Consider the following 143,505-nt stretch of genomic DNA (forward strand, 5'->3'; position numbering starts at 1 on the left):
CTCCTCATGCCGACTCTACATTTCTCCTCGAGTTGAGTCCACTCCTCGAGTCGAGTGCCGAGTCCACGAGTCGACAAGCTACTCCTCGTGCTGACTCTACGTTTCTCCTCGAGTTGAGTTCACTCCTCGAGTCGAGTACCGAATCCACGAGTCGACAAGATACTCCTCGTGCCGACTCTACATTTCTCCTCGAGTTGAGTCCACTCCTCGAGTCGAGTGCCGAGCCCACGAGTCGACAAGCTACTCCTCGTGCCGACTCTACGTTTCTCCTCGAGTTGAGTTCACTCCTCGAGTCGAGTGCCGAGTCCACGAGTCGACAAGCTACTCCTGATGCCGAGTCTACGTTTCTCCTCGAGTTGAGTTCACTCCTCAAATCGAGTACCGACTCCACGAGTCGACAAGCTACTCCTCGTGCCGACTCTACATTTCTCCTCGAGATGAGTTCACTCCTCGAGTCGAGTACCGAGTCCACGAGTCGACTAGCTACTCCTCGTGCCGACTCTACATTTCTCCTCGAATTGAGTTCATTCCTCGAGTCGAGTACCGAGTCCACGAGTCGACTTGCTACTCCTCGTGCCGACTCTACATTCCTCCTCGAGTTGAGTTCATTCCTCGCGTCAACTACCGAGTCCACGAGTCGACTAGCTACTCCTCGTGCCGACTCTACATTTCTCCTCGAGTTGATTCCACTCCTTGAGTCGAGTGCCGAGTCCACAAGTCGACAAGCTACTCCTCTTGCCGACTCTACGTTTCTCCTCGAGTTGAGTTCACTCCTCGAGTCGAGTGCCGAGTCCACGAGTAGACAAGCTACTCCTCATGCCGACTCTACGTTTCTCCTCGAGTTGAGTTCACTCCTCGAGTCGAGTACCGAGTCCACGAGTCGATAAGATACTCCTCGTTCCGACTCTACATTTCTCCTCGAGTTGAGTCCACTCCTCGAGTCGAGTGCCGAGTCCACGAGTCGACAAGCTACTCCTCGTGCCGACTCTACGTTTCTCCTCGAGTTGAGTTCACTCCTCGAGTCGAGTGCCGAGTCCACGACTCGACAAGCTACTCCTGATGCCGAGTCTACGTTTCTCCTCGAGTTGAGTTCACTCCTCGAGTCGAGTACCGAGTCCACGAGTCGACTAGCTACTCCTTGTGGCGACTCTACGTTTCTCCTCGAGTTGAGTTCACTCCCCGGGTCGAGGGCCGAGTCCACGAGTCGACAAGATACTCCTCATGCCGACTCTACGTTTCTCATCGAGTTGAGTTCACTCCTCGAGTCGAGTACCGAGTCCACGAGTCGACAAGCTACTCCTCATGCCGACTCTACATTTCTCCTCGAGTTGAGTCCACTCCTCGAGTCGAGTGCCGAGTCCACGAGTCGACAAGCTACTCCTCGTGCCGACTCTACGTTTCTCCTCGAGTTGAGTTCACTCCTCGAGTCGAGTACCGAATCCACGAGTCGACAAGATACTCCTCGTGCCGACTCTACATTTCTCCTCGAGTTGAGTCCACTCCTCGAGTCGAGTGCCGAGCCCACGAGTCGACAAGCTACTCCTCGTGCCGACTCTACGTTTCTCCTCGAGTTGAGTTCACTCCTCGAGTCGAGTGCCGAGTCCACGAGTCGACAAGCTACTCCTGATGCCGAGTCTACGTTTCTCCTCGAGTTGAGTTCACTCCTCAAATCGAGTACCGACTCCACGAGTCGACAAGCTACTCCTCGTGCCGACTCTACATTTCTCCTCGAGATGAGTTCACTCCTCGAGTCGAGTACCGAGTCCACGAGTCGACTAGCTACTCCTCGTGGCGACTCTACGTTTCTCCTCGAGTTGAGTTCACTCCTCAGGTCGAGTGCCGAGTCCACGAGTCGCCAAGCTACTCCTCGTGGCGACTCTACGTTTCTCCTCGAGTTGAGTTCACTCCTCAGGTCGAGTGCCGAGTCCACGAGTCGACAAGCTACTCCTCGGGCCGACTCTACATTTCTCCTCGAGTCGAGTACCGAGTCCACGAGTCGACTAGCTACCCCTCGTGCCAACTCTACATTTCTCATCGAGTTGAGTTCACTCCTCGAGTCGAGTACCGAGTCCACGAGTCGACTAGCTACTCCTCGTGCCGACTCTACATTTCTCCTCGAGTTGAGTTCACTCCTCGAGTCGAGTACCGAGTCCACGAGTCGACGAGCTACTCCTCGTGCCGACTCTACATTTCTCCTCGAGTTGAGTTCACTCCTCCAGTCGAGTACCGAGTCCACGAGTCGCCTAGCTACTCCTCGTGCCGACTCTACAAAAATCTACTCGAGTTGAGTTCATACCTCGAGTCGAGTACCGAGTCCACGAGTCGACTAGCTACTCCTCGTGCCGACTCTACAAAAATCTCCTCGAGTTGAGTTCATTCCTCAAGTCGAGTACCGAGTCCACGAGTCGACTAGCTACTCCTCGTGCCGACTCTACATTTCTCCTCGAATTGAGTTCATTCCTCGAGTCGAGTACCGAGTCCACGAGTCGACTTGCTACTCCTCGTGCCGACTCTACATTCCTCCTCGAGTTGAGTTCATTCCTCGAGTCAACTACCGAGTCCACGAGTCGACTAGCTACTCCTCGTGCCGACTCTACATTTCTCCTCGAGTTGATTCCACTCCTTGAGTCGAGTGCCGAGTCCACGAGTCGACAAGCTACTCCTCTTGCCGACTTTACGTTTCTCCTCGAGTTGAGTTCACTCCTCGAGTCGAGTGCCGAGTCCACGAGTCGACAAGCTACTCCTCATGCCGACTCTACGTTTCTCCTCGAGTTGAGTTCACTCCTCGAGTCGAGTACCGAGTCCACGAGTCGATAAGATACTCCTCGTGCCGACTCTACATTTCTCCTCGAGTTGAGTCCACTCCTCGAGTCGAGTGCCGAGACCCCAGTCGACAAGCTACTCCTCGTGCCGACTCTACGTTTCTCCTCGAGTTGAGTTTACTCCTCGAGTCAAGTGCCGAGTCCACGAGTCGACAAGCTACTCCTGATGCCGAGTCTACGTTTCTCCTCGAGTTGAGTTCACTCCTCGAGTCGAGTGCTGAGTCCACGAGTCGATAAGCTACTCCTCGTGCCGACTCTACATTTCTCCTCGAGTTGAGTTCACTCCTCGAGTCGAGTACCGAGTCCACGAGTCGACTAGCTACTCCACGTGGCGACTCTACGTTTCTCCTCGAGTTGAGTTCACTCCTCGAGTTGAGTGCCGAGTCCACGAGTCGACTAGCTACTCCTCGTGCCGACGCTACAAAAATCTCCTCGAGTTGAGTTCATTCCTCAAGTCGAGTACCGAGTCCACGAGTCGACTAGCTACTCCTCGTGCCGACTCTACATTTCTCCTCGAATTGAGTTCATTCCTCGAGTCGAGTACCGAGTCCACGAGTCGACTTGCTACTCCTCGTGCCGACTCTACATTCCTCCTCGAGTTGAGTTCATTCCTCGAGTCAACTACCGAGTCCACGAGTCGACTAGCTACTCCTCGTGCCGACTCTACATTTCTCCTCGAGTTGATTCCACTCCTTGAGTCGAGTGCCTTGTCCACGAGTCGACAAGCTACTCCTCTTGCCGACTTTACGTTTCTCCTCGAGTCGAGTGCCGAGTCCACGAGTCGACAAGCTACTCCTCATGCCGACTCTACGTTTCTCCTCGAGTTGAGTTCACTCCTCGAGTCGAGTACCGAGTCCACGAGTCGATAAGATACTCCTCGTGCCGACTCTACATTTCTCCTCGAGTTGAGTCCACTCCTCGAGTCGAGTGCCGAGACCCCAGTCGACAAGCTACTCCTCGTGCCGTTTCTACGTTTCTCCTCGAGTTGAGTTCACTCCTCGAGTCAAGTGCCGAGTCCACGAGTCGACAAGCTACTCCTGATGCCGAGTCTACGTTTCTCCTCGAGTTGAGTTCACTCCTCGAGTCGAGTGCTGAGTCCACGAGTCGATAAGCTACTCCTCGTGCCGACTCTACATTTCTCCTCGAGTTGAGTTCACTCCTCGAGTCGAGTACCGAGTCCACGAGTCGACTAGCTACTCCACGTGGCGACTCTACGTTTCTCCTCGAGTTGAGTTCACTCCTCGAGTCGAGTGCCGAGTCCACGAGTCGACAAGCTACTCCTCATGCCGACTCTACTTTTCTCCTCGAGTTGAGTTCACTCCTCGAGTCGAGTACCGAGTCCACGAGTCGATAAGATACTCCTCGTTCCGACTCTACATTTCTCCTCGAGTTGAGTCCACTCCTCGAGTCGAGTGCCGAGTCCACGAGTCGACAAGCTACTCCTCGTGCCGACTCTACGTTTCTCCTCGAGTTGAGTTCACTCCTCGAGTCGAGTGCCGAGTCCACGACTCGACAAGCTACTCCTGATGCCGAGTCTACGTTTCTCCTCGAGTTGAGTTCACTCCTCGAGTCGAGTACCGAGTCCACGAGTCGACTAGCTACTCCTTGTGGCGACTCTACGTTTCTCCTCGAGTTGAGTTCACTCCTCGGGTCGAGGGCCGAGTCCACGAGTCGACAAGATACTCCTCATGCCGACTCTACGTTTCTCATCGAGTTGAGTTCACTCCTCGAGTCGAGTACCGAGTCCACGAGTCGACAAGCTACTCCTCATGCCGACTCTACATTTCTCCTCGAGTTGAGTCCACTCCTCGAGTCGAGTGCCGAGTCCACGAGTCGACAAGCTACTCCTCGTGCCGACTCTACGTTTCTCCTCGAGTTGAGTTCACTCCTCGAGTCGAGTACCGAATCCACGAGTCGACAAGATACTCCTCGTGCCGACTCTACATTTCTCCTCGAGTTGAGTCCACTCCTCGAGTCGAGTGCCGAGCCCACGAGTCGACAAGCTACTCCTCGTGCCGACTCTACGTTTCTCCTCGAGTTGAGTTCACTCCTCGAGTCGAGTGCCGACTCCACGAGTCGACAAGCTACTCCTGATGCCGAGTCTACGTTTCTCCTCGAGTTGAGTTCACTCCTCAAATCGAGTACCGACTCCACGAGTCGACAAGCTACTCCTCGTGCCGACTCTACATTTCTCCTCGAGATGAGTTCACTCCTAGAGTTGAGTACCGAGTCCACGAGTCGACTAGCTACTCCTCGTGGCGACTCTACGTTTCTCCTCGAGTTGAGTTCACTCCTCAGGTCGAGTGCCGAGTCCACGAGTCGACAAGCTACTCCTCGTGGCGACTCTACGTTTCTCCTCGAGTTGAGTTCACTCCTCAGGTCGAGTGCCGAGTCCACGAGTCGACAAGCTACTCCTCGGGCCGACTCTACATTTCTCCTCGAGTCGAGTACCGAGTCCACGAGTCGACTAGCTACCCCTCGTGCCAACTCTACATTTCTCATCGAGTTGAGTTCACTCCTCGAGTCGAGTACCGAGTCCACGAGTCGACTAGCTACTCCTCGTGCCGACTCTACATTTCTCCTCGAGTTGAGTTCACTCCTCGAGTCGAGTACCGAGTCCACGAGTCGACGAGCTACTCCTCGTGCCGACTCTACATTTCTCCTCGAGTTGAGTTCACTCCTCCAGTCGAGTACCGAGTCCACGAGTCGACTAGCTACTCCTCGTGCCGACTCTACAAAAATCTACTCGAGTTGAGTTCATACCTCGAGTCGAGTACCGAGTCCACGAGTCGACTAGCTACTCCTCGTGCCGACTCTACAAAAATCTCCTCGAGTTGAGTTCATTCCTCAAGTCGAGTACCGAGTCCACGAGTCGACTAGCTACTCCTCGTGCCGACTCTACATTTCTCCTCGAATTGAGTTCATTCCTCGAGTCGAGTACCGAGTCCACGAGTCGACTTGCTACTCCTCGTGCCGACTCTACATTCCTCCTCGAGTTGAGTTCATTCCTCGAGTCAACTACCGAGTCCACGAGTCGACTAGCTACTCCTCGTGCCGACTCTACATTTCTCCTCGAGTTGATTCCACTCCTTGAGTCGAGTGCCGAGTCCACGAGTCGACAAGCTACTCCTCTTGCCGACTTTACGTTTCTCCTCGAGTTGAGTTCACTCCTCGAGTCGAGTGCCGAGTCCACGAGTCGACAAGCTACTCCTCATGCCGACTCTACGTTTCTCCTCGAGTTGAGTTCACTCCTCGAGTCGAGTACCGAGTCCACGAGTCGATAAGATACTCCTCGTGCCGACTCTACATTTCTCCTCGAGTTGAGTCGACTCCTCGAGTCGAGTGCCGAGACCCCAGTCGACAAGCTACTCCTCGTGCCGACTCTACGTTTCTCCTCGAGTTGAGTTCACTCCTCGAGTCAAGTGCCGAGTCCACGAGTCGACAAGCTACTCCTGATGCCGAGTCTACGTTTCTCCTCGAGTTGAGTTCACTCCTCGAGTCGAGTGCTGAGTCCACGAGTCGATAAGCTACTCCTCGTGCCGACTCTACATTTCTCCTCGAGTTGAGTTCACTCCTCGAGTCGAGTACCGAGTCCACGAGTCGACTAGCTACTCCACGTGGCGACTCTACGTTTCTCCTCGAGTTGAGTTCACTCCTCGAGTCGAGTGCCGAGTCCACGAGTCGACTAGCTACTCCTCGTGCCGACGCTACAAAAATCTCCTCGAGTTGAGTTCATTCCTCAAGTCGAGTACCGAGTCCACGAGTCGACTAGCTACTCCTCGTGCCGACTCTACATTTCTCCTCGAATTGAGTTCATTCCTCGAGTCGAGTACCGAGTCCACGAGTCGACTTGCTACTCCTCGTGCCGACTCTACATTCCTCCTCGAGTTGAGTTCATTCCTCGAGTCAACTACCGAGTCCACGAGTCGACTAGCTACTCCTCGTGCCGACTCTACATTTCTCCTCGAGTTGATTCCACTCCTTGAGTCGAGTGCCGAGTCCACGAGTCGACAAGCTACTCCTCTTGCCGACTTTACGTTTCTCCTCGAGTTGAGTTCACTCCTCGAGTCGAGTGCCGAGTCCACGAGTCGACAAGCTACTCCTCATGCCGACTCTACGTTTCTCCTCGAGTTGAGTTCACTCCTCGAGTCGAGTACCGAGTCCACGAGTCGATAAGATACTCCTCGTGCCGACTCTACATTTCTCCTCGAGTTGAGTCCACTCCTCGAGTCGAGTGCCGAGACCCCAGTCGACAAGCTACTCCTCGTGCCGACTCTACGTTTCTCCTCGAGTTGAGTTCACTCCTCGAGTCAAGTGCCGAGTCCACGAGTCGACAAGCTACTCCTGATGCCGAGTCTACGTTTCTCCTCGAGTTGAGTTCACTCCTCGAGTCGAGTGCTGAGTCCACGAGTCGATAAGCTACTCCTCGTGCCGACTCTACATTTCTCCTCGAGTTGAGTTCACTCCTCGAGTCGAGTACCGAGTCCACGAGTCGACTAGCTACTCCACGTGGCGACTCTACGTTTCTCCTCGAGTTGAGTTCACTCCTCGAGTCGAGTGCCGAGTCCACGAGTCGACAAGCTACTCCTCATGCCGACTCTACGTTTCTCCTCGAGTTGAGTTCACTCCTCGAGTCGAGTACCGAGTCCACGAGTCGACAAGCTACTCCTCGTGCCGACTCTACATTTCTCCTCGAGTTGAGTCCACTCCTCGAGTCGAGTGCCGAGTCCACGAGTCGACAAGCTACTCCTCGTGCCGACTCTACGTTTCTCCTCGAGTTGAGTTCAGTCCTCGAGTCGAGTGCCGAGTCCACGAGTCGACAAGCTAGTCCTGATGCCGAGTCTACGTTTCTCCTCGAGTTGAGTTCACTCCTCGAGTCGAGTACCGAGTCCACGAGTCGACTAGCTACTCCTCGTGGCGACTCTACGTTTCTCCTCGAGTTGAGTTCACTCCTCGGGTCGAGGGCCGAGTCCACGAGTCGACAAGATACTCCTCATGCCGACTCTACGTTTCTCCTCGAGTTGAGTTCACTCCTCGAGTCGAGTACCGAGTCCACGAGTCGACAAGGTACTCCTCATGCCGACTCTACATTTCTCCTCGAGTTGAGTCCACTCCTCGAGTCGAGTGCCGAGTCCACGAGTCGACAAGCTACTCCTCGTGCCGACTCTACGTTTCTCCTCGAGTTGAGTTCACTCCTCGAGTCGAGTACCGAATCCACGAGTCGACAAGATACTCCTCGTGCCGACTCTACATTTCTCCTCGAGTTGAGTCCACTCCTCGAGTCGAGTGCCGAGCCCAGGAGTCGACAAGCTACTCCTCGTGCCGACTCTACGTTTCTCCTCGAGTTGAGTTCACTCCTCAAATCGAGTACCGAGTCCACGAGTCGACAAGCTACTCCTCGTGCCGACTCTACATTTCTCCTCGAGTTGAGTTCACTCCTCGAGTCGAGTACCGAGTCCACGAGTCGACTAGCTACTCCTCATGGCGACTCTACGTTTCTCCTCGAGTTGAGTTCACTCCTCAAGTCGAGTGCCGAGTCCACGAGTCGACAAGCTACTCCTCGTGGCGACTCTACGTTTCTCCTCGAGTTGAGTTCACTCCTCGAGTCGAGTACCAAGTCCACGAGTCGACAAGCTACTCCTCGGGCCGACTCTACATTTCTCCTCGAGTCGAGTACCGAGTCCACGAGTCGACAAGCTACTCCTCGTGCCGACTCTACATTTCTCCTCGAGTTGAGTTCACTCCTCGAGTCGAGTACCGAGTCCACGAGTCGACTAGCTACTCCTCATGGCGACTCTACGTTTCTCCTCGAGTTGAGTTCACTCCTCAAGTCGAGTGCCGAGTCCACGAGTCGACAAGCTACTCCTCGTGGCGACTCTACGTTTCTCCTCGAGTTGAGTTCACTCCTCGAGTCGAGTACCAAGTCCACGAGTCGACAAGCTACTCCTCGGGCCGACTCTACATTTCTCCTCGAGTCGAGTACCGAGTCCACGAGTCGACTAGCTACCCCTCGTGCCAATTCTACATTTCTCATCGAGTTGAGTTCACTCCTCGAGTCGAGTACCGAGTCCACGAGTCGACTAGCTACTCCTCGTGCCGACTCTACATTTCTCCTCGAGTTGAGTTCACTCCTCGAGTCGAGTACCGAGTCCACGAGTCGACTAGCTACTCCTCGTGCCGACTCTACAAAAATCTCCTCGAGTTGAGTTCATTCCTCGAGTCGAGTACCGAGTCCACGAGTCGACTAGCTACTCCTCGTGCCGACTCTACATTTCTCCTCGAGTTGAGTTCACTCCTCAAGTCGAGTACCGAGTCCACTAGTCGACAAGCTACTCCTCGTGCCAACTCTACATTTCTCCTCGAGTTGAGTTCACTCCTCGAGTCGAGTACCGAGTCCACGAGTCGACTAGCTACTCCTCGTGCCGACTCTACATTTCTCCTCGAGTTGAGTTCACTCCTCAAGTCGAGTACCGAGTCCACGAGTCGACTAGCTACTCCACGTGACGACTCTACGTTTCTCCTCGAGTTGAGTTCACTCCTCGAGTCGAGTGCCGAGTCCACGAGTCGACAAGCTACTCCTCATGCCGACTCTACGTTTCTCCTCGAGTTGAGTTCACTCCTCGAGTCGAGTACCGAGTCCACGAGTCGACAAGCTACTCCTCGTGCCGACTCTACGTTTCTCCTCGAGTTGAGTTCAGTCCTCGAGTCGAGTGCCGAGTCCACGAGTCGACAAGCTAGTCCTGATGCCGAGTCTACGTTTCTCCTCGAGTTGAGTTCACTCCTCGAGTCGAGTACCGAGTCCACGAGTCGACTAGCTACTCCTCGTGGCGACTCTACGTTTCTCCTCGAGTTGAGTTCACTCCTCGGGTCGAGGGCCGAGTCCACGAGTCGACAAGATACTCCTCATGCCGACTCTACGTTTCTCCTCGAGTTGAGTTCACTCCTCGAGTCGAGTACCGAGTCCACGAGTCGACAAGCTACTCCTCATGCCGACTCTACATTTCTCCTCGAGTTGAGTCCACTCCTCGAGTCGAGTGCCGAGTCCACGAGTCGACAAGCTACTCCTCGTGCCGACTCTACGTTTCTCCTCGAGTTGAGTTCACTCCTCGAGTCGAGTACCGAATCCACGAGTCGACAAGATACTCCTCGTGCCGACTCTACATTTCTCCTCGAGTTGAGTCCACTCCTCGAGTCGAGTGCCGAGCCCACGAGTCGACAAGCTACTCCTCGTGCCGACTCTACGTTTCTCCTCGAGTTGAGTTCACTCCTCAAATCGAGTACCGAGTCCACGAGTCGACAAGCTACTCCTCGTGCCGACTCTACATTTCTCCTCGAGTTGAGTTCACTCCTCGAGTCGAGTACCGAGTCCACGAGTCGACTAGCTACTCCTCGTGGCGACTCTACGTTTCTCCTCGAGTTGAGTTCACTCCTCGAGTCGAGTACCAAGTCCACGAGTCGACAAGCTACTCCTCGGGCCGACTCTACATTTCTCCTCGAGTCGAGTACCGAGTCCACGAGTCGACTAGCTACCCCTCGTGCCAACTCTACATTTCTCATCGAGTTGAGTTCACTCCTCGAGTCGAGTACCGAGTCCACGAGTCGACTAGCTACTCCTCGAGCCGACTCTACATTTCTCCTCGAGTTGAGTTCACTCCTCGAGTCGAGTACCGAGTCCACGAGTCGACTAGCTACTCCTCGTGCCGACTCTACAAAAATCTCCTCGAGTTGAGTTCATTCCTCGAGTCGAGTACCGAGTCCACGAGTCGACTAGCTACTCCTCGTGCCGACTCTACATTTCTCCTCGAGTTGAGTTCACTCCTCAAGTCGAGTACCGAGTCCACTAGTCGACAAGCTACTCCTCGTGCCAACTCTACATTTCTCCTCGAGTTGAGTTCACTCCTCGAGTCGAGTACCGAGTCCACGAGTCGACTAGCTACTCCTCGTGCCGACTCTACATTTCTCCTCGAGTTGAGTTCACTCCTCGAGTCGAGTACCGAGTCCACGAGTCGACTAGCTACTCCTCGTGCTGACTCTACAGTTCTCCTCGAGTTGAGTTCACTCCTCGAGTCGAGTACCGAGTCCACGAGTCGACAAGCCACTCCTCGTGCCGACTCTACATTTCTCCTCGAGTTGAGTTCAATCCTCTAGTCGAGTACCGAGTCCACGAGTCGACGAGCTACTCCTCGTGCCGACTCTACATTTCTCCTCGAGTTGAGTTCACTCCTCAAGTCGAGTACCGAGTCCACGAGTCGACTAGCTACTCCTCGTGCCGACTCTACAAAAATCTACTCGAGTTGAGTTCATTCCTCAAGTCCAGTACCGAGTCCACGAGTCGACTAGCTACTCCTCGTGCCGACTCTACAAAAATCTCCTCGAGTTGAGTTCATTCCTCGAGTCGAGTACCGAGTCCACGAGTCGACTAGCTACTCCTCGTGCCGACTCTACATTTCTCCTCGAGTTGAGTTCATTCCTCGAGTCGAGTACCGAGTCCACGAGTCGACTTGCTACTCCTCGTGCCGACTCTACATTCCTCCTCGAGTTGAGTTCATTCCTCGAGTCAACTACCGAGTCCACGAGTCGACTAGCTACTCCTCGTGCCGACTCTACATTTCTCCTCGAGTTGATTCCACTCCTTGAGTCGAGTGCCGAGTCCACGAGTCGACAAGCTACTCCTCTTGCCGACTCTACGTTTCTCCTCGAGTTGAGTTCACTCCTCGTGTCGAGTGCCGAGTCCACGAGTCGACAAGCTACTCCTCATGCCGACTCTACGTTTCTCCTCGAGTTGAGTTCACTCCTCGAGTCGAGTACCGAGTCCACGAGTCGATAAGATACTCCTCGTGCCGACTCTACATTTCTCCTCGAGTTGAGTCCACTCCTCGAGTCGAGTGCCGAGTCCACGAGTCGACAAGCTACTCCTCGTGCCGATTCTACGTTTCTCCTCGAGTTGAGTTCACTCCTCGAGTCAAGTGCCGAGTCCACAAGTCGACAAGCTACTCCTGATGCCGAGTCTACGTTTCTCCTCGAGTTGAGTTCACTCCTCGAGTCGAGTACCGAGTCCACGAGTCGATAAGCTACTCCTCGTGCCGACTCTACATTTCTCCTCGAGTTGAGTTCACTCCTCGAGTCGAGTACCGAGTCCACGAGTCGACTAGCTACTCCACGTGGCGACTCTACGTTTCTCCTCGAGTTGAGTTCACTCCTCGAGTCGAGTGCTGAGTCCACGAGTCGACAAGCTACTCCTCATGCCGACTCTACGTTTCTCCTCGAGTTGAGTTCACTCCTCGAGTCGAGTACCGAGTCCACGAGTCGACAAGCTACTCCTCGTGCCGACTCTACATTTCTCCTCGAGTTGAGTCCACTCCTCGAGTCGAGTGCCGAGTCCACGAGTCGACAAGCTACTCCTCGTGCCGACTCTACGTTTCTCCTCGAGTTGAGTTCACTCCTCGAGTCGAGTACCGAGTCCACGAGTCGATAAGCTACTCCTCGTGCCGACTCTACATTTCTCCTCGAGTTGAGTTCACTCCTCGAGTCGAGTACCGAGTCCACGAGTCGACTAGCTACTCCACGTGGCGACTCTACGTTTCTCCTCGAGTTGAGTTCACTCCTCGAGTCGAGTGCTGAGTCCACGAGTCGACAAGCTACTCCTCATGCCGACTCTACGTTTCTCCTCGAGTTGAGTTCACTCCTCGAGTCGAGTACCGAGTCCACGAGTCGACAAGCTACTCCTCGTGCCGACTCTACATTTCTCCTCGAGTTGAGTCCACTCCTCGAGTCGAGTGCCGAGTCCACGAGTCGACAAGCTACTCCTCGTGCCGACTCTACGTTTCTCCTCGAGTTGAGTTCACTCCTCGAGTCGAGTGCCGAGTCCACAAGTCGACAAGCTACTCCTGATGCCGAGTCTACGTTTCTCCTCGAGTTGAGTTCACTCCTCAAGTCGAGTACCGAGTCCACTAGTCGACAAGCTACTCCTCGTGCCGACTCTACATTTCTCTTCGAGTTGAGTTCACTCCTCGAGTCGAGTGCCGAGTCCACGAGTCGACAAGCTACTCCTCGTGGCGACTCTACGTTTCTCCTCGAGTTGAGTTCACTCCTCGAGTCGAGTACCGAGTCCACGAGTCGACAAGCTACTCCTCGGGCCGACTCTACATTTCTCCTCGAGTCGAGTACCGAGTCCACGAGTCGACTAGCTACCCCTTGTTGGAATCGATCTAGGGTTTAAGAAAAAGTTTAACGCTTCATTAAGCGGCGGAATTTTAAAAATTTTCTTTTTAAGTAAAACTAGTTTTTACTAACCTAGACAAGAGCATGTACATGTAAATAAAAACTAATATGAGCTATTAAAGTTACTAACCTTTCTTGAAGCTTGAACCTTGTAGAAGCTTTTGGAAAGTTGCAACGCTCGTCTCCCCTCGCAGCACGTCTCTCTTTCTTTCCTCGGCACCTCGAGCAACCACGAAAGTTTCTATCACTAAATCACTCGAAAAGAAGGAATCAGTGAGTGGGCACTTTTAAACACTACGACTTGAGAACGAGTCTCGAAGTCGCAGAGCTAAACACTAGGTCGAGTGAGGACCTAGGTGCCAAGACAAGAAATAATCGAAAATAAACTAGAGAGAGAGAGAGGATTTTCGACCAAGTTCTAGAGAGAGAGTCTCTCAAATCTCTTAAACTTGGATGAATGAAAATGAGAAGAATGAGGCTCCTATTTATAGGAGAGGTCTAACCTTCAATAAGGTAGTTTCCTCTTCTATAAAATGAGCCAATTTCCTCTTTCTTTTCCTTGAGAAGCTCGGCCAAAATAGACTTCATTAAGTCTTGGAATAGTTTCCTATTTTGTTCCATGCCTTGCCTTGTCTCTCTCTTGGCCGAATTCCATATAGCATCCTCATGCAAATTTGTTTCCTCTTTTTCTTTTGGCAAGTATCTTGATACATTTATGCACAAAATATTCTCTCTTGGTTGGGTATGTTGGGCGCCTATGTCCTTCTAGAATGGGCTTCTAGAAGCTTTTCCATTTGTTCATGACAACATGAAAAAGGCCCAATAAGAATTTTCAATAAAATTCTTATGAAATGAAATTAATTCACAAGGCCCAATGATCAAGTCATGGCCGAGTGAAACATGTCATAAAATGACCTAGTCAAAAATTTATTGACATTCATTTCATCGTTTGTCTCAAAAGACAAAAATACCCTTTTCACTATTTTCGTTCTTGTTTTGACTTAGCTTCCAGTTTAACTATTCCTATCGATGTGATTCGTGACAGTGACCTCATGGACCCAAACGAACAAAGCTTTAGCTAAACACTTGGACTCAAAAGTTCACAAACCTTTTCCAAGTTTAGCTTAATGCCAACTGACTCCACTAAAGAGCTGACACTGAAAATCTCTCGGTTCAAATGAATTTATTTTCTACTCAAGAATTCGACCTAATTATGATGAGCGGATCCACTGAATATTATCTATGTTTACCCTTCATGAATGTCATCAGCTAGTCGGGATTTACTAAATTACCATTTTACCCTTCTAGCTGTTATTTCCTCAACTCCTTTGTCGCTTGTGAATAAGTTAGAAACAATGTATTGACGAGGAGCTAACAAGTCACATTGTTTCATCCAAAAGAGTCAGGACTCAATTTGGACACTGGCCAGTTCATTTATTCACACTCCAAGGAACAAAGCATGAGGTGACATACATTGCATTTCAGCAATCTTGTACATGAATTCCATATCTATGAGAACTTCACAAAGTTACTCATGACATACTCACAACTTAGTATTTCACCAATAGGCCCTGTTCGGAATGACATAGTGAGTCCGAACTCTGACTTTCTCAAATGAGAATACTAAGGTGTGAAATGGCATGTCTCATTTCAGGATTAAGGTAAGCATGATGCAATTCATACATAGTGACTTCGAGACATAAGAGGTTAAATGGTTTGTTCTTATATTGTCTCTAGAAGTGCACTGGTCAATTCAGTACCTTCGGAAGATACCTAGAAGAACTATAGAGTCTCCAACTCTCAATGCCTCATAACCAGACATCATAGATTCTTCTAACAATCATACTGAGGTCAATAGTCCTTTGACCCTAAGATTGCGAATATATCGTTTTAAGCAAACTACGAAGAGTTTGTTCATGCAAATCTACATTTGTCTCTTCGTAAGTTGTTTAGTTTGTTTATGGACTAAAAGACTATGGTTTTATCATAAAGCTTCAGACAAGGAAGATTGAATGAACGTTTCAACTTTATTAATGAATAGATAGGCAATTACAAGCAAGAGTCTTCATGAGACTTTATTACATCAAATGTTCAAAATAAAGACTACAACTCTTCTTGTGGGCACCATTGACAACAAACTCCCACTTGACTCAAAGAAGGTGTGTGTAGTCCTTCATGCCTAATCCCTCACGATGTTGGTCGAAGACCTTGTTCGCTAGGGCCTTGGTGAATGGATCTGCGAGGTTGTCCACCGTTGAGATCTTCTTCACTTCCACGTCTCCGCGCTGCACGATCTCTCGAATCAAATGGTATTTCCTCTCAATATGCTTAGAGCGCTTATGGCTTCTAGGTTCCTTTGAGTTGGCGACATCCCCACTATTATCACAATAAAGGGTCATGGGCTCGTCGACGTTTGGAACAATTTCCAAATACTTAAGGAACTTTCTAAGCCATACAGCCTCTTTGGATGCTTCACAAGCAGCCACATATTCTGCTTCCATTGTGGAGTCAGCAATGCAAGATTGCTTAATACTTCTCCACACAACAGCTCCACCATTAAGGATGAACACAGATCCCGAAGTGGATTTCCTGGAATCCTTATCCGCTTGAAAATCGGAGTCGGTATATCCCGTCATAGTCAGGTCAGTACCTGAGTATGTAAGCATCAAGTTCCTAGTTCTTCGAAGATACTTAAGAACATGCTTAACAGCAATCCAGTGCTCGGGTCTAGGGTTGGATTGGAAACGGCTAACTACGCCAACGGCGAAACAGATGTCAGGTCTAGTGCAAAGCATAGCATACATAAGGCTTCCTACGGCAGAGGCGTAAGGAATTTTTCTCATGTCTTTAATCTCTTGTGCAGTCTTGGGAGACTGGTCCTTAGAGAGTGAAACTCCATGCCTAAAGGGTGTTTGACCCCTCTTGCAGTCTTGCATCGAGAAGCGATCCATCACCTTATCAATATAAGATGCTTGAGAGAGCGACAGGGTCCGGTTTTTCCTATCTCGAAAGATTTGGATCCCCAGAATGTACGCGGCTTCTCCTAGATCCTTCATATCGAATTGCTTTGCTAGCTAGACCTTAACCTCAGATAACTTACCCACGTCATTACCAATGAGTAGTATATCATCGACATATAGTACCAGAAACACAACTTTGCCTTCGTGTATTAACTTGTAAACACAAGGCTCATCTATTGACTGCTCAAAGCCGAAGCTCTTTACAGTTTCATCGAATCTAATATTCCATGACCTAGATGCTTGCTTTAGTCCATAAATGGATTTAAGCAACTTACAAACCTTGGTCTCTTGACCTTTATCCACGAAACCGTCTGGTTGAGCCATGTAAATGCGCTCGTCAAGATTGCCATTCAGAAAGGCTGTCTTGACATCCATTTGCCAGATCTCATAGTCGAGAGCTGCAGCTATGGATAGGAGTATGCGGATGGATTTAAGCATTGCGACTGGCGAGAAGGTTTCTTCATAGTCAATCCCTTCTTGTAGGGTATAACCCTTTGCCACAAGTCGTGCTTTGAACGTCTCGACGTTCCCATCAGGACCCCTTTTCTTCTTGTATATCCACTTACACCCTACGGGTTTAATCCCTTCAGGAAGGTCTACAAGTTTCCAGACTTTGTTGACATACATCGAGTGCATTTCAACTTTCATGGCGTCAAGCCAAAGGTTTGATTCAGAACAAGTCATCGCTTGGCTAGAGGAAATAGGGTCATCCATGTCGGAGACGGCTACAAGAGAGTCTCCATAAGACATGTACCTGTCAGGCTTTTGAGTAGCCCTCCCACTACGTCTAAGTACTACTTGACGAGATTCTGATGAGTTAGGTTGTGTTTCAGTTGGGGTAAGTGTTGGAATCGATCTAGGGTTTGAAAAAAAGTTTAACGCTTCGTTAAGCGGCGGAATTTTAAAAATTTTCTTTTTAAGTAAAACTAGTTTTTACTAACCTAGACAAGAGCATATGCATGTAAATAAAAACTAATATGAGCTATAAAAGTTACTAACCTTTTTGATGCTTGAACGTTGATGAGCCTTTGGAAGGTTGGCAACGTTCGTCTCCCCTCGCAGCACGTCTCTCTTTTATTTCCTCGGGAACTCGAGCAACCACGATAGTTTCTATCACTAAATCACTCGAAAAGAAGGAATTAGTGAGTGGGCACTTTTAAACACTACGACTTGAGAACGAGTCTCGAAGTCGCAGAGCTAAAGACTAGGTCGAGTGAGGACCTAGGTGCCAAGACAAGAGAAAACCGAAAATAAACTAGAGAGAGAGAGAAGAGGACTTCGGCCAAGTTCTAGAGAGAGAGTCTCTCAAATCTCTTAAACTTGGATGAATGAATTGTGAGGAAATGGGGCTCCTATTTATAGGAGAGGTCTCACCTTCAATAAGGTAGTTTCCTCTTCTATAGAATATCACATATTCATGAGCAAAAATCCTTTATTTCCCATTCCATGTTGGGCGCCCAAGGCTGCCTCCTAGAGGCTAGGATTTGTTTCCTTTTTTGTTCCTTGGCTTTCCCTTTTCTCACTTGGCCGAATTTCCTACAAGCATGTGTGGGAAATTTGTTTCCTCTTTTTCTTTTGGCAAGTATCTAAATACATTTATGCACAAAATAAACTCTCTTGGTTGGGTATGTTGGGCGCCCAAGGCCTTCTAGAAAAGGCTTCTAGAAGCTTTTCCATTTGTTCATGACAACATGAAAAAGGCCCAATAAGAATTTTCAATAAAATTCTTATGAAATGAAATTAATTCACAAGGCCCAATGATCAAGTCATGGCCGAGTGAAACATGTCATAAAATGACCTTGTCAAAAAATTTATTGACATTCATTTCATCCTTTGTCTCAAAAGACAAAAATACCCTTTTAACTATTTTCGTTCTTGTTTTGGCTTAGCTTCCAGTTTAACTATTCCTATCGATGTGATTCGTGACAGTGACCTCATGGACCCAAATGAACAAAGCTTTAGCTAAACACTTGGACTCAAAAGTTCACAAACCTTTTCCAAGTTTAGCTTAATGCCAACTGACTCCACTAAAGAGCTGACACTGAAAATCTCTCGGTTCAAATGAATTTATTTTCTACTCAAGAATTCGACCTAATTATGATGAGCGGATCCACTGAATATTATCTATGTTTACCCTTCATGAATGTCATCAGCTAGTCGGGATTTACTAAATTACCATTTTACCCTTCTAGCTGTTATTTCCTCAACTCCTTTGTCGCTTGTGAATAAGTTAGAAACAATGTATTGACGAGGAGCTAACAAGTCACATTGTTTCATCCAAAAGAGTCAAGACTCAATTTGGACACTGGCCAGTTCATTTATTCACACTCCAAGGAACAAAGCATGAGGTGACATACATTGCATTTCAGCAATCTTGTACATGAATTCCATATCTATGAGAACTTCACAAAGTTACTCATGACAGACTCACAACTTAGTATTTCACCAATAGGCCTTGTTCGGAATCACATAGTGAGTCCGAACTTTGACTTTCTCAAATGAGAATACTAAGGTGTGAAATGGCATGTCTCATTTCAGGATTAAGGTAAGCATGATGCAATTCATACATAGTGACTTCGAGACATAAGAGGTTAAATGGTTTGTTCTTATCTTGTCTCTAGAAGTGCACTGGTCAATTCAGTACCTTCGGAAGATACCTAGAAGAACTATAGAGTTCCTAACTCTCAATGCCTCATAACCAGACATCATAGATTCTTCTAACAATCATACTGAGGTCAATAGTCTTTTGACCCTAAGATTGCGAATATATCGTTTTAAGCAAACTACGAAGAGTTTGTTCATGCAAATCTACATTTGTCTCTTCGTAAGTTGTTAAGTTTGTTTATGGACTAAAAGACTATGGTTTTATCATAAAGCTTCAGACAAGGAAGATTGAATGAACGTTTCAACTTTATTAATGAATGAATAGGCAATTACAAGCAAGAGTCTTCATGAGACTTTATTACATCAAATGTTCAAAATAAAGACTACAACTCTTCTTGTGGGCACCATTGACAACAAACTCCCACTTGACTCAAAGAAGGTGTGTGTAGTCCTTCATGCCTAATCCCTCACGATGTTGGTCGAAGACCTTGTTCGCTAGGGCCTTGGTGAATGGATCTGCGAGGTTGTCCACCGTTGAGATCTTCTTCACTTCCACGTCTCCGCGCTGCACGATCTCTCGAATCAAATGGTATTTCCTCTCAATATCCTTAGAGCGCTTATGGCTTCTAGGTTCCTTTGAGTTAGCGACAGCCCCACTATTATCACAATAAAGGGTCATGGGCTCGTCGACGTTTGGAACAACTTCCAAATACTTAAGGAACTTTCTAAGCCATACAGCCTCTTTGGATGCTTCACAAGCAGCCACATATTCTGCTTCCATTGTGGAGTCAGCAATGCAAGATTGCTTAATACTTCTCCACACAACAGCTCCACCATTAAGGATGAACACAGATCCCGAAGTGGATTTCCTGGAATCCTTATCCGCTTGAAAATCGGAGTCGGTATATCCCGTCATAGTCAGGTCAGTACCTGAGTATGTAAGCATCAAGTTCCTAGTTCTTCGAAGATACTTAAGAACATGCTTAACAGCAATCCAGTGCTCGGGTCCAGGGTTGGATTGGAAACGACTAACTACGCCAACGGCGAAACATATATCAGGTCGGGTGCAAAGCATAGCATACATGAGGCTTCCTACGGCAGAGGCGTAAGGAATTTTCCTCATGTCTTCAATCTCTTGTGCAGTCTTGGGAGACTGGTCCTTAGAGAGTGAAACTCCATGCCTAAAGGGTGTTTGACCCCTCTTGCAGTCTTGCATCGAGAAGCGATCCATCACCTTATCAATATAAGATGCTTGAGAGAGCGACAGGGTCCGGTTTTTCCTATCTCGAAAGATTTGGATTCCCAGAATGTACGCGGCTTCTCCTAGATCCTTCATATCGAATTGCTTTGCTAGCCAGACCTTAACCTCAGATAACTTACCCACGTCATTACCAATGAGTAGTATATCATCGACATATAGTACCAGAAACACAACTTTGCCTTCGTGTATTAACTTGTCAACACAAGGCTCATCTATTGACTGTTCAAAGCCGAAGCTCTTTACAGTTTCATCGAATCTAATATTCCATGACCTAGATGCTTGCTTTAGTCCATAAATGGATTTAAGCAACTCACAAACCTTGGTCTCTTGACCTTTATCCACGAAACCGTCTGGTTGAGCCATGTAAATGCGCTCGTCAAGATTGCCATTCAGAAAAGCTGTCTTGACATCCATTTGCCAGATCTCATAGTCGAGAGCTGCAGCTATGGATAGGAGCATGCGGATGGATTTAAGCATCGCGACTGGCGAGAAGGTTTCTTCATAGTCAATCCCTTCTTGTTGGGTATAACCCTTCGCCACAAGTCGTGCTTTGAACGTCTCAACGTTCCCATCAGGACCCCTTTTCTTCTTGTATATCCACTTACACCCTACGGGTTTAATCCCTTCAGGAAGGTCTATAAGTTTCCAGACTTTGTTGACATACATCGAGTGCATCTCAACTTTCATGGCGTCAAGCCAAAGGTTTGATTCAGAACAAGCCATCGCTTGGCGATAGGAAACAGGGTCATCCATGTCAGAGACGGCTACAAGAGAGTCTCCATAAGACATGTACCTGTCAGGCTTTTGAGTAGCCCTCCCACTACGTCTAAGTACTACTTGACGAGATTCTGATGAGTTAGGTTGTGTTTCAGTTGGGGTAAGAACAGTTCTTACAGATGAGGTAGAAGCTTCCTCACCCAACTTTTCTTCAAGCACAATTTTGCTTCTAGGTTTCGCATCCTTCATAAAGTCCTCCTCAAGGAAACGAGCATTCGTGCTAACGAAAGTCTTATCGTCCTCGGGACTATAGAAAGTAAAACCTTTGGTTTCCTTTGGATATCCTACAAACAGGCACAATTCTGACCTACTAGCCAACTTGCTAGTCTTTTGCCTCAGCACATGTGCAGGGCAACCCCAAATTCGGATGCGGCCAAGATTCACTTTACGGCCAGTCCATCGTTCATAAGGAGTACCAGGAACCGTTTTGGACGGAACTTGGTTCAGAATGTAGGCGGCTGTTTCGAGGGCATATCCCCAAAAGAAAAGCGGGAGTGATGAGTAACTCATCATCGATCTAACCATCTCCATAAGAGTTCGGTTTCTTCTCTCTGACACTCCGTTTTGTTGAGGTGTGCCAGGTGCGGTAAGCTGAGAAGCGATACCTTCTTCTTTAAGAAAGTCATCGAACTCTCCAGACATATACTCACCACCTCGATCAGATCGAAGGGTTTTGATCACTTTGCCAGTTTGCTTTTCCACTAAAGCCCTAAAGACCTTAAATACGTTAAAGGTCTCGGATTTGTGTTTAAGCAAATAGACAAACCCATATCTTGAGTAATCATCAGTGAAGGTAACGAAGTATTCGTATCCTCCACGTGCCTGTTGGTTGAGCGGACCACATACATCAGAATGTATTAGTTCCAGCAACTCAGTGGCTCTTCGACCCTTATCGGAGAAAGGTCGCTTAGTCATTTTTCCTTCTATACAGGATTCACAAGTAGGTAGTGAGCCTATTGCAGAGGCTTGGAGTGGACCATCCCTCACAAGTCTCTTAATCCTATCTAGACTGATATGACCAAGTCTTAAGTGCCAGAGGTATGTTGATTTTGTTAGATCGGAGGATTCAGAAAGTTTGATCCTCTTTGGCTCCCTAATTAGATCGTTATCTATTTCGGTGTCTAAAAGAGAAGGTTGAGTGGGATAGATGTAGAAAAGAGCATTCTTCATACATGCATCAGTGACAAAAGAATTATCAGGAAACGAAATACGAATTCCATTCTTAATGAACTTTAAACAATAATCTTGCTCAAGAAGACGAGCAACGGATATTAAGTTCTTACCAAAGGTAGGAACAAAATAAACATTATTCAAGTTTATAGTACGATCTTCAAAAGACAATGTCACGGATCCCACAGCCTTCGCAGACACCAGGCTCCCATCACCCCATTTGAAACAGAACTCGCCTTCCTCTAAGCTTTTGGTTTTCTTGAAACCATTCAAGGAACAACAAATATGGTTAGTAGCAGCGGAGTCAAGAATCCACGTTGATACATTATCAGCTACTAAGCATGCTTCGGTAACTAGTACAATACTATGTTCCTTTGCTTTGAGATAGGTGGGACAGTTCTCTTTATCGGCCTTGTGAGGTCTCTTCTTAGTTCCAGAGGCGGAGGCCTTTTGCTCAGTAGCATGTGCCTCTCCTTGATTCCTCTTTCTCTTATTGAGACCTACAGCAGTGTGAAGCTCCTTTATAAGCTCGGTAACAGTGTACTTTAGCTTTGTAATGGAGTAGTTCAGCATGAAGGTATCAAGAGACTCGGGGAGAGTTTCTAAGATCATATCTATGATATTCTTCCCATTAATCTCAGATCCTAGGATTTCCATTTCATTTAGGTAACTAATGATCAGCATCATATGGTCCCTAACAGGAGTCCTAGCCTTCATGCGACAGTTCATAAACTTGTCGGACTGCTCGTAGCCTTGTCTGACGCCTTTGCCCTCCAAACATCTCAAGGAGATTGTAGAGCATGTCAGCGGCAGTCTCGAAGTCACGATGTTGCTCTTTCAGCATATTGTTCATAGATGCCAAGATATAGCACCTCACAATCTCATCGGATCGAAGCCAGGCCGCTAAGGCGTCATTGTCCTCTTGAGTTGAATCATCATTCATCAGAGGAGGACACGGGGTGGTGAGTACCCTTTTGTGCTTGTTAACGGTAGGTATTATGTCGAGGTTACGTTTCTAATCTACGTAGTTTTCGTTTTCGAGTTTGATCGAGGAAAGAAAGATTGAGAGATGTTTGCGGGACATAAAGCCTATTGAAGTTGAAACAAGTTTATGATTAGTCTTTGGTTTAGGATTTAAGTTTTATTAAGACTTTTATAAAATCCAAAGGTGTTATAAACCAAACGATAATTTACTCCCTCAAGAGAAGGCCGCAAAAAATCTCCTTTTATAAGTAAATGACACATCATTAATGCTAAGCCAAGATGTCAGTACATCATTTTGACTAGCCACCTTGTAAATTGGTTTGATCACTCACATCCTTTCGCAGAGCCTTAAGGAAGGATACTAGGGATTGAGCCTAAGTGTGCAACCAACCACTTAGTCCAAAAGATCAGCTTTGAAAAACAATCCCCCAAGGGGAGGCCTTGCCATCATTGCATCACTCTCGGACGTAGCTCATTGAGCAATGATCGAAGCAATAACGCCTTGGAGTACTCACATTTAAGTGAGGGTCGCAAGAGCGGCTCTTAGTCCCACGTTATTGCATCTTTCACTAGTGTTGGGGATCGCGGGTTACAAACAACGAATATAACCCTCCCACTTAGTTTTTGGAGTTGGTTCATCGACTCTTATAAGTTCGGAAACAAATTTCCTAGTTAGAGAGCGACAGAGCGGACAACTAGAAGAGAATCCTAGATCGACATGTTCAGAGCAGTATTAGTGCATAAAGGCACAAGGGACATACTCGATCTTTTCCTATTTTCTATTTCGGGAAAGTGCGTGAGGGAAGTGTGAACTTCAACTCACTCGAACACTTGAAAGTTTGAGATTACACATCTTTTTATTTTTCGGCTTGTCTACAAGGAGACCTCCCACTCAAATTTTCAAGAGCATATAGATTTTGAACATATGTGATATAGATATAGTTTTGAAAACATTTTGAAAATTTATTTGATTTGGATGACAAAATATTTTCAAGTTTGAAAGTGAAAACGGTTTTTCAAAATTCAAACTAGTTTTGTAAAAATTCAATTTCAATTAATCTTTCAAAAAACAAAACTTTTAATCTTTACACATCATGTTTATAATCATATGAAAAACATTTTTGCTCAAGAAAGTTTTCTCATTAGAGTTCTATAACTCATGGTAGTGGGGTTTGAAAATCCGGATTTCTAAAAAACTGGAGTTTCAGACAGCCGCGCACCTCGGAGTAAAATCGCCATAACTGGCGGCTCCGATGTCCTTTTGAGCCGAAACCGGTGGCATTGGACAGAGGACAGACAGAGCTTTAATTTGATTCAAGAATCATTAAATTTCGATTTCTGAGCAGAGAGTTATGCCGCTTTTAATGCGGGTTTACATTCCAGCTCGAAGAAAAAGAAATAAATTAAAGCTTTGTCCTTTTAGATGCGAAAAAGAATCGAGTGTAACGGAACGTTTTATGAAGTTGTTTAAAGCTTTTATTTGTGTTTTATTAGCAGGGTAATAACATAGAATAAAAGAAATAACAACATTCATAAAACGATTCAAGTAAATAAACGAAACTAGCAAGAAAATAAAACTAGTCACAAAATTTACTCGAAAAATCTCAAACCTTTAAAACACGTTTTTCAATATAAAAAATTAAAAACTTTTAGAACTGATTCTAATGTGTTTTAACATCATCCCAAACTTATAGAAAATCAACATGGTTTTTAATTTAAAGGCATGAGCAATAAATTAAAAAAAAAATCTAAGATTACAATTCTAACTTGTCACAAAATTAGTAAACTTTCGAAAACGATTTTCAAGCTCATAATTTTAAAACATGCACATGTATTCCTTTGACCATAGCTCTGATACCATTTGTTGGAATCGATCTAGGGTTTGAAAAAAAGTTTAACGCTTCGTTAAGCGGCGGAATTTTAAAAATTTTCTTTTTAAGTAAAACTAGTTTTTACTAACCTAGACAAGAGCATATGCATGTAAATAAAAACTAATATGAGCTATAAAAGTTACTAACCTTTTTGATGCTTGAACGTTGATGAGCCTTTGGAAGGTTGGCAACGTTCGTCTCCCCTCGCAGCACGTCTCTCTTTTATTTCCTCGGGAACTCGAGCAACCACGATAGTTTCTATCACTAAATCACTCGAAAAGAAGGAATTAGTGAGTGGGCACTTTTAAACACTACGACTTGAGAACGAGTCTCGAAGTCGCAGAGCTAAAGACTAGGTCGAGTGAGGACCTAGGTGCCAAGACAAGAGAAAACCGAAAATAAACTAGAGAGAGAGAGAAGAGGACTTCGGCCAAGTTCTAGAGAGAGAGTCTCTCAAATCTCTTAAACTTGGATGAATGAATTGTGAGGAAATGGGGCTCCTATTTATAGGAGAGGTCTCACCTTCAATAAGGTAGTTTCCTCTTCTATAGAATATCACATATTCATGAGCAAAAATCCTTTATTTCCCATTCCATGTTGGGCGCCCAAGGCTGCCTCCTAGAGGCTAGGATTTGTTTCCTTTTTTGTTCCTTGGCTTTCCCTTTTCTCACTTGGCCGAATTTCCTACAAGCATGTGTGGGAAATTTGTTTCCTCTTTTTCTTTTGGCAAGTATCTAAATACATTTATGCACAAAATAAACTCTCTTGGTTGGGTATGTTGGGCGCCCAAGGCCTTCTAGAAAAGGCTTCTAGAAGCTTTTCCATTTGTTCATGACAACATGAAAAAGGCCCAATAAGAATTTTCAATAAAATTCTTATGAAATGAAATTAATTCACAAGGCCCAATGATCAAGTCATGGCCGAGTGAAACATGTCATAAAATGACCTTGTCAAAAAATTTATTGACATTCATTTCATCCTTTGTCTCAAAAGACAAAAATACCCTTTTAACTATTTTCGTTCTTGTTTTGGCTTAGCTTCCAGTTTAACTATTCCTATCGATGTGATTCGTGACAGTGACCTCATGGACCCAAATGAACAAAGCTTTAGCTAAACACTTGGACTCAAAAGTTCACAAACCTTTTCCAAGTTTAGCTTAATGCCAACTGACTCCACTAAAGAGCTGACACTGAAAATCTCTCGGTTCAAATGAATTTATTTTCTACTCAAGAATTCGACCTAATTATGATGAGCGGATCCACTGAATATTATCTATGTTTACCCTTCATGAATGTCATCAGCTAGTCGGGATTTACTAAATTACCATTTTACCCTTCTAGCTGTTATTTCCTCAACTCCTTTGTCGCTTGTGAATAAGTTAGAAACAATGTATTGACGAGGAGCTAACAAGTCACATTGTTTCATCCAAAAGAGTCAAGACTCAATTTGGACACTGGCCAGTTCATTTATTCACACTCCAAGGAACAAAGCATGAGGTGACATACATTGCATTTCAGCAATCTTGTACATGAATTCCATATCTATGAGAACTTCACAAAGTTACTCATGACAGACTCACAACTTAGTATTTCACCAATAGGCCTTGTTCGGAATCACATAGTGAGTCCGAACTTTGACTTTCTCAAATGAGAATACTAAGGTGTGAAATGGCATGTCTCATTTCAGGATTAAGGTAAGCATGATGCAATTCATACATAGTGACTTCGAGACATAAGAGGTTAAATGGTTTGTTCTTATCTTGTCTCTAGAAGTGCACTGGTCAATTCAGTACCTTCGGAAGATACCTAGAAGAACTATAGAGTTCCTAACTCTCAATGCCTCATAACCAGACATCATAGATTCTTCTAACAATCATACTGAGGTCAATAGTCTTTTGACCCTAAGATTGCGAATATATCGTTTTAAGCAAACTACGAAGAGTTTGTTCATGCAAATCTACATTTGTCTCTTCGTAAGTTGTTAAGTTTGTTTATGGACTAAAAGACTATGGTTTTATCATAAAGCTTCAGACAAGGAAGATTGAATGAACGTTTCAACTTTATTAATGAATGAATAGGCAATTACAAGCAAGAGTCTTCATGAGACTTTATTACATCAAATGTTCAAAATAAAGACTACAACTCTTCTTGTGGGCACCATTGACAACAGTAAGAACAGTTCTTACAGATGAGGTAGAAGCTTCCTCACCCAACTTCTCTTCAAGCACAATTTTGCTTCTAGGTTTCGCATTCTTCATAAAGTCCTCCTCAAGGAAACGAGCATTCGTGCTAACGAAAGTCTTATCGTCCTCGGGACTATAGAAAGTAAAACCTTTGGTTTCCTTCGGATATCCTACAAACAGGCACAATTCTGACCTACTAGCCAACTTGCTAGTCTTTTGCCTCAGCACGTGTGCAGGGCAACCCCAAATTCGGATGCAGCCAAGACTCACTTTACGGCTAGTCCATCGTTCATAAGGAGTACCAGGAACCGTTTTGGACGGAACTTGGTTCAGAATGTAGGCGGCTGTTTCGAGGCCATATCCCCAAAAGGAAAGCGGGAGTGATGAGTAACTCATCATTGATCTAACCATCTCCATAAGAGTTCGGTTTCTTCTCTCTGACACTCCGTTTTGTTGAGATGTGCCAGGTGCGGTAAGCTGAGAAGCGATACCTTCTTCTTTAAGAAAGTCATCGAACTCTCCAGACATATACTCACCACCTCGATCAGATCGAAGGGTTTTGATCACTTTGCCAGTTTGCTTTTCCACTAAAGCCCTAAAGACCTTAAATACGTTAAAGGTCTCGGATTTGTGTTTAAGCAAATAGACAAACCCATATCTTGAGTAATCATCAGTGAAGGTAACGAAGTATTCGTATCCTCGACGTGCCTGTTGGTTGAGCGGACCACATACATCAGAATGTATTAGTTCCAGCAACTCAGTGGCTCTTCGACCCTTATCGGAGAAAGGTCGCTTAGTCATTTTTCCTTCTATGCAGGATTCACAAGTAGGTAGTGAACCTATTGCAGAGGCTTGGAGTGGACCATCCCTCACAAGTCTCTTAATCCTATCTAGAATGATATGACCAAGTCTTAAGTGCCAGAGGTATGTTGATTTTGTTAGATCGGAGGATTCAGAAAGTTTGATCCTCTTTGGCTCCCTAATTAGATCGTTATCTATTTCGGTGTCTAAAAGGGAAGGTTGAGTGGGATAGATGTAGAAAAGAGTATTCTTCATACATGCATCAGTGACAAAAGAATTATCAGGAAACGAAATACGAATTCCATTCTTAATGAACTTTAAACAATAATCTTGCTCACGAAGACGAGCAACGGATATTAAGTTCTTCCCAAAGGTAGGAACAAAATAAACATTATTCAAGTTTAAAGTGCGGTCTTCAAAAGACAGCGTCACGGATCCCACAGCCTTTGCAGACACCAGGCTCCCATCACCCCATTTGAAACAGAACTCGCCTTCCTCTAAGCTTTTGGTTTTCTTGAAACCATTCAAGGAACGACAAATATGGTTAGTAGCAGCGGAGTCAAGAATCCACGTTGATACATTATCAGCTACTAAGCATGCTTCGGTAACTAGTACAATATGTTCCTTTGCTTTGAGATTGGCAGGACAGTTCTTTTTATCGGTCTTGTGAGGTCTCTTCTTAGTTCCAGAGGCGGAGGCTCTTTGCTCAGTAGCATGTGGCTCTCCTTGATTCCTCTTTCTCTTAGTGAGACCTTCAGCAGTGTGAAACTCCTTCATAAGCTCGGTAACAATGTACTTTAGCTTTGTAATGGAGTAGTTCAGCATGAAGGTATCAAGAGACTTGGGGAGAGTTTCTAAGATCATATCTATGATATTCTTCCCATCAATCTCAGATCCTAGGATTTCCATTTCATTTAGGTAACTAATGATCAGCATCATATGGTCCCTAACAGGAGTCCTAGCCTTCATGCGACATTTCATAAACTGTCGGACTGCTTGCAGCCTTGTTTGATGCCTTTGCCCTCCAAACATCTCAAGGAGATTGTAGAGCATGTCGGCGGCAGTCTCGATGTCACGATGTTGCTCTTTCAGCATATTGCTCATAGATGCCAAGATATAGCACCTCACAATCTCATCGGATCGAAGCCAGGCCGCCAAGGCGTCTATGTCCTCTTGAGTTGAATCATCATTCGTCAGAGGAGGACACGGGGTGGTGAGTACCCTATTTGTGCTTGTTAACGGTAGGTATTATGTCGAGGTTACGTTTCGAATCTACGTAGTTTTCGTTTTCGAGTTTGATCGAGGAAAGAAAGATTGAGAGATGTTTGCGGGACATAAAGCCTATTGAAGTTGAAACAAGTTTATGATTAGTCTTTGGTTTAGGATTTAAGTTTCATTAAGACTTTTGTAAAATCCAAAGGTGTTATAAACCAAACGATAATTTACTCCCTCAAGAGAAGGCCGCAAAAAATCTCCATTTATAAGTAAATGACACATCATTAATGCTAAGCCAAGATGTCAATACATCTATTTTGACTAGCCACCTTTTAAATTGGTTTGATCACTCACATCCTTTCGCAGAGCCTCAAGGGAGGATACTAGGGATTGAGCCTAAGCGTGCAACCAACCACTTAGTCCAAAAGATCAGCTTTGAAAAACAATCCCCCAAGGGGAGGCCTTGCCATCATTGCATCACTCTCGGACGTAGCTCATTGAGCAATGATCGAAGCAATAACGCCTTGGAGTACTCACATTTAAGTGAGGGTCGCAAGAGCGGCTCTTAGTCCCACGTTATTGCATCTTTCACTAGTGTTGGGGATCGCGGGTTACAAACAACGAATATAACCCTCCCACTTAGTTTTTGGAGTTGGTTCATCGACTCTTATAAGTTCGGAAACAGATTTCCTAGTTAGAGAGCGACAGAGCGGACAACTAGAAGAGAATCCTAGATCGACATGTTCAGAGCAGTATTAGTGCATAAAGGCACAAGGGACATACTCGATCTTTTCCTATTTTCTATTTCGGGAAAGTGCGTGAGGGAAGTGTGAACTTCAACTCACTCGAACACTTGAAAGTTTGAGATTACACATCTTTTTATTTTTTCGGCTTGTCTACAAGGAGACCTCCCACTCAAAATTTCAAGAGCATATAGATTTTGAACATATGTGATATAGATATAGTTTTGAAAACATTTTGAAAACTTATTTGATTTGGATGACAAAAATTTTCAAGTTTGAAAGTGAAAACGGTTTTTCAAAATTCAAACTAGTTTTGTAAAAATTCAATTTCAATTAAACTTTAAAAAAAAAAACATTTTAATCTTACACATCATGTTTATAATCATATGAAAAACATTTTTGCTAAAGAAAGTTTTCTCATTAGAGTTCTATAACTCATGGTAGTGGGGTTTGAAAATCCGGATTTCTAAAAAACTGGAGTTTCAGACAGCCGCGCACCTCGGAGTAAAATCGCCATATCAGGCGGCTCCGATGTCCTTTTGAGCCGAAACCGGTGGCATTGGACAGAGGACTGACGGAGATTTAATTTGATTCAAGAATCATTGAATTTAGATTTCTGAGCAGAGAGTTATGCCACTTTTAATGCGGGTTTACTCCAGCTCGAAGAAAAAGAAATAAATTAAAGCTTGGTCCTACTTAGGTGCGAAAAAGAATCAAGTGTAACGGAACGTTTTAAGATGTTGTTTAAAGCTTTTATTTGTGTTTTATTAGCAAGGTAATAACAAGGCATAAAAGAAATAACAACAAGCATAAAACGATTCAAGTAAAAATAAGAAACTAGCAAGATAACAAAACTAGTCACAAAATTTTACTCGAAAATTCTCAAACCTTTAAAACACGTTTTTCAATATAAAAAATTAAAAAACTTTTAGAACTGATTCTAATGTGTTTTAAAAACATCCCAAACTCATAGAAAATCAACATGGTTTTTAATTTAAAGGCATGAGCAATAAATTAAAAAAAATCTAAGATTACAATTCTAACTTGTCACAAAATTAGTAAACTTTCGAAAACGATTTTCAAGCTCATAATTTAAAAACATGCACATGCATTCCTTTGACCATAGCTCTGATACCATTTGTTGGAATCGATCTAGGGTTTAAGAAAAAGTTTAACGCTTCGTTAAGCGGCGGAATTTTAAAAATTTTCTTTTTAAGTAAAACTAGTTTTTACTAACCTAGACAAGAGCATGTACATGTAAATAAAAACTAATATGAGCTATTAAAGTTACTAACCTTTCTTGAAGCTTGAACCTTGTAGAAGCTTTTGGAAAGTTGCAACGCTCGTCTCCCCTCGCAGCACGTCTCTCTTTCTTTCCTCGGCACCTCGAGCAACCACGAAAGTTTTTATTACTAAATCACTCGAAAAGAAGGAATCAGTGAGTGGGCACTTTTAAACACTACGACTTGAGAACGAGTCTCGAAGTCGCAGAGCTAAACACTAGGTCGAGTGAGGACCTAGGTGCCAAGACAAGAAATAATCGAAAATAAACTAGAGAGAGAGAGAGGATTTTCGACCAAGTTCTAGAGAGAGAGTCTCTCAAATCTCTTAAACTTGGATGAATGAAAATGAGAAGAATGAGGCTCCTATTTATAGGAGAGGTCTCACCTTCAATAAGGTAGTTTCCTCTTCTATAAAATGAGCCAATTTCCTCTTTCTTTTCCTTGAGAAGCTCGGCCAAAATAGACTTCATTAAGTCTTGGAATAGTTTCCTATTTTGTTCCATGCCTTGCCTTGTCTCTCTCTTGGCCGAATTCCATATAGCATCCTCATGCAAATTTGTTTCCTCTTTTTCTTTTGGCAAGTATCTTGATACATTTATGCACAAAATATTCTCTCTTGGTTGGGTATGTTGGGCGCCTATGTCCTTCTAGAATGGGCTTCTAGAAGCTTTTCCATTTGTTCATGACAACATGAAAAAGGCCCAATAAGAATTTTCAATAAAATTCTTATGAAATGAAATTAATTCACAAGGCCCAATGATCAAGTCATGGCCGAGTGAAACATGTCATAAAATGACCTTGTTAAAAATTTATTGACATTCATTTCATCGTTTGTCTCAAAAGACAAAAATACCCTTTTCACTATTTTCGTTCTTGTTTTGACTTAGCTTCCAGTTTAACTATTCCTATCGATGTGATTCGTGACAGTGACCTCATGGACCCAAACGAACAAAGCTTTAGCTAAACACTTGGACTCAAAAGTTCACAAACCTTTTACAAGTTTAGCTTAATGCCAACTGACTCCACTAAAGAGCTGACACTGAAAATCTCTCGGTTCAAATGAATTTATTTTCTACTCAAGAATTCGACCTAATTATGATGAGCGGATCCACTGAATATTATCTATGTTTACCCTTCATGAATGTCATCAGCTAGTCGGGATTTACTAAATTACCATTTTACCCTTCTAGCTGTTATTTCCTCAACTCCTTTGTCGCTTGTGAATAAGTTAGAAACAATGTATTGACGAGGAGCTAACAAGTCACATTGTTTCATCCAAAAGAGTCAGGACTCAATTTGGACACTGGCCAGTTCATTTATTCACACTCCAAGGAACAAAGCATGAGGTGACATACATTGCATTTCAGCAATCTTGTACATGAATTCCATATCTATGAGAACTGCACAAAGTTACTCATGACAGACTCACAACTTAGTACTTCACCAATAGGCCTTGTTCGGAATCACATAGTGAGTCCGAACTTTGACTTTCTCAAATGAGAATACTAAGGTGTGAAATGGCATGTCTCATTTCAGGATTAAGGTAAGCATGATGCAATTCATACATAGTGACTTCGAGACATAAGAGGTTAAATGGTTTGTTCTTATATTGTCTCTAGAAGTGCACTGGTCAATTCAGTACCTTCGGAAGATACCTAGAAGAACTATAGAGTCTCCAACTCTCAATGCCTCATAACCAGACATCATAGATTCTTCTAACAATCATACTGAGGTCAATAGTCCTTTGACCCTAAGATTGCGAATATATCGTTTTAAGCAAACTACGAAGAGTTTGTTCATGCAAATCTACATTTGTCTCTTCGTAAGTTGTTTAGTTTGTTTATGGACTAAAAGACTATGGTTTTATCATAAAGCTTCAGACAAGGAAGATTGAATGAACGTTTCAACTTTATTAATGAATAGATAGGCAATTACAAGCAAGAGTCTTCATGAGACTTTATTACATCAAATGTTCAAAATAAAGACTACAACTCTTCTTGTGGGCACCATTGACAACACCCCTCGTGCCAACTCTACATTTCTCCTCGAGTTGAGTTCACTCCTCGAGTCGAGTACCGAGTCCACGAGTCGACTAGCTACTCCTCGTGCCGACTCTACATTTCTCCTCGAGTTGAGTTCACTCCTCGAGTCGAGTACCGAGTCCACGAGTCGACTAGCTACTCCTCGTGCCGACTCTACAGTTCTCCTCGAGTTGAGTTCACTCCTCGAGTCGAGTACCGAGTCCACGAGTCGACAAGCCACTCCTCGTGCCGACTCTACATTTCTCCTCGAGTTGAGTTCAATCCTCGAGTCGAGTACCGAGTCCACGAGTCGACGAGCTACTCCTCGTGCCGACTCTACATTTCTCCTCGAGTTGAGTTCACTCCTCAAGTCGAGTACCGAGTCCACGAGTCGACTAGCTACTCCTCGTGCCGACTCTACAAAAATCTACTCGAGTTGAGTTCATACCTCGAGTCGAGTACCGAGTCCACGAGTCGACTAGCTACTCCTCGTGCCGACTCTACAAAAATCTCCTCGAGATGAGTTCATTCCTCGAGTCGAGTACCAAGTCCACGAGTCGACTAGCTACTCCTAGTGCCGACTCTACATTTCTCCTCGAGTTGAGTACCGAGTCCACGAGTCGACTTGCTACTCCTCATGCCGACTCTACATTCCTCCTCGAGTTGAGTTCATTCCTCGAGTCAACTACCGAGTCCACGAGTCGACTAGCTACTCCTCGTGCCGACTCTACATTTCTCCTCGAGTTGATTCCACTCCTTGAGTCGAGTGCCGAGTCCACGAGTCGACAAGCTACTCCTCTTGCCGTCTCTACGTTTCTCCTCGAGTTGAGTTCACTCCTCAAGTCGAGTACCGAGTCCACGAGTCGATAAGATACTCCTCGTGCCAACTCTACATTTCTCCTCGAGTTGAGTCCACTCCTCGAGTCGAGTGCCGAGTCCACGAGTCGACAAGCTACTCCTCGTGCCGACTCTACGTTTCTCCTCGAGTTGAGTTCACTCCTCGAGTCAAGTGCCGAGTCCACGAGTCGACAAGCTACTCCTGATGCGGAGTCTACGTTTCTCCTCGAGTTGAGTTCACTCCTCGAGTCGAGTACCGAGTCCACGAGTCGACAAGCTACTCCTCGTGCCGACTCTACATTTCTCCTCGAGTTGAGTTCACTCCTCGAGTCGAGTACCGAGTCCACGAGTCGACTAGCTACTCCTCGTGGTGACTCTACGCTTCTCCTCGAGTTGAGTTCACTCCTCGAGTCGAGTGCCGAGTCCAAGAGTCGACAAGCTACTCCTCATGCCGACTCTACGTTTCTCCTCGAGTTGAGTTCACTCCTCGAGTCGAGTACCGAGTCCACGAGTCGACAAGCTACTCCTCGTGCCGACTCTACATTTCTCCTCGAGTTGAGTTCACTTCTCGAGTCGAGTACTGAGTCTACGAGTCGACTAGCTACTCCTCGTGGCGACTCTACGTTTCTCCTCGAGTTGAGTTCACTCCTCGAGTCGAGTGCCGAGTCCACGAGTCGACAAGCTACTCCTCATGCCGACTCTACGTTTCTCCTCGAGTTGAGTTCACTCCTCGAGTCGAGTACCGAGTCCACGAGTCGACTAGCTACTCCTCGTGCCGACTCTACATTTCTCCTCGAGTTGAGTCCACTCCTCGAGTCGAGTGCCGAGTCCACGAGTCGACAAGCTACTCCTCGTGGCGACTCTACGTTTCTCCTCGAGTTGAGTTCACTCCTCAAGTCGAGTACCGAATCCACGAGTCGACAAGATACTCCTCGTGCCGACTCTACATTTCTCCTCGAGTTGAGTCCACTCCTCGAGTCGAGTGCCGAGCCCACGAGTCGACAAGCTACTCCTCGTGCCGACTCTACGTTTCTCCTCGAGTTGAATTCACTCCTCGAGTCGAGTGCCGAGTCCACGAGTCGACAAGCTACTCCTGATGCCGAGTCTACGTTTCTCCTCGAGTTGAGTTCACTCCTCAAGTCGAGTACCGAGTCCACGAGTCGACAAGCTACTCCTCGTGCCGACTCTACATTTCTCCTCGAGTTGAGTTCACTCCTCGAGTCGAGTACCAAGTCCACGAGTCGACTAGCTACTCCTCGTGGCGACTCTACGTTTCTCCTCGAGTTGAGTTCACTCCTCAAGTCGAGTGCCGAGTCCACCAGTCGACAAGCTACTCCTCGTGGCAACTCTACGTTTCTCCTCGAGTTGAGTTCACTCCTCGAGTCGAGTACCGAGTCCACGAGTCGACAAGCTACTGCTCGGGCCGACTCTACATTTCTCCTCGAGTCGAGTACCGAGTCCACGAGTCGACTAGCTACCCCTCGTGCCAACTCTACATTTCTCCTCGAGTTGAGTTCACTCCTCGAGTCAAGTACCGAGTCCACGAGTCGACTAGCTACTCCTCGTGCCGACTCTACGTTTCTCCCCGAGTTGAGTTCACTCCTCGAGTCGAGTGCCGAGTCCACGAGTCGACAAGCTACTCCTCATGCCGACTCTACGTTTCTCCTCGAGTTGAGTTCACTCCTCGAGTCGAGTACCGAGTCCACGAGTCGACAAGCTACTCCTCGTGCCGACTCTACATTTCTCCTCGAGTTGAGTCCACTCTTCGAGTCGAGTGCCGAGTCCACGAGTCCACAAGCTACTCCTCGTGCCGACTCTACGTTTCTCCTCGAGTTGAGTTCACTCCTCGAGTCGAGTACCAAGTCCACGAGTCGACTAGCTACTCCTCGTGGCGACTCTACGTTTCTCCTCGAGTTGAGTTCACTCCTCAAGTCGAGTGCCTAGTCCACCAGTCGACAAGCTACTCCTCGTGGCAACTCTACGTTTCTCCTCGAGTTGAGTTCACTCCTCGAGTCGAGTACCGAGTCCACGAGTCGACAAGCTACTGCTCGGGCCGACTCTACATTTCTCCTCGAGTCGAGTACCGAGTCCACGAGTCGACTAGCTACCCCTCGTGCGAACTCTACATTTCTCCTCGAGTTGAGTTCACTCCTCGAGTCAAGTACCGAGTCCACGAGTCGACTAGCTACTCCTCGTGCCGACTCTACGTTTCTCCCCGAGTTGAGTTCACTCCTCGAGTCGAGTGCCGAGTCCACGAGTCGACAAGCTACTCCTCATGCCGACTCTACGTTTCTCCTCGAGTTGAGTTCACTCCTCGAGTCGAGTACCGAGTCCACGAGTCGACAAGCTACTCCTCGTGCCGACTCTACATTTCTCCTCGAGTTGAGTTCACTCCTCGAGTCGAGTACCGAGTCCACGAGTCGACTAGCTACTCCTCGTGGCGACTCTACGTTTCTCCTCGAGTGAGTTCACTCCTCGAGTCGAGTGCCGAGTCCACGAGTCGACAAGCTACTGCTCATGCCGACTCTACGTTTCTCCTCGAGTTGAGTTCACTCCTCGAGTCGAGTGCCGAGTCCACGAGTTGACAAGCTACTCCTCATGCCGACTCTACGTTTCTCTTCGAGTTGAGTCACTCCTCGAGTCGAGTACCGAGTCCACGAGTCGACAAGCTACTCCTCGTGCCGACTCTACATTTCTCCTCGAGTTGAGTCCACTCTTCGAGTCGAGTGCCGAGTCCACGAGTCCACAAGCTACTCCTCGTGCCGACTCTACGTTTCTCCTCGAGTTGAGTTCACTCCTCGAGTCGAGTGCCGAGTCCACGAGTCGACAAGCTACTCCTGATGCCGAGTCTACGTTTCTCCTCAAGTTGAGTTGACTCCTCAAGTCGAGTACCGAGTCCACGAGTCGACAAGCTACTCCTCGTGCCGACTCTACATTTCTCCTCGAGTTGAGTTCACTCCTCGAGTCGAATGCCGAATCCACGAGTCGACAAGCTACTCCTCGTGGCGACTCTACGTTTCTCCTCGAGTTGAGTTCACTCCTCGAGTTGAGTACCGAGTCCACGAGTCGACAAGCTACTCCTCGGGCCGACTCTACATTTCTCCTCGAGTCGACAAGCTACTCCTCGGGCCGACTCTACATTTCTCCTCGAGTCGAGTACCGAGTCCACGAGTCGACTAGCTACCCCTCGTGCCAACTCTACATTTCTCCTCGAGTTGAGTTCACTCCTCGAGTCGAGTACCGAGTCCACGAGTCGACTAGCTACTCCTCGTGGTGACTCTACATTTCTCCTCGAGTTGAGTTCACTCCTCGAGTCGAGTACCGAGTCCACGAGTCGACTAGCTACTCCTCGTGCCGACTCTACAGTTCTCCTCGAGTTGAGTTCACTCCTCGAGTCGAGTGCCAAGTCCACGAGTCGACAAGCTACTCCTGATGCCGAGTCTACGTTTCTCCTCAAGTTGAGTTGACTCCTCAAGTCGAGTACCGAGTCCACGAGTCGACAAGCTACTCCTCGTGCCGACTCTACATTTCTCTTCGAGTTGAGTTCACTCCTCGAGTCGAGTGCCGAATCCACGAGTCGACAAGCTACTCCTCGTGGCGACTCTACGTTTCTCCTCGAGTTGAGTTCACTCCTCGAGTTGAGTACCGAGTCCACGAGTCGACAAGCTACTCCTCGGGCCGACTCTACATTTCTCCTCGAGTCGACAAGCTACTCCTCGGGCCGACTCTACATTTCTCCTCGAGTCGAGTACCGAGTCCACGAGTCGACGAGCTACCCCTCGTGCCAACTCTACATTTCTCCTCGAGTTGAGTTCACTCCTCGAGTCGAGTACCGAGTCCACGAGTCGACTAGCTACTCCTCGTGGTGACTCTACATATCTCCTCGAGTTGAGTTCACTCCTCGAGTCGAGTACCGAGTCCACGAGTCGACTAGCTACTCCTCGTGCCGACTCTACAGTTCTCCTCGAGTTGAGTTCACTCCTCGAGTCGAGTACCGAGTCCACGAGTCGACAAGCTACTCCTCGTGCCGACTCTACATTTCTCCTCGAGTTGAGTTCACTCCTCGAGTCGAGTACCGAGTCCACGAGTCGACTAGCTACTCCTCGTGGCGACTCTACGTTTCTTCTCGAGTTGAGTTCACTCCTCGAGTCGAGTGCCGAGTCCAAGAGTCGACAAGCTACTCCTCATGCCGACTCTACGTTTCTCCTCGAGTTGAGTTCACTCCTCGAGTTGAGTACCGAGTCCACGAGTCGACAAGCTACTCCTCGTGCCGACTCTACATTTCTCCTCGAGTTGAGTTCACTCCTCGAGTCGAGTACCGAGTCCACGAGTCGACTAGCTACTCCTCGTGGTGACTCTACGTTTCTCCTCGAGTTGAGTTCACTCCTCGAGTCGAGTGCCGAGTCCACGAGTCGACAAGCTACTCCTCATGCCGACTCTACGTTTCTCCTCGAGTTGAGTTCACTCCTCGAGTCGAGTACCGAGTCCACGAGTCGACTAGCTACTCCTCGTGCCGACTCTACATTTCTCCTCGAGTTGAGTCCACTCCTCGAGTCGAGTGCCGAGTCCACGAGTCGACAAGCTACTCCTCGTGCCGACTCTACATTTCTCCTCGAGTTGAGTCCACTCCTCGAGTCGAGTGCTGAGTCCACGAGTCCACAAGCTTCTCCTCGTGCCGACTCTACGTTTCTCCTCGAGTTGAGTTCACTCCTCGAGTCGAGTGCCGAGTCCACGAGTCGACAAGCTACTCCTGATGTCGAGTCTACGTTTCTCCTCAAGTTGAGTTCACTCCTCAAGTCGAGTACCGAGTCCACGAGTCGACAAGCTACTCCTCGTGCCGACTCTACATTTCTCCTCGAGTTGAGTTCACTCCTCGAGTCGAGTGCCGATTCCACGAGTCGACAAGCTACTCCTCGTGCCGACTCTACATTTCTCCTCGAGTTGAGTTCACTCCTCGAGTCGAGTACCGAGTCCACGAGTCGACAAGCTACTCCTCGGGCCGACTCTACATTTCTCCTCGAGTCGACAAGCAACTCCTCGGGCCGACTCTACATTTCTCCTCGAGTCGAGTACCGAGTCCACGAGTCGACGAGCTACCCCTCGTGCCAACTCTACATTTCTCCTCGAGTTGAGTTCACTCCTCGAGTCGAGTACCGAGTCCACGAGTCGACTAGCTACTCCTCGTGGTGACTCTACATTTCTCCTCGAGTTGAGTTCACTCCTCGAGTCGAGTACCGAGTCCACGAGTCGACTAGCTACTCCTCGTGCCGACTCTAGAGTTCTCCTCGAGTTGAGTTCACTCCTCGAGTCGAGTACCGAGTTCACGAGTCGACAAGCTACTCCTCGTGCCGACTCTACATTTCTCCTCGAGTTGAGTTCACTCCTCGAGTCGAGTACCGAGTCCACGAGTCGACAAGCTACTCCTGATGCCGAGTCTACGTTTCTCCTCAAGTTGAGTTGACTCCTCAAGTCGAGTACCGAGTCCACGAGTCGACAAGCTACTCCTCGTGCCGACTCTACATTTCTCTTCGAGTTGAGTTCACTCCTCGAGTCGAGTGCCGAATCCACGAGTCGACAAGCTACTCCTCGTGGCGACTCTACGTTTCTCCTCGAGTTGAGTTCACTCCTCGAGTTGAGTACCGAGTCCACGAGTCGACAAGCTACTCCTCGGGCCGACTCTACATTTCTCCTCGAGTCGACAAGCTACTCCTCGGGCCGACTCTACATTTCTCCTCGAGTCGAGTACCGAGTCCACGAGTCGACGAGCTACCCCTCGTGCCAACTCTACATTTCTCCTCGAGTTGAGTTCACTCCTCGAGTCGAGTACCGAGTCCACGAGTCGACTAGCTACTCCTCGTGGTGACTCTACATATCTCCTCGAGTTGAGTTCACTCCTCGAGTCGAGTACCGAGTCCACGAGTCGACTAGCTACTCCTCGTGCCGACTCTACAGTTCTCCTCGAGTTGAGTTCACTCCTCGAGTCGAGTACCGAGTCCACGAGTCGACAAGCTACTCCTCGTGCCGACTCTACATTTCTCCTCGAGTTGAGTTCACTCCTCGAGTCGAGTACCGAGTCCACGAGTCGACTAGCTACTCCTCGTGGCGACTCTACGTTTCTTCTCGAGTTGAGTTCACTCCTCGAGTCGAGTGCCGAGTCCAAGAGTCGACAAGCTACTCCTCATGCCGACTCTACGTTTCTCCTCGAGTTGAGTTCACTCCTCGAGTTGAGTACCGAGTCCACGAGTCGACAAGCTACTCCTCGTGCCGACTCTACATTTCTCCTCGAGTTGAGTTCACTCCTCGAGTCGAGTACCGAGTCCACGAGTCGACTAGCTACTCCTCGTGGTGACTCTACGTTTCTCCTCGAGTTGAGTTCACTCCTCGAGTCGAGTGCCGAGTCCACGAGTCGACAAGCTACTCCTCATGCCGACTCTACGTTTCTCCTCGAGTTGAGTTCACTCCTCGAGTCGAGTACCGAGTCCACGAGTCGACTAGCTACTCCTCGTGCCGACTCTACATTTCTCCTCGAGTTGAGTCCACTCCTCGAGTCGAGTGCCGAGTCCACGAGTCGACAAGCTACTCCTCGTGCCGACTCTACATTTCTCCTCGAGTTGAGTCCACTCCTCGAGTCGAGTGCTGAGTCCACGAGTCCACAAGCTTCTCCTCGTGCCGACTCTACGTTTCTCCTCGAGTTGAGTTCACTCCTCGAGTCGAGTGCCGAGTCCACGAGTCGACAAGCTACTCCTGATGTCGAGTCTACGTTTCTCCTCAAGTTGAGTTCACTCCTCAAGTCGAGTACCGAGTCCACGAGTCGACAAGCTACTCCTCGTGCCGACTCTACATTTCTCCTCGAGTTGAGTTCACTCCTCGAGTCGAGTGCCGATTCCACGAGTCGACAAGCTACTCCTCGTGCCGACTCTACATTTCTCCTCGAGTTGAGTTCACTCCTCGAGTCGAGTACCGAGTCCACGAGTCGACAAGCTACTCCTCGGGCCGACTCTACATTTCTCCTCGAGTCGACAAGCAACTCCTCGGGCCGACTCTACATTTCTCCTCGAGTCGAGTACCGAGTCCACGAGTCGACGAGCTACCCCTCGTGCCAACTCTACATTTCTCCTCGAGTTGAGTTCACTCCTCGAGTCGAGTACCGAGTCCACGAGTCGACTAGCTACTCCTCGTGGTGACTCTACATTTCTCCTCGAGTTGAGTTCACTCCTCGAGTCGAGTACCGAGTCCACGAGTCGACTAGCTACTCCTCGTGCCGACTCTAGAGTTCTCCTCGAGTTGAGTTCACTCCTCGAGTCGAGTACCGAGTTCACGAGTCGACAAGCTACTCCTCGTGCCGACTCTACATTTCTCCTCGAGTTGAGTTCACTCCTCGAGTCGAGTACCGAGTCCACGAGTCGACTAGCTACTCCTCGTGGCGACTCTACGTTTCTTCTCGAGTTGAGTTCACTCCTCGAGTCGAGTGCCGAGTCCAAGAGTTGACAAGCTACTCCTCATGCCGACTCTACGTTTCTCCTCGAGTTGAGTTCACTCCTCGAGTCGAGTACCGAGTCCATGAGTCGACAAGCTACTCCTCGTGCCGACTCTACATTTCTCCTCGAGTTGAGTTCACTCCTCGAGTCGAGTACCGAGTCCACGAGTCGACTAGCTACTCCTCGTGGTGACTCTACGTTTCTCCTCGAGTTGAGTTCACTCCTCGAGTCGAGTGCCGAGTCCACGAGTCGACAAGCTACTCCTCATGCCGACTCTACGTTTCTCCTCGAGTTGAGTTCACTCCTCGAGTCGAGTACCGAGTCCACGAGTCGACAAGCTACTCCTCGGGCCGACTCTACATTTCTCCTCGAGTCGACAAGCTACTCCTCGGGCCGACTCTACATTTCTCCTCGAGTCGAGTACCGAGTCCACGAGTCGACGAGCTACCCCTCGTGCCAACTCTACATTTCTCCTCGAGTTGAGTTCACTCCTCGAGTCGAGTACCGAGTCCACGAGTCGACTAGCTACTCCCCGTGGTGACTCTACATTTCTCCTCGAGTTGAGTTCACTCCTCGAGTCGAGTACCGAGTCCACGAGTCGACTAGCTACTCCTCGTGCCGACTCTACAGTTCTCCTCGAGTTGAGTTCACTCCTCGAGTCGAGTACCGAGTCCACGAGTCGACAAGCTACTCCTCGTGCCGACTCTACATTTCTCCTCGAGTTTAGTTCACTCCTCGAGTCGAGTACCGAGTCCACGAGTCGACTAGCTACTCCTCATGGCGACTCTACGTTTCTTCTCGAGTTGAGTTCACTCCTCGAGTCGAGTGCCGAGTCCAAGAGTCGACAAGCTACTCCTCATGCCGACTCTACGTTTCTCCTCGAGTTGAGTTCACTCCTCGAGTCGAGTACCGAGTCAATGAGTCGACAAGCTACTCCTCGTGCCGACTCTACATTTCTCCTTGAGTTGAGTTCACTCCTCGAGTCGAGTACCGAGTCCATTTGTCGACTAGGTACTCCTCGTGGTGACTCTACGTTTCTCCTCGAGTTGAGTTCACTCCTCGAGTCGAGTGCCGAGTCCACGAGTCGACAAGCTACTCCTGATGCCGAGTCTACGTTTCTCCTCAAGTTGAGTTGACTCCTCAAGTCGAGTACCGAGTCCACGAGTCGACAAGCTACTCCTCGTGCCGACTCTACATTTCTCTTCGAGTTGAGTTCACTCCTCGAGTCGAGTGCCGAATCCACGAGTCGACAAGCTACTCCTCGTGGCGACTCTACGTTTCTCCTCGAGTTGAGTTCACTCCTCGAGTTGAGTACCGAGTCCACGAGTCGACAAGCTACTCCTCGGGCCGACTCTACATTTCTCCTCGAGTCGACAAGCTACTCCTCGGGCCGACTCTACATTTCTCCTCGAGTCGAGTACCGAGTCCACGAGTCGACGAGCTACCCCTCGTGCCAACTCTACATTTCTCCTCGAGTTGAGTTCACTCCTCGAGTCGAGTACCGAGTCCACGAGTCGACTAGCTACTCCTCGTGGTGACTCTACATATCTCCTCGAGTTGAGTTCACTCCTCGAGTCGAGTACCGAGTCCACGAGTCGACTAGCTACTCCTCGTGCCGACTCTACAGTTCTCCTCGAGTTGAGTTCACTCCTCGAGTCGAGTACCGAGTCCACGAGTCGACAAGCTACTCCTCGTGCCGACTCTACATTTCTCCTCGAGTTGAGTTCACTCCTCGAGTCGAGTACCGAGTCCACGAGTCGACTAGCTACTCCTCGTGGCGACTCTACGTTTCTTCTCGAGTTGAGTTCACTCCTCGAGTCGAGTGCCGAGTCCAAGAGTCGACAAGCTACTCCTCATGCCGACTCTACGTTTCTCCTCGAGTTGAGTTCACTCCTCGAGTTGAGTACCGAGTCCACGAGTCGACAAGCTACTCCTCGTGCCGACTCTACATTTCTCCTCGAGTTGAGTTCACTCCTCGAGTCGAGTACCGAGTCCACGAGTCGACTAGCTACTCCTCGTGGTGACTCTACGTTTCTCCTCGAGTTGAGTTCACTCCTCGAGTCGAGTGCCGAGTCCACGAGTCGACAAGCTACTCCTCATGCCGACTCTACGTTTCTCCTCGAGTTGAGTTCACTCCTCGAGTCGAGTACCGAGTCCACGAGTCGACTAGCTACTCCTCGTGCCGACTCTACATTTCTCCTCGAGTTGAGTCCACTCCTCGAGTCGAGTGCCGAGTCCACGAGTCGACAAGCTACTCCTCGTGCCGACTCTACATTTCTCCTCGAGTTGAGTCCACTCCTCGAGTCGAGTGCTGAGTCCACGAGTCCACAAGCTTCTCCTCGTGCCGACTCTACGTTTCTCCTCGAGTTGAGTTCACTCCTCGAGTCGAGTGCCGAGTCCACGAGTCGACAAGCTACTCCTGATGTCGAGTCTACGTTTCTCCTCAAGTTGAGTTCACTCCTCAAGTCGAGTACCGAGTCCACGAGTCGACAAGCTACTCCTCGTGCCGACTCTACATTTCTCCTCGAGTTGAGTTCACTCCTCGAGTCGAGTGCCGATTCCACGAGTCGACAAGCTACTCCTCGTGCCGACTCTACATTTCTCCTCGAGTTGAGTTCACTCCTCGAGTCGAGTACCGAGTCCACGAGTCGACAAGCTACTCCTCGGGCCGACTCACATTTCTCCTCGAGTCGACAAGCAACTCCTCGGGCCGACTCTACATTTCTCCTCGAGTCGAGTACCGAGTCCACGAGTCGACGAGCTACCCCTCGTGCCAACTCTACATTTCTCCTCGAGTTGAGTTCACTCCTCGAGTCGAGTACCGAGTCCACGAGTCGACTAGCTACTCCTCGTGGTGACTCTACATTTCTCCTCGAGTTGAGTTCACTCCTCGAGTCGAGTACCGAGTCCACGAGTCGACTAGCTACTCCTCGTGCCGACTCTAGAGTTCTCCTCGAGTTGAGTTCACTCCTCGAGTCGAGTACCGAGTTCACGAGTCGACAAGCTACTCCTCGTGCCGACTCTACATTTCTCCTCGAGTTGAGTTCACTCCTCGAGTCGAGTACCGAGTCCACGAGTCGACTAGCTACTCCTCGTGGCGACTCTACGTTTCTTCTCGAGTTGAGTTCACTCCTCGAGTCGAGTGCCGAGTCCAAGAGTTGACAAGCTACTCCTCATGCCGACTCTACGTTTCTCCTCGAGTTGAGTTCACTCCTCGAGTCGAGTACCGAGTCCATGAGTCGACAAGCTACTCCTCGTGCCGACTCTACATTTCTCCTCGAGTTGAGTTCACTCCTCGAGTCGAGTACCGAGTCCACGAGTCGACTAGCTACTCCTCGTGGTGACTCTACGTTTCTCCTCGAGTTGAGTTCACTCCTCGAGTCGAGTGCCGAGTCCACGAGTCGACAAGCTACTCCTCATGCCGACTCTACGTTTCTCCTCGAGTTGAGTTCACTCCTCGAGTCGAGTACCGAGTCCACGAGTCGACAAGCTACTCCTCGGGCCGACTCTACATTTCTCCTCGAGTCGACAAGCTACTCCTCGGGCCGACTCTACATTTCTCCTCGAGTCGAGTACCGAGTCCACGAGTCGACGAGCTACCCCTCGTGCCAACTCTACATTTCTCCTCGAGTTGAGTTCACTCCTCGAGTCGAGTACCGAGTCCACGAGTCGACTAGCTACTCCCCGTGGTGACTCTACATTTCTCCTCGAGTTGAGTTCACTCCTCGAGTCGAGTACCGAGTCCACGAGTCGACTAGCTACTCCTCGTGCCGACTCTACAGTTCTCCTCGAGTTGAGTTCACTCCTCGAGTCGAGTACCGAGTCCACGAGTCGACAAGCTACTCCTCGTGCCGACTCTACATTTCTCCTCGAGTTTAGTTCACTCCTCGAGTCGAGTACCGAGTCCACGAGTCGACTAGCTACTCCTCATGGCGACTCTACGTTTCTTCTCGAGTTGAGTTCACTCCTCGAGTCGAGTGCCGAGTCCAAGAGTCGACAAGCTACTCCTCATGCCGACTCTACGTTTCTCCTCGAGTTGAGTTCACTCCTCGAGTCGAGTACCGAGTCAATGAGTCGACAAGCTACTCCTCGTGCCGACTCTACATTTCTCCTTGAGTTGAGTTCACTCCTCGAGTCGAGTACCGAGTCCATTTGTCGACTAGGTACTCCTCGTGGTGACTCTACGTTTCTCCTCGAGTTGAGTTCACTCCTCGAGTCGAGTGCCGAGTCCACGAGTCGACAAGCTACTCCTCATGCCGACTCTACGTTTCTCCTCGAGTTGAGTTCACTCCTCGAGTCGAGTACCGAGTCCATGAGTCGACTAGCTACTCCCCGTGCCGACTCTACATTTCTCCTCGAGTTGAGTCCACTCCTCGAGTCGAGTGCCGAGTCCACGAGTCGACAAGCTACTCCTCGTGCCGACTCTACATTTCTCCTCGAGTTGAGTCCACTCCTCGAGTCGAGTGCCGAGTCCACGAGTCCACAAGCTACTCCTCGTGCCGACTCTACGTTTCTCCTCGAGTTGAGTTCACTCCTCGAGTCAAGTGCCGAGTACACGAGTCGACAAGCTACTCCTGATGCCGAGTCTACGTTTCTCCTCAAGTTGAGTTCACTCCTCAAGTCGAGTACCGAGTCCACGAGTCGACAAGCTACTCCTCGTGCCGACTCTACATTTCTCCTCGAGTTGAGTTCACTCCTCGAGTCGAGTGCCGAGTCCACGAGTCGACAAGCTACTCCTCGTGGCGACTCTACGTTTCTCCTCGAGTTGAGTTCACTCCTTGAGTCGAGTACCGAGTCCACGAGTCGACAAGCTACTCCTCGGGCCGACTCTACATTTCTCCTCGAGTCGACAAGCTACTCCTCGGGCCGACTCTACATTTCTCCTCGAGTCGAGTACCGAGTCCACGAGTCGACTAGCTACCCCTCGTGCCAACTTTACATTTCTCCTCGAGTTGAGTTCACTCCTCGAGTCGAGTACCGAGTCCACGAGTCGACTAGCTACTCCTCGTGGTGACTCTACATTTCTCCTCGAGTTGAGTTCACTCCTCGAGTCGAGTACCGAGTCCACGAGTCGACTAGCTACTCCTCGTGCCGACTCTACAGTTCTTCTCGAGTTGAGTTCACTCCTCGAGTCGAGTACCGAGTCCACGAGTCGACAAGCTACTCCTCGTGCCGACTCTACATTTCTCCTCGAGTTGAGTTCACTCCTCGAGTCGAGTACCGAGTCCACGAGTCGACTAGCTACTCCTCGTGGCGACTCTACGTTTCTTCTCGAGTTGAGTTCACTCCTCGAGTCGAGTGCCGAGTCCAAGAGTCGACAAGCTACTCCTCATGCCGACTCTACGTTTCTCCTCGAGTTGAGTTCACTCCTCGAGTCGAGTACCGAGTCAATGAGTCGACAAGCTACTCCTCGTGCCGACTCTACATTTCTCCTTGAGTTGAGTTCACTCCTCGAGTCGAGTACCGAGTCCATTTGTCGACTAGCTACTCCTCGTGGTGACTCTACGTTTCTCCTCGAGTTGAGTTCACTCCTCGAGTCGAGTGCCGAGTCCACGAGTCGACAAGCTACTCCTCATGCCGACTCTACGTTTCTCCTCGAGTTGAGTTCACTCCTCGAGTCGAGTACCGAGTCCATGAGTCGACTAGCTACTCCCCGTGCCGACTCTACATTTCTCCTCGAGTTGAGTCCACTCCTCGAGTCGAGTGCCGAGTCCACGAGTCGACAAGCTACTCCTCGTGCCGACTCTACATTTCTCCTCGAGTTGAGTCCACTCCTCGAGTCGAGTGCCGAGTCCACGAGTCCACAAGCTACTCCTCGTGCCGACTCTACGTTTCTCCTCGAGTTGAGTTCACTCCTCGAGTCAAGTGCCGAGTACACGAGTCGACAAGCTACTCCTGATGCCGAGTCTACGTTTCTCCTCAAGTTGAGTTCACTCCTCAAGTCGAGTACCGAGTCCACGAGTCGACAAGCTACTCCTCGTGCCGACTCTACATTTCTCCTCGAGTTGAGTTCACTCCTCGAGTCGAGTGCCGAGTCCACGAGTCGACAAGCTACTCCTCGTGGCGACTCTACGTTTCTCCTCGAGTTGAGTTCACTCCTTGAGTCGAGTACCGAGTCCACGAGTCGACAAGCTACTCCTCGGGCCGACTCTACATTTCTCCTCGAGTCGACAAGCTACTCCTCGGGCCGACTCTACATTTCTCCTCGAGTCGAGTACCGAGTCCACGAGTCGACTAGCTACCCCTCGTGCCAACTTTACATTTCTCCTCGAGTTGAGTTCACTCCTCGAGTCGAGTACCGAGTCCACGAGTCGACTAGCTACTCCTCGTGGTGACTCTACATTTCTCCTCGAGTTGAGTTCACTCCTCGAGTCGAGTACCGAGTCCACGAGTCGACTAGCTACTCCTCGTGCCGACTCTACAGTTCTTCTCGAGTTGAGTTCACTCCTCGAGTCGAGTACCGAGTCCACGAGTCGACAAGCTACTCCTCGTGCCGACTTTACATTTCTCCTCGAGTTGAGTTCACTCCTCGAGTCGAGTACCGAGTCCACGAGTCGACTAGCTACTCCTCGTGGCGACTCTACGTTTCTTCTCGAGTTGAGTTCACTCCTCGAGTCGAGTGCCGAGTCCAAGAGTCGACAAGCTACTCCTCATGCCGACTCTACGTTTCTCCTCGAGTTGAGTTCACTCCTCGAGTCGAGTACCGAGTCCACGAGTCGACAAGCTACTCCTCGTGCCGACTCTACATTTCTCCTCGAGTTGAGTTCACTCCTCGAGTCGAGTACCGAGTCCACGAGTCGACTAGCTACTCCTCGTGGTGACTCTACGTTTCTCCTCGAGTTGAGTTCACTCCTCGAGTCGAGTGCCGAGTCCACGAGTCGACAAGCTACTCCTCATGCCGACTCTACGTTTCTCCTCGAGTTGAGTTCACTCCTCGAGTCGAGTACCGAGTCCACGAGTCGACTAGCTACTCCTCGTGCCGACTCTACATTTCTCCTCGAGTTGAGTCCACTCCTCGAGTCGAGTGCCGAGTCCACGAGTCGACATGCTACTCCTCGTGGCGACTCTACGTTTCTCCTCGAGTTGAGTTCACTCCTCAAGTCGAGTACCGAATCCACGAGTCGACAAGATACTCCTCGTGCCGACTCTACATTTCTCCTCGAGTTGAGTCCACTCCTCGAGTCGAGTGCCGAGCCCACGAGTCGACAAGCTACTCCTCGTGCCGACTCTACATTTCTCCTCGAGTTGAGTTCACTCCTCGAGTCGAGTGCCGAGTCCACGAGTCGACAAGCTACTCCTGATGCCGAGCCTACGTTTCTCCTCGAGTTGAGTTCACTCCTCAAGTCGAGTACCGAGTCCACGAGTCGACAAGCTACTCCTCGTGCCGACTCTACATTTCTCCTCGAGTTGAGTTCACTCCTCGAGTCGAGTACCGAGTCCACGAGTCGACAAGCTACTCCTCGTGCCGACTCTACATTTCTCCTCGAGTTGAGTTCACTCCTCGAGTCGAGTTCCGAGTCCACGAGTCGACAAGCTACTCCTCGTGGCGACTCTACGTTTCTCCTCGAGTTGAGTTCACTCCTCGAGTCGAGTACCGAGTCCACGAGTCGACAAGCTACTCCTCGGGCCGACTCTACATTTCTCCTCGAGTTGAGTTCACTCCTCGAGTCGAGTACCGAGTCCACGAGTCGACAAGCTACTCCTCGTGCCGACTCTACATTTCTCCTCGAGTTGAGTTCACTCCTCGATTCGAGTACCGAGTCCACGAGTCGACTAGCTACTCCTCGTGGCGACTCTACGTTTCTCCTCGAGTTGAGTTCACTCCTCGAGTCGAGTGCCGAGTCCACGAGTCGACAAGCTACTCCTCATGCCGACTCTACGTTTCTCCTCGAGTTGAGTTCACTCCTCGAGTCTAGTGCCGAGTCCACGAGTCGACAAGCTACTCCTTATGCCGACTCTACGTTTCTCTTCGAGTTGAGTTCACTCCTCGAGTCGAGTACCGAGTCCACGAGTCGACAAGCTACTCCTCGTGCCGACTCTACATTTCTCCTTGAGTTGAGTCCACTCCTCGAGTCCAGTGCCGAGTCCACGAGTCGACAAGCTACTCCTCGTGCCGACTCTACGTTTCTCCTCGAGTTGAGTTCACTCCTCGAGTCGAGTGCCGAGTCCACGAGTCGACAAGCTACTCCTGATGCCGAGTCTACGTTTCTCCTCGAGTTGAGTTCACTCCTCAAGTCGAGTACCGAGTCCACGAGTCGACAAGCTACTCCTCGTGCCGACTCTACATTTCTCCTCGAGTTGAGTTCACTCCTTGAGTCGAGTGCCGAGTCCACGAGTCGACAAGCTACTCCTCGTGGCGACTCTACGTTTCTCCTCGACTTGAGTTCACTCCTCGAGTCGAGTACCGAGTCCACAAGTCGACAAGCTACTCCTCGGGCCGACTCTATATTTCTCCTCGAGTCGAGTACCGAGTCCACGAGTCGACTATCTACCCCTCGTGCCAACTCTACATTTCTCCTCGAGTTGAGTTCACTCCTCGAGTCGAGTACCGAGTCGACTAGATACTCCTCGTGGCGACTCTACATTTCTCCTCGAGTTGAGTTCACTCCTCGAGTCGAGTACCGAGTCCACGAGTCGACTAGCTACTCCTCATGCCGACTCTACAGTTCTCCTCGAGTTGAGTTCACTCCTCGAGTTGAGTACCGAGTCCACGAGTCGACAAGCCACTCCTCGTGCCGACTATACATTTCTCCTCGAGTTGAGTTCAATCCTCGAGTCGAGTACCGAGTCCACGAGTCGACGAGCTACTCCTCGTGCTGACTCTACATTTCTCCTCGAGTTGAGTTCACTCCTCAAGTCGAGTACCGAGTCCACGAGTCGACTAGCTACTCCTCGTGCCGACTCAACAAAAATCTACTCGAGTTGAGTTCATACCTCGAGTCGAGTACCGAGTCCACGAGTCGACTAGCTACTCCTCGTGCCGACTCTACAAAAATCTCCTCGAGTTGAGTTCATTCCTCGAGTCGAGTACCGAGTCCACGAGTCGACTAGCTACTCCTAGTGCCGACTCTACATTTCTCCTCGAGTTGAGTTCATTCCTCGACTTGAGTACCGAGTCCACGAGTCGACTTGCTACTCCTCGTGCCGACTCTACATTCCTCCTCGAGTTGAGTTCATTCCTCGAGTCAACTACCGAGTCCACGAGTCGACTAGCTACTCCTCGTGCCGACTCTACATTTCTCCTCGAGTTGATTCCACTCCTTGAGTCGAGTGCCGAGTCCACGAGTCGACAAGCTACTCCTCTTGCCGTCTCTACGTTTCTCCTCGAGTTGAATTCACTCCTCGAGTCGAGTGCCGAGTCCACGAGTCGACAAGCTACTCCTCATGCCGACTCTATGTTTCTCCTCGAGTTGAGTTCACTCCTCAAGTCGAGTACCGAGTCCACGAGTCGATAAGATACTCCTCGTGCCAACTCTACATTTCTCCTCGAGTTGAGTCCACTCCTCGAGTCGAGTGCCGAGTCCACGAGTCGACAAGCTACTCCTCGTGCCGACTCTACGTTTCTCCTCGAGTTGAGTTCACTCCTCGAGTCAAGTGCCGAGTCCACGAGTCGACAAGCTACTCCTGATGCGGAGTGTACGTTTCTCCTCGAGTTGAGTTCACTCCTCGAGTCGAGTACCGAGTCCACGAATCGACAAGTTACTGCTCGGGCCGACTCTACATTTCTCCTCGAGTCGAGTACCGAGTCCACGAGTCGACTAGCTACCCCTCGTGCCAACTCTACATTTCTCCTCGAGTTGAGTTCACTCCTGGAGTCGAGTACCGAGTCCACGTGTCGACTAGCTACTCCTCGTGCCGACTCTACGTTTCTCCTCGAGTTGAGTTCACTCCTCGAGTCGAGTGCCGAGTCCACGAGTCGAAAAGCTACTCCTCATGCCGACTCTACGTTTCTCCTCGAGTTGAGTTCACCCCTCGAGTCGAGTACCGAGTCCACGAGTCGACTAGCTACTCCTCGTGGCGACTCTACGTTTCTCCTCGAGTTGAGTTCACTCCTCGAGTCGAGTGCCGAGTCCACGAGTCGACAAGCTACTCCTCATGCCGACTCTACGTTTCTCCTCGAGTTGAGTTCACTCCTCGAGTCGAGTGCAGAGTCCACGAGTCGACAAGCTACTCCTTATGCCGACTCTACGTTTCTCTTCGAGTTGAGTTCACTCCTCGAGTCGAGTACCGAGCCCACGAGTCGACAACCTACTCCTCGTGCCGACTCTACATTTCTCCTCGAGTTGAGTTCACTCCTCGAGTCGAGTACCGAGTCCACGAGTCGACAAGCTACTCCTCGTGCCGACTCTACATTTCATCTCGAGTTGTGTCCACTCCTCGAGTCCAGTGCCGAGTCCACGAGTCGACAAGCTACTCCTCGTGCCGACTCTACGTTTCTCCTCAAGTTGAGTTCACTCCTCGAGTCGAGTGCCGAGTCCACGAGTCGACAAGCTACTCCTGATGCCGAGTCTACGTTTCTCCTCGAGTTGAGTTCACTCCTCAAGTCGAGTACCGAGTCCACGAGTCGACAAGCTACTCCTCGTGCCGACTCTACATTTCTCCTCGAGTTGAGTTCACTCCTCGAGTCGAGTGCCGAGTCCACGAGTCGACAAGCTACTCCTCGTGGCGACTCTACGTTTCTCCTCGAGTTGAGTTCACTCCTCGAGTCGAGTACCGAGTCCACGAGTCGACAAGCTACTCCTCGGGCCGACTCTACATTTCTCCTCGAGTCGAGTACCGAGTCCACGAGTCGACTAGCTACCCCTCGTGCCAACTCTACATTTCTCCTCGAGTTGAGTTCACTCCTCGAGTCGAGTACCGAGTCCACGAGTCGACTAGCTACTCCTCGTGGCGACTCTACATTTCTCCTCGAGTTGAGTTCACTCCTCGAGTCAAGTACCGAGTCCACGAGTCGACTAGCTACTTCTCGTGCCGACTCTACAGTTCTCCTCGAGTTGAGTTCACTCCTCGAGTCGAGTACCGAGTCCACGAGTCGACAAGCCACTCCTCGTGCCGACTCTACATTTCTCCTCGAGTTGAGTTCAATCCTCGAGTCGAGTACCGAGTCCACGAGTCGACGAGCTACTCCTCGTGCCGACTCTACATTTCTCCTCGAGTTGAGTTCACTCCTCAAGTCGAGTACCGAGTCCACGAGTCGACTAGCTACTCCTCGTGCCGACTCTACAAAAATCTACTCGAGTTGAGTTCATACCTCGAGTCGAGTACCGAGTCCACGAGTCGACTAGCTACTCCTCGTGCCGACTCTACAAAAATCTCCTCGAGTTGAGTTCATTCCTCGAGTCGAGTACCGAGTCCACGAGTCGACTAGCTACTCCTAGTGCCGACTCTACATTTCTCCTCGAGTTGAGTTCATTCCTCGAGTTGAGTACCGAGTCCACGAGTCGACTTGCTACTCCTCGTGCCGACTCTACATTCCTCCTCGAGTTGAGTTCATTCCTCGAGTCAACTACCGAGTCCACGAGTCGACTAGCTACTCCTCGTGCCGACTCTACATTTCTCCTCGAGTTGATTCCACTCCTTGAGTCGAGTGCCGAGTCCACGAGTCGACAAGCTACTCCTCTTGCCGTCTCTACGTTTCTCCTCGAGTTGAGTTCACTCCTCGAGTCGAGTGATGAGTCCACGAGTCGACAAGCTACTCCTCATGCCGACTCTATGTTTCTCCTCGAGTTGAGTTCACTCCTCAAGTCGAGTACCGAGTCCACGAGTCGATAAGATACTCCTCGTGCCAACTCTACATTTCTCCTCGAGTTGAGTCCACTCCTCGAGTCGAGTGCCGAGTCCACGAGTCGACAAGCTACTCCTCGTGCCGACTCTACGTTTCTCCTCGAGTTGAGTTCACTCCTCGAGTCAAGTGCCGAGTCCACGAGTCGACAAGCTACTCCTGATGCGGAGTCTACGTTTCAACTCGAGTTGAGTTCACTCCTCGAGTCGAGTACCGAGTCCACGAGTCGACAAGCTACTCCTCGTGCCGACTCTACATTTCTCCTCGAGTTGAGTTCACTCCTCGAGTCGAGTACCGAGTCCACGAGTCGACTAGCTACTCCTCGTGGCGACTCTACATTTCTCCTCGAGTTGAGTTCACTCCTCGAGTCGAGTGCCGAGTCCACGAGTTGACAAGCTACTCCTCATGCCGACTCTACGTTTCTCCTCGAGTTGAGTTCACTCCTCGAGTCGAGTACCTAGTCCACGAGTCGACAAGCTACTCCTCGTGCCGACTCTACATTTCTCCTCGAGTTGAGTTCACTCCTCGAGTCGAGTACCGAGTCCACGAGTCGATTAGCTACTCCTCGTGGCGACTCTACGTTTCTCCTCGAGTTGAGTTCACTCCTCGAGTCGAGTGCCGAGTCCACGAGCCGACAAGCTACTCCTCATGCCGACTCTACGTTTCTCCTCGAGTTGAGTTCACTCCTCGAGTCGAGTACCGAGTCCACGAGTCGACAAGCTACTCCTCGTGCCGACTCTACATTTCATCTCGAGTTGTGTCCACTCCTCGAGTCCAGTGCCGAGTCCACGAGTCGACAAGCTACTCCTCGTGCCGACTCTACGTTTCTCCTCAAGTTGAGTTCACTCCTCGAGTCGAGTGCCGAGTCCACGAGTCGACAAGCTACTCCTGATGCCGAGTCTACGTTTCTCCTCGAGTTGAGTTCACTCCTCAAGTCGAGTACCGAGTCCACGAGTCGACAAGCTACTCCTCGTGCCGACTCTACATTTCTCCTCGAGTTGAGTTCACTCCTCGAGTCGAGTGCCGAGTCCACGAGTCGACAAGCTACTTCTCGTGGCGACTCTACGTTTCTCCTCGAGTTGAGTTCACTCCTCGAGTCGAGTACCGAGTCCACGAGTCGACAAGCTACTCCTCGGGCCGACTCTACGTTTCTCCTCAAGTTGAGTTCACTCCTCGAGTCGAGTACCGAGTCCACGAGTCGACAAGCTACTCCTCGTGCCGACTCTACGTTTCTCCTCGAGTTGAGTTCACTCCTCGAGTCGAGTGCCGAGTCCACGAGTCGACAAGCTACTCCTGATGCCGAGTCTACGTTTCTCCTCGAGTTGAGTTCACTCCTCAAGTCGAGTACCGAGTCCACGAGTCGACAAGCTACTCCTCGTGCCGACTCTACATTTCTCCTCGAGTTGAGTTCACTCCTCGAGTCGAGTGATGAGTCCACGAGTCGACAAGCTACTCCTCATGCCGACTCTATGTTTCTCCTCGAGTTGAGTTCACTCCTCAAGTCGAGTACCGAGTCCACGAGTCGATAAGATACTCCTCGTGCCAACTCTACATTTCTCCTCGAGTTGAGTCCACTCCTCGAGTCGAGTGCCGAGTCCACGAGTCGACAAGCTACTCCTCGTGCCAACTCTACGTTTCTCCTCGAGTTGAGTTCACTCCTCGAGTCAAGTGCCGAGTCCACGAGTCGACAAGCTACTCCTGATGCGGAGTCTACGTTTCAACTCGAGTTGAGTTCACTCCTCGAGTCGAGTACCGAGTCCACGAGTCGACAAGCTACTCCTCGTGCCGACTCTACATTTCTCCTCGAGTTGAGTTCACTCCTCGAGTCGAGTACCGAGTCCACGAGTCGAATAGCTACTCCTCGTGGCGACTCTACGTTTCTCCTCGAGTTGAGTTCACTCCTCGAGTCGAGTGCCGAGTCCACGAGTTGACAAGCTACTCCTCATGCCGACTCTACGTTTCTCCTCGAGTTGAGTTCACTCCTCGAGTCGAGTACCTAGTCCACGAGTCGACAAGCTACTCCTCGTGCCGACTCTACATTTCTCCTCGAGTTGAGTTCACTCCTCGAGTCGAGTACCGAGTCCACGAGTCGATTAGCTACTCCTCGTGGCGACTCTACGTTTCTCCTCGAGTTGAGTTCACTCCTCGAGTCGAGTGCCGAGTCCACGAGCCGACAAGCTACTCCTCATGCCGACTCTACGTTTCTCCTCGAGTTGAGTTCACTCCTCGAGTCGAGTACCGAGTCCACGAGTCGACAAGCTACTCCTCGTGCCGACTCTACATTTCATCTCGAGTTGTGTCCACTCCTCGAGTCCAGTGCCGAGTCCACGAGTCGACAAGCTACTCCTCGTGCCGACTCTACGTTTCTCCTCAAGTTGAGTTCACTCCTCGAGTCGAGTGCCGAGTCCACGAGTCGACAAGCTACTCCTGATGCCGAGTCTACGTTTCTCCTCGAGTTGAGTTCACTCCTCAAGTCGAGTACCGAGTCCACGAGTCGACAAGCCACTCCTCGTGCCGACTCTACATTTCTCCTCGAGTTGAGTTCACTCCTCGAGTCGAGTGCCGAGTCCACGAGTCGACAAGCTACTCCTCGTGGCGACTCTACGTTTCTCCTCGAGTTGAGTTCACTCCTCGAGTCGAGTACCGAGTCCACGAGTCGACAAGCTACTCCTCGGGCCGACTCTACATTTCTCCTCGAGTCGAGTACCGAGTCCACGAGTCGACTAGCTACCCCTCGTGCCAACTCTACATTTCTCCTCGAGTTGAGTTCACTCCTCGAGTCGAGTACCGAGTCCACGAGTCGACTAGCTACTCCTCGTGGCGACTCTACATTTCTCCTCGAGTTGAGTTCACTCCTCGAGTCAAGTACCGAGTCCACGAGTCGACTAGCTACTTCTCGTGCCGACTCTACAGTTCTCCTCGAGTTGAGTTCACTCCTCGAGTCGAGTACCGAGTCCACGAGTCGACAAGCCACTCCTCGTGCCGACTCTACATTTCTCCTCGAGTTGAGTTCAATCCTCGAGTCGAGTACCGAGTCCACGAGTCGACGAGCTACTCCTCGTGCCGACTCTACATTTCTCCTCGAGTTGAGTTCACTCCTCAAGTCGAGTACCGAGTCCACGAGTCGACTAGCTACTCCTCGTGCCGACTCTACAAAAATCTACTCGAGTTGAGTTCATACCTCGAGTCGAGTACCGAGTCCACGAGTCGACTAGCTACTCCTCGTGCCGACTCTACAAAAATCTCCTCGAGTTGAGTTCATTCCTCGAGTCGAGTACCGAGTCCACGAGTCGACTAGCTACTCCTAGTGCCGACTCTACATTTCTCCTCGAGTTGAGTTCATTCCTCGAGTTGAGTACCGAGTCCACGAGTCGACTTGCTACTCCTCGTGCCGACTCTACATTCCTCCTCGAGTTGAGTTCATTCCTCGAGTCAACTACCGAGTCCACGAGTCGACTAGCTACTCCTCGTGCCGACTCTACATTTCTCCTCGAGTTGATTCCACTCCTTGAGTCGAGTGCCGAGTCCACGAGTCGACAAGCTACTCCTCTTGCCGTCTCTACGTTTCTCCTCGAGTTGAGTTCACTCCTCGAGTCGAGTGATGAGTCCACGAGTCGACAAGCTACTCCTCATGCCGACTCTATGTTTCTCCTCGAGTTGAGTTCACTCCTCAAGTCGAGTACCGAGTCCACGAGTCGACAAGCTACTCCTCGTGCCGACTCTACATTTCTCCTTGAGTTGAGTCCACTCCTCGAGTCCAGTGCCGAGTCCACGAGTCGACAAGCTACTCCTCGTGCCGACTCTACGTTTCTCCTCGAGTTGAGTTCACTCCTCGAGTCGAGTACCGAGTCCACGAGTCGACAAGCTACTCCTGATGCCGAGTCTACGTTTCTCCTCGAGTTGAGTTCACTCCTCAAGTCGAGTACCGAGTCCACGAGTCGACAAGCTACTCCTCGTGCCGACTCTACATTTCTCCTCGAGTTGAGTTCACTCCTTGAGTCGAGTGCCGAGTCCACGAGTCGACAAGCTACTCCTCGTGGCGACTCTACGTTTCTCCTCGACTTGAGTTCACTCCTCGAGTCGAGTACCGAGTCCACAAGTCGACAAGCTACTCCTCGGGCCGACTCTATATTTCTCCTCGAGTCGAGTAGCGAGTCCACGAGTCCACTATCTACCCCTCGTGCCAACTCTACATTTCTCCTCGAGTTGAGTTCACTCCTCGAGTCGAGTACCGAGTCGACTAGATACTCCTCGTGGCGACTCTACATTTCTCCTCGAGTTGAGTTCACTCCTCGAGTCGAGTACCGAGTCCACGAGTCGACTAGCTACTCCTCATGCCGACTCTACAGTTCTCCTCGAGTTGAGTTCACTCCTCGAGTCGAGTACCGAGTCCACGAGTCGACAAGCCACTCCTCGTGCCGACTATACATTTCTCCTCGAATTGAGTTCAATCCTCGAGTCGAGTACCGAGTCCACGAGTCGACGAGCTACTCCTCGTGCTGACTCTACATTTCTCCTCGAGTTGAGTTCACTCCTCAAGTCGAGTACCGAGTCCACGAGTCGACTAGCTACTCCTCGTGCCGACTCTACAAAAATCTACTCGAGTTGAGTTCATACCTCGAGTCGAGTACCGAGTCCACGAGTCGACTAGCTACTCCTCGTGCCGACTCTACATTTCTCCTCGAGTTGAGTTCACTCCTCAAGTCGAGTACCGAGTCCACGAGTCGACTAGCTACTCCTCGTGCCGACTCTACAAAAATCTACTCGAGTTGAGTTCATACCTCGAGTCGAGTACCGAGTCCACGAGTCGACTAGCTACTCCTCGTGCCGACTCTACAAAAATCTCCTCGAGTTGAGTTCATTCCTCGAGTCGAGTACCGAGTCCACGAGTCGACTAGCTACTCCTAGTGCCGACTCTACAAAAATCTACTCGAGTTGAGTTCATACCTCGAGTCGAGTACCGAGTCCACGAGTCGACTAGCTACTCCTCGTGCCGACTCTACAAAAATCTCCTCGAGTTGAGTTCATTCCTCGAGTCGAGTACCGAGTCCACGAGTCGACTAGCTACTCCTAGTGCCGACTCTACAAAAATCTACTCGAGTTGAGTTCATACCTCGAGTCGAGTACCGAGTCCACGAGTCGACTAGCTACTCCTCGTGCCGACTCTACAAAAATCTCCTCGAGTTGAGTTCATTCCTCGAGTCGAGTACCGAGTCCACGAGTCGACTAGCTACTCCTAGTGCCGACTCTACAGTTCTCCTCGAGTTGAGTTCATTCCTCGAGTTGAGTACCGAGTCCACGAGTCGACTTGCTACTCCTCGTGCCGACTCTACATTCCTCCTCGAGTTGAGTTCATTCCTCGAGTCAACTACCGAGTCCACGAGTCGACTACCTACTCCTCGTGCCGACTCTACATTTCTCCTCGAGTTGATTCCACTCCTTGAGTCGAGTGCCGAGTCCACGAGTCGACAAGCTACTCCTCTTGCCGTCTCTACGTTTCTCCTCGAGTTGAGTTCACTCCTCGAGTCGAGTGATGAGTCCACGAGTCGACAAGCTACTCCTCATGCCGACTCTATGTTTCTCCTCGAGTTGAGTTCACTCCTCAAGTCGAGTACCGAGTCCACGAGTCGACAAGCTACTCCTCGTGCCGACTCTACATTTCTCCTTGAGTTGAGTCCACTCCTCGAGTCCAGTGCCGAGTCCACGAGTCGACAAGCTACTCCTCGTGCCGACTCTACGTTTCTCCTCGAGTTGAGTTCACTCCTCGAGTCGAGTACCGAGTCCACGAGTCGACAAGCTACTCCTGATGCCGAGTCTACGTTTCTCCTCGAGTTGAGTTCACTCCTCAAGTCGAGTACCGAGTCCACGAGTCGACAAGCTACTCCTCGTGCCGACTCTACATTTCTCCTCGAGTTGAGTTCACTCCTTGAGTCGAGTGCCGAGTCCACGAGTCGACAAGCTACTCCTCGTGGCGACTCTACGTTTCTCCTCGACTTGAGTTCACTCCTCGAGTCGAGTACCGAGTCCACAAGTCGACAAGCTACTCCTCGGGCCGACTCTATATTTCTCCTCGAGTCGAGTAGCGAGTCCACGAGTCCACTATCTACCCCTCGTGCCAACTCTACATTTCTCCTCGAGTTGAGTTCACTCCTCGAGTCGAGTACCGAGTCGACTAGATACTCCTCGTGGCGACTCTACATTTCTCCTCGAGTTGAGTTCACTCCTCGAGTCGAGTACCGAGTCCACGAGTCGACTAGCTACTCCTCATGCCGACTCTACAGTTCTCCTCGAGTTGAGTTCACTCCTCGAGTCGAGTACCGAGTCCACGAGTCGACAAGCCACTCCTCGTGCCGACTATACATTTCTCCTCGAATTGAGTTCAATCCTCGAGTCGAGTACCGAGTCCACGAGTCGACGAGCTACTCCTCGTGCTGACTCTACATTTCTCCTCGAGTTGAGTTCACTCCTCAAGTCGAGTACCGAGTCCACGAGTCGACTAGCTACTCCTCGTGCCGACTCTACAAAAATCTACTCGAGTTGAGTTCATACCTCGAGTCGAGTACCGAGTCCACGAGTCGACTAGCTACTCCTCGTGCCGACTCTACAAAAATCTCCTCGAGTTGAGTTCATTCCTCGAGTCGAGTACCGAGTCCACGAGTCGACTAGCTACTCCTAGTGCCGACTCTACATTTCTCCTCGAGTTGAGTTCATTCCTCGACTTGAGTACCGAGTCCACGAGTCGACTTGCTACTCCTCGTGCCGACTCTACATTCCTCCTCGAGTTGAGTTCATTCCTCGAGTCAACTACCGAGTCCACGAGTCGACTAGCTACTCCTCGTGCCGACTCTACATTTCTCCTCGAGTTGATTCCACTCCTTGAGTCGAGTGCCGAGTCCACGAGTCGACAAGCTACTCCTCTTGCCGTCTCTACGTTTCTCCTCGAGTTGAATTCACTCCTCGAGTCGAGTGCCGAGTCCACGAGTCGACAAGCTACTCCTCATGCCGACTCTATGTTTCTCCTCGAGTTGAGTTCACTCCTCAAGTCGAGTACCGAGTCCACGAGTCGATAAGATACTCCTCGTGCCAACTCTACATTTCTCCTCGAGTTGAGTCCACTCCTCGAGTCGAGTGCCGAGTCCACGAGTCGACAAGCTACTCCTCGTGCCGACTCTACGTTTCTCCTCGAGTTGAGTTCACTCCTCGAGTCAAGTGCCGAGTCCACGAGTCGACAAGCTACTCCTGATGCGGAGTGTACGTTTCTCCTCGAGTTGAGTTCACTCCTCGAGTCGAGTACCGAGTCCACGAATCGACAAGTTACTGCTCGGGCCGACTCTACATTTCTCCTCGAGTCGAGTACCGAGTCCACGAGTCGACTAGCTACCCCTCGTGCCAACTCTACATTTCTCCTCGAGTTGAGTTCACTCCTGGAGTCGAGTACCGAGTCCACGTGTCGACTAGCTACTCCTCGTGCCGACTCTACGTTTCTCCTCGAGTTGAGTTCACTCCTCGAGTCGAGTGCCGAGTCCACGAGTCGAAAAGCTACTCCTCATGCCGACTCTACGTTTCTCCTCGAGTTGAGTTCACCCCTCGAGTCGAGTACCGAGTCCACGAGTCGACTAGCTACTCCTCGTGGCGACTCTACGTTTCTCCTCGAGTTGAGTTCACTCCTCGAGTCGAGTGCCGAGTCCACGAGTCGACAAGCTACTCCTCATGCCGACTCTACGTTTCTCCGCGAGTTGACTTCACTCCTCGAGTCGAGTGCAGAGTCCACGAGTCGACAAGCTACTCCTTATGCCGACTCTACGTTTCTCTTCGAGTTGAGTTCACTCCTCGAGTCGAGTACCGAGTCCACGAGTCGACAACCTACTCCTCGTGCCGACTCTACATTTCTCCTCGAGTTGAGTTCACTCCTCGAGTCGAGTACCGAGTCCACGAGTCGACAAGCTACTCCTCGTGCCGACTCTACATTTCATCTCGAGTTGTGTCCACTCCTCGAGTCCAGTGCCGAGTCCACGAGTCGACAAGCTACTCCTCGTGCCGACTCTACGTTTCTCCTCAAGTTGAGTTCACTCCTCGAGTCGAGTGCCGAGTCCACGAGTCGACAAGCTACTCCTGATGCCGAGTCTACTATTCTCCTCGAGTTGAGTTCACTCCTCAAGTCGAGTACCGAGTCCACGAGTCGACAAGCTACTCCTCGTGCCGACTCTACATTTCTCCTCGAGTTGAGTTCACTCCTCGAGTCGAGTGCCGAGTCCACGAGTCGACAAGCTACTCCTCGTGGCGACTCTACGTTTCTCCTCGAGTTGAGTTCACTCCTCGAGTCGAGTACCGAGTCCACGAGTCGACAAGCTACTCCTCGGGCCGACTCTACATTTCTCCTCGAGTCGAGTACCGAGTCCACGAGTCGACTAGCTACCCCTCGTGCCAACTCTACATTTCTCCTCGACTTGAGTTCACTCCTCGAGTCGAGTACAGAGTCCACGAGTCGACTAGCTACTCCTCGTGGCGACTCTACATTTCTCCTCGAGTTGAGTTCACTCCTCGAGTCAAGTACCGAGTCCACGAGTCGACTAGCTACTTCTCGTGCCGACTCTACAGTTCTCCTCGAGTTGAGTTCACTCCTCGAGTCGAGTACCGAGTCCACGAGTCGACAAGCCACTCCTCGTGCCGACTCTACATTTCTCCTCGAGTTGAGTTCAATCCTCGAGTCGAGTACCGAGTCCACGAGTCGACGAGCTACTCCTCGTGCCGACTCTACATTTCTCCTCGAGTTGAGTTCACTCCTCAAGTCGAGTACCGAGTCCACGAGTCGACTAGCTACTCCTCGTGCCGACTCTACAAAAATCTACTCGAGTTGAGTTCATACCTCGAGTCGAGTACCGAGTCCACGAGTCGACTAGCTACTCCTCGTGCCGACTCTACAAAAATCTCCTCGAGTTGAGTTCATTCCTCGAGTCGAGTACCGAGTCCACGAGTCGACTAGCTACTCCTGTTGGAATCGATCTAGGGTTTAAGAAAAAGATTAAACGCTTCGCAAAGCGGCGGAATTTTAAAAATTTTCTTTTTAAGTAAAACTAGTTTTTACTAACCTAGACAAGAGCATATGCATGTAAATAAAAACTAATATGAGCTTTAAAAGTTACTAACCTTTTTGATGCTTGAACGTTGATGAGCCTTTGGAAGGTTGGCAACGTTCGTCTCCCCTCGCAGCACGTCTCTCTTTTCTTTCCTCGGCACCTCGAGCAACCACGAAAGTTTCTATCACTAAATCACTCGAAAAGAAGGAATTAGTGAGTGGGCACTTTTAAACACTACGACTTGAGAACGAGTCTCGAAGTCGCAGAGCTAAAGACTAGGTCGAGTGAGGACCTAGGTGCCAAGACAAGAGAAAACCGAAAATAAACTAGAGAGAGAGAGAAGAGGACTTCGGCCAAGTTCTAGAGAGAGAGTCTCTCAAATCTCTTAAACTTGGATGAATGAATTGTGAGGAAATGGGGCTCCTATTTATAGGAGAGGTCTCACCTTCAATAAGGTAGTTTCCTCTTCTATAGAATATCACATATTCATGAGCAAAAATCCTTCATTTCCCATTCCTTGTTGGGCGCCCAAGGCTGCCTCCTAGAGGCAAGGATTTGTTTCCTTTTTTGTTCCTTGGCTTTCCCTTTTCTCACTTGGCCGAAATTCCCCATGCATGTGTGGGAAATTTGTTTCCTCTTTTTCTTTTGGCAAGTATCTAAATACATTTATGCACAAAATAAACTCTCCTATTTCTCTATAGGGTAGGCGCCCATAATCTTCTAGAAAAGGCTTCTAGAATTTTCTTCACTTGTTCATGACAACATAAGAAAAGGCCCATTTAGAATTTTCAATAAAATTCTTATGAAATGAAATTAATTCACAAGGCCCAATGATCAAGTCATGGCCGAGTGACATTAAGTCATCAAATGAACTTGTCAAAAAAAATTTATTGACATTCATTTCATCCTTTGTCTCAAAAGACAAAAATACCCTTTTGACTATTTTCGTTCTTGTTTTGACTTAGCTTCCAGTTTAACTATTCCTATCGATGTGATTCGTGACAGTGACCTCATGGACCCAAATGAACAAAGCTTTAGCTAAACACTTGGACTCAAAAGTTCACAAACCTTTTCCAAGTTTAGCTTAATGCCAACTGACTCCACTAAAGAGCTGACACTGAAAATCTCTCGGTTCAAATGAATTTATTTTCTACTCAAGAATTCGACCTAATTATGATGAGCGGATCCACTGAATATTATCTATGTTTACCCTTCATGAATGTCATCAGCTAGTCGGGATTTGCTAAATTTCCATTTTACCCTTCTAGCTGTTATTTCCTCAACTCCTTTGTCGCTTGTGAATAAGTTAGAAACAATGTATTGACGAGGAGCTAACAAGTCACATTGTTTCATCCAAAAGAGTCAGGACTCAATTTGGACACTGGCCAGTTCATTTATTCACACTCCAAGGAACAAAGCATGAGGTGACATACATTGCATTTCAGCAATCTTGTACATGAATTCCATATCTATGAGAACTTCACAAAGTTACTCATGACAGACTCACAACTTAGTACCTCACCAATAGGCCTTGTTCGGAATCACATAGTGAGTCCGAAATTTGACTTTCTCAAATGAGAATACTAAGGTGTGAAATGACATGTCTCATTTCAGGATTAAGGTAAGCATGATGCAATTCATACATAGTGACTTCGAGACATAAGAGGTTAAATGGTTTGTTCTTATATTGTCTCTAGAAGTGCACTGGTCAATTCAGTACCTTCGGAAGATACCTAGAAGAACTATAGAGTCTCCAACTCTCAATGCCTCATAACCAGACATCATAGATTCTTCTAACAATCATACTGAGGTCAATAGTCCTTTGACCCTAAGATTGCGAATATATCGTTTTAAGCAAACTACGAAGAGTTTGTTCATGCAAATCTACATTTGTCTCTTCGTAAGTTGTTAAGTTTGTTTATGGACTAAAAGACTATGGTTTTATCATAAAGCTTCAGACAAGGAAGATTGAATGAACGTTTCAACTTTATTAATGAATAGATAGGCAATTACAAGCAAGAGTCTTCGTAAGACTATATGACATCAAATGTACATAAATAGACACTACTACTCTTCTTGTGGGCACCATTGACAACAACTCCTAGTGCCGACTCTACATTTCTCCTCGAGTTGAGTTCATTCCTCGAGTTGAGTACCGAGTCCACGAGTCGACTTGCTACTCCTCGTGCCGACTCTACATTCCTCCTCGAGTTGAGTTCATTCCTCGAGTCAACTACCGAGTCCACGAGTCGACTAGCTACTCCTCGTGCCGACTCTACATTTCTCCTCGAGTTGATTCCACTCCTTGAGTCGAGTGCCGAGTCCACGAGTCGACAAGCTACTCCTCTTGCCGTCTCTACGTTTCTCCTCGAGTTGAGTTCACTCCTCGAGTCGAGTGATGAGTCCACGAGTCGACAAGCTACTCCTCATGCCGACTCTATGTTTCTCCTCGAGTTGAGTTCACTCCTCAAGTCGAGTACCGAGTCCACGAGTCGATAAGATACTCCTCGTGCCAACTCTACATTTCTCCTCGAGTTGAGTCCACTCCTCGAGTCGAGTGCCGAGTCCACGAGTCGACAAGCTACTCCTCGTGCCGACTCTACGTTTCTCCTCGAGTTGAGTTCACTCCTCGAGTCAAGTGCCGAGTCCACGAGTCGACAAGCTACTCCTGATGCGGAGTCTACGTTTCAACTCGAGTTGAGTTCACTCCTCGAGTCGAGTACCGAGTCCACGAGTCGACAAGCTACTCCTCGTGCCGACTCTACATTTCTCCTCGAGTTGAGTTCACTCCTCGAGTCGAGTACCGAGTCCACGAGTCGACTAGCTACTCCTCGTGGCGACTCTACGTTTCTCCTCGAGTTGAGTTCACTCCTCGAGTCGAGTGCCGAGTCCACGAGTTGACAAGCTACTCCTCATGCCGACTCTACGTTTCTCCTCGAGTTGAGTTCACTCCTCGAGTCGAGTACCTAGTCCACGAGTCGACAAGCTACTCCTCGTGCCGACTCTACATTTCTCCTCGAGTTGAGTTCACTCCTCGAGTCGAGTACCGAGTCCACGAGTCGATTAGCTACTCCTCGTGGCGACTCTACGTTTCTCCTCGAGTTGAGTTCACTCCTCGAGTCGAGTGCCGAGTCCACGAGCCGACAAGCTACTCCTCATGCCGACTCTACGTTTCTCCTCGAGTTGAGTTCACTCCTCGAGTCGAGTACCGAGTCCACGAGTCGACAAGCTACTCCTCGTGCCGACTCTACATTTCTCCTCGAGTTGAGTCCACTCCTCGAGTCGAGTGCCGAGTCCACGAGTCGACAAGCTACTCCTCGTGCCGACTCTACGTTTCTCCTCGAGTTGAGTTCACTCCTCAAGTCGAGTACCGAATCCACGAGTCGACAAGATACTCCTCGTGCCGACTCTACATTTCTCCTCGAGTTGAGTCCACTCCTCGAGTCGAGTGCCGTGCCCACGACTCGACAAGCTACTCCTCGTGCCGACTCTCGTTTCTCCTCGAGTTGAGTTCACTCCTCGAGTCGAGTGCCGAGTCCACGAGTCGACAAGCGACTCCTGATGCCGAGTCTACGTTTCTCCTCGAGTTGAGTTCACTCCTCAAGTCGAGTACCGAGTCCACGAGTCGACAAGCTACTCCTCGTGCCGACTCTACATTTCTCCTCGAGTTGAGTTCACTCCTCGAGTCGAGTACCGAGTCCACGAGTCGACTAGCTACTCCTCGTGGAGACTCTACGTTTCTCCTCGAGTTAAGTTCACTCCTCAAGTCGAGTGCCGAGTCCACGAGTCGACAAGCTACTCCTCGTGGCAACTCTACGTTTCTCCTCGAGTTGAGTTCACTCCTCGAGTCGAGTACCGAGTCCACGAGTCGACAAGCTACTCCTCGGGCCGACTCTACATTTCTCCTCGAGTCGAGTACCGAGTCCACGAGTCGAATAGCTACCCCTCGTGCCAACTCTACATTTCTCCTCGAGTTGAGTTCACTCCTCGAGTCGAGTACCGAGTCCACGAGTCGACTAGCTACTCCTCGTGCCGACTCTACGTTTCTCCTCGAGTTGAGTTCACTCCTCGAGTCGAGTGCCGAGTCCACGAGTCGACAAGCTACTCCTAATGCCGAGTCTACGTTTCTCCTCGAGTTGAGTTCACTCCTCAAGTCGAGTACCGAGTCCACGAGTCGACAAGCTACTCCTCGTGCCGACTCTACATTTCTCCTCGAGTTGAGTTCACTCCTCGAGTCGAGTACCGAGTCCACGAGTCGACTAGCTACTCCTCGTGGCGACTCTACGTTTCTCCTCGAGTTGAGTTCACTCCTCGAGTCGAGTGCCGAGTCCACGAGTCGACAAGCTACTCCTCATGCCGACTCTACGTTTCTCCTCGAGTTGAGTTCACTCCTCGAGTCGAGTACCGAGTCCACGAGTCGACAAGCTACTCCTCGTGCCGACTCTACATTTCTCCTCGAGTTGAGTTCACTCCTCGAGTCGAGTACCGAGTCCACGAGTCGACTAGCTACTCCTCGTGGCGACTCTACGTTTCTCCTCGAGTTGAGTTCACTCCTCGAGTCGAGTACCGAGTCCACGAGTCGACAAGCTACTCCTCGTGCCGACTCTACATTTCTCCTCGAGTTGAGTCCACTCCTCGAGTCGAGTGCCGAGTCCACGAGTCGACAAGCTACTCCTCGTGCCGACTCTACGTTTCTCCTCGAGTTGAGTTCACTCCTCAAGTCGAGTACCGAATCCACGAGTCGACAAGATACTCCTCGTGCCGACTCTACATTTCTCCTCGAGTTGAGTCCACTCCTCGAGTCGAGTGCCGAGCCCACGAGTCGACAAGCTACTCCTCGTGCCGACTCTACGTTTCTCCTCGAGTTGAGTTCACTCCTCGAGTCGAGTGCCGAGTCCACGAGTCGACAAGCTACTCCTAATGCCGAGTCTACGTTTCTCCTCGAGTTGAGTTCACTCCTCAAGTCGAGTACCTAGTCCACGAGTCGACAAGCTACTCCTCGTGCCGACTCTACATTTCTCCTCGAGTTGAGTTCACTCCTCCAGTCGAGTACCGAGTCCACGAGTCGACTAGCTACTCCTCGTGGAGACTCTACGTTTCTCCTCGAGTTAAGTTCACTCCTCAAGTCGAGTGCCGAGTCCACGAGTCGACAAGCTACTCCTCGTGGCAACTCTACGTTTCTCCTCGAGTTGAGTTCACTCCTCGAGTCGAGTACCGAGTCCACGAGTCGACAAGCTACTCCTCGGGCCGACTCTACATTTCTCCTCGAGTCGAGTACCGAGTCCACGAGTCGACTAGCTACCCCTCGTGCCAACTCTACATTTCTGCTCGAGTTGAGTTCACTCCTCGAGTCGAGTACCGAGTCCACGAGTCGACTAGCTACTCCTCGTGCCTACTCTACGTTTCTCCTCGAGTTGAGTTCACTCCTCGAGTCGAGTGCCGAGTCCACGAGTCGACAAGCTACTCCTCCTGCCGACTCTACGTTTCTCCTCGAGTTGAGTTCACTCCTCGAGTCGAGTACCGAGTCCACGAGTCGACAAGCTACTCCTCGTGCCGACTCTACATTTCTCCTCGAGTTGAGTTCACTCCTCGAGTCGAGTACCGAGTCCACGAGTCGACTAGCTACTCCTCGTGGCGACTCTACGTTTCTCCTCGAGTTGAGTTCACTCCTCGAGTCGAGTGCCGAGTCCACGAGTCGACAAGCTACTCCTCATGCCAACTCTACGTTTCTCCTCGAGTTGAGTTCACTCCTCGAGTCGAGTACCGAGTCCATGAGTCGACAAGCTACTCCTCGTGCCGAATCTACATTTCTCCTCGAGTTGAGTCCACTCCTCGAGTCGAGTGCCGAGTCCACGAGTCGACAAGCTACTCCTCGTGCCGACTCTACGTTTCTCCTCGAGTTGATTTCACTCCTCAAGTCGAGTACCGAATCCACGAGTCGACAAGATACTCCTCGTGCCGACTCTACATTTCTCCTCGAGTTGAGTCCACTCCTCAAGTCGAGTGCCGAGCCCACGAGTCGACAAGCTACTCCTCGTGCCGACTCTACGTTTCTCCTCGAGTTGAGTTCACTCCTCGAGTCGAGTGCCGAGTCCACGAGTCGACAAGCTACTCCTGATGCCGAGTCTACGTTTCTCCTCGAGTTGAGTTCACTCCTCAAGTCGAGTACCGAGTCCACGAGTCGACAAGCTACTCCTCGTGCCGACTCTACATTTCTCCTCGAGTTGAGTTCACTCCTCGAGTCGAGTACCGAGTCCACGAGTCGACTAGCTACTCCTCGTGGAGACTCTACGTTTCTCCTCGAGTTAAGTTCACTCCTCAAGTCGAGTGCCGAGTCCACGAGTCGACAAGCTACTCCTCGTGGCAACTCTACGTTTCTCCTCGAGTTGAGTTCACTCCTCGAGTCGAGTACCGAGTCCACGAGTCGACAAGCTACTCCTTGGGCCGACTCTACATTTCTCCTCGAGTCGAGTACCGAGTCCACGAGTCGACTAGCTACCCCTCGTGGTGACTCTACATTTCTCCTCGAGTCGAGTGCCGAGTCCATGAGTCGACTAGCTACTCCTCGTGCCGACTCTACATTTCTCCTCGAGTTGATTCCACTCCTTGAGTCGAGTGCCGAGTCCACGAGTCGACAAGCTACTCCTCTTGCCGTCTCTACGTTTCTCCTCGAGTTGAGTTCACTCCTCGAGTCGAGTGCCGAGTCCACGAGTCGACAAGCTACTCCTCATGCCGACTCTATGTTTCTCCTCGAGTTGAGTTCACTCCTCAAGTCGAGTACCGAGTCCACGAGTCGATAAGATACTCCTCGTGTCAACTTTACATTTCTCCTCGAGTTGAGTCCACTCCTCGAGTCGAGTGCCGAGTCCACGAGTCGACAAGCTACTCCTCGTGCCGACTCTACGTTTCTCCTCGAGTTGAGTTCACTCCTCGAGTCAAGTGCCGAGTCCACGAGTCGACAAGCTACTCCTGATGCGGAGTCTACGTTTCAACTCGAGTTGAGTTCACTCCTCGAGTCGAGTACCGAGTCCACGAGTCGACAAGCTACTCCTCGTGCCGACTCTACATTTCTCCTCGAGTTGAGTTCACTCCTCGAGTCGAGTACCGAGTCCACGAGTCGACTAGCTACTCCTCGTGGCGACTCTACGTTTCTCCTCGAGTTGAGTTCACTCCTCGAGTCGAGTGCCGAGTCCACGAGTTGACAAGCTACTCCTCATGCCGACTCTACGTTTCTCCTCGTGTTGAGTTCACTCCTCGAGTCGAGTACCTAGTCCACGAGTCGACAAGCTACTCCTCGTGCCGACTCTACATTTCTCCTCGAGTTGAGTTCACTCCTCGAGTCGAGTAACGAGTCCACGAGTCGACAAGCTACTCCTCGTGCCGACTCTACATTTCTCCTCGAGTTGAGTCCACTCCTCGAGTCGAGTGCCGAGTCCACGAGTCGACAAGCTACTCCTCGTGCCGACTCTACGTTTCTCCTCCAGTTGAGTTCACTCCTCAAGTCGAGTACCGAATCCACGAGTCGACAAGATACTCCTCGTGCCGACTCTACATTTCTCCTCGAGTTGAGTCCACTCCTCGAGTCGAGTGCCGAGCCCACGACTCGACAAGCTACTCCTCGTGCCGACTCTACGTTTCTCCTCGAGTTGAGTTCACTCCTCGAGTCGAGTGCCGAGTCCACGAGTCGACAAGCTACGCCTGATGCCGAGTCTACGTTTCTCCTCGAGTTGAGTTCACTCCTCAAGTCGAGTACCGAGTCCACGAGTCGACAAGCTACTCCTCGTGCCGACTCTACATTTCTCCTCGAGTTGACTTCACTCCTCGAGTCGAGTACCGAGTCCACGAGTCGACTAGCTACTCCTCGTGGAGACTCTACGTTTCTCCTCGAGTTAAGTTCACTCCTCAAGTCGAGTGCCGAGTCCACGAGTCGACAAGCTACTCCTCGTGGCACCTCTACGTTTCTCCTCGAGTTGAGTTCACTCCTCGAGTCGAGTACCGAGTCCACGAGTCGACAAGCTACTCCTCGGGCCGACTCTACATTTCTCCTCGAGTCGAGTACCGAGTCCACGAGTCGACTAGCTACCCCTCGTGCCAACTCTACATTTCTCCTCGAGTTGAGTTCACTCCTCGAGTCGAGTACCGAGTCCACGAGTCGACAAGCTACTCCTCGTGCCGACTCTACATTTCTCCTCGAGTTGAGTTCACTCCTCGAGTCGAGTACCGAGTCCACGAGTCGACTAGCTACTCCTCGTGGCGACTCTACGTTTCTCCTCGAGTTGAGTTCACTCCTCGAGTCGAGTGCCGAGTCCACGAGTTGACAAGCTACTCCTCATGCCGACTCTACGTTTCTCCTCGTGTTGAGTTCACTCCTCGAGTCGAGTACCTAGTCCACGAGTCGACAAGCTACTCCTCGTGCCGACTCTACATTTCTCCTCGAGTTGAGTTCACTCCTCGAGTCGAGTAACGAGTCCACGAGTCGACAAGCTACTCCTCGTGCCGAATCTACATTTCTCCTCGAGTTGAGTCCACTCCTCGAGTCGAGTGCCGAGTCCACGAGTCGACAAGCTACTCCTCGTGCCGACTCTACGTTTCTCCTCGAGTTGATTTCACTCCTCAAGTCGAGTACCGAATCCACGAGTCGACAAGATACTCCTCGTGCCGACTCTACATTTCTCCTCGAGTTGAGTCCACTCCTCAAGTCGAGTGCCGAGCCCACGAGTCGACAAGCTACTCCTCGTGCCGACTCTACGTTTCTCCTCGAGTTGAGTTCACTCCTCGAGTCGAGTGCCGAGTCCACGAGTCGACAAGCTACTCCTGATGCCGAGTCTACGTTTCTCCTCGAGTTGTGTTCACTCCTCAAGTCGAGTACCGAGTCCACGAGTCGACAAGCTACTCCTCGTGCCGACTCTACATTTCTCCTCGAGTTGAGTTCACTCCTCGAGTCGAGTACCGAGTCCACGAGTCGACTAGCTACTCCTCGTGGAGACTCTACGTTTCTCCTCGAGTTAAGTTCACTCCTCAAGTCGAGTGCCGAGTCCACGAGTCGACAAGCTACTCCTCGTGGCAACTCTACGTTTCTCCTCGAGTTGAGTTCACTCCTCGAGTCGAGTACCGAGTCCACGAGTCGACAAGCTACTCCTCGGGCCGACTCTACATTTCTCCTCGAGTCGAGTACCGAGTCCACGAGTCGACTAGCTACCCCTCGTGGTGACTCTACATTTCTCCTCGAGTCGAGTGCCGAGTCCATGAGTCGACTAGCTACTCCTCGTGCCGACTCTACGTTTCTCCTCGAGTTGAGTTCACTCCTCGAGTCGAGTGCCGAGTCCACGAGTCGACAAGCTACTCCTGATGCCGAGTCTACGTTTCTCCTCGAGTTGAGTTCACTCCTCAAGTCGAGTACCGAGTCCACGAGTCGACAAGCTACTCCTCGTGCCGACTCTACATTTCTCCTCGAGTTGAGTTCACTCCTCGAGTCGAGTACCGAGTCCACGAGTCGACTAGCTACTCCTCGTGGCGACTCTACGTTTCTCCTCGAGTTGAGTTCACTCCTCGAGTCGAGTGCCGAGTCCACGAGTCGACAAGCTACTCCTCATGCCGACTCTACGTTTCTCCTCGAGTTGAGTTCACTCCTCGAGTCAAGTACCGAGTCCACGAGTCGACAAGCTACTCCTCGTGCCGACTCTACATTTCTCCTCGAGTTGAGTTCACTCCTCGAGTCGAGTACCGAGTCCACGAGTCGACTAGCTACTCCTCGTGGCGACTCTACGTTTCTCCTCGAGTTGAGTTCACTCCTCGAGTCGAGTACCGAGTCCACGAGTCGACAAGCTACTCCTCGTGCCGACTCTACATTTCTCCTCGAGTTGAGTCCACTCCTCGAGTCGAGTGCCGAGTCCACGAGTCGACAAGCTACTCCTCGTGCCGACTCTACGTTTCTCCTCGAGTTGAGTTCACTCCTCAAGTCGAGTACCGAATCCACGAGTCGACAAGATACTCCTCGTGCCGACTCTACATTTCTCCTCGAGTTGAGTCCACTCCTCGAGTCGAGTGCCGAGCCCACGAGTCGACAAGCTACTCCTCGTGCCGACTCTACGTTTCTCCTCGAGTTGAGTTCACTCCTCGAGTCGAGTGCCGAGTCCACGAGTCGACAAGCTACTCCTAATGCCGAGTCTACGTTTCTCCTCGAGTTGAGTTCACTCCTCAAGTCGAGTACCTAGTCCACGAGTCGACAAGCTACTCCTCGTGCCGACTCTACATTTCTCCTCGAGTTGAGTTCACTCCTCCAGTCGAGTACCGAGTCCACGAGTCGACTAGCTACTCCTCGTGGAGACTCTACGTTTCTCCTCGAGTTAAGTTCACTCCTCAAGTCGAGTGCCGAGTCCACGAGTCGACAAGCTACTCCTCGTGGCAACTCTACGTTTCTCCTCGAGTTGAGTTCACTCCTCGAGTCGAGTACCGAGTCCACGAGTCGACAAGCTACTCCTCGGGCCGACTCTACATTTCTCCTCGAGTCGAGTACCGAGTCCACGAGTCGACTAGCTACCCCTCGTGCCAACTCTACATTTCTGCTCGAGTTGAGTTCACTCCTCGAGTCGAGTACCGAGTCCACGAGTCGACTAGCTACTCCTCGTGCCTACTCTACGTTTCTCCTCGAGTTGAGTTCACTCCTCGAGTCGAGTGCCGAGTCCACGAGTCGACAAGCTACTCCTCCTGCCGACTCTACGTTTCTCCTCGAGTTGAGTTCACTCCTCGAGTCGAGTACCGAGTCCACGAGTCGACAAGCTACTCCTCGTGCCGACTCTACATTTCTCCTCGAGTTGAGTTCACTCCTCGAGTCGAGTACCGAGTCCACGAGTCGACTAGCTACTCCTCGTGGCGACTCTACGTTTCTCCTCGAGTTGAGTTCACTCCTCGAGTCGAGTGCCGAGTCCACGAGTCGACAAGCTACTCCTCATGCCAACTCTACGTTTCTCCTCGAGTTGAGTTCACTCCTCGAGTCGAGTACCGAGTCCATGAGTCGACAAGCTACTCCTCGTGCCGAATCTACATTTCTCCTCGAGTTGAGTCCACTCCTCGAGTCGAGTGCCGAGTCCACGAGTCGACAAGCTACTCCTCGTGCCGACTCTACGTTTCTCCTCGAGTTGATTTCACTCCTCAAGTCGAGTACCGAATCCACGAGTCGACAAGATACTCCTCGTGCCGACTCTACATTTCTCCTCGAGTTGAGTCCACTCCTCAAGTCGAGTGCCGAGCCCACGAGTCGACAAGCTACTCCTCGTGCCGACTCTACGTTTCTCCTCGAGTTGAGTTCACTCCTCGAGTCGAGTGCCGAGTCCACGAGTCGACAAGCTACTCCTGATGCCGAGTCTACGTTTCTCCTCGAGTTGAGTTCACTCCTCAAGTCGAGTACCGAGTCCACGAGTCGACAAGCTACTCCTCGTGCCGACTCTACATTTCTCCTCGAGTTGAGTTCACTCCTCGAGTCGAGTACCGAGTCCACGAGTCGACTAGCTACTCCTCGTGGAGACTCTACGTTTCTCCTCGAGTTAAGTTCACTCCTCAAGTCGAGTGCCGAGTCCACGAGTCGACAAGCTACTCCTCGTGGCAACTCTACGTTTCTCCTCGAGTTGAGTTCACTCCTCGAGTCGAGTACCGAGTCCACGAGTCGACAAGCTACTCCTCGGGCCGACTCTACATTTCTCCTCGAGTCGAGTACCGAGTCCACGAGTCGACTAGCTACCCCTCGTGGTGACTCTACATTTCTCCTCGAGTCGAGTGCCGAGTCCATGAGTCGACTAGCTACTCCTCGTGCCGACTCTACATTTCTCCTCGAGTTGATTCCACTCCTTGAGTCGAGTGCCGAGTCCACGAGTCGACAAGCTACTCCTCTTGCCGTCTCTACGTTTCTCCTCGAGTTGAGTTCACTCCTCGAGTCGAGTGCCGAGTCCACGAGTCGACAAGCTACTCCTCATGCCGACTCTATGTTTCTCCTCGAGTTGAGTTCACTCCTCAAGTCGAGTACCGAGTCCACGAGTCGATAAGATACTCCTCGTGTCAACTTTACATTTCTCCTCGAGTTGAGTCCACTCCTCGAGTCGAGTGCCGAGTCCACGAGTCGACAAGCTACTCCTCGTGCCGACTCTACGTTTCTCCTCGAGTTGAGTTCACTCCTCGAGTCAAGTGCCGAGTCCACGAGTCGACAAGCTACTCCTGATGCGGAGTCTACGTTTCAACTCGAGTTGAGTTCACTCCTCGAGTCGAGTACCGAGTCCACGAGTCGACAAGCTACTCCTCGTGCCGACTCTACATTTCTCCTCGAGTTGAGTTCACTCCTCGAGTCGAGTACCGAGTCCACGAGTCGACTAGCTACTCCTCGTGGCGACTCTACGTTTCTCCTCGAGTTGAGTTCACTCCTCGAGTCGAGTGCCGAGTCCACGAGTTGACAAGCTACTCCTCATGCCGACTCTACGTTTCTCCTCGTGTTGAGTTCACTCCTCGAGTCGAGTGCCGAGTCCACGAGTCGACAAGCTACTCCTCCTGCCGACTCTACGTTTCTCCTCGAGTTGAGTTCACTCCTCGAGTCGAGTACCGAGTCCACGAGTCGACAAGCTACTCCTCGTGCCGACTCTACATTTCTCCTCGAGTTGAGTTCACTCCTCGAGTCGAGTACCGAGTCCACGAGTCGACTAGCTACTCCTCGTGGCGACTCTACGTTTCTCCTCGAGTTGAGTTCACTCCTCGAGTCGAGTGCCGAGTCCACGAGTCGACAAGCTACTCCTCATGCCAACTCTACGTTTCTCCTCGAGTTGAGTTCACTCCTCGAGTCGAGTACCGAGTCCACGAGTCGACAAGCTACTCCTCGTGCCGACTCTACATTTCTCCTCGAGTTGAGTTCACTCCTCGAGTCGAGTACCGAGTCCACGAGTCGACTAGCTACTCCTCGTGGCGACTCTACGTTTCTCCTCGAGTTGAGTTCACTCCTCGAGTCGAGTGCCGAGTCCACGAGTTGACAAGCTACTCCTCATGCCGACTCTACGTTTCTCCTCGTGTTGAGTTCACTCCTCGAGTCGAGTGCCGAGTCCACGAGTCGACAAGCTACTCCTCCTGCCGACTCTACGTTTCTCCTCGAGTTGAGTTCACTCCTCGAGTCGAGTACCGAGTCCACGAGTCGACAAGCTACTCCTCGTGCCGACTCTACATTTCTCCTCGAGTTGAGTTCACTCCTCGAGTCGAGTACCGAGTCCACGAGTCGACTAGCTACTCCTCGTGGAGACTCTACGTTTCTCCTCGAGTTAAGTTCACTCCTCAAGTCGAGTGCCGAGTCCACGAGTCGACAAGCTACTCCTCGTGGCAACTCTACGTTTCTCCTCGAGTTGAGTTCACTCCTCGAGTCGAGTACCGAGTCCACGAGTCGACAAGCTACTCCTCGGGCCGACTCTACATTTCTCCTCGAGTCGAGTACCGAGTCCACGAGTCGACTAGCTACCCCTCGTGGTGACTCTACATTTCTCCTCGAGTCGAGTGCCGAGTCCATGAGTCGACTAGCTACTCCTCGTGCCGACTCTACATTTCTCCTCGAGTTGATTCCACTCCTTGAGTCGAGTGCCGAGTCCACGAGTCGACAAGCTACTCCTCTTGCCGTCTCTACGTTTCTCCTCGAGTTGAGTTCACTCCTCGAGTCGAGTGCCGAGTCCACGAGTCGACAAGCTACTCCTCATGCCGACTCTATGTTTCTCCTCGAGTTGAGTTCACTCCTCAAGTCGAGTACCGAGTCCACGAGTCGATAAGATACTCCTCGTGTCAACTTTACATTTCTCCTCGAGTTGAGTCCACTCCTCGAGTCGAGTGCCGAGTCCACGAGTCGACAAGCTACTCCTCATGCCGACTCTACGTTTCTCCTCGAGTTGAGTTCACTCCTCGAGTCAAGTGCCGAGTCCACGAGTCGACAAGCTACTCCTGATGCGGAGTCTACGTTTCAACTCGAGTTGAGTTCACTCCTCGAGTCGAGTACCGAGTCCACGAGTCGACAAGCTACTCCTCGTGCCGACTCTACATTTCTCCTCGAGTTGAGTTCACTCCTCGAGTCGAGTACCGAGTCCACGAGTCGACTAGCTACCCCTCGTGCCAACTCTACATTTCTGCTCGAGTTGAGTTCACTCCTCGAGTCGAGTACCGAGTCCACGAGTCGACTAGCTACTCCTCGTGCCTACTCTACGTTTCTCCTCGAGTTGAGTTCACTCCTCGAGTCGAGTGCCGAGTCCACGAGTCGACAAGCTACTCCTCCTGCCGACTCTACGTTTCTCCTCGAGTTGAGTTCACTCCTCGAGTCGAGTACCGAGTCCACGAGTCGACAAGCTACTCCTCGTGCCGACTCTACATTTCTCCTCGAGTTGAGTTCACTCCTCGAGTCGAGTACCGAGTCCACGAGTCGACTAGCTACTCCTCGTGGCGACTCTACGTTTCTCCTCGAGTTGAGTTCACTCCTCGAGTCGAGTGCCGAGTCCACGAGTCGACAAGCTACTCCTCATGCCAACTCTACGTTTCTCCTCGAGTTGAGTTCACTCCTCGAGTCGAGTACCGAGTCCATGAGTCGACAAGCTACTCCTCGTGCCGAATCTACATTTCTCCTCGAGTTGAGTCCACTCCTCGAGTCGAGTGCCGAGTCCACGAGTCGACAAGCTACTCCTCGTGCCGACTCTACGTTTCTCCTCGAGTTGATTTCACTCCTCAAGTCGAGTACCGAATCCACGAGTCGACAAGATACTCCTCGTGCCGACTCTACATTTCTCCTCGAGTTGAGTCCACTCCTCAAGTCGAGTGCCGAGCCCACGAGTCGACAAGCTACTCCTCGTGCCGACTCTACGTTTCTCCTCGAGTTGAGTTCACTCCTCGAGTCGAGTGCCGAGTCCACGAGTCGACAAGCTACTCCTGATGCCGAGTCTACGTTTCTCCTCGAGTTGAGTTCACTCCTCAAGTCGAGTACCGAGTCCACGAGTCGACAAGCTACTCCTCGTGCCGACTCTACATTTCTCCTCGAGTTGAGTTCACTCCTCGAGTCGAGTACCGAGTCCACGAGTCGACTAGCTACTCCTCGTGGAGACTCTACGTTTCTCCTCGAGTTAAGTTCACTCCTCAAGTCGAGTGCCGAGTCCACGAGTCGACAAGCTACTCCTCGTGGCAACTCTACGTTTCTCCTCGAGTTGAGTTCACTCCTCGAGTCGAGTACCGAGTCCACGAGTCGACAAGCTACTCCTCGGGCCGACTCTACATTTCTCCTCGAGTCGAGTACCGAGTCCACGAGTCGACTAGCTACCCCTCGTGGTGACTCTACATTTCTCCTCGAGTCGAGTGCCGAGTCCATGAGTCGACTAGCTACTCCTCGTGCCGACTCTACATTTCTCCTCGAGTTGATTCCACTCCTTGAGTCGAGTGCCGAGTCCACGAGTCGACAAGCTACTCCTCTTGCCGTCTCTACGTTTCTCCTCGAGTTGAGTTCACTCCTCGAGTCGAGTGCCGAGTCCACGAGTCGACAAGCTACTCCTCATGCCGACTCTATGTTTCTCCTCGAGTTGAGTTCACTCCTCAAGTCGAGTACCGAGTCCACGAGTCGATAAGATACTCCTCGTGTCAACTTTACATTTCTCCTCGAGTTGAGTCCACTCCTCGAGTCGAGTGCCGAGTCCACGAGTCGACAAGCTACTCCTCGTGCCGACTCTACGTTTCTCCTCGAGTTGAGTTCACTCCTCGAGTCAAGTGCCGAGTCCACGAGTCGACAAGCTACTCCTGATGCGGAGTCTACGTTTCAACTCGAGTTGAGTTCACTCCTCGAGTCGAGTACCGAGTCCACGAGTCGACAAGCTACTCCTCGTGCCGACTCTACATTTCTCCTCGAGTTGAGTTCACTCCTCGAGTCGAGTACCGAGTCCACGAGTCGACTAGCTACTCCTCGTGGCGACTCTACGTTTCTCCTCGAGTTGAGTTCACTCCTCGAGTCGAGTGCCGAGTCCACGAGTTGACAAGCTACTCCTCATGCCGACTCTACGTTTCTCCTCGTGTTGAGTTCACTCCTCGAGTCGAGTACCTAGTCCACGAGTCGACAAGCTACTCCTCGTGCCGACTCTACATTTCTCCTCGAGTTGAGTTCACTCCTCGAGTCGAGTAACGAGTCCACGAGTCGACAAGCTACTCCTCGTGCCGACTCTACATTTCTCCTCGAGTTGAGTCCACTCCTCGAGTCGAGTGCCGAGTCCACGAGTCGACAAGCTACTCCTCGTGCCGACTCTACGTTTCTCCTCCAGTTGAGTTCACTCCTCAAGTCGAGTACCGAATCCACGAGTCGACAAGATACTCCTCGTGCCGACTCTACATTTCTCCTCGAGTTGAGTCCACTCCTCGAGTCGAGTGCCGAGCCCACGACTCGACAAGCTACTCCTCGTGCCGACTCTACGTTTCTCCTCGAGTTGAGTTCACTCCTCGAGTCGAGTGCCGAGTCCACGAGTCGACAAGCTACGCCTGATGCCGAGTCTACGTTTCTCCTCGAGTTGAGTTCACTCCTCAAGTCGAGTACCGAGTCCACGAGTCGACAAGCTACTCCTCGTGCCGACTCTACATTTCTCCTCGAGTTGACTTCACTCCTCGAGTCGAGTACCGAGTCCACGAGTCGACTAGCTACTCCTCGTGGAGACTCTACGTTTCTCCTCGAGTTAAGTTCACTCCTCAAGTCGAGTGCCGAGTCCACGAGTCGACAAGCTACTCCTCGTGGCACCTCTACGTTTCTCCTCGAGTTGAGTTCACTCCTCGAGTCGAGTACCGAGTCCACGAGTCGACAAGCTACTCCTCGGGCCGACTCTACATTTCTCCTCGAGTCGAGTACCGAGTCCACGAGTCGACTAGCTACCCCTCGTGCCAACTCTACATTTCTCCTCGAGTTGAGTTCACTCCTCGAGTCGAGTACCGAGTCCACGAGTCGACTAGCTACTCCTCGTGCCGACTCTACGTTTCTCCTCGAGTTGAGTTCACTCCTCGAGTCGAGTGCCGAGTCCACGAGTCGACAAGCTACTCCTGATGCCGAGTCTACGTTTCTCCTCAAGTTGAGTTCACTCCTCAAGTCGAGTACCGAGTCCACGAGTCGACAAGCTACTCCTCGTGCCGACTCTACATTTCTCCTCGAGTTGAGTTCACTCCTCGAGTCGAGTACCGAGTCCACGAGTCGACTAGCTACTCCTCGTGGCGACTCTACGTTTCTCCTCGAGTTGAGTTCACTCCTCGAGTCGAGTGCCGAGTCCACGAGTCGACAAGCTACTCCTCATGCCGACTCTACGTTTCTCCTCGAGTTGAGTTCACTCCTCGAGTCGAGTACCGAGTCCACGAGTCGACAAGCTACTCCTCGTGCCGACTCTACATTTCTCCTCGAGTTGAGTTCACTCCTCGAGTCGAGTACCGAGTCCACGAGTCGACTAGCTACTCCTCGTGGCGACTCTACGTTTCTCCTCGAGTTGAGTTCACTCCTCGAGTCGAGTGCCGAGTCCACGAGCCGACAAGCTACTCCTCATGCCGACTCTACGTTTCTCCTCGAGTTGAGTTCACTCCTCGAGTCGAGTACCGAGTCCACGAGTCGACAAGCTACTCCTCGTGCCGACTCTACATTTCTCCTCGAGTTGAGTCCACTCCTCGAGTCGAGTGCCGAGTCCACGAGTCGACAAGCTACTCCTCGTGCCGACTCTACGTTTCTCCTCGAGTTGAGTTCACTCCTCAAGTCGAGTACCGAATCCACGAATCGACAAGATACTCCTCGTGCCGACTCTACATTTCTCCTCGAGTTGAGTCCACTCCTCGAGTCGAGTGCCGAGCCCACGAGTCGACAAGCTACTCCTCGTGCCGACTCTACGTTTCTCCTCGAGTTGAGTTCACTCCTCGAGTCGAGTGCCGAGTCCACGAGTCGACAAGCTACTCCTGATGCCGAGTCTACGTTTCTCCTCGAGTTGAGTTCACTCCTCAAGTCGAGTACCGAGTCCACGAGTCGACAAGCTACTCCTCGTGCCGACTCTACATTTCTCCTCGAGTTGAGTTCACTCCTCGAGTTGAGTACCGAGTCCACGAGTCGACTAGCTACTCCTCGTGGAGACTCTACGTTTCTCCTCGAGTTAAGTTCACTCCTCAAGTCGAGTGCCGAGTCCACGAGTCGACAAGCTACTCCTCGTGGCAACTCTACGTTTCTCCTCGAGTTGAGTTCACTCCTCGAGTCGAGTACCGAGTCCACGAGTCGACAAGCTACTCCTCGGGCCGACTCTACATTTCTCCTCGAGTCGAGTACCGAGTCCACGAGTCGACTAGCTACCCCTCGTGCCAACTCTACATTTCTGCTCGAGTTGAGTTCACTCCTCGAGTCGAGTACCGAGTCCACGAGTCGACTAGCTACTCCTCGTGCCGACTCTACGTTTCTCCTCGAGTTGAGTTCACTCCTTGAGTCGAGTGCCGAGTCCACGAGTCGACAAGCTACTCCTCATGCCGACTCTACGTTTCTCCTCGAGTTGAGTTCACTCCTCGAGTCGAGTACCGAGTCCACGAGTCGACTAGCTACTCCTCGTGGAGACTCTACGTTTCTCCTCGAGTTAAGTTCACTCCTCAAGTCGAGTGCCGAGTCCACGAGTCGACAAGCTACTCCTCGTGGCAACTCTACGTTTCTCCTCGAGTTGAGTTCACTCCTCGAGTCGAGTACCGAGTCCACGAGTCGACAAGCTACTCCTCGGGCCGACTCTACATTTCTCCTCGAGTCGAGTACCGAGTCCACGAGTCGACTAGCTACCCCTCGTGGTGACTCTACATTTCTCCTCGAGTCGAGTGCCGAGTCCATGAGTCGACTAGCTACTCCTCGTGCCGACTCTACATTTCTCCTCGAGTTGATTCCACTCCTTGAGTCGAGTGCCGAGTCCACGAGTCGACAAGCTACTCCTCTTCCCGTCTCTACGTTTCTCCTCGAGTTGAGTTCACTCCTCGAGTCGAGTACCGAGTCCACGAGTCGACAAGCTACTCCTCGGGCCGACTCTACATTTCTCCTCGAGTCGAGTACCGAGTCCACGAGTCGACTAGCTACCCCTCGTGCCAACTCTACATTTCTGCTCGAGTTGAGTTCACTCCTCGAGTCAAGTACCGAATCCACGAGTCGACAAGCTACTCCTCATGCCGACTCTACGTTTCTCCTCGAGTTGAGTTCACTCCTCGAGTCGAGTACCGAGTCGACGAGTCGACAAGCTACTCCTCGTGCCGACTCTACATTTCTCCTCGAGTTGAGTTCACTCCTCGAGTCGAGTACCGAGTCCACGAGTCGACTAGCTACTCCTCGTGGAGACTCTACGTTTCTCCTCGAGTTAAGTTCACTCCTCAAGTCGAGTGCCGAGTCCACGAGTCGACAAGCTACTCCTCGTGGCAACTCTACGTTTCTCCTCGAGTTGAGTTCACTCCTCGAGTCGAGTACCGAGTCCACGAGTCGACAAGCTACTCCTCGGGCCGACTCTACATTTCTCCTCGAGTCGAGTACCGAGTCCACGAGTCGACTAGCTACCCCTCGTGGTGACTCTACATTTCTCCTCGAGTCGAGTGCCGAGTCCATGAGTCGACTAGCTACTCCTCGTGCCGACTCTACATTTCTCCTCGAGTTGATTCCACTCCTTGAGTCGAGTGCCGAGTCCACGAGTCGACAAGCTACTCCTCTTGCCGTCTCTACGTTTCTCCTCGAGTTGAGTTCACTCCTCGAGTCGAGTGCCGAGTCCACGAGTCGACAAGCTACTCCTCATGCCGACTCTATGTTTCTCCTCGAGTTGAGTTCACTCCTCACGTCGAGTACCGAGTCCACGAGTCGATAAGATACTCCTCGTGTCAACTTTACATTTCTCCTCGAGTTGAGTCCACTCCTCGAGTCGAGTGCCAAGTCCACGAGTCGACAAGCTACTCCTCGTGCCGACTCTACGTTTCTCCTCGAGTTGAGTTCACTCCTCGAGTCAAGTGCCGAGTCCACGAGTCGACAAGCTACTCCTGATGCGGAGTCTACGTTTCAACTCGAGTTGAGTTCACTCCTCGAGTCGAGTACCGAGTCCACGAGTCGACAAGCTACTCCTCGTGCCGACTCTACATTTCTCCTCGAGTTGAGTTCACTCCTCGAGTCGAGTACCGAGTCCACGAGTCGACTAGCTACTCCTCGTGGCGACTCTACGTTTCTCCTCGAGTTGAGTTCACTCCTCGAGTCGAGTGCCGAGTCCACGAGTTGACAAGCTACTCCTCATGCCGACTCTACGTTTCTCCTCGTGTTGAGTTCACTCCTCGAGTCGAGTACCTAGTCCACGAGTCGACAAGCTACTCCTTGTGCCGACTCTACATTTCTCCTCGAGTTGAGTTCACTCCTCGAGTCGAGTACCGAGTCCACGAGTCGACTAGCTACTCCTCGTGCCGACTCTACATTTCTCCTCGAGTTGAGTCCACTCCTCGAGTCGAGTGCCGAGTCCACGAGTCGACAAGCTACTCCTCGTGCCGACTCTACGTTTCTCCTCCAGTTGAGTTCACTCCTCAAGTCGAGTACCGAATCCACGAGTCGACAAGATACTCCTCGTGCCGACTCTACATTTCTCCTCGAGTTGAGTCCACTCCTCGAGTCGAGTGCCGAGCCCACGACTAGACAAGCTACTCCTCGTGCCGACTCTACGTTTCTCCTCGAGTTGAGTTCACTCCTCGAGTCGAGTGCCGAGTCCACGAGTCGACAAGCTACGCCTGATGCCGAGTCTACGTTTCTCCTCGAGTTGAGTTCACTCCTCAAGTCGAGTACCGAGTCCACGAGTCGACAAGCTACTCCTCGTGCCGACTCTACATTTCTCCTCGAGTTGAGTTCACTCCTCGAGTCGAGTGCCGAGTCCACGAGTCGACAAGCTACTCCTGATGCCGAGTCTACGTTTCTCCTCGAGTTGAGTTCACTCCTCAAGTCGAGTACCGAGTCCACGAGTCGACAAGCTACTCCTCGTGCCGACTCTACATTTCTCCTCGAGTTGAGTTCACTCCTCGAGTTGAGTACCGAGTCCACGAGTCGACTAGCTACTCCTCGTGGAGACTCTACGTTTCTCCTCGAGTTAAGTTCACTCCTCAAGTCGAGTGCCGAGTCCACGAGTCGACAAGCTACTCCTCGTGGCAACTCTACGTTTCTCCTCGAGTTGAGTTCACTCCTCGAGTCGAGTACCGAGTCCACGAGTCGACAAGCTACTCCTCGGGCCGACTCTACATTTCTCCTCGAGTCGAGTACCGAGTCCACGAGTCGACTAGCTACCCCTCGTGCCAACTCTACATTTCTGCTCGAGTTGAGTTCACTCCTCGAGTCGAGTACCGAGTCCACGAGTCGACTAGCTACTCCTCGTGCCGACTCTACGTTTCTCCTCGAGTTGAGTTCACTCCTTGAGTCGAGTGGCGAGTCCACGAGTCGACAAGCTACTCCTCATGCCGACTCTACGTTTCTCCTCGAGTTGAGTTCACTCCTCGAGTCGAGTACCGAGTCCACGAGTCGACTAGCTACTCCTCGTGGAGACTCTACGTTTCTCCTCGAGTTAAGTTCACTCCTCAAGTCGAGTGCCGAGTCCACGAGTCGACAAGCTACTCCTCGTGGCAACTCTACGTTTCTCCTCGAGTTGAGTTCACTCCTCGAGTCGAGTACCGAGTCCACGAGTCGACAAGCTACTCCTCGGGCCGACTCTACATTTCTCCTCGAGTCGAGTACCGAGTCCACGAGTCGACTAGCTACCCCTCGTGGTGACTCTACATTTCTCCTCGAGTCGAGTGCCGAGTCCATGAGTCGACTAGCTACTCCTCGTGCCGACTCTACATTTCTCCTCGAGTTGATTCCACTCCTTGAGTCGAGTGCCGAGTCCACGAGTCGACAAGCTACTCCTCTTCCCGTCTCTACGTTTCTCCTCGAGTTGAGTTCACTCCTCGAGTCGAGTACCGAGTCCACGAGTCGACAAGCTACTCCTCGGGCCGACTCTACATTTCTCCTCGAGTCGAGTACCGAGTCCACGAGTCGACTAGCTACCCCTCGTGCCAACTCTACATTTCTGCTCGAGTTGAGTTCACTCCTCGAGTCAAGTACCGAATCCACGAGTCGACAAGCTACTCCTCATGCCGACTCTACGTTTCTCCTCGAGTTGAGTTCACTCCTCGAGTCGAGTACCGAGTCGACGAGTCGACAAGCTACTCCTCGTGCCGACTCTACATTTCTCCTCGAGTTGAGTTCACTCCTCGAGTCGAGTACCGAGTCCACGAGTCGACTAGCTACTCCTCGTGGAGACTCTACGTTTCTCCTCGAGTTAAGTTCACTCCTCAAGTCGAGTGCCGAGTCCACGAGTCGACAAGCTACTCCTCGTGGCAACTCTACGTTTCTCCTCGAGTTGAGTTCACTCCTCGAGTCGAGTACCGAGTCCACGAGTCGACAAGCTACTCCTCGGGCCGACTCTACATTTCTCCTCGAGTCGAGTACCGAGTCCACGAGTCGACTAGCTACCCCTCGTGGTGACTCTACATTTCTCCTCGAGTCGAGTGCCGAGTCCATGAGTCGACTAGCTACTCCTCGTGCCGACTCTACATTTCTCCTCGAGTTGATTCCACTCCTTGAGTCGAGTGCCGAGTCCACGAGTCGACAAGCTACTCCTCTTGCCGTCTCTACGTTTCTCCTCGAGTTGAGTTCACTCCTCGAGTCGAGTGCCGAGTCCACGAGTCGACAAGCTACTCCTCATGCCGACTCTATGTTTCTCCTCGAGTTGAGTTCACTCCTCACGTCGAGTACCGAGTCCACGAGTCGATAAGATACTCCTCGTGTCAACTTTACATTTCTCCTCGAGTTGAGTCCACTCCTCGAGTCGAGTGCCAAGTCCACGAGTCGACAAGCTACTCCTCGTGCCGACTCTACGTTTCTCCTCGAGTTGAGTTCACTCCTCGAGTCAAGTGCCGAGTCCACGAGTCGACAAGCTACTCCTGATGCGGAGTCTACGTTTCAACTCGAGTTGAGTTCACTCCTCGAGTCGAGTACCGAGTCCACGAGTCGACTAGCTACTCCTCGTGCCGACTCTACGTTTCTCCTCGAGTTGAGTTCACTCCTCGAGTCGAGTACCGAGTCCACGAGTCGACTAGCTACTCCTCATGCCGACTCTACGTTTCTCCTCGAGTTGAGTTCACTCCTTGAGTCGAGTGCCGAGTCCACGAGTCGACAAGCTACTCCTCATGCCGACTCTACGTTTCTCCTCGAGTTGAGTTCACTCCTCGAGTCGAGTACCGAGTCCACGAGTCGACTAGCTACTCCTCGTGGAGACTCTACGTTTCTCCTCGAGTTAAGTTCACTCCTCAAGTCGAGTGCCGAGTCCACGAGTCGACAAGCTACTCCTCGTGGCAACTCTACGTTTCTCCTCGAGTTGAGTTCACTCCTCGAGTCGAGTACCGAGTCCACGAGTCGACAAGCTACTCCTCGGGCCGACTCTACATTTCTCCTCGAGTCGAGTACCGAGTCCACGAGTCGACTAGCTACCCCTCGTGGTGACTCTACATTTCTCCTCGAGTCGAGTGCCGAGTCCATGAGTCGACTAGCTACTCCTCGTGCCGACTCTACATTTCTCCTCGAGTTGATTCCACTCCTTGAGTCGAGTGCCGAGTCCACGAGTCGACAAGCTACTCCTCTTCCCGTCTCTACGTTTCTCCTCGAGTTGAGTTCACTCCTCGAGTCGAGTACCGAGTCCACGAGTCGACAAGCTACTCCTCGGGCCGACTCTACATTTCTCCTCGAGTCGAGTACCGAGTCCACGAGTCGACTAGCTACCCCTCGTGCCAACTCTACATTTCTGCTCGAGTTGAGTTCACTCCTCGAGTCAAGTACCGAATCCACGAGTCGACAAGCTACTCCTCATGCCGACTCTACGTTTCTCCTCGAGTTGAGTTCACTCCTCGAGTCGAGTACCGAGTCGACGAGTCGACAAGCTACTCCTCGTGCCGACTCTACATTTCTCCTCGAGTTGAGTTCACTCCTCGAGTCGAGTACCGAGTCCACGAGTCGACTAGCTACTCCTCGTGGAGACTCTACGTTTCTCCTCGAGTTAAGTTCACTCCTCAAGTCGAGTGCCGAGTCCACGAGTCGACAAGCTACTCCTCGTGGCAACTCTACGTTTCTCCTCGAGTTGAGTTCACTCCTCGAGTCGAGTACCGAGTCCACGAGTCGACAAGCTACTCCTCGGGCCGACTCTACATTTCTCCTCGAGTCGAGTACCGAGTCCACGAGTCGACTAGCTACCCCTCGTGGTGACTCTACATTTCTCCTCGAGTCGAGTGCCGAGTCCATGAGTCGACTAGCTACTCCTCGTGCCGATTCTACATTTCTCCTCGAGTTGATTCCACTCCTTGAGTCGAGTGCCGAGTCCACGAGTCGACAAGCTACTCCTCTTGCCGTCTCTACGTTTCTCCTCGAGTTGAGTTCACTCCTCGAGTCGAGTGCCGAGTCCACGAGTCGACAAGCTACTCCTCATGCCGACTCTATGTTTCTCCTCGAGTTGAGTTCACTCCTCACGTCGAGTACCGAGTCCACGAGTCGATAAGATACTCCTCGTGTCAACTTTACATTTCTCCTCGAGTTGAGTCCACTCCTCGAGTCGAGTGCCGAGTCCACGAGTCGACAAGCTACTCCTCGTGCCGACTCTACGTTTCTCCTCGAGTTGAGTTCACTCCTCGAGTCAAGTGCCGAGTCCACGAGTCGACAAGCTACTCCTGATGCGGAGTCTACGTTTCTCCTCGAGTTGAGTTCACTCCTCGAGTCGAGTACCGAGTCCACGAGTCGACAAGCTACTCCTCGTGCCGACTCTACATTTCTCCTCGAGTTGAGTTCACTCCTCGAGTCGAGTACCGAGTCCACGAGTCGACTAGCTACTCCTCGTGGCGACTCTACGTTTCTCCTCGAGTTGAGTTCACTCCTCGAGTCGAGTGCCGAGTCCACGAGTCGACAAGCTACTCCTCGTGGCGACTCTACGTTTCTCCTCGAGTTGAGTTCACTCCTCAAGTCGAGTACCGAGTCCACGAGTCGACAAGCTACTCCTCGTGCCGACTCTACATTTCTCCTCGAGTTGAGTTCACTCCTCGAGTTGAGTACCGAGTCCACGAGTCGACTAGCTACTCCTCGTGGAGACTCTACGTTTCTCCTCGAGTTAAGTTCACTCCTCAAGTCGAGTGCCGAGTCCACGAGTCGACAAGCTACTCCTCGTGGCACCTCTACGTTTCTCCTCGAGTTGAGTTCACTCCTCGAGTCGAGTACCGAGTCCACGAGTCGACAAGCTACTCCTCGGGCCGACTCTACATTTCTCCTCGAGTCGAGTACCGAGTCCACGAGTCGACTAGCTACCCCTCGTGCCAACTCTACATTTCTCCTCGAGTTGAGTTCACTCCTCGAGTCGAGTACCGAGTCCACGAGTCGACTAGCTACTCCTCGTGCCGACTCTACGTTTCTCCTCGAGTTGAGTTCACTCCTCGAGTCGAGTGCCGAGTCCACGAGTCGACAAGCTACTCCTGATGCCGAGTCTACGTTTCTCCTCAAGTTGAGTTCACTCCTCAAGTCGAGTACCGAGTCCACGAGTCGACAAGCTACTCCTCGTGCCGACTCTACATTTCTCCTCGAGTTGAGTTCACTCCTCGAGTCGAGTACCGAGTCCACGAGTCGACTAGCTACTCCTCGTGGCGACTCTACGTTTCTCCTCGAGTTGAGTTCACTCCTCGAGTCGAGTGCCGAGTCCACGAGTCGACAAGCTACTCCTCATGCCGACTCTACGTTTCTCCTCGAGTTGAGTTCACTCCTCGAGTCGAGTACCGAGTCCACGAGTCGACAAGCTACTCCTCGTGCCGACTCTACATTTCTCCTCGAGTTGAGTTCACTCCTCGAGTCGAGTACCGAGTCCACGAGTCGACTAGCTACTCCTCGTGGCGACTCTACGTTTCTTCTCGAGTTGAGTTCACTCCTCGAGTCGAGTGCCGAGTCCACGAGCCGACAAGCTACTCCTCATGCCGACTCTACGTTTCTCCTCGAGTTGAGTTCACTCCTCGAGTCGAGTACCGAGTCCACGAGTCGACAAGCTACTCCTCGTGCCGACTCTACATTTCTCCTCGAGTTGAGTCCACTCCTCGAGTCGAGTGCCGAGTCCACGAGTCGACAAGCTACTCCTCGTGCCGACTCTACGTTTCTCCTCGAGTTGAGTTCACTCCTCAAGTCGAGTACCGAATCCACGAATCGACAAGATACTCCTCGTGCCGACTCTACATTTCTCCTCGAGTTGAGTCCACTCCTCGAGTCGAGTGCCGAGCCCACGAGTCGACAAGCTACTCCTCGTGCCGACTCTACGTTTCTCCTCGAGTTGAGTTCACTCCTCGAGTCGAGTGCCGAGTCCACGAGTCGACAAGCTACTCCTGATGCCGAGTCTACGTTTCTCCTCGAGTTGAGTTCACTCCTCAAGTCGAGTACCGAGTCCACGAGTCGACAAGCTACTCCTCGTGCCGACTCTACATTTCTCCTCGAGTTGAGTACCGAGTCCACGAGTCGACTAGCTACTCCTCGTGGAGACTCTACGTTTCTCCTCGAGTTAAGTTCACTCCTCAAGTCGAGTGCCGAGTCCACGAGTCGACAAGCTACTCCTCGTGGCAACTCTACGTTTCTCCTCGAGTTGAGTTCACTCCTCGAGTCGAGTACCGAGTCCACGAGTCGACAAGCTACTCCTCGGGCCGACTCTACATTTCTCCTCGAGTCGAGTACCGAGTCCACGAGTCGACTAGCTACCCCTCGTGCCAACTCTACATTTCTGCTCGAGTTGAGTTCACTCCTCGAGTCGAGTACCGAGTCCACGAGTCGACTAGCTACTCCTCGTGCCGACTCTACGTTTCTCCTCGAGTTGAGTTCACTCCTTGAGTCGAGTGCCGAGTCCACGAGTCGACAAGCTACTCCTCATGCCGACTCTACGTTTCTCCTCGAGTTGAGTTCACTCCTCGAGTCGAGTACCGAGTCGACGAGTCGACAAGCTACTCCTCGTGCCGACTCTACATTTCTCCTCGAGTTGAGTTCACTCCTCGAGTCGAGTACCGAGTCCACGAGTCGACTAGCTACTCCTCGTGGAGACTCTACGTTTCTCCTCGAGTTAAGTTCACTCCTCAAGTCGAGTGCCGAGTCCACGAGTCGACAAGCTACTCCTCGTGGCAACTCTACGTTTCTCCTCGAGTTGAGTTCACTCCTCGAGTCGAGTACCGAGTCCACGAGTCGACAAGCTACTCCTCGGGCCGACTCTACATTTCTCCTCGAGTCGAGTACCGAGTCCACGAGTCGACTAGCTACCCCTCGTGGTGACTCTACATTTCTCCTCGAGTCGAGTGCCGAGTCCATGAGTCGACTAGCTACTCCTCGTGCCGACTCTACATTTCTCCTCGAGTTGATTCCACTCCTTGAGTCGAGTGCCGAGTCCACGAGTCGACAAGCTACTCCTCTTGCCGTCTCTACGTTTCTCCTCGAGTTGAGTTCACTCCTCGAGTCGAGTGCCGAGTCCACGAGTCGACAAGCTACTCCTCATGCCGACTCTATGTTTCTCCTCGAGTTGAGTTCACTCCTCACGTCGAGTACCGAGTCCACGAGTCGATAAGATACTCCTCGTGTCAACTTTACATTTCTCCTCGAGTTGAGTCCACTCCTCGAGTCGAGTGCCGAGTCCACGAGTCGACAAGCTACTCCTCGTGCCGACTCTACGTTTCTCCTCGAGTTGAGTTCACTCCTCGAGTCAAGTGCCGAGTCCACGAGTCGACAAGCTACTCCTGATGCGGAGTCTACGTTTGTCCTCGAGTTGAGTTCACTCCTCGAGTCGAGTACCGAGTCCACGAGTCGACAAGCTACTCCTCGTGCCGACTCTACATTTCTCCTCGAGTTGAGTTCACTCCTCGAGTCGAGTACCGAGTCCACGAGTCGACTAGCTACTCCTCGTGGCGACTCTACGTTTCTCCTCGAGTTGAGTTCACTCCTCGAGTCGAGTGCCGAGTCCACGAGTCGACAAGCTACTCCTCATGCCGACTCTACGTTTCTCCTCGAGTTGAGTTCACTCCTCGAGTCGAGTACCGAGTCCACGAGTCGACAAGCTACTCCTCGTGCCGACTCTACATTTCTCCTCGAGTTGAGTTCACTCCTCGAGTCGAGTACCGAGTCCACGAGTCGACTAGCTACTCCTCGTGGCGACTCTACGTTTCTCCTCGAGTTGAGTTCACTCCTCGAGTCGAGTGCCGAGTCCACGAGCCGACAAGCTACTCCTCATGCCGACTCTACGTTTCTCCTCGAGTTGAGTTCACTCCTCGAGTCGAGTACCGAGTCCACGAGTCGACAAGCTACTCCTCGTGCCGACTCTACATTTCTCCTCGAGTTGAGTCCACTCCTCGAGTCGAGTGCCGAGTCCACGAGTCGACAAGCTACTCCTCGTGCCGACTCTACGTTTCTCCTCGAGTTGAGTTCACTCCTCAAGTCGAGTACCGAATCCACGAGTCGACAAGATACTCCTCGTGCCGACTCTACATTTCTCCTCGAGTTGAGTCCACTCCTCGAGTCGAGTGCCGAGCCCACGAGTCGACAAGCTACTCCTCGTGCCGACTCTACGTTTCTCCTCGAGTTGAGTTCACTCCTCGAGTCGAGTGCCGAGTCCACGAGTCGACAAGCTACTCCTGATGCCGAGTCTACGTTTCTCCTCGAGTTGAGTTCACTCCTCAAGTCGAGTACCGAGTCCACGAGTCGACAAGATACTCCTCGTGCCGACTCTACATTTCTCCTCGAGTTGAGTTCACTCCTCGAGTTGAGTACCGAGTCCACGAGTCGACTAGCTACTCCTCGTGGAGACTCTACATTTCTCCTCGAGTTAAGTTCACTCCTCAAGTCGAGTGTCGAGTCCACGAGTCGACAAGCTACTCCTCGTGGCACCTCTACGTTTCTCCTCGAGTTGAGTTCACTCCTCGAGTCGAGTACCGAGTCCACGAGTCGACAAGCTACTCCTCGGGCCGACTCTACATTTCTCCTCGAGTCGAGTACCGAGTCCACGAGTCGACTAGCTACCCCTCGTGCCAACTCTACATTTCTCCTCGAGTTGAGTTCACTCCTCGAGTCGAGTACCGAGTCCACGAGTCGACTAGCTACTCCTCGTGCCGACTCTACGTTTCTCCTCGAGTTGAGTTCACTCCTCGAGTCGAGTGCCGAGTCCACGAGTCGACAAGCTACTCCTGATGCCGAGTCTACGTTTCTCCTCAAGTTGAGTTCACTCCTCAAGTCGAGTACCGAGTCCACGAGTCGATAAGCTACTCCTCGTGCCGACTCTACATTTCTCCTCGAGTTGAGTTCACTCCTCGAGTCGAGTACCGAGTCCACGAGTCGACTAGCTACTCCTCGTGGCGACTCTACGTTTCTCCTCGAGTTGAGTTCACTCCTCGAGTCGAGTGCCGAGTCCACGAGTCGACAAGCTACTCCTCATGCCGACTCTACGTTTCTCCTCGAGTTGAGTTCACTCCTCGAGTCGAGTACCGAGTCCACGAGTCGACAAGCTACTCCTCGTGCCGACTCTACATTTCTCCTCGAGTTGAGTTCACTCCTCGAGTCGAGTACCGAGTCCACGAGTCGACTAGCTACTCCTCGTGGCGACTCTACGTTTCTCCTCGAGTTGAGTTCACTCCTCGAGTCGAGTGCCGAGTCCACGAGCCGACAAGCTACTCCTCATGCCGACTCTACGTTTCTCCTCGAGTTGAGTTCACTCCTCGAGTCGAGTACCGAGTCCACGAGTCGACAAGCTACTCCTCGTGCCGACTCTACATTTCTCCTCGAGTTGAGTCCACTCCTCGAGTCGAGTGCCGAGTCCACGAGTCGACAAGCTACTCCTCGTGCCGACTCTACGTTTCTCCTCGAGTTGAGTTCACTCCTCAAGTCGAGTACCGAATCCACGAATCGACTAGCTACTCCTCGTGCCGACTCTACGTTTCTCCTCGAGTTGAGTTCACTCCTCGAGTCGAGTGCCGAGTCCACGAGTCGACAAGCTACTCCTGATGCCGAGTCTACGTTTCTCCTCAAGTTGAGTTCACTCCTCAAGTCGAGTACCGAGTCCACGAGTCGACAAGCTACTCCTCGTGCCGACTCTACATTTCTCCTCGAGTTGAGTTCACTCCTCGAGTCGAGTACCGAGTCCACGAGTCGACTAGCTACTCCTCGTGGCGACTCTACGTTTCTCCTCGAGTTGAGTTCACTCCTCGAGTCGAGTGCCGAGTCCACGAGTCGACAAGCTACTCCTCATGCCGACTCTACGTTTCTCCTCGAGTTGAGTTCACTCCTCGAGTCGAGTACCGAGTCCACGAGTCGACAAGCTACTCCTCGTGCCGACTCTACATTTCTCCTCGAGTTGAGTTCACTCCTCGAGTCGAGTACCGAGTCCACGAGTCGACTAGCTACTCCTCGTGGCGACTCTACGTTTCTCCTCGAGTTGAGTTCACTCCTCGAGTCGAGTGCCGAGTCCACGAGCCGACAAGCTACTCCTCATGCCGACTCTACGTTTCTCCTCGAGTTGAGTTCACTCCTCGAGTCGAGTACCGAGTCCACGAGTCGACAAGCTACTCCTCGTGCCGACTCTACATTTCTCCTCGAGTTGAGTCCACTCCTCGAGTCGAGTGCCGAGTCCACGAGTCGACAAGCTACTCCTCGTGCCGACTCTACGTTTCTCCTCGAGTTGAGTTCACTCCTCAAGTCGAGTACCGAATCCACGAATCGACAAGATACTCCTCGTGCCGACTCTACATTTCTCCTCGAGTTGAGTCCACTCCTCGAGTCGAGTGCCGAGCCCACGAGTCGACAAGCTACTCCTCGTGCCGACTCTACGTTTCTCCTCGAGTTGAGTTCACTCCTCGAGTCGAGTGCCGAGTCCACGAGTCGACAAGCTACTCCTGATGCCGAGTCTACGTTTCTCCTCGAGTTGAGTTCACTCCTCAAGTCGAGTACCGAGTCCACGAGTCGACAAGCTACTCCTCGTGCCGACTCTACATTTCTCCTCGAGTTGAGTACCGAGTCCACGAGTCGACTAGCTACTCCTCGTGGAGACTCTACGTTTCTCCTCGAGTTAAGTTCACTCCTCAAGTCGAGTGCCGAGTCCACGAGTCGACATGCTACTCCTCGTGGCAACTCTACGTTTCTCCTCGAGTTGAGTTCACTCCTCGAGTCGAGTACCGAGTCCACGAGTCGACAAGCTACTCCTCGGGCCGACTCTACATTTCTCCTCGAGTCGAGTACCGAGTCCACGAGTCGACTAGCTACCCCTCGTGCCAACTCTACATTTCTGCTCGAGTTGAGTTCACTCCTCGAGTCGAGTACCGAGTCCACGAGTCGACTAGCTACTCCTCGTGCCGACTCTACGTTTCTCCTCGAGTTGAGTTCACTCCTTGAGTCGAGTGCCGAGTCCACGAGTCGACAAGCTACTCCTCATGCCGACTCTACGTTTCTCCTCGAGTTGAGTTCACTCCTCGAGTCGAGTACCGAGTCCACGAGTCGACTAGCTACTCCTCGTGGAGACTCTACGTTTCTCCTCGAGTTAAGTTCACTCCTCAAGTCGAGTGCCGAGTCCACGAGTCGACAAGCTACTCCTCGTGGCAACTCTACGTTTCTCCTCGAGTTGAGTTCACTCCTCGAGTCGAGTACCGAGTCCACGAGTCGACTAGCTACCCCTCGTGGTGACTCTACATTTCTCCTCGAGTCGAGTGCCGAGTCCATGAGTCGACTAGCTACTCCTCGTGCCGACTCTACATTTCTCCTCGAGTTGATTCCACTCCTTGAGTCGAGTGCCGAGTCCACGAGTCGACAAGCTACTCCTCTTCCCGTCTCTACGTTTCTCCTCGAGTTGAGTTCACTCCTCGAGTCGAGTACCGAGTCCACGAGTCGACAAGCTACTCCTCGGGCCGACTCTACATTTCTCCTCGAGTCGAGTACCGAGTCCACGAGTCGACTAGCTACCCCTCGTGCCAACTCTACATTTCTGCTCGAGTTGAGTTCACTCCTCGAGTCAAGTACCGAATCCACGAGTCGACAAGCTACTCCTCATGCCGACTCTACGTTTCTCCTCGAGTTGAGTTCACTCCTCGAGTCGAGTACCGAGTCGACGAGTCGACAAGCTACTCCTCGTGCCGACTCTACATTTCTCCTCGAGTTGAGTTCACTCCTCGAGTCGAGTACCGAGTCCACGAGTCGACTAGCTACTCCTCGTGGAGACTCTACGTTTCTCCACGAGTTAAGTTCACTCCTCAAGTCGAGTGCCGAGTCCACGAGTCGACAAGCTACTCCTCGTGGCAACTCTACGTTTCTCCTCGAGTTGAGTTCACTCCTCGAGTCGAGTACCGAGTCCACGAGTCGACAAGCTACTCCTCGGGCCGACTCTACATTTCTCCTCGAGTCGAGTACCGAGTCCACGAGTCGACTAGCTACCCCTCGTGGTGACTCTACATTTCTCCTCGAGTCGAGTGCCGAGTCCATGAGTCGACTAGCTACTCCTCGTGCCGACTCTACATTTCTCCTCGAGTTGATTCCACTCCTTGAGTCGAGTGCCGAGTCCACGAGTCGACAAGCTACTCCTCTTGCCGTCTCTACGTTTCTCCTCGAGTTGAGTTCACTCCTCGAGTCGAGTGCCGAGTCCACGAGTCGATAAGATACTCCTCGTGTCAACTTTACATTTCTCCTCGAGTTGAGTCCACTCCTCGAGTCGAGTGCCGAGTCCACGAGTCGACAAGCTACTCCTCGTGCCGACTCTACATTTCTCCTCGAGTCGAGTACCGAGTCCACGAGTCGACTAGCTACCCCTCGTGGTGACTCTACATTTCTCCTCGAGTCGAGTGCCGAGTCCATGAGTCGACTAGCTACTCCTCGTGCCGACTCTACATTTCTCCTCGAGTTGATTCCACTCCTTGAGTCGAGTGCCGAGTCCACGAGTCGACAAGCTACTCCTCTTCCCGTCTCTACGTTTCTCCTCGAGTTGAGTTCACTCCTCGAGTCGAGTACCGAGTCCACGAGTCGACAAGCTACTCCTCGGGCCGACTCTACATTTCTCCTCGAGTCGAGTACCGAGTCCACGAGTCGACTAGCTACCCCTCGTGCCAACTCTACATTTCTGCTCGAGTTGAGTTCACTCCTCGAGTCAAGTACCGAATCCACGAGTCGACAAGCTACTCCTCATGCCGACTCTACGTTTCTCCTCGAGTTGAGTTCACTCCTCGAGTCGAGTACCGAGTCGACGAGTCGACAAGCTACTCCTCGTGCCGACTCTACATTTCTCCTCGAGTTGAGTTCACTCCTCGAGTCGAGTACCGAGTCCACGAGTCGACTAGCTTCTCCTCGTGGAGACTCTACGTTTCTCCACGAGTTAAGTTCACTCCTCAAGTCGAGTGCCGAGTCCACGAGTCGACAAGCTACTCCTCGTGGCAACTCTACGTTTCTCCTCGAGTTGAGTTCACTCCTCGAGTCGAGTACCGAGTCCACGAGTCGACAAGCTACTCCTCGGGCCGACTCTACATTTCTCCTCGAGTCGAGTACCGAGTCCACGAGTCGACTAGCTACCCCTCGTGGTGACTCTACATTTCTCCTCGAGTCGAGTGCCGAGTCCATGAGTCGACTAGCTACTCCTCGTGCCGACTCTACATTTCTCCTCGAGTTGATTCCACTCCTTGAGTCGAGTGCCGAGTCCACGAGTCGACAAGCTACTCCTCTTGCCGTCTCTACGTTTCTCCTCGAGTTGAGTTCACTCCTCGAGTCGAGTGCCGAGTCCACGAGTCGACAAGCTACTCCTCATGCCGACTCTATGTTTCTCCTCGAGTTGAGTTCACTCCTCACGTCGAGTACCGAGTCCACGAGTCGATAAGATACTCCTCGTGTCAACTTTACATTTCTCCTCGAGTTGAGTCCACTCCTCGAGTCGAGTGCCGAGTCCACGAGTCGACAAGCTACTCCTCGTGCCGACTCTACGTTTCTCCTCGAGTTGAGTTCACTCCTCGAGTCAAGTGCCGAGTCCACGAGTCGACAAGCTACTCCTGATGCGGAGTCTACGTTTCTCCTCGAGTTGAGTTCACTCCTCGAGTCGAGTACCGAGTCCACGAGTCGACAAGCTACTCCTCGTGCCGACTCTACATTTCTCCTCGAGTTGAGTTCACTCCTCGAGTCGAGTACCGAGTCCACGAGTCGACTAGCTACTCCTCGTGGCGACTCTACGTTTCTCCTCGAGTTGAGTTCACTCCTCGAGTCGAGTGCCGAGTCCACGAGTCGACAAGCTACTCCTCATGCCGACTCTACGTTTCTCCTCGAGTTGAGTTCACTCCTCGAGTCGAGTACCGAGTCCACGAGTCGACAAGCTACTCCTCGTGCCGACTCTACATTTCTCCTCGAGTTGAGTTCACTCCTCGAGTCGAGTACCGAGTCCACGAGTCGACTAGCTACTCCTCGTGGCGACTCTACGTTTCTCCTCGAGTTGAGTTCACTCCTCGAGTCGAGTGCCGAGTCCACGAGCCGACAAGCTACTCCTCATGCCGACTCTACGTTTCTCCTCGAGTTGAGTTCACTCCTCGAGTCGAGTACCGAGTCCACGAGTCGACAAGCTACTCCTCGTGCCGACTCTACATTTCTCCTCGAGTTGAGTCCACTCCTCGAGTCGAGTGCCGAGTCCACGAGTCGACAAGCTACTCCTCGTGCCGACTCTACGTTTCTCCTCGAGTTGAGTTCACTCCTCAAGTCGAGTACCGAATCCACGAGTCGACAAGATACTCCTCGTGCCGACTCTACATTTCTCCTCGAGTTGAGTCCACTCCTCGAGTCGAGTGCCGAGCCCACGAGTCGACAAGCTACTCCTCGTGCCGACTCTACGTTTCTCCTCGAGTTGAGTTCACTCCTCGAGTCGAGTGCCGAGTCCACGAGTCGACAAGCTACTCCTGATGCCGAGTCTACGTTTCTCCTCGAGTTGAGTTCACTCCTCAAGTCGAGTACCGAGTCCACGAGTCGACAAGCTACTCCTCGTGCCGACTCTACATTTCTCCTCGAGTTGAGTTCACTCCTCGAGTTGAGTACCGAGTCCACGAGTCGACTAGCTACTCCTCGTGGAGACTCTACGTTTCTCCTCGAGTTAAGTTCACTCCTCAAGTCGAGTGCCGAGTCCACGAGTCGACAAGCTACTCCTCGTGGCAACTCTACGTTTCTCCTCGAGTTGAGTTCACTCCTCGAGTCGAGTACCGAGTCCACGAGTCGACAAGCTACTCCTCGGGCCGACTCTACATTTCTCCTCGAGTCGAGTACCGAGTCCACGAGTCGACTAGCTACCCCTCGTGCCAACTCTACATTTCTGCTCGAGTTGAGTTCACTCCTCGAGTCGAGTACCGAGTCCACGAGTCGACTAGCTACTCCTCGTGCCGACTCTACGTTTCTCCTCGAGTTGAGTTCACTCCTTGAGTCGAGTGCCGAGTCCACGAGTCGACAAGCTACTCCTCCTGCCGACTCTACGTTTCTCCTCGAGTTGAGTTCACTCCTCGAGTCGAGTACCGAGTCCACGAGTCGACAAGCTACTCCTCGTGCCGACTCTACATTTCTCCTCGAGTTGAGTTCACTCCTCGAGTCGAGTACCGAATCCACGAGTCGACTAGCTACTCCTCGTGGCGACTCTACGTTTCTCCTCGAGTTGAGTTCACTCCTCGAGTCGAGTGCCGAGTCCACGAGTCGACAAGCTACTCCTCATGCCAACTCTACGTTTCTCCTCGAGTTGAGTTCACTCCTCGAGTCGAGTACCGAGTCCACGAGTCGACAAGCTACTCCTCGTGCCGAATCTACATTTCTCCTCGAGTTGAGTCCACTTCTCGAGTCGAGTGCCGAGTCCACGAGTCGACAAGCTACTCCTCGTGCCGACTCTACGTTTCTCCTCGAGTTGATTTCACTCCTCAAGTCGAGTACCGAATCCACGAGTCGACAAGATACTCCTCGTGCCGACTCTACATTTCTCCTCAAGTTGAGTCCACTCCTCAAGTCGAGTGCCGAGCCCACGAGTCGACAAGCTACTCCTCGTGCCGACTCTATGTTTCTCCTCGAGTTGAGTTCACTCCTCGAGTCGAGTGCCGAGTCCACGAGTCGACAAGCTACTCCTGATGCCGAGTCTACGTTTCTCCTCGAGTTGAGTTCACTCCTCAAGTCGAGTACCGAGTCCACGAGTCGACAAGCTACTCCTCGTGCCGACTCTACATTTCTCCTCGAGTTGAGTTCACTCCTCGAGTCGAGTACCGAGTCCACGAGTCGACTAGCTACTCCTCGTGGCAACTCTACGTTTCTCCTCGAGTTGAGTTCACTCCTCGAGTCGAGTACCGAGTCCACGAGTCGACAAGCTACTCCTCGGGCCGACTCTACATTTCTCCTCGAGTCGAGTACCGAGTCCACGAGTCGACTAGCTACCCCTCGTGCCAACTCTACATTTCTCCTCGAGTTGAGTTCACTACTCGAGTCGAGTACCGAGTCCACGAGTCGACTAGCTACTCCTCGTGCCGACTCTACGTTTCTCCTCGAGTTAAGTTCACTCCTCAAGTCGAGTGCCGAGTCCACGAGTCGACAAGCTACTCCTCGTGGCAACTCTACGTTTCTCCTCGAGTTGAGTTCACTCCTCGAGTCGAGTACCGAGTCCACGAGTCGACAAGCTACTCCTCGGGCCGACTCTACATTTCTCCTCGAGTCGAGTATCGAGTCCACGAGTCGACTAGCTACCCCTCGTGCCAACTCTACATTTCTCCTCGAGTTGAGTTCACTCCTCGAGTCGAGTACCGAGTCCACAAGTCGACTAGCTACTCCTCGTGCCGACTCTACGTTTCTCCTCGAGTCGAGTGCCGAGTCCACGAGTCGACAAGCTACTCCTCATGCCGACTCTACGTTTCTCCTCGAGTTGAGTTCACTCCTCGAGTCGAGTACCGAGTCCACGAGTCGACAAGCTACTCCTCGTGCCGACTCTACATTTCTCCTCGAGTTGAGTTCACTCCTCGAGTCGAGTACCGAGTCCACGAGTCGACTAGCTACTCCTCGTGGTGACTCTACGTTTCTCCTCGAGTTGAGTTCACTCCTCGAGTCGAGTGCCGAGTCCACGAGTCGACAAGCTACTCCTCATGCCGACTCTACGTTTCTCCTCGAGTTGAGTTCACTCCTCGAGTCGAGTACCGAGTCCACGAGTCGACAAGCTACTCCTCGTCCCGAATCTACATTTCTCCTCGAGTTGAGTCCACTCCTCGAGTCGAGTGCCGAGTCCACGAGTCGACAAGCTACTCCTCGTGCCGACTCTACGTTTCTCCTCGAGTTGAGTTCACTCCTCAAGTCGAGTACCGAATCCACGAGTCGACAAGATACTCCTCGTGCCGACTCTACATTTCTCCTCGAGTTGAGTCCACTCCTCGAGTCGAGTGCCGAGCCCACGAGTCGACAAGCTACTCCTCGTGGCGACTCTACGTTTCTCCTCGAGTTGAGTTCACTCCTCAAGTCGAGTGCCGAGTCCATGAGTCGACAAGCTACTCCTCGTGGCAACTCTACGTTTCTCCTCGAGTTGAGTTCACTCCTCGAGTCGAGTACCGAGTCCACGAGTCGACAAGCTACTCCTCGGGCCGACTCTACATTTCTCCTCGAGTCGAGTACCGAGTCCACGAGTCGACTAGCTACCCCTCGTGCCAACTCTACATTTCTCCTCGAGTCGAGTTCACTCCTCGAGTCGAGTACCGAGTCCACGAGTCGACTAGCTACTCCTCGTGCCGACTCTACATTTCTCCTCGAGTTGAGTTCACTCCTCGAGTCGAGTACCGAGTCCACGAGTCGACGAGCTACTCCTCGTGCCGACTCTACATTTCTCCTCGAGTTGAGTTCACTCCTCAAGTCGAGTACCGAATCCACGAGTCGACAAGATACTCCTCGTGCCGACTCTACATTTCTCCTCGAGTTGAGTCCACTCCTGAAGTCGAGTGCCGAGCCCACGAGTCGACAAGCTACTCCTCGTGCCGACTCTACGTTTCTCCTCGAGTTGAGTTCACTCCTCGAGTCGAGTGCCGAGTCCACGAGTCGACAAGCTACTCCTGATGCCGAGTCTACGTTTCTCCTCGAGTTGAGTTCACTCCTCAAGTCGAGTACCGAGTCCACGAGTCGACAAGCTACTCCTCGTGCCGACTCTACATTTCTCCTCGAGTTGAGTTCATTCCTCGAGTCGAGTACCGAGTCCACGAGTCGACTAGCTACTCCTCGTGGAGACTCTACGTTTCTCCTCGAGTTAAGTTCACTCCTCAAGTCGAGTGCCGAGTCCACGAGTCGACAAGCTACTCCTCATGGCAACTCTACGTTTCTCCTCGAGTTGAATTCACTCCTCGAGTCGAGTACCGAGTCCACGAGTCGACAAGCTACTCCTCGGGCCGACTCTACATTTCTCCTCGAGTCGAGTACCGAGTCCACGAGTCGACTAGCTACCCCTCGTGACAACTCTACATTTCTCCTCGAGTTGAGTTCACTCCTCGAGTCGAGTACCGAGTCCACGAGTCGACTAGCTACTCCTCGTGCCGACTCTACGTTTCTCCTCGAGTCGAGTGCCGAGTCCACGAGTCGACAAGCTACTCCTCATGCCGACTCTACGTTTCTCCTCGAGTTGAGTTCACTCCTCGAGTCGAGTACCGAGTCCACGAGTCGACAAGCTACTCCTCGTGCCGACTCTACATTTCTCCTCGAGTTGAGTTCACTCCTCGAGTCGAGTACCGAGTCCACGAGTCGACTAGCTACTCCTCGTGGCGACTCTACGTTTCTCCTCGAGTTGAGTTCACTCCTCGAGTCGAGTGCCGAGTCCACGAGTCGACAAGCTACTCCTCATGCCGACTCTACGTTTCTCCTCGAGTTGAGTTCACTCCTCGAGTCGATTACCGAGTCCACGAGTCGACAAGCTACTCCTCGTTCCGAATCTACATTTCTCCTCGAGTTGAGTCCACTCCTCGAGTCGAGTGCCGAGTCCACGAGTCGACAAGCTACACCTCGTGCCGACTCTACGTTTCTCCTCAAGTTGAGTTCACTCCTCAAGTCGAGTACCGAATCCACGAGTCGACAAGATACTCCTCGTGCCGACTCTACATTTCTCCTCGAGTTGAGTCCACTCCTCGAGTCGAGTGCCGAGCCCACGAGTCGACAAGCTACTCCTCGTGGCGACTCTACGTTTCTCCTCGAGTTAAGTTCACTCCTCAAGTCGAGTGCCGAGTCCACGAGTCGACAAGCTACTCCTTGTGCCGACTCTACGTTTCTCCTCGAGTTAAGTTCACTCCTCAAGTCGAGTGCCGAGTCCACGAGTCGACAAGCTACTCCTCATGGCAACTCTACGTTTCTCCTCGAGTTGAATTCACTCCTCGAGTCGAGTACCGAGTCCACGAGTCGACAAGCTACTCCTCATGCCGACTCTACGTTTCTCCTCGAGTTGAGTTCACTCCTCGAGTCGAGTACCGAGTCCACGAGTCGACAAGCTACTCCTCGTCCCGAATCTACATTTCTCCTCGAGTTGAGTCCACTCCTCGAGTCGAGTGCCGAGTCCACGAGTCGACAAGCTACTCCTCGTGCCGACTCTACGTTTCTCCTCGAGTTGAGTTCACTCCTCAAGTCGAGTACCGAATCCACGAGTCGACAAGATACTCCTCGTGCCGACTCTACATTTCTCCTCGAGTTGAGTCCACTCCTCGAGTCGAGTGCCGAGCCCACGAGTCGACAAGCTACTCCTCGTGGCGACTCTACGTTTCTCCTCGAGTTGAGTTCACTCCTCAAGTCGAGTGCCGAGTCCATGAGTCGACAAGCTACTCCTCGTGGCAACTCTACGTTTCTCCTCGAGTTGAGTTCACTCCTCGAGTCGAGTACCGAGTCCACGAGTCGACAAGCTACTCCTCGGGCCGACTCTACATTTCTCCTCGAGTCGAGTACCGAGTCCACGAGTCGACTAGCTACCCCTCGTGCCAACTCTACATTTCTCCTCGAGTCGAGTTCACTCCTCGAGTCGAGTACCGAGTCCACGAGTCGACTAGCTACTCCTCGTGCCGACTCTACATTTCTCCTCGAGTTGAGTTCACTCCTCGAGTCGAGTACCGAGTCCACGAGTCGACGAGCTACTCCTCGTGCCGACTCTACATTTCTCCTCGAGTTGAGTTCACTCCTCAAGTCGAGTACCGAATCCACGAGTCGACAAGATACTCCTCGTGCCGACTCTACATTTCTCCTCGAGTTGAGTCCACTCCTGAAGTCGAGTGCCGAGCCCACGAGTCGACAAGCTACTCCTCGTGCCGACTCTACGTTTCTCCTCGAGTTGAGTTCACTCCTCGAGTCGAGTGCCGAGTCCACGAGTCGACAAGCTACTCCTGATGCCGAGTCTACGTTTCTCCTCGAGTTGAGTTCACTCCTCAAGTCGAGTACCGAGTCCACGAGTCGACAAGCTACTCCTCGTGCCGACTCTACATTTCTCCTCGAGTTGAGTTCATTCCTCGAGTCGAGTACCGAGTCCACGAGTCGACTAGCTACTCCTCGTGGAGACTCTACGTTTCTCCTCGAGTTAAGTTCACTCCTCAAGTCGAGTGCCGAGTCCACGAGTCGACAAGCTACTCCTCATGGCAACTCTACGTTTCTCCTCGAGTTGAATTCACTCCTCGAGTCGAGTACCGAGTCCACGAGTCGACAAGCTACTCCTCGGGCCGACTCTACATTTCTCCTCGAGTCGAGTACCGAGTCCACGAGTCGACTAGCTACCCCTCGTGACAACTCTACATTTCTCCTCGAGTTGAGTTCACTCCTCGAGTCGAGTACCGAGTCCACGAGTCGACTAGCTACTCCTCGTGCCGACTCTACGTTTCTCCTCGAGTCGAGTGCCGAGTCCACGAGTCGACAAGCTACTCCTCATGCCGACTCTACGTTTCTCCTCGAGTTGAGTTCACTCCTCGAGTCGAGTACCGAGTCCACGAGTCGACAAGCTACTCCTCGTGCCGACTCTACATTTCTCCTCGAGTTGAGTTCACTCCTCGAGTCGAGTACCGAGTCCACGAGTCGACTAGCTACTCCTCGTGGCGACTCTACGTTTCTCCTCGAGTTGAGTTCACTCCTCGAGTCGAGTGCCGAGTCCACGAGTCGACAAGCTACTCCTCATGCCGACTCTACGTTTCTCCTCGAGTTGAGTTCACTCCTCGAGTCGATTACCGAGTCCACGAGTCGACAAGCTACTCCTCGTTCCGAATCTACATTTCTCCTCGAGTTGAGTCCACTCCTCGAGTCGAGTGCCGAGTCCACGAGTCGACAAGCTACACCTCGTGCCGACTCTACGTTTCTCCTCGAGTTGAGTTCACTCCTCAAGTCGAGTACCGAATCCACGAGTCGACAAGATACTCCTCGTGCCGACTCTACATTTCTCCTCGAGTTGAGTCCACTCCTCGAGTCGAGTGCCGAGCCCACGAGTCGACAAGCTACTCCTCGTGGCGACTCTACGTTTCTCCTCGAGTTAAGTTCACTCCTCAAGTCGAGTGCCGAGTCCACGAGTCGACAAGCTACTCCTTGTGCCGACTCTACGTTTCTCCTCGAGTTAAGTTCACTCCTCAAGTCGAGTGCCGAGTCCACGAGTCGACAAGCTACTCCTCATGGCAACTCTACGTTTCTCCTCGAGTTGAATTCACTCCTCGAGTCGAGTACCGAGTCCACGAGTCGACAAGCTACTCCTCGGGCCGACTCTACATTTCTCCTCGAGTCGAGTACCGAGTCCACGAGTCGACTAGCTACCCCTCGTGACAACTCTACATTTCTCCTCGAGTTGAGTTCACTCCTCGAGTCGAGTACCGAGTCCACGAGTCGACTAGCTACTCCTCGTGCCGACTCTACGTTTCTCCTCGAGTCGAGTGCCGAGTCCACGAGTCGACAAGCTACTCCTCATGCCGACTCTACGTTTCTCCTCGAGTTGAGTTCACTCCTCGAGTCGAGTACCGAGTCCACGAGTCGACAAGCTACTCCTCGTGCCGACTCTACATTTCTCCTCGAGTTGAGTTCACTCCTCGAGTCGAGTACCGAGTCCACGAGTCGACTAGCTACTCCTCGTGGCGACTCTACGTTTCTCCTCGAGTTGAGTTCACTCCTCGAGTCGAGTGCCGAGTCCACGAGTCGACAAGCTACTCCTCATGCCGACTCTACGTTTCTCCTCGAGTTGAGTTCACTCCTCGAGTCGATTACCGAGTCCACGAGTCGACAAGCTACTCCTCGTCCCGAATCTACATTTCTCCTCGAGTTGAGTCCACTCCTCGAGTCGAGTGCCGAGTCCACGAGTCGACAAGCTACTCCTCGTGCCGACTCTACGTTTCTCCTCGAGTTGAGTTCACTCCTCAAGTCGAGTACCGAATCCACGAGTCGACAAGATACTCCTCGTGCCGACTCTACATTTCTCCTCGAGTTGAGTCCACTCCTCGAGTCGAGTGCCGAGCCCACGAGTCGACAAGCTACTCCTCGTGGCGACTCTACGTTTCTCCTCGAGTTGAGTTCACTCCTCAAGTCGAGTGCCGAGTCCATGAGTCGACAAGCTACTCCTCGTGGCAACTCTACGTTTCTCCTCGAGTTGAGTTCACTCCTCGAGTCGAGTACCGAGTCCACGAGTCGACAAGCTACTCCTCGGGCCGACTCTACATTTCTCCTCGAGTCGAGTACCGAGTCCACGAGTCGACTAGCTACCCCTCGTGCCAACTCTACATTTCTCCTCGAGTTGAGTTCACTCCTCGAGTCGAGTACCGAGTCCGCGAGTCGACTACCTACTCCTCGTGCCGACTCTACATTTCTCCTCGAGTTGAGTTCACTCCTCGAGTCGAGTACCGAGTCCACGAGTCGACGAGCTACTCCTCGTGCCGACTCTATATTTCTCCTCGAGTTGAGTTCACTCCTCAAGTCGAGTACCCAGTCCACGAGTCGACTAGCTACTCCTCGTGCCGACTCTACAAAAATCTACTCGAGTTGAGTTCATACCTCGAGTCGAGTACCGAGTCCACGAGTCGACTAGCTACTCCTCGTGCCGACTCTACAAAAATCTCCTCGAGTTGAGTTCATTCCTCGAGTCGAGTACCGAGTCCACGAGTCGACTAGCTACTCCTCGTGCCGACTCTACATTTCTCCTCGAGTTGAGTTCATTCCTCGAGTCGAGTTCCAAGTCCACGAGTCGACTTGCTACTCCTCGTGCCGACTCTACATTCCTCCTCGAGTTGAGTTCATTCCTCGAGTCAACTACCGAGTCCACGAGTCGACTAGCTACTCCTCGTGCCGACTCTACATTTCTCCTCGAGTTGATTCCACTCCTTGAGTCGATTGCCGAGTCCACGAGTCGACAAGCTACTCCTCTTGCCGACTCTACGTTTCTCCTCGAGTTGAGTTCACTCCTCGAGTCGAGTACCGAGTCCACGAGTCGACTAGCTACTCCTCGTGGAGACTCTACGTTTCTCCTCGAGTTAAGTTCACTCCTCAAGTCGAGTGCCGAGTCCACGAGTCGACAAGCTACTCCTCGTGGCAACTCTACGTTTCTCCTCGAGTTGAATTCACTCCTCAAGTCGAGTACCGAGTCCACGAGTCGACAAGCTACTCCTCGGGCCGACTCTACATTTCTCCTCGAGTCGAGTACCGAGTCCACGAGTCGACTAGCTACCCCTCGTGCCAACTCTACATATCTCCTCGAGTTGAGTTCACTCCTCGAGTCGAGTACCGAGTCCACGAGTCGACTAGCTACTCCTCGTGCCGACTCTACGTTTCTCCTCGAGTTGAGTTCACTCCTCGAGTCGAGTGCCGAGTCCACGAGTCGACAAGCTACTCCTCATGCCGACTCTACATTTCTCCTCGAGTTGAGTTCACTCCTCGAGTCGAGTACCGAGTCCACGAGTCGACAAGCTACTCCTCGTGCCGACTCTACATTTCTCCTCGAGTTGAGTTCACTCCTCGAGTCAAGTGCCGAGTCCACGAGTCGACAAGCTACTCCTGATGCGGAGTCTACGTTTCTCCTCGAGTTGAGTTCACTCCTCGAGTCGAGTGCCGAGTCCACGAGTCGACAAGCTACTCCTCGTGCCGACTCTACATTTCTCCTCGAGTTGAGTTCACTCCTTGAGTCGAGTACCGAGTCCACGAGTCGACTAGCTACTCCTCGTGGCGACTCTTCGTTTCTCCTCGAGTTGAGTTCACTCCTCGAGTCGAGTGCCGAGTCCACGAGTCGACAAGCTACTCCTCATGCCGACTCTGCGTTTCTCCTCGAGTTGAGTTCACTCCTCGAGTCGAGTGCCGAGCCCACGAGTCGACAAGCTACTCCTCGTGGCGACTCTACGTTACTCCTCGAGTTGAGTTCACTCCTCAAGTCGAGTGCCGAGTCCATGAGTCGACAAGCTACTCCTCGTGGCAACTCTACGTTTCTCCTCGAATTGAGTTCACTCCTCGAGTCGAGTACCGAGTCCACGAGTCGACAAGCTACTCCTCGGGCCGACTCTACATTTCTCCTCGAGTCGAGTACCGAGTCCACGAGTCGACTAGCTACCCCTCGTGCCAACTCTACATTTCTCCTCGAGTTGAGTTCACTCCTCGAGTCGAGTACCGAGTCCGCGAGTCGACTAGCTACTCCTCGTGCCGACTCTACATTCCTCCTCGAGTTGAGTTCACTCCTCGAGTCGAGTACCGAGTCCACGAGTCGACGAGCTACTCCTCGTGCCGACTCTATATTTCTCCTCGAGTTGAGTTCACTCCTCAAGTCGAGTACCCAGTCCACGAGTCGACTAGCTACTCCTCGTGCCGACTCTACAAAAATCTACTCGAGTTGAGTTCATACCTCGAGTCGAGTACCGAGTCCACGAGTCGACTAGCTAGTCCTCGTGCCGACTCTACAAAAATCTCCTCGAGTTGAGTTCATTCCTCGAGTCGAGTACCGAGTCCACGAGTCGACTAGCTACTCCTCGTGCCGACTCTACATTTCTCCTCGAGTTGAGTTCATTCCTCGAGTCGAGTACCGAGTCCACGAGTCGACTTGCTACTCCTCGTGCCGACTCTACATTCCTCCTCGAGTTGAGTTCATTCCTCGAGTCAACTACCGAGTCCACGAGTCGACTAGCTACTCCTCGTGCCGACTCTACATTTCTCCTCGAGTTGATTCCACTCCTTGAGTCGATTGCCGAGTCCACGAGTCGACAAGCTACTCCTCTTGCCGACTCTACGTTTCTCCTCGAGTTGAGTTCACTCCTCGAGTCGAGTACCGAGTCCACGAGTCGACTAGCTACTCCTCGTGGAGACTCTACGTTTCTCCTCGAGTTAAGTTCACTCCTCAAGTCGAGTGCCGAGTCCACGAGTCGACAAGCTACTCCTCGTGGCAACTCTACGTTTCTCCTCGAGTTGAATTCACTCCTCGAGTCGAGTACCGAGTCCACGAGTCGACAAGCTACTCCTCGGGCCGACTCTACATTTCTCCTCGAGTCGAGTACCGAGTCCACGAGTCGACTAGCTACCCCTCGTGCCAACTCTACATATCTCCTCGAGTTGAGTTCACTCCTCGAGTCGAGTGCCGAGTCCACGAGTCGACAAGCTACTCCTCATGCCGACTCTACGTTTCTCCTCGAGTTGAGTTCACTCCTCGAGTCGAGTACCGAGTCCACGAGTCGACAAGCTACTACTCGTGCCGACTCTACATTTCTCCTCGAGTTGAGTTCACTCTTCGAGTCGAGTACCGAGTCCACGAGTCGACTAGCTACTCCTCGTAGCGACTCTACGTTTCTCCTCGAGTTGAGTTCACTCCTCGAGTCGAGTGCCGAGTCCACGAGTCGACAAGCTACTCCTCCTGCCGACTCTACGTTTCTCCTCGAGTTGAGTTCACTCCTCGAGTCGAGTACCGAGTCCACGAGTCGACAAGCTACTCCTCGTCCCGAATCTACATTTCTCCTCGAGTTGAGTCCACTCCTCGACTCGAGTGCCGAGTCCACGAGTCGACAAGCTACTCCTCGTGCCGACTCTACGTTTCTCCTCGAGTTGAGTTCACTCCTCAAGTCGAGTACCGAATCCACGAGTCGACAAGATACTCCTCGTGCCGACTCTACATTTCTCCTCGAGTTGAGTCCACTCCTCGAGTCGAGTGCCGAGCCCACGACTCGACAAGCTACTCCTCGTGGCGACTCTACGTTTCTCCTCGAGTTGAGTTCACTCCTCAAGTCGAGTGCCGAGTCCATGAGTCGACAAGCTACTCCTCGTGGAAACTCTACATTTCTCCTCGAGTTGAGTTCACTCCTCGAGTCGAGTACCGAGTCCACGAGTCGACAAGCTACTCCTCGGGCCGACTCTACATTTCTCCTCGAGTCGAGTACCGAGTCCACGAGTCGACTAGCTACCCCTCGTGCCAACTCTACATTTCTCCTCGAGTTGAGTTCACTCCTCGAGTCGAGTACCGAGTCCGCGAGTCGACTAGCTACTCCTCGTGCCGACTCTACATTTCTCCTCGAGTTGAGTTCACTCCTCGAGTCGAGTACCGAGTCCACGAGTCGACGAGCTACTCCTCGTGCCGACTCTACATTTCTCCTCGAGTTGAGTTCACTCCTCAAGTCGAGTACCCAGTCCACGAGTCGACTAGCTACTCCTCGTGCCGACTCTACAAAAATCTACTCGAGTTGAGTTCATACCTCGAGTCGAGTACCGAGTCCACGAGTCGACTAGCTACTCCTCGTGCCGACTCTACAAAAATCTCCTCGAGTTGAGTTCCTTCCTCGAGTCGAGTACCGAGTCCACGAGTCGACTAGCTACTCCTCGTGCCGACTCTACATTTCTCCTTGAGTTGAGTTCATTCCTCGAGTCGAGTACCGAGTCCACGAGTCGACTTGCTACTCCTCGTGCCGACTCTACATTCCTCCTCGAGTTGAGTTCATTCCTCGAGTCAACTACCGAGTCCACGAGTCGACTAGCTACTCCTCGTGCCGACTCTACATTTCTCCTCGAGTTGATTCCACTCCTTGAGTCGAGTGCCGAGTCCACGAGTCGACAAGCTACTCCTCTTGCCGACTCTACGTTTCTCCTCGAGTCGAGTGCCGAGTCCAGGAGTCGACAAGCTACTCCTCATGCCAACTCTACGTTTCTCCTCGAGTTGAGTTCACTCCTCGAGTCGAGTACCGAGTCCACGAGTCGATAAGATACTCCTCGTGCCGACTCTACATTTCTCCTCGAGTTAAGTTCACTCCTCGAGTCGAGTACCGAGTCCACGAGTCGACTAGCTACTCCTAGTGCCGACTCTACATTTCTCCTCGAGTTGAGTTCATTCCTCGAGTTGAGTACTGAGTCCACGAGTCGACTTGCTACTCCTCGTGCCGACTCTACATTCCTCCTCGAGTTGAGTTCATTCCTCGAGTCAACTACCGAGTCCACGAGTCGACTAGCTACTCCTCGTGCCGACTCTACATTTCTCCTCGAGTTGATTCCACTCCTTGAGTCGAGTGCCGAGTGCCGAGTCCACGAGTCGACAAGCTACTCCTCATGCCAACTCTACGTTTCTCCTCGAGTTGAGTTCACTCCTCGAGTCGAGTACCGAGTCCACGAGTCGACTAGCTACTCCCATTTCACCTCGAGTTGAGTTCATTCCTCGAGTTGAGTACCGAGTCCACGAGTCGACTTGCTACTCCTCGTGCCGACTCTACATTCCTCTTCGAGTTGAGTTCATTCCTCGAGTCAACTACCGAGTCCACGAGTCGACTAGCTACTCCTCGTGCCGACTCTACATTTCTCCTCGAGTTGATTCCACTCCTTGAGTCGAGTGCCAAGTCCACGAGTCGACAAGCTACTCCTCTTGCCGTCTCTACGTTTCTCCTCGAGTTGAGTTCACTCCTCGAGTCGAGTGCCGAGTCCACGAGTCGACAAGCTACTCCTCATGCCGACTCTATGTTTCTCCTCGAGTTGAGTTCACTCCTCAAGTCGAGTACCGAGTCCACGAGTCGATAAGATACTCCTCGTGCCAACTCTACATTTCTGCTCGAGTTGAGTCCACTCCTCGAGTCGAGTGCCGAGTCCACGAGTCGACAAGCTACTCCTCGTGCCGACTCTACGTTTCTCCTCGAGTTGAGTTCACTCCTCGAGTCAAGTGCCGAGTCCACGAGTCGACAAGCTACTCCTGATGTGGAGTCTACGTTTCTCCTCGAGTTGAGTTCACTCCTCGAGTCGAGTACCGAGTCCACGAGTCGACAAGCTACTCCTCGTGCCGACTCTACATTTCTCCTCGAGTTGAGTTCACTCCTTGAGTCGAGTACCGAGTCCACGAGTCGACTAGCTACTCCTCGTGGCGACTCTTCGTTTCTCCTCGAGTTGAGTTCACTCCTCGAGTCGAGTGCCGAGTCCACGAGTCGACAAGCTACTCCTCATGCCGACTCTGCGGTTCTCCTCGAGTTGAGTTCACTCCTCGAGTCGAGTACCGAGTCCACGAGTCGACAAGCTACTCCTCGTGCCGACTCTACATTTCTCCTCGAGTTGAGTTCACTCCTCCAATCGAGTACCGAGTCCACGAGTCGACTAGCTACACCTCGTGGCGACTCTACATTTCTCCTCGAGTTAAGTTCACTCCTCGAGTCGAGTGCCGAGTCCACGAGTCGACAAGCTACTCCTCATGCCGACTCTACGTTTCTCCTCGAGTTGAGTTCACTCCTCGAGTCGAGTACCGAGTCCACGAGTCGACAAGCTACTCCTCGGGCCGACTCTACATTTCTCCTCGAGTCGAGTACCGAGTCCACGAGTCGACTAGCTACCCCTCGTGCCAACTCTACATTTCTCCTCGAGTTGAGTTCACTCCTCGAGTCGAGTACCGAGTCCACGAGTCGACTAGCTACTCCTCGTGCCGACTCTACGTTTCTCCTCGAGTTGAGTTCACTCCTCGAGTCGAGTGCCGAGTCCACGAGTCGACAAGCTACTCATCATGCCGACTCTACGTTTCTCCTCGAGTTGAGTTCACTCCTCGAGTCGAGTACCGAGTCCACGAGTCGACAAGCTACTCCTCGTGCCGAATCTACATTTCTCCTCGAGTTGAGTCCACTCCTCGAGTCGAGTGCCGAGTCCACGAGTCGACAAGCTACTCCTCGTGCCGACTCTACGTTTCTCCTCGAGTTGAGTTCACTCCTCAAGTCGAGTACCGAATCCACGAGTCGACAAGATACTCCTCGTGCCGACTCTACATTTCTGCTCGAGTTGAGTTCACTCCTCGAGTCGAGTACCGAGTCCACGAGTCGACAAGCTACTCCTCGTGCCGACTCTAAATTTCTCCTCGAGTTGAGTTCACTCCTCCAATCGAGTACCGAGTCCACGAGTCGACTAGCTACACCTCGTGGCGACTCTACGTTTCTCCTCGAGTTAAGTTCACTCCTCGAGTCGAGTGCCGAGTCCACGAGTCGACAAGCTACTCCTCATGCCGACTCTACGTTTCTCCTCGAGTTGAGTTCACTCCTCGAGTCGAGTACCGAGTCCACGAGTCGACAAGCTACTCCTCGGGCCGACTCTACATTTCTCCTCGAGTCGAGTACCGAGTCCACGAGTCGACTAGCTACCCCTCGTGCCAACTCTACATTTCTCCTCGAGTTGAGTTCACTCCTCGAGTCGAGTACCGAGTCCACGAGTCGACTAGCTACTCCTCGTGCCGACTCTACGTTTCTCCTCGAGTTGAGTTCACTCCTCGAGTCGAGTGCCGAGTCCACGAGTCGACAAGCTACTCATCATGCCGACTCTACGTTTCTCCTCGAGTTGAGTTCACTCCTCGAGTCGAGTACCGAGTCCACGAGTCGACAAGCTACTCCTCGTGCCGAATCTACATTTCTCCTCGAGTTGAGTCCACTCCTCGAGTCGAGTGCCGAGTCCACGAGTCGACAAGCTACTCCTCATGCCGACTCTGCGTTTCTCCTCGAGTTGAGTTCACTCCTCGAGTCGAGTACCGAGTCCACGAGTCGACAAGCTACTCCTCGTGCCGACTCTACATTTCTCCTCGAGTTGAGTTCACTCCTCCAATCGAGTACCGAGTCCACGAGTCGACTAGCTACTCCTCGTGGTGACTCTACGTTTCTCCTCGAGTTAAGTTCACTCCTCGAGTCGAGTGCCGAGTCCACGAGTCGACAAGCTACTCCTCATGCCGACTCTACGTTTCTCCTCGAGATGAGTTCACTCCTCGAGTCGAGTACCGAGTCCTCGAGTCGACAAGCTACTCCTCGGGCCGACTCTACATTTCTCCTCGAGTCGAGTACCGAGTCCACGAGTCGACTAGCTACCCCTCGTGCCAACTCTACATTTCTCCTCGAGTTGAGTTCACTCCTCGAGTCGAGTACCGAGTCCACGAGTCGACTAGCTACTCCTCGTGCCGACTCTACGTTTCTCCTCGAGTTGAGTTCACTCCTCGAGTCGAGTGCCGAGTCCACGAGTCGACAAGCTACTCATCATGCCGACTCTACGTTTCTCCTCGAGTTGAGTTCACTCCTCGAGTCGAGTACCGAGTCCACGAGTCGACAAGCTACTCCTCGTGCCGACTCTACATTTCTCCTCGAGTTGAGTTCACTCCTCGAGTCGAGTACCGAGTCCACGAGTCGACTAGCTACTCCTCGTGGCGAGTCTACGTTTCTCCTCGAGTTGAGTTCACTCCTCGAGTCGAGTGCCGAGTCCACGAGTCGACAAGCTACTCCTCATGCCGACTCTACGTTTCTCCTCGAGTTGAGTTCACTCCTCGAGTCGAGTACCGAGTCCACGAGTCGACAAGCTACTCCTCGTGCCGAATCTACATTTCTCCTCGAGTTGAGTCCACTCCTCGAGTCGAGTGCCGAGTCCACGAGTCGACAAGCTACTCCTCGTGCCGACTCTACGTTTCTCCTCGAGTTGAGTTCACTCCTCAAGTCGAGTACCGAATCCACGAGTCGACAAGATACTCCTCGTGCCGACTCTACATTTCTCCTCGAGTTGAGTCCACTCCTCAAGTCGAGTGCCGAGCCCACGAGTCGCCAAGCTACTCCTCGTGGCGACTCTACGTTTCTCCTCGAGTTGAGTTCACTCCTCAAGTCGAGTGCCGAGCCCACGAGTCGCCAAGCTACTCCTCGTGGCGACTCTACGTTTCTCCTCGAGTTGAGTTCACTCCTCGAGTCGAGTGCCGAGTCCACGAGTCGACAAGCTACTCCTCGTGCCGACTCTACATTTCTCCTCGAGTTGAGTTCACTCCTTGAGTCGAGTACCGAGTCCACGAGTCGACTAGCTACTCCTCGTGGCGACTCTTCGTTTCTCCTCGAGTTGAGTTCACTCCTCGAGTCGAGTGCCGAGTCCACGAGTCGACAAGCTACTCCTCATGCCGACTCTGCGTTTCTCCTCGAGTTGAGTTCACTCCTCGAGTCGAGTGCCGAGCCCACGAGTCGACAAGCTACTCCTCGTGGCGACTCTACGTTACTCCTCGAGTTGAGTTCACTCCTCAAGTCGAGTGCCGAGTCCATGAGTCGACAAGCTACTCCTCGTGGCAACTCTACGTTTCTCCTCGAATTGAGTTCACTCCTCGAGTCGAGTACCGAGTCCACGAGTCGACAAGCTACTCCTCGGGCCGACTCTACATTTCTCCTCGAGTCGAGTACCGAGTCCACGAGTCGACTAGCTACCCCTCGTGCCAACTCTACATTTCTCCTCGAGTTGAGTTCACTCCTCGAGTCGAGTACCGAGTCCGCGAGTCGACTAGCTACTCCTCGTGCCGACTCTACATTCCTCCTCGAGTTGAGTTCACTCCTCGAGTCGAGTACCGAGTCCACGAGTCGACGAGCTACTCCTCGTGCCGACTCTATATTTCTCCTCGAGTTGAGTTCACTCCTCAAGTCGAGTACCCAGTCCACGAGTCGACTAGCTACTCCTCGTGCCGACTCTACAAAAATCTACTCGAGTTGAGTTCATACCTCGAGTCGAGTACCGAGTCCACGAGTCGACTAGCTAGTCCTCGTGCCGACTCTACAAAAATCTCCTCGAGTTGAGTTCATTCCTCGAGTCGAGTACCGAGTCCACGAGTCGACTAGCTACTCCTCGTGCCGACTCTACATTTCTCCTCGAGTTGAGTTCATTCCTCGAGTCGAGTACCGAGTCCACGAGTCGACTTGCTACTCCTCGTGCCGACTCTACATTCCTCCTCGAGTTGAGTTCATTCCTCGAGTCAACTACCGAGTCCACGAGTCGACTAGCTACTCCTCGTGCCGACTCTACATTTCTCCTCGAGTTGATTCCACTCCTTGAGTCGATTGCCGGGTCCACGAGTCGACAAGCTACTCCTCTTGCCGACTCTACGTTTCTCCTCGAGTTGAGTTCACTCCTCGAGTCGAGTACCGAGTCCACGAGTCGACTAGCTACTCCTCGTGGAGACTCTACGTTTCTCCTCGAGTTAAGTTCACTCCTCAAGTCGAGTGCCGAGTCCACGAGTCGACAAGCTACTCCTCGTGGCAACTCTACGTTTCTCCTCGAGTTGAATTCACTCCTCGAGTCGAGTACCGAGTCCACGAGTCGACAAGCTACTCCTCGGGCCGACTCTACATTTCTCCTCGAGTCGAGTACCGAGTCCACGAGTCGACTAGCTACCCCTCGTGCCAACTCTACATATCTCCTCGAGTTGAGTTCACTCCTCGAGTCGAGTGCCGAGTCCACGAGTCGACAAGCTACTCCTCATGCCGACTCTACGTTTCTCCTCGAGTTGAGTTCACTCCTCGAGTCGAGTACCGAGTCCACGAGTCGACAAGCTACTACTCGTGCCGACTCTACATTTCTCCTCGAGTTGAGTTCACTCTTCGAGTCGAGTACCGAGTCCACGAGTCGACTAGCTACTCCTCGTAGCGACTCTACGTTTCTCCTCGAGTTGAGTTCACTCCTCGAGTCGAGTGCCGAGTCCACGAGTCGACAAGCTACTCCTCATGCCGACTCTACGTTTCTCCTCGAGTTGAGTTCACTCCTCGAGTCGAGTACCGAGTCCACGAGTCGACAAGCTACTCCTCGTCCCGAATCTACATTTCTCCTCGAGTTGAGTCCACTCCTCGACTCGAGTGCCGAGTCCATGAGTCGACAAGCTACTCCTCGTGCCGACTCTACGTTTCTCCTCGAGTTGAGTTCACTCCTCAAGTCGAGTACCGAATCCACGAGTCGACAAGATACTCCTCGTGCCGACTCTACATTTCTCCTCGAGTTGAGTCCACTCCTCGAGTCGAGTGCCGAGCCCACGACTCGACAAGCTACTCCTCGTGGCGACTCTACGTTTCTCCTCGAGTTGAGTTCACTCCTCAAGTCGAGTGCCGAGTCCATGAGTCGACAAGCTACTCCTCGTGGCAACTCTACATTTCTCCTCGAGTTGAGTTCACTCCTCGAGTCGAGTACCGAGTCCACGAGTCGACAAGCTACTCCTCGGGCCGACTCTACATTTCTCCTCGAGTCGAGTACCGAGTCCACGAGTCGACTAGCTACCCCTCGTGCCAACTCTACATTTCTCCTCGAGTTGAGTTCACTCCTCGAGTCGAGTACCGAGTCCGCGAGTCGACTAGCTACTCCTCGTGCCGACTCTACATTTCTCCTCGAGTTGAGTTCACTCCTCGAGTCGAGTACCGAGTCCACGAGTCGACGAGCTACTCCTCGTGCCGACTCTACATTTCTCCTCGAGTTGAGTTCACTCCTCAAGTCGAGTACCCAGTCCACGAGTCGACTAGCTACTCCTCGTGCCGACTCTACAAAAATCTACTCGAGTTGAGTTCATACCTCGAGTCGAGTACCGAGTCCACGAGTCGACTAGCTACTCCTCGTGCCGACTCTACAAAAATCTCCTCGAGTTGAGTTCCTTCCTCGAGTCGAGTACCGAGTCCACGAGTCGACTAGCTACTCCTCGTGCCGACTCTACATTTCTCCTTGAGTTGAGTTCATTCCTCGAGTCGAGTACCGAGTCCACGAGTCGACTTGCTACTCCTCGTGCCGACTCTACATTCCTCCTCGAGTTGAGTTCATTCCTCGAGTCAACTACCGAGTCCACGAGTCGACTAGCTACTCCTCGTGCCGACTCTACATTTCTCCTCGAGTTGATTCCACTCCTTGAGTCGAGTGCCGAGTCCACGAGTCGACAAGCTACTCCTCTTGCCGACTCTACGTTTCTCCTCGAGTCGAGTGCCGAGTCCAGGAGTCGACAAGCTACTCCTCATGCCAACTCTACGTTTCTCCTCGAGTTGAGTTCACTCCTCGAGTCGAGTACCGAGTCCACGAGTCGATAAGATACTCCTCGTGCCGACTCTACATTTCTCCTCGAGTTAAGTTCACTCCTCGAGTCGAGTACCGAGTCCACGAGTCGACTAGCTACTCCTAGTGCCGACTCTACATTTCTCCTCGAGTTGAGTTCATTCCTCGAGTTGAGTACTGAGTCCACGAGTCGACTTGCTACTCCTCGTGCCGACTCTACATTCCTCCTCGAGTTGAGTTCATTCCTCGAGTCAACTACCGAGTCCACGAGTCGACTAGCTACTCCTCGTGCCGACTCTACATTTCTCCTCGAGTTGATTCCACTCCTTGAGTCGAGTGCCGAGTGCCGAGTCCACGAGTCGACAAGCTACTCCTCATGCCAACTCTACGTTTCTCCTCGAGTTGAGTTCACTCCTCGAGTGGAGTACCGAGTCCACGAGTCGACTAGCTACTCCTAGTGCCAACTCTACATTTCACCTCGAGTTGAGTTCATTCCTCGAGTTGAGTACCGAGTCCACGAGTCGACTTGCTACTCCTCGTGCCGACTCTACATTCCTCTTCGAGTTGAGTTCATTCCTCGAGTCAACTACCGAGTCCACGAGTCGACTAGCTACTCCTCGTGCCGACTCTACATTTCTCCTCGAGTTGATTCCACTCCTTGAGTCGAGTGCCAAGTCCACGAGTCGACAAGCTACTCCTCTTGCCGTCTCTACGTTTCTCCTCGAGTTGAGTTCACTCCTCGAGTCGAGTGCCGAGTCCACGAGTCGACAAGCTACTCCTCATGCCGACTCTATGTTTCTCCTCGAGTTGAGTTCACTCCTCAAGTCGAGTACCGAGTCCACGAGTCGATAAGATACTCCTCGTGCCAACTCTACATTTCTGCTCGAGTTGAGTCCACTCCTCGAGTCGAGTGCCGAGTCCACGAGTCGACAAGCTACTCCTCGTGCCGACTCTACGTTTCTCCTCGAGTTGAGTTCACTCCTCGAGTCAAGTGCCGAGTCCACGAGTCGACAAGCTACTCCTGATGTGGAGTCTACGTTTCTCCTCGAGTTGAGTTCACTCCTCGAGTCGAGTACCGAGTCCACGAGTCGACAAGCTACTCCTCGTGCCGACTCTACATTTCTCCTCGAGTTGAGTTCACTCCTTGAGTCGAGTACCGAGTCCACGAGTCGACTAGCTACTCCTCGTGGCGACTCTTCGTTTCTCCTCGAGTTGAGTTCACTCCTCGAGTCGAGTGCCGAGTCCACGAGTCGACAAGCTACTCCTCATGCCGACTCTGCGTTTCTCCTCGAGTTGAGTTCACTCCTCGAGTCGAGTACCGAGTCCACGAGTCGACAAGCTACTCCTCGTGCCGACTCTACATTTCTCCTCGAGTTGAGTTCACTCCTCCAATCGAGTACCGAGTCCACGAGTCGACTAGCTACACCTCGTGGCGACTCTACATTTCTCCTCGAGTTAAGTTCACTCCTCGAGTCGAGTGCCGAGTCCACGAGTCGACAAGCTACTCCTCATGCCGACTCTACGTTTCTCCTCGAGTTGAGTTCACTCCTCGAGTCGAGTACCGAGTCCACGAGTCGACAAGCTACTCCTCGGGCCGACTCTACATTTCTCCTCGAGTCGAGTACCGAGTCCACGAGTCGACTAGCTACCCCTCGTGCCAACTCTACATTTCTCCTCGAGTTGAGTTCACTCCTCGAGTCGAGTACCGAGTCCACGAGTCGACTAGCTACTCCTCGTGCCGACTCTACGTTTCTCCTCGAGTTGAGTTCACTCCTCGAGTCGAGTGCCGAGTCCACGAGTCGACAAGCTACTCATCATGCCGACTCTACGTTTCTCCTCGAGTTGAGTTCACTCCTCGAGTCGAGTACCGAGTCCACGAGTCGACAAGCTACTCCTCGTGCCGAATCTACATTTCTCCTCGAGTTGAGTCCACTCCTCGAGTCGAGTGCCGAGTCCACGAGTCGACAAGCTACTCCTCGTGCCGACTCTACGTTTCTCCTCGAGTTGAGTTCACTCCTCAAGTCGAGTACCGAATCCACGAGTCGACAAGATACTCCTCGTGCCGACTCTACATTTCTGCTCGAGTTGAGTTCACTCCTCGAGTCGAGTACCGAGTCCACGAGTCGACAAGCTACTCCTCGTGCCGACTCTAAATTTCTCCTCGAGTTGAGTTCACTCCTCCAATCGAGTACCGAGTCCACGAGTCGACTAGCTACACCTCGTGGCGACTCTACGTTTCTCCTCGAGTTAAGTTCACTCCTCGAGTCGAGTGCCGAGTCCACGAGTCGACAAGCTACTCCTCATGCCGACTCTACGTTTCTCCTCGAGTTGAGTTCACTCCTCGAGTCGAGTACCGAGTCCACGAGTCGACAAGCTACTCCTCGGGCCGACTCTACATTTCTCCTCGAGTCGAGTACCGAGTCCACGAGTCGACTAGCTACCCCTCGTGCCAACTCTACATTTCTCCTCGAGTTGAGTTCACTCCTCGAGTCGAGTACCGAGTCCACGAGTCGACTAGCTACTCCTCGTGCCGACTCTACGTTTCTCCTCGAGTTGAGTTCACTCCTCGAGTCGAGTGCCGAGTCCACGAGTCGACAAGCTACTCATCATGCCGACTCTACGTTTCTCCTCGAGTTGAGTTCACTCCTCGAGTCGAGTACCGAGTCCACGAGTCGACAAGCTACTCCTCGTGCCGAATCTACATTTCTCCTCGAGTTGAGTCCACTCCTCGAGTCGAGTGCCGAGTCCACGAGTCGACAAGCTACTCCTCATGCCGACTCTGCGTTTCTCCTCGAGTTGAGTTCACTCCTCGAGTCGAGTACCGAGTCCACGAGTCGACAAGCTACTCCTCGTGCCGACTCTACATTTCTCCTCAAGTTGAGTTCACTCCTCCAATCGAGTACCGAGTCCACGAGTCGACTAGCTACTCCTCGTGGTGACTCTACGTTTCTCCTCGAGTTAAGTTCACTCCTCGAGTCGAGTGCCGAGTCCACGAGTCGACAAGCTACTCCTCATGCCGACTCTACGTTTCTCCTCGAGTTGAGTTCACTCCTCGAGTCGAGTACCGAGTCCACGAGTCGACAAGCTACTCCTCGGGCCGACTCTACATTTCTCCTCGAGTCGAGTACCGAGTCCACGAGTCGACTAGCTACCCCTCGTGCCAACTCTACATTTCTCCTCGAGTTGAGTTCACTCCTCGAGTCGAGTACCGAGTCCACGAGTCGACTAGCTACTCCTCGTGCCGACTCTACGTTTCTCCTCGAGTTGAGTTCACTCCTCGAGTCGAGTGCCGAGTCCACGAGTCGACAAGCTACTCATCATGCCGACTCTACGTTTCTCCTCGAGTTGAGTTCACTCCTCGAGTCGAGTACCGAGTCCACGAGTCGACAAGCTACTCCTCGTGCCGACTCTACATTTCTCCTCGAGTTGAGTTCACTCCTCGAGTCGAGTACCGAGTCCACGAGTCGACTAGCTACTCCTCGTGGCGAGTCTACGTTTCTCCTCGAGTTGAGTTCACTCCTCGAGTCGAGTGCCGAGTCCACGAGTCGACAAGCTACTCCTCATGCCGACTCTACGTTTCTCCTCGAGTTGAGTTCACTCCTCGAGTCGAGTACCGAGTCCACGAGTCGACAAGCTACTCCTCGTGCCGAATCTACATTTCTCCTCGAGTTGAGTCCACTCCTCGAGTCGAGTGCCGAGTCCACGAGTCGACAAGCTACTCCTCGTGCCGACTCTACGTTTCTCCTCGAGTTGAGTTCACTCCTCAAGTCGAGTACCGAATCCACGAGTCGACAAGATACTCCTCGTGCCGACTCTACATTTCTCCTCGAGTTGAGTCCACTCCTCAAGTCGAGTGCCGAGCCCACGAGTCGCCAAGCTACTCCTCGTGGCGACTCTACGTTTCTCCTCGAGTTGAGTTCACTCCTCAAGTCGAGTGCCGAGTCCATGAGTCGACAAGCTACTCCTCGTGGCAACTCTACGTTTCTCCTCGAGTTGAGTTCACTCCTCGAGTCGAGTACCGAGTCTACGAGTCGACAAGCTACTCCTCGGGCCGACTCTACATTTCTCCTCGAGTCGAGTACCGAGTCCACGAGTCGACTAGCTACCCCTCGTGCCAACTCTACATTTCTCCTCGAGTTGCGTTCACTCCTCGAGTCGAGTACCGAATCCACGAGTCGACTAGCTACTCCTCGTGCCGACTCTACATTTCTCCTCGAGTTGAGTTCACTCCTCGAGTCGAGTACCGAGTCCACGAGTCGACGAGCTACTCCTCGTGCCGACTCTACATTTCTCCTCGAGTTGAGTTCACTCCTCAAGTCGAGTACCCAGTCCACGAGTCGACTAGCTACTCCTCGTGCCGACTCTACAAAAATCTACTCGAGTTGAGTTCATACCTCGAGTCGAGTACCGAGTCCACGAGTCGACTAGCTACTCCTCGTGCCGACTCTACAAAAATCTACTCGAGTTGAGTTCATACCTCGAGTCGAGTACCGAGTCCACGAGTCGACTAGCTACTCCTCATGCCAACTCTACGTTTCTCCTCGAGTTGAGTTCACTCCTCGAGTTGAGTACCGAGTCCACGAGTCGATAAGATACTCCTCGTGCCGACTCTACATTTCTCCTCGAGTTAAGTTCACTCCTCGAGTCAAGTACCGAGTCCACGAGTCGACTAGCTACTCCTAGTGCCGACTCTACATTTCTCCTCGAGTTGAGTTCATTCCTCGAGTTGAGTACTGAGTCCACGAGTCGACTTGCTACTCCTCGTGCCGAATCTACATTCCTCCTCGAGTTGAGTTCATTCCTCGAGTCAACTACCGAGTCCACGAGTCGACTAGCTACTCCTCGTGCCGACTCTACATTTCTCCTCGAGTAGATTCCACTCCTTGAGTCGAGTGCCGAGTCCACGAGTCGACAAGCTACTCCTCATGCCAACTCTACGTTTCTCCTCGAGTTGAGTTCACTCCTCGAGTCGAGTACCGAGTCCACGAGTCGACTAGCTACTCCTAGTGCCGACTCTACATTTCACCTCAAGTTGAGTTCATTCCTCGAGTTGAGTACCGAGTCCACGAGTCGACTTGCTACTTCTCGTGCCGACTCAACATTCCTCCTCGAGTTGAGTTCATTCCTCGAATCAACTACGGAGTCCACGAGTCGACTAGCTACTCCTCGTGCCGACTCTACATTTCTCCTCGAGTTGATTCCACTCCTTGAGTCGAGTGCCGAGTCCACGAGTCGACAAGCTACTCCTTTTGCCGTCTCTACGTTTCTCCTCGAGTTGAGTTCACTCCTCGAGTCGAGTGCCGAGTCCACGAGTCGACAAGCTACTCCTCATGCCGACTCTATGTTTCTCCTCGAGTTGAGTTCACTCCTCAAGTCGAGTACCGAGTCCACGAGTCGATAAGATACTCCTCGTGCCAACTCTACATTTCTGCTCGAGTTGAGTCCACTCCTCGAGTCGAGTGCCGAGTCCACGAGTCGACAAGCTACTCCTCGTGCCGACTCTACGTTTCTCCTCGAGTTGAGTTCACTCCTCGAGTCAAGTGCCGAGTCCACGAGTCGACAAGCTACTCCTGATGCGGAGTCTACGTTTCTCCTCGAGTTGAGTTCACTCCTCGAGTCGAGTACCGAGTCCACGAGTCGACAAGCTACTCCTCGTGCCGAATCTACATTTCTCCTCGAGTTGAGTTCACTACTTGAGTCGAGTACCGAGTCCACGAGTCGACTAGCTACTCCTCGTGGCGACTCTTCGTTTCTCCTCGAGTTGAGTTCACTCCTCGAGTCGAGTGCCGAATCCACGAGTCGACAAGCTACTCCTCATGCCGACTCTGCGTTTCTCCTCGAGTTGAGTTCACTCCTCGAGTCGAGTACCGAGTCCACGAGTCGACAAGCTACTCCTCGTGCCGACTCTACATTTCTCCTCGAGTTGAGTTCACTCCTCCAATCGAGTACCGAGTCCACGAGTCGACTAGCTACTCCTCGTGGCGACTCTACGTTTCTCCTCGAGTTAAGTTCACTCCTCGAGTCGAGTGCCGAGTCGACGAGTCGACAAGCTACTCCTCATGCCGACTCTACGTTTCTCCTCGAGTTGAGTTCACTCCTCGAGTCGAGTACCGAGTCCACGAGTCGACAAGCTACTCCTCGGGCCGACTCTACATTTCTCCTCGAGTCGAGTACCGAGTCCACGAGTCGACTAGCTACCCCTCGTGCCAACTCTACATTTCTCCTCGAGTTGAGTTCACTCCTCGAGTCGAGTACCGAGTCCACGAGTCGACTAGCTACTCCTCGTGCCGACTCTACGTTTCTCCTCGATTTCAGTTCACTCCTTGAGTCGAGTGCCGAGTCCACGAGTCGACAAGCTACTCATCATGCCGACTCTACGTTTCTCCTCGAGTTGAGTTCACTCCTCGAGTCGAGTACCGAGTCCACGAGTCGACAAGCTACTCCTCGTGCCGACTCTACATTTCTCCTCGAGTTGAGTTCACTCCTCGAGTCGAGTACCGAGTCCACGAGTCGACTAGTTACTCCTCGTGGCGACTCTACGTTTCTCCTCGAGTTGAGTTCACTCCTCGAGTCGAGTGCCGAGTCCACGAGTCGACAAGCTACTCCTCATGCCGACTCTACGTTTCTCCTCGAGTTGAGTTCACTCCTCGAGTCGAGTACCGAGTCCACGAGTCGACAAGCTACTCCTCGTGCCGAATCTACATTTCTCCTCGAGTTGAGTCCACTCCTCGAGTCGAGTGCCGAGTCCACGAGTCGACAAGCTACTCCTCGTGCCGACTCTACGTTTCTCCTCGAGTTGAGTTCACTCCTCAAGTCGAGTACCGAATCCACGAGTCGACAAGATACTCCTCGTGCCGACTCTACATTTCTCCTCGAGTTGAGTCCACTCCTCAAGTCGAGTGCCGAGCCCACGAGTCGCCAAGCTACTCCTCGTGGCGACTCTACGTTTCTCCTCGAGTTGAGTTCACTCCTCAAGTCGAGTGCCGAGTCCATGAGTCGACAAGCTACTCCTCGTGGCAACTCTACGTTTCTCCTCGAGTTGAGTTCACTCCTCGAGTCGAGTACCGAGTCCACGAGTCGACAAGCTACTCCTCGGGCCGACTCTACATTTCTCCTCGAGTCGAGTACCGAGTCCACGAGTCGACTAGCTACCCCTCGTGCCAACTCTACATTTCTCCTCGAGTTGCGTTCACTCCTCGAGTCGAGTACCGAGTCCACGAGTCGACTAGCTACTCCTCGTGCCGACTCTACATTTCTCCTCGAGTTGAGTTCACTCCTCGAGTCGAGTACCGAGTCCACGAGTCGACGAGCTACTCCTCGTGCCGACTCTACATTTCTCCTCGAGTTGAGTTCACTCCTCAAGTCGAGTACCCAGTCCACGAGTCGACTAGCTACTCCTCGTGCCGACTCTACAAAAATCTACTCGAGTTGAGTTCATACCTCGAGTCGAGTACCGAGTCCACGAGTCGACTAGCTACTCCTCGTGCCGACTCTACAAAAATCTACTCGAGTTGAGTTCATACCTCGAGTCGAGTACCGAGTCCACGAGTCGACTAGCTACTCCTCATGCCAACTCTACGTTTCTCCTCGAGTTGAGTTCACTCCTCGAGTCGAGTACCGAGTCCACGAGTCGATAAGATACTCCTCGTGCCGACTCTACATTTCTCCTCGAGTTAAGTTCACTCCTCGAGTCGAGTACCGAGTCCACGAGTCGACTAGCTACTCCTAGTGCCGACTCTACATTTCTCCTCGAGTTGAGATCATTCCTCGAGTTGAGTACTGAGTCCACGAGTCGACTTGCTACTCCTCGTGCCGACTCTACATTGCTCCTCGAGTTGAGTTCATTCCTCGAGTCAACTACCGAGTGCACGAGTCGACTAGCTACTCCTCGTGCTGACTCTACATTTCTCCTCGAGTAGATTCCACTCCTTGAGTCGAGTGCCGAGTCCACGAGTCGACAAGCTACTCCTCATGCCAACTCTACGTTTCTCCTTGAGTTGAGTTCACTCCTCGAGTCGAGTACCGAGTCCACGAGTCGACTAGCTACTCCTAGTGCCGACTCTACATTTCACCTCGAGTTGAGTTCATTCCTCGAGTTGAGTACCGAGTCCACGAGTCGACTTGCTACTCCTCGTGCCGACTCTACATTCCTCCTCGAGTTGAGTTCATTCCTCGAGTCAACTACCGAGTCCACGAGTCGACTAGCTACTCCTCGTGCCGACTCTACATTTCTCCTCGAGTTGATTCCACTCCTTGAGTCGAGTGCCGAGTCCACGAGTCGACAAGCTACTCCTCTTGCCGTCTCTACGTTTCTCCTCGAGTTGAGTTCACTCCTCGAGTCGAGTGCCGAGTCCACGAGTCGACAAGCTACTCCTCATGCCGACTCTATGTTTCTCCTCGAGTTGAGTTCACTCCTCAAGTCGAGTACCGAGTCCACGAGTCGATAAGATACTCCTCGTGCCAACTCTACATTTCTGCTCGAGTTGAGTCCACTCCTCGAGTCGAGTGCCGAGTCCACGAGTCGACAAGCTACTCCTCGTGCCGACTCTACGTTTCTCCTGGAGTTGAGTTCACTCCTCGAGTCAAGTGCCGAGTCCACGAGTCGACAAGCTACTCCTGATGCGGAGTCTACGTTTCTCCTCGAGTTGAGTTCACTTCTCGAGTCGAGTACCGAGTCCACGAGTCGACAAGCTACTCCTCATGCCGACTCTACATTTCTCCTCGAGTTAAGTTCACTCCTCGAGTCGAGTACCGAGTCCACGAGTCGACTAGCTACTCCTAGTGCCGACTCTACATTTCTCCTCGAGTTGAGTTCATTCCTCGAGTTGAGTACTGAGTCCACGAGTCGACCTGCTACTCCTCGTGCCGACTCTACATTCCTCCTCGAGTTGAGTTCATTCCTCGAGTCAACTACCGAGTCCACGAGTCGACTAGCTACTCCTCGTTCCGACTCTACATTTCTCCTCGAGTTGATTCCACTCCTTGAGTCGAGTGCCGAGTCCACGAGTCGACAAGCTACTCCTCATGCCAACTCTACGTTTCTCCTCGAGTTGAGTTCACTCCTCGAGTCGAGTACCGAGTCCACGAGTCGACTAGCTACTCCTAGTGCCAACTCTACATTTCACCTCGAGTTGAGTTCATTCCTCGAGTTGAGTACCGAGTCCACGAGTCGACTTGCTACTCCTCGTGCCGACTCTACATTCCTCCTCGAGTTGAGTTCATTCCTCGAGTCAACTACCGAGTCCACGAGTCGACTAGCTACTCCTCGTGCCGACTCTACATTTCTCCTCGAGTTGATTCCACTCCTTGAGTCGAGTGCCGAGTCCACGAGTCGACAAGCTACTCCTCTTGCCGTCTCTACGTTTCTCCTCGAGTTGAGTTCACTCCTCGAGTCGAGTGCCGAGTCCACGAGTCGACAAGCTACTCCTCATGCCGACTCTATGTTTCTCCTCGAGTTGAGTTCACTCCTCAAGTCGAGTACCGAGTCCACGAGTCGATAAGATACTCCTCGTGCCAACTCTACATTTCTGCTCGAGTTGAGTCCACTCCTCGAGTCGAGTGCCGAGTCCACGAGTCGACAAGCTACTCCTCGTGCCGACTCTACGTTTCTCCTGGAGTTGAGTTCACTCCTCGAGTCAAGTGCCGAGTCCACGAGTCGACAAGCTACTCCTGATGCGGAGTCTACGTTTCTCCTCGAGTTGAGTTCACTTCTCGAGTCGAGTACCGAGTCCACGAGTCGACAAGCTACTCCTCATGCCGACTCTACATTTCTCCTCGAGTTAAGTTCACTCCTCGAGTCGAGTACCGAGTCCACGAGTCGACTAGCTACTCCTAGTGCCGACTCTACATTTCTCCTCGAGTTGAGTTCATTCCTCGAGTTGAGTACTGAGTCCACGAGTCGACCTGCTACTCCTCGTGCCGACTCTACATTCCTCCTCGAGTTGAGTTCATTCCTCGAGTCAACTACCGAGTCCACGAGTCGACTAGCTACTCCTCGTTCCGACTCTACATTTCTCCTCGAGTTGATTCCACTCCTTGAGTCGAGTGCCGAGTCCACGAGTCGACAAGCTACTCCTCATGCCAACTCTACGTTTCTCCTCGAGTTGAGTTCACTCCTCGAGTCGAGTACCGAGTCCACGAGTCGACTAGCTACTCCTAGTGCCAACTCTACATTTCACCTCGAGTTGAGTTCATTCCTCGAGTTGAGTACCGAGTCCACGAGTCGACTTGCTACTCCTCGTGCCGACTCTACATTCCTCCTCGAGTTGAGTTCATTCCTCGAGTCAACTACCGATTCCACGAGTCGACTAGCTACTCCTCGTGCCGACTCTACATTTATCCTCGAGTTGATTCCACTCCTTGAGTCGAGTGCCGAGTCCACGAGTCGACAAGCTACTCCTCTTGCCGTCTCTACGTTTCTCCTCGAGTTGAGTTCACTCCTCGAGTCGAGTGCCGAGTCCACGAGTCGACAAGCTACTCCTCATGCCGACTCTATGTTTCTCCTCGAGTTGAGTTCACTCCTCAAGTCGAGTACCGAGTCCACGAGTCGATAAGATACTCCTCGTGCCAACTCTACATTTCTGCTCGAGTTGAGTCCACTCCTCGAGTCGAGTGCCGAGTCCACGAGTCGACAAGCTACTCCTCGTGCCGACTCTACGTTTCTCCTCGAGTTGAGTTCACTCCTCGAGTCAAGTGCCGAGTCCACGAGTCGACAAGCTACTCCTGATGCGGAGTCTACGTTTCTCCTCGAGTTGAGTTCACTCCTCGAGTCGAGTACCGAGTCAACGAGTCGACAAGCTACTCCTCGTGCCGACTCTACATTTCTCCTCGAGTTGAGTTCACTCCTTGAGTCGAGTACCGAGTCCACGAGTCGACTAGCTACTCCTCGTGGCGACTCTTCGTTTCTCCTCGAGTTGAGTTCACTCCTCGAGTCGAGTGCCGAGTCCACGAGTCGACAAGCTACTCCTCATGCCGACTCTGCGTTTCTCCTCGAGTTGAGTTCACTCCTCGAGTCGAGTACCGAGTCCACGAGTCGACAAGCTACTCCTCGTGCCGACTCTACATTTCTCCTCAAGTTGAGTTCACTCCTCCAATCGAGTACCGAGTCCACGAGTCGACTAGCTACTCCTCGTGGCGACTCTACGTTTCTCCTCGAGTTGAGTTCACTCCTCGAGTCGAGTGCCGAGTCCACGAGTCGACAAGCTACTCCTCATGCCGACTCTACGTTTCTCCTCGAGTTGAGTTCACTCCTCGAGTCGAGTACCAAGTCCACGAGTCGACAAGCTACTCCTCGGGCCGACTCTACATTTCTCCTCGAGTCGAGTACCGAGTCCACGAGTCGACTAGCTACCCCTCGTGCCAACTCTACATTTCTCCTCGAGTTGAGTTCACTCCTCGAGTCGAGTACCGAGTCCACGAGTCGACTAGCTACTCCTCGTGCCGACTCTACGTTTCTCCTCGAGTTGAGTTCACTCCTCGAGTCGAGTGCCGAGTCCACGAGTCGACAAGCTACTCCTCATGCCGACTCTACGTTTCTCCTCGAGTTGAGTTCACTCCTCGAGTCGAGTACCGAGTCCACGAGTCGACAAGCTACTCCTCGTGCCGACTCTACATTTCTCCTCGAGTTGAGTTCACTCCTCGAGTCGAGTACCGAGTCCACGAGTCGACTAGCTACTCCTCGTGGCGACTCTACGTTTCTCCTCGAGTTGAGTTCACTCCTCGAGTCGAGTGCCGAGTCCACGAGTCGACAAGCTACTCCTCATGCCGACTCTACGTTTCTCCTCGAGTTGAGTTCACTCCTCGAGTCGAGTACCGAGTACACGAGTCGACAAGCTACTCCTCGTGCCGAATCTACATTTCTCCTCGAGTTGAGTCCACTCCTCGAGTCGAGTGCCGAGTCCACGAGTCGACAAGCTACTCCTCGTGCCGACTCTACGTTTCTCCTCGAGTTGAGTTCACTCCTCAAGTCGAGTACCGAATCCACGAGTCGACAAGATACTCCTCGTGCCGACTCTACATTTCTCCTCGAGTTGAGTTCACTCCTTGAGTCGAGTACCGAGTCCACGAGTCGACTAGCTACTCCTCGTGGCGACTCTTCGTTTCTCCTCGAGTTGAGTTCACTCCTCGAGTCGAGTGCCGAGTCCACGAGTCGACAAGCTACTCCTCGGGCCGACTCTACATTTCTCCTCGAGTCGTGTACCGAGTCCACGAGTCGACTAGCTACCCCTCGTGCCAACTCTACATTTCTCCTCGAGTCGAGTACCGAGTCCACGAGTCGACTAGCTACTCCTCGTGCCGACTCTACGTTTCTCCTCGAGTTGAGTTCACTCCTCGAGTCGAGTGCCGAGTCCACGAGTCGACAAGCTACTCCTCATGCCGACTCTACGTTTCTCCTCGAGTTGAGTTCACTCCTCGAGTCGAGTACCGAGTCCACGAGTCGACAAGCTACTCCTCATGCCGACTCTACATTTCTCCTCGAGTTGAGTTCACTCCTCGAGTCGAGTACCGAGTCCACGAGTCGACTAGCTACTCCTCGTGGCGACTCTACGTTTCTCCTCGAGTCGAGTTCACTCCTCGAGTCGAGTGCCGAGTCCACGAGTCGACAAGCTACTCCTCATGCCGACTCTACGTTTCTCCTCGAGATGAGTTCACTCCTCGAGTCGAGTACCGAGTCCACGAGTCGACAAGCTACTCCTCGTGCCGAATCTACATTTCTCCTCGAGTTGAGTCCACTCCTCGAGTCGAGTGCCGAGTCCACGAGTCGACAAGCTACTCCTCGTGCCGACTCTACGTTTCTCCTCGAGTTGAGTTCACTCCTCAAGTCGAGTACCGAATCCACGAGTCGACAAGATACTCCTCGTGCCGACTCTACATTTCTCCTCGAGTTGAGTCCACTCCTCAAGTCGAGTGCCGAGCCCACGAGTCGACAAGCTACTCCTCGTGGCGACTCTACGTTTCTCCTCGAGTTGAGTTCACTCCTCAAGTCGAGTGCCGAGTCCATGAGTCGACCAGCTACTCCTCGTGGCAACTCTACGTTTCTCCTCGAGTTGAGTTCACTCCTCGAGTCGAGTACCGAGTCCACGAGTCGACAAGCTACTCCTCGGGCCGACTCTACATTTCTCCTCGAGTCGAGTACCGAGTGCACGAGTCGACTAGCTACCCCTCGTGCCAACTCTACATTTCTCCTCGAGTTGAGTTCACTCCTCGAGTCGAGTACCGAGTCCACGAGTCGACTAGCTACCCCTTGTGCCAACTCTACATTTCTCCTCGAGTTGAGTTCACTCCTCGAGTCGAGTACCGAGTCCACGAGTCGACTAGCTACTCCTCGTGCCGACTCTACATTTCTCCTCGAGTTGAGTTCACTCCTCGAGTCGAGTACCGAGTCCACGAGTCGACAAGCTACTCCTCTTGCCGTCTCTACGTTTCTCCTCGAGTTGAGTTCACTCCTCGAGTCGAGTGCCGAGTCCACGAGTCGGCAAGCTACTCCTCATGCCGACTCTATGTTTCTCCTCGAGTTGAGTTCACTCCTCAAGTCGAGTACCGAGTCCACGAGTCGATAAGATACTCCTCGTGCCAACTCTACATTTCTGCTCGAGTTGAGTCCACTCCTCGAGTTGAGTGCCGAGTCCACGAGTCGACAAGCTACTCCTCGTGCCGACTCTACGTTTCTCCTCGAGTTGAGTTCACTCCTCGAGTCAAGTGCCGAGTCCACGAGTCGACAAGCTACTCCTGATGCGGAGTCTACGTTTCTCCTCGAGTTGAGTTCACTCCTCGAGTCGAGTACCGAGTCCACGAGTCGACTAGCTACTCCTCGTGCCGACTCTACATTTCTCCTCGAGTTGAGTTCACTCCTTGAGTCGAGTACCGAGTCCACGAGTCGACTAGCTACTCCTCGTGGCGACTCTTCGTTTCTCCTCGAGTTGAGTTCACTCCTCGAGTCGAGTGCCGAGTCCACGAGTCGACAAGCTACTCCTCATGCCGACTCTGCGTTTCTCCTCGAGTTGAGTTCACTCCTCGAGTCGAGTACCGAGTCCACGAGTCGACAAGCTACTCCTCGTGCCGACTCTACATTTCTCCTCGAGTTGAGTTCACTCCTCCAATCGAGTACCGAGTCCACGAGTCGACTAGCTACTCCTCGTGGCGACTCTACGTTTCTCCTCGAGTTGAGTTCACTCCTCGAGTCGAGTGCCGAGTCCACGAGTCGACAAGCTACTCCTCATGCCGACTCTACGTTTCTCCTCGAGTTGAGTTCACTCCTCGAGTCGAGTACCGAGTCCACGAGTCGACAAGCTACTCCTCGGGCCGACTCTACATTTCTCCTCGAGTCGAGTACCGAGTCCACGAGTCGACTAGCTACCCCTCGTGCCAACTCTACATTTCTCCTCGAGTTGAGTTCACTCCTCGAGTCGAGTACCGAGTCCACGAGTCGACTAGCTACTCCTCGTGCCGACTCTACGTTTCTCCTCGAGTTGAGTTCACTCCTCGAGTCGAGTGCCGAGTCCACGAGTCGACAAGCTACTCCTCATGCCGACTCTACGTTTCTCCTCGAGTTGAGTTCACTCCTCGAGTCGAGTACCGAGCCCACGAGTCGACAAGCTACTCCTCGTGCCGACTCTACATTTCTCCTCGAGTTGAGTTCACTCCTCGAGTCGAGTACCGAGTCCACGAGTCGACTAGCTACTCCTCATGGCGACTCTACGTTTCTCCTCGAGTTGAGTTCACTCCTCGAGTCGAGTGCCGAGTCCACGAGTCGACAAGCTACTCCTCATGCCGACTCTACGTTTCTCCTCGAGTTGAGTTCACTCCTCGAGTCGAGTACCGAGTCCACGAGTCGACAAGCTACTCCTCGTGCCGAATCTACATTTATCCTCGAGTTGAGTCCACTCCTCGAGTCGAGTGCCGAGTCCACGAGTCGACAAGCTACTCCTCGTGCCGACTCTACGTTTCTCCTCGAGTTGAGTTCACTCCTCAACTCGAGTACCGAATCCACGAGTCCACAAGATACTCCTTGTGCCGACTCTACATTTCTCCTCGAGTTGAGTTCACTCCTTGAGTCGAGTACCGAGTCCACGAGTCGACTAGCTACTCCTCGTGGCGACTCTTCGTTTCTCCTCGAGTTGAGTTCACTCCTCGAGTCGAGTGCCGAGTCCACGAGTCGACAAGCTACTCCTCGGGCCGACTCTACATTTCTCCTCGAGTCGAGTACCGAGTCCACGAGTCGACTAGCTACCCCTCGTGCCAACTCTACATTTCTCCTCGAGTTGAGTTCACTCCTCGAGTCGAGTACCGAGTCCACGAGTCGACTAGCTACTCCTCGTGACGACTCTACATTTCTCCTCGAATTGAGTTCACTCCTCGAGTCGAGTACCGAGTCCACGAGTCGACAAGCTACTCCTCTTGCCGTCTCTACGTTTCTCCTCGAGTTGAGTTCACTCCTCGAGTCGAGTGCCGAGTCCACGAGTCGACAAGCTACTCCTCATGCCGACTCTATGTTTCTCCTCGAGTTGAGTTCACTCCTCAAGTCGAGTACCGAGTCCACGAGTCGATAAGATACTCCTCGTGCCAACTCTACATTTCTGCTCGAGTTGAGTCCACTCCTCGAGTCGAGTGCCGAGTCCACGAGTCGACAAGCTACTCCTCGTGCCGACTCTACGTTTCTCCTCGAGTTGAGTTCACTCCTCGAGTCAAGTGCCGAGTCCACGAGTCGACAAGCTACTCCTCATGCCGACTCTGCGTTTCTCCTCGAGTTGAGTTCACTCCTCGAGTCGAGTACCGAGTCCACGAGTCGACAAGCTACTCCTCGTGCCGACTCTACATTTCTCCTCGAGTTGAGTTCACTCCTCCAATCGAGTACCGAGTCCACGAGTCGACTAGCTACTCCTCGTGGCGACTCTACGTTTCTCCTCGAGTTGAGTTCACTCCTCGAGTCGAGTGCCGATTCCACGAGTCGACAAGCTACTCCTCATGCCGACTCTACGTTTCTCCTCGAGTTGAGTTCACTCCTCGAGTCGAGTACCGAGTCCACGAGTCGACAAGCTACTCCTCGGGCCGACTCTACATTTCTCCTCGAGTCGAGTACCGAGTCCACGAGTCGACTAGCTACCCCTCGTGCCAACTCTACATTTCTCCTCGACTTGAGTTCACTCCTCGAGTCGAGTACCGAGTCCACGAGTCGACTAGCTACTCCTCGTGCCGACTCTACGTTTCTCCTCGAGTTGAGTTCACTCCTCGAGTCGAGTACCGAGTCCACGAGTCGACTAGCTACTCCTCGTGCCGACTCTACATTTCTCCTCGAGTTGAGTTCACTCCTCGAGTCGAGTACCGAGTCCACGAGTCGACAAGCTACTCCTCTTGCCGTCTCTACGTTTCTCCTCGAGTTGAGTTCACTCCTCGAGTCGAGTGCCGAGTCCACGAGTCGGCAAGCTACTCCTCATGCCGACTCTATGTTTCTCCTCGAGTTGAGTTCACTCCTCAAGTCGAGTACCGAGTCCACGAGTCGATAAGATACTCCTCGTGCCAACTCTACATTTCTGCTCGAGTTGAGTCCACTCCTCGAGTTGAGTGCCGAGTCCACGAGTCGACAAGCTACTCCTCGTGCCGACTCTACGTTTCTCCTCGAGTTGAGTTCACTCCTCGAGTCAAGTGCCGAGTCCACGAGTCGACAAGCTACTCCTGATGCGGAGTCTACGTTTCTCCTCGAGTTGAGTTCACTCCTCGAGTCGAGTACCGAGTCCACGAGTCGACTAGCTACTCCTCGTGCCGACTCTACATTTCTCCTCGAGTTGAGTTCACTCCTTGAGTCGAGTACCGAGTCCACGAGTCGACTAGCTACTCCTCGTGGCGACTCTTCGTTTCTCCTCGAGTTGAGTTCACTCCTCGAGTCGAGTGCCGAGTCCACGAGTCGACAAGCTACTCCTCATGCCGACTCTGCGTTTCTCCTCGAGTTGAGTTCACTCCTCGAGTCGAGTACCGAGTCCACGAGTCGACAAGCTACTCCTCGTGCCGACTCTACATTTCTCCTCGAGTTGAGTTCACTCCTCCAATCGAGTACCGAGTCCACGAGTCGACTAGCTACTCCTCGTGGCGACTCTACGTTTCTCCTCGAGTTGAGTTCACTCCTCGAGTCGAGTGCCGAGTCCACGAGTCGACAAGCTACTCCTCATGCCGACTCTACGTTTCTCCTCGAGTTGAGTTCACTCCTCGAGTCGAGTACCGAGTCCACGAGTCGACAAGCTACTCCTCGGGCCGACTCTACATTTCTCCTCGAGTCGAGTACCGAGTCCACGAGTCGACTAGCTACCCCTCGTGCCAACTCTACATTTCTCCTCGAGTTGAGTTCACTCCTCGAGTCGAGTACCGAGTCCACGAGTCGACTAGCTACTCCTCGTGCCGACTCTACGTTTCTCCTCGAGTTGAGTTCACTCCTCGAGTCGAGTGCCGAGTCCACGAGTCGACAAGCTACTCCTCATGCCGACTCTAAGTTTCTCCTCGAGTTGAGTTCACTCCTCGAGTCGAGTACCGAGCCCACGAGTCGACAAGCTACTCCTCGTGCCGACTCTACATTTCTCCTCGAGTTGAGTTCACTCCTCGAGTCGAGTACCGAGTCCACGAGTCGACTAGCTACTCCTCATGGCGACTCTACGTTTCTCCTCGAGTTGAGTTCACTCCTCGAGTCGAGTGCCGAGTCCACGAGTCGACAAGCTACTCCTCATGCCGACTCTACGTTTCTCCTCGAGTTGAGTTCACTCCTCGAGTCGAGTACCGAGTCCACGAGTCGACAAGCTACTCCTCGTGCCGAATCTACATTTATCCTCGAGTTGAGTCCACTCCTCGAGTCGAGTGCCGAGTCCACGAGTCGACAAGCTACTCCTCGTGCCGACTCTACGTTTCTCCTCGAGTTGAGTTCACTCCTCAACTCGAGTACCGAATCCACGAGTCCACAAGATACTCCTTGTGCCGACTCTACATTTCTCCTCGAGTTGAGTTCACTCCTTGAGTCGAGTACCGAGTCCACGAGTCGACTAGCTACTCCTCGTGGCGACTCTTCGTTTCTCCTCGAGTTGAGTTCACTCCTCGAGTCGAGTGCCGAGTCCACGAGTCGACAAGCTACTCCTCGGGCCGACTCTACATTTCTCCTCGAGTCGAGTACCGAGTCCACGAGTCGACTAGCTACCCCTCGTGCCAACTCTACATTTCTCCTCGAGTTGAGTTCACTCCTCGAGTCGAGTACCGAGTCCACGAGTCGACTAGCTACTCCTCGTGACGACTCTACATTTCTCCTCGAATTGAGTTCACTCCTCGAGTCGAGTACCGAGTCCACGAGTCGACAAGCTACTCCTCTTGCCGTCTCTACGTTTCTCCTCGAGTTGAGTTCACTCCTCGAGTCGAGTGCCGAGTCCACGAGTCGACAAGCTACTCCTCATGCCGACTCTATGTTTCTCCTCGAGTTGAGTTCACTCCTCAAGTCGAGTACCGAGTCCACGAGTCGATAAGATACTCCTCGTGCCAACTCTACATTTCTGCTCGAGTTGAGTCCACTCCTCGAGTCGAGTGCCGAGTCCACGAGTCGACAAGCTACTCCTCGTGCCGACTCTACGTTTCTCCTCGAGTTGAGTTCACTCCTCGAGTCAAGTGCCGAGTCCACGAGTCGACAAGCTACTCCTCATGCCGACTCTGCGTTTCTCCTCGAGTTGAGTTCACTCCTCGAGTCGAGTACCGAGTCCACGAGTCGACAAGCTACTCCTCGTGCCGACTCTACATTTCTCCTCGAGTTGAGTTCACTCCTCCAATCGAGTACCGAGTCCACGAGTCGACTAGCTACTCCTCGTGGCGACTCTACGTTTCTCCTCGAGTTGAGTTCACTCCTCGAGTCGAGTGCCGATTCCACGAGTCGACAAGCTACTCCTCATGCCGACTCTACGTTTCTCCTCGAGTTGAGTTCACTCCTCGAGTCGAGTACCGAGTCCACGAGTCGACAAGCTACTCCTCGGGCCGACTCTACATTTCTCCTCGAGTCGAGTACCGAGTCCACGAGTCGACTAGCTACCCCTCGTGCCAACTCTACATTTCTCCTCGAGTTGAGTTCACTCCTCGAGTCGAGTACCGAGTCCACGAGTCGACTAGCTACTCCTCGTGCCGACTCTACGTTTCTCCTCGAGTTGAGTTCACTCCTCGAGTCGAGTGCCGAGTCCACGAGTCGACAAGCTACTCCTCATGCCGACTCTACGTTTCTCCTCGAGTTGAGTTCACTCCTCGAGTCGAGTACCGAGTCCACGAGTCGACAAGCTACTCCTCGTGCCGACTCTACATTTCTCCTCGAGTTGAGTTCACTCCTCGAGTCGAGTACCGAGTCCACGAGTCGACTAGCTACTCCTCGTGGCGACTCTACGTTTCTCCTCGAGTTGAGTTCACTCCTCGAGTCGAGTGCCGAGTCCACGAGTCGACAAGCTACTCCTCATGCCGACTCTACGTTTCTCCTCGAGTTGAGTTCACTCCTCGAGTCGAGTACCGAGTCCACGAGTCGACAAGCTACTCCTCGTGCCGAATCTACATTTCTCCTCGAGTTGAGTCCACTCCTCGAGTCGAGTGCCGAGTCCACGAGTCGACAAGCTACTCCTCGTGCCGACTCTACGTTTCTCCTCGAGTTGAGTTCACTCCTCAAGTCGAGTACCGAATCCACGAGTCGACAAGATACTCCTCGTGCCGACTCTACATTTCTCCTCGAGTTGAGTTCACTCCTTGAGTCGAGTACCGAGTCCACGAGTCGACTAGCTACTCCTCGTGGCGACTCTTCGTTTCTCCTCGAGTTGAGTTCACTCCTCGAGTCGAGTGCCGAGTCCACGAGTCGACAAGCTACTCCTCGGGCCGACTCTACATTTCTCCTCGAGTCGAGTACCGAGTCCACGAGTCGACTAGCTACCCCTCGTGCCAACTCTACATTTCTCCTCGAGTCGAGTACCGAGTCCACGAGTCGACTAGCTACTCCTCGTGCCGACTCTACGTTTCTCCTCGAGTTGAGTTCACTCCTCGAGTCGAGTGCCGAGTCCACGAGTCGACAAGCTACTCCTCATGCCGACTCTACGTTTCTCCTCGATTTGAGTTCACTCCTCGAGTCGAGTACCGAGTCCACGAGTCGACAAGCTACTCCTCGTGCCGACTCTACATTTCTCCTCGAGTTGAGTTCACTCCTCGAGTCGAGTACCGAGTCCACGAGTCGACTAGCTACTCCTCGTGGCGACTCTACGTTTCTCCTCGAGTTGAGTTCACTCCTCGAGTCGAGTGCCGAGTCCACGAGTCGACAAGCTACTCCTCATGCCGACTCTACGTTTCTCCTCGAGTTGAGTTCACTCCTCGAGTCGAGTACCGAGTCCACGAGTCGACAAGCTACTCCTCGTGCCGAATCTACATTTCTCCTCGAGTTGAGTCCACTCCTCGAGTCGAGTGCCGAGTCCACGAGTCGACAAGCTACTCCTCGTGCCGACTCTACGTTTCTCCTCGAGTTGAGTTCACTCCTCAAGTCGAGTACCGAATCCACGAGTCGACAAGATACTCCTCGTGCCGACTCTACATTTCTCCTCGAGTTGAGTCCACTCCTCAAGTCGAGTGCCGAGCCCACGAGTCGACAAGCTACTCCTCGTGGCGACTCTACGTTTCTCCTCGAGTTGAGTTCACTCCTCAAGTCGAGTGCCGAGTACATGAGTCGACCAGCTACTCCTCGTGGCAACTCTACGTTTCTCCTCTAGTTGAGTTCACTCCTCGAGTCGAGTACCGAGTCCACGAGTCGACAAGCTACTCCTCGGGCCGACTCTACATTTCTCCTCGAGTCGAGTACCGAGTCCACGAGGCGACTAGCTACCCCTCGTGCCAACTCTACATTTCTCCTCGAGTTGAGTTCACTCCTCGAGTCGAGTACCGAGTCCACGAGTCGAATAGCTACCCCTCGTGCCAACTCTACATTTCTCCTCGAGTTGAGTTCACTCCTCGAGTCGAGTGCCGAGTCCACGAGTCGACAAGCTACTCCTCATGCCGACTCTACGTTTCTCCTCGAGTTGAGTTCACTCCTCGAGTCGAGTACCGAGTCCACGAGTCGACAAGCTACTCCTCGTGCCGAATCTACATTTCTCCTCGAGTTGAGTCCACTCCTCGAGTCGATTGCCGAGTCCACGAGTCGACAAGCTACTCCTCGTGCCGACTCTACGTTTCTCCTCGAGTTGAGTTCACTCCTCAAGTCGAGTACCGAATCCACGAGTCGACAAGATACTCCTCGTGCCGACTCTACATTTCTCCTCGAGTTGAGTTCACTCCTTGAGTCGAGTACCGAGTCCACGAGTCGACTAGCTACTCCTCGTGGCGACTCTTCGTTTCTCCTCGAGTTGAGTTCACTCCTCGAGTCGAGTGCCGAGTCCACGAGTCGACAAGCTACTCCTCGGGCCGACTCTACATTTCTCCTCGAGTCGAGTACCGAGTCCACGAGTCGACTAGCTACCCCTCGTGCCAACTCTACATTTCTCCTCGAGTCGAGTACCGAGTCCACGAGTCGACTAGCTACTCCTCGTGCCGACTCTACGTTTCTCCTCGAGTTGAGTTCACTCCTCGAGTCGAGTGCCGAGTCCACGAGTCGACAAGCTACTCCTCATGCCGACTCTACGTTTCTCCTCGAGTTGAGTTCACTCCTCGAGTCGAGTACCGAGTCCACGAGTCGACAAGCTACTCCTCGTGCCGACTCTACATTTCTCCTCGAGTTGAGTTCACTCCTCGAGTCGAGTACCGAGTCCACGAGTCGACTAGCTACTCCTCGTGGCGACTCTACGTTTCTCCTCGAGTTGAGTTCACTCCTCGAGTCGAGTGCCGAGTCCACGAGTCGACAAGCTACTCCTCATGCCGACTCTACGTTTCTCCTCGAGTTGAGTTCACTCCTCGAGTCGAGTACCGAGTCCACGAGTCGACAAGCTACTCCTCGTGCCGAATCTACATTTCTCCTCGAGTTGAGTCCAGTCCTCGAGTCGAGTGCCGAGTCCACGAGTCGACAAGCTACTCCTCGTGCCGACTCTACGTTTCTCCTCGAGTTGAGTTCACTCCTCAAGTCGAGTACCGAATCCACGAGTCGACAAGATACTCCTCGTGCCGACTCTACATTTCTCCTCGAGTTGAGTCCACTCCTCAAGTCGAGTGCCGAGCCCACGAGTCGACAAGCTACTCCTCGTGGCGACTCTACGTTTCTCCTCGAGTTGAGTTCACTCCTCAAGTCGAGTGCCGAGTACATGAGTCGACCAGCTACTCCTCGTGGCAACTCTACGTTTCTCCTCTAGTTGAGTTCACTCCTCGAGTCGAGTACCGAGTCCACGAGTCGACAAGCTACTCCTCGGGCCGACTCTACATTTCTCCTCGAGTCGAGTACCGAGTCCACGAGGCGACTAGCTACCCCTCGTGCCAACTCTACATTTCTCCTCGAGTTGAGTTCACTCCTCGAGTCAAGTACCGAGTCCACGAGTCGAATAGCTACCCCTCGTGCCAACTCTACATTTCTCCTCGAGTTGAGTTCACTCCTCGAGTCGAGTGCCGAGTCCACGAGTCGACAAGCTACTCCTCATGCCGACTCTACGTTTCTCCTCGAGTTGAGTTCACTCCTCGAGTCGAGTACCGAGTCCACGAGTCGACAAGCTACTCCTCGTGCCGAATCTACATTTCTCCTCGAGTTGAGTCCACTCCTCGAGTCGAGTGCCGAGTCCACGAGTCGACAAGCTACTCCTCGTGCCGACTCTACGTTTCTCCTCGAGTTGAGTTCATTCCTCAAGTCGAGTACCGAATCCACGAGTCGACAACATACTCCTCGTGCCGACTCTACATTTCTCCTCGAGTTGAGTCCACTCCTCAAGTCGAGTGCCGAGCCCACGAGTCGACAAGCTACTCCTCGTGGCGACTCTACGTTTCTCCTCGAGTTGAGTTCACTCCTCAAGTCGAGTGCCGAGTCCATGAGTCGACCAGCTACTCCTCGTGGCAACTCTACGTTTCTCCTCGAGTTGAGTTCACTCCTCGAGTCGAGTACCGAGTGCACGAGTCGACAAGCTACTCCTCGGGCCGACTCTACATTTCTCCTCGAGTCGAGTACCGAGTGCACGAGTCGACTAGCTACCCCTCGTGCCAACTCTACATTTCTCCTCGAGTTGAGTTCACTCCTCGAGTCGAGTACCGAGTCCACGAGTCGACTAGCTACCCCTTGTGCCAACTCTACATTTCTCCTCGAGTTGAGTTCACTCCTCGTGTCGAGTACCGAGTCCACGAGTTGACTAGCTACTCCTCGTGCCGACTCTACATATCTCCTCGAGTTGAGTTCACTCCTCGAGTCGAGTACCGAGTCCACGAGTCGACAAGCTACTCCTCTTGCCGTCTCTACGTTTCTCCTCGAGTTGAGTTCACTCCTCGAGTCGAGTGCCGAGTCCACGAGTCGACAAGCTACTCCTCATGCCGACTCTATGTTTCTCCTCGAGTTGGTATCACTCCTCAAGTTGAGTACCGAGTCCACGAGTCGATAAGATACTCCTCGTGCCAACTCTACATTTCTGCTCGAGTTGAGTCCACTCCTCGAGTTGAGTGCCGAGTCCACGAGTCGACAAGCTACTCCTCGTGCCGACTCTACGTTTCTCCTCGAGTTGAGTTCACTCCTCGAGTCAAATGCCGAGTCCACGAGTCGACAAGCTACTCCTGATGCGGAGTCTACGTTTCTCCTCGAGTTGAGTTCACTCCTCGAGTCGAGTACCGAGTCCACGAGTCGACAAGCTACTCCTCGTGCCGACTCTACATTTCTCCTCGAGTTGAGTTCACTCCTTGAGTCGAGTACCGAGTCCACGAGTCGACTAGCTACTCCTCGTGGCGACTCTTCGTTTCTCCTCGAGTTGAGTTCACTCCTCGAGTCGAGTGCCGAGTCCACGAGTCGACAAGCTACTCCTCATGCCGACTCTGCGTTTGTCCTCGAGTTGAGTTCACTCCTCGAGTCGAGTACCGAGTCCACGAGTCGACAAGCTACTCCTCGTGCCGACTCTACATTTCTCCTCGAGTTGAGTTCACTCCTCCAATCGAGTACCGAGTCCACGAGTCGACTAGCTACTCCTCGCGGCGACTCTACGTTTCTCCTCGAGTTGCGTTCACTCCTCGAGTCGAGTGCCGAGTCCACGAGTCGACAAGCTACTCCTCATGCCGACTCTACGTTTCTCCTCGAGTTGAGTTCACTCCTCGAGTCGAGTACCGAGTCCACGAGTCGACAAGCTACTCCTCGGGCCGACTCTACATTTCTCCTCGAGTCGAGTACCGAGTCCACGAGTCGACTAGCTACCCCTCGTGCCAACTCTACATTTCTCCTCGAGTTGAGTTCACTCCTCGAGTCGAGTACCGAGTCCACGAGTCGACTAGCTACTCCTCGTGCCGACTCTACGTTTCTCCTCGAGTTGAGTTCACTCCTCGAGTCGAGTGCCGAGTCCACGAGTCGACAAGCTACTCCTCATGCCGACTCTACGTTTCTCCTCGAGTTGAGTTCACTCCTCGAGTCGAGTACCAAGTCCACGAGTCGACAAGCTACTCCTCGTGCCGACTCTACATTTCTCCTCGAGTTGAGTTCACTCCTCGAGTCGAGTACCGAGTCCACGAGTCGACTAGCTACTCCTCATGGCGACTCTACGTTTCTCCTCGAGTTGAGTTCACTCCTCGAGTCGAGTGCCGAGTCCACGAGTCAACAAGCTACTCCTCATGCCGACTCTACGTTTCTCCTCGAGTTGAGTTCACTCCTCGAGTCGAGTACCGAGTCCACGAGTCGACAAGCTACTCCTCGTGCCGAATCTACATTTATCCTCGAGTTGAGTCCACTCCTCGAGTCGAGTGCCGAGTCCACGAGTCGACAAGCTACTCCTCATGCTGACTCTACGTTTCTCCTCGAGTTGAGTTCACTCCTCAAGTCGAGTACCGAATCCACGAGTCGACAAGATACTCCTTGTGCCGACTCTACATTTCTCCTCGAGTTGAGTTCACTCCTTGAGTCGAGTACCGAGTCCACGAGTCGACTAGCTACTCCTCGTGGCGACTCTTCGTTTCTCCTCGAGTTGAGTTCACTCCTCGAGTCGAGTGCCGAGTCCACGAGTCGACAAGCTACTCCTCATGCCGACTCTGCGTTTCTCCTCGAGTTGAGTTCACTCCTCGAGTCGAGTACCGAGTCCACGAATCGACAAGCTACTCCTCGTGCCGACTCTACATTTCTCCTCGAGTTGAGTTCACTCCTCCAATCGAGTACCGAGTCCACGAGTCGACTAGCTACTCCTCGTGGCGACTCTACGTTTCTCCTCGAGTTGAGTTCACTCCTCGAGTCGAGTGCCGAGTCCACGAGTTGACAAGCTACTCCTCGGGCCGACTCTACATTTCTCCTCGAGTCGAGTACCGAGTCCACGAGTCGACTAGCTACCCCTCGTGCCAACTCTACATTTCTCCTCGAGTTGAGTTCACTCCTCGAGTCAAGTACTGAGTCCACGAGTCGACTAGCTACTCCTCGTGTCGACTCTACGTTTCTCCTCGAGTTGAGTTCACTCCTCGAGTCGAGTGCCGAGTCCACGAGTCGACAAGCTACTCCTCATGCCGACTCTACGTTTCTCCTCGAGTTGAGTTCACTCCTCGAGTCGAGTACCGAGTCCACGAGTCGACAACCTACTCCTCGTGCCGAATCTACATTTATCCTCGAGTTGAGTCCACTCCTCGAGTCGAGTGCCGAGTCCACGAGTCGACAAGCTACTCCTCGTGCCGACTCTACGTTTCTCCTCGAGTTGAGTTCACTCCTCAAGTCGAGTACCGAATCCACGAGTCGACAAGATACTCCTTGTGCCGACTCTACATTTCTCCTCGAGTTGAGTTCACTCCTTGAGTCGAGTACCGAGTCCACGAGTCGACTAGCTACTCCTCGTGGCGACTCTTCGTTTCTCCTCGAGTTGAGTTCACTCCTCGAGTCGAGTGCCGAGTCCACGAGTCGACAAGCTACTCCTCGGGCCGACTCTACATTTCTCCTCGAGTCGAGTACCGAGTCCACGAGTCGACTAGCTACCCCTCGTGCCAACTCTACATTTCTCCTCGAGTTGAGTTCACTCCTCGAGTCGAGTACCGAGTCCACGAGTCGACTAGCTACTCCTCGTGACGACTCTACATTTCTCCTCGAGTTGAGTTCACTCCTCGAGTCGAGTACCGAGTCCACGAGTCGACAAGCTACTCCTCTTGCCGTCTCTACGTTTCTCCTCGAGTTGAGTTCACTCCTCGAGTCGAGTGCCGAGTCCACGAGTCGACAAGCTACTCCTCATGCCGACTCTATGTTTCTCCTCGAGTTGAGTTCACTCCTCAAGTCGAGTACCGAGTCCACGAGTCGATAAGATACTCCTCGTGCCAACTCTACATTTCTGCTCGAGTTGAGTCCACTCCTCGAGTCGAGTGCCGAGTCCACGAGTCGACAAGCTACTCCTCGTGCCGACTCTACGTTTCTCCTCGAGTTGAGTTCACTCCTCGAGTCAAGTGCCGAGTCCACGAGTCGACAAGCTACTCCTGATGCGGAGTCTACGTTTCTCCTCGAGTTGAGTTCACTCCTCGAGTCGAGTACCGAGTCCACGAGTCGACAAGCTACTCCTCGTGCCGACTCTACATTTCTCCTCGAGTTGAGTTCACTCCTTGAGTCGAGTACCGAGTCCACGAGTCGACTAGCTACTCCTCGTGGCGACTCTTCGTTTCTCCTCGAGTTGAGTTCACTCCTCGAGTCGAGTACCGAGTCCACGAGTCGACAAGCTACTCCTCGTGCCGACTCTACATTTCTCCTCGAGTGGAGTTCACTCCTCCAATCGAGTACCGAGTCCACGAGTCGAATAGCTACTCCTCGTGGCGACTCTACGTTTCTCCTCGAGTTGAGTTCACTCCTCGAGTCGAGTGCCGAGTCCACGAGTCGACAAGCTACTCCTCATGCCGACTCTACGTTTCTCCTCGAGTTGAGTTCACTCCTCGAGTCGAGTACCGAGTCCACGAGTTGACAAGCTACTCCTCGGGCCGACTCTACATTTCTCCTCGA

The sequence above is a fragment of the Urtica dioica genome, chromosome 4, assembly GCF_054948205.1.
Source record: "Urtica dioica subsp. dioica isolate 48M chromosome 4, U.dioica_male_clone48M_v1_H2, whole genome shotgun sequence".
Lineage (NCBI taxonomy): Eukaryota > Viridiplantae > Streptophyta > Magnoliopsida > Rosales > Urticaceae > Urtica > Urtica dioica.